Source organism: Monomorium pharaonis, chromosome 5 (genome assembly GCF_013373865.1).
Source record: "Monomorium pharaonis isolate MP-MQ-018 chromosome 5, ASM1337386v2, whole genome shotgun sequence".
Taxonomy (NCBI): domain Eukaryota; kingdom Metazoa; phylum Arthropoda; class Insecta; order Hymenoptera; family Formicidae; genus Monomorium; species Monomorium pharaonis.
In genome coordinates, this window is record NC_050471.1 from 20,350,520 (window position 1) to 20,494,698 (window position 144,179).

The window sequence follows — 144,179 nt, forward strand, 5'->3', positions numbered from 1 at the left end:
GTACTAGTTGTATATATTAAACCTTGCCTTATTATTCACTCAACTAGTCCGCCGCCCGAATCCTGAATCCCGCGGTTATCCGCAGCCAATCAGATTGAAAATTCACGGTTACAATCTAGATATAAAATATTAATACCTTGGCTTACAGCATTTCGTTCAATATCATTTTTTTCAGCTTTTCAGCACAAAGGATAAACTTTAATGCATTACGATATTTATTGACTAACTTTCCTTTTGAGATACCAGCTTTATTTCAGCATTTTTCGAATATCTTTTTCGCAAAGGTGGCATGTAGTAAATTTTTTTACATTCTCTAGGAAATAATTTGATTATTTTTTCAACAATTTTAGCAAAATTTTCAAAAATTAAAAAAAAATCTTCATTTTGGAGTATTCTGTAAAAAAATAAAATTTGACACGATAAATATAATAAATGTAGATTAATAGATTATAATTAAAATATATCTTACTAAATATGAAAAAAACAAATATTTTTTTTATTAAAATAAAAATGTTATAGTAATATTAATAAGAGTATTGTGGGGATACTGGGGTAATGACAAAAGGTGATGGATGGGCAGGAAAAGTGCTCTCGTTAGTTTATAGTAGAAAAATGTAAAAGATGTAAAAAAGTAGGTGAGAGTGAGTGGAGGAGGACAGGGAGGTGGAATAGTTGCTCGGAAATTGGAGGGAAGTGCAGGGTAGATGGTGGAGAGACAGGAGAGGTGTTTGAATATCGGAGCAGGTGACCAGTGGATGAGATAGCGGATTTTGGAGATGGGGACAATGCGCTGGAGCGAACGGATGCGGAAGCTGAGCGGACAAGCGACGTGAGAGATGGAGAGTGGTGCTGAAGGAGGAGAGAGTGTGCAGAGGAGTCGGCAGATGACGTGGCAGGAGGCAAGAAAGGGCATGATGATCGATAATTCGATCCATCGATGTAAGAGGCGAGAGGCCGTAATTGGTGGAGAGAATGATGTATGGAAAAGATTGGTGGAATGGAAAGAAGGAGGTAGGAGATTGGTCGATAGAGATAAGAGGTGGATAGTAAGAGATGTGAACGGTAGCGGGTTTGGAAACGCTTGTGTGGAAACGAGAAAGGAAATACGAAGGATGGAAGAAATAATGAAGCAACTAAGGGAGATAAGAATAGGAGCTGGTGGAAATTTGGAGGAGATGAGAGGTGGAAGGAGAAAGGAGCTGTCAGGAGGAGAGAAGAGGAGTAAGAAAGGCAACAGAAGGGAGATAGAGAGAAAAGAGAGGCAGAAGGTAGAATGGAAGAGAAAGAGAGACAGTGAGCACACCAAGCACAGAAGGGGGCAACAAGGGGGACAAGCGAGGAGCAGAACGGTAAAGACAGGTGACGGAATGACAGAGGACGGCACGGAGGATGGCGAAAGTGGATAATGGTCAGAGGAGGAAAGGGAGATGGCTCTGGATAACGATATGGAAGGAGAGGGGAGTCAGGGAGAGAGCGGGTGGCGGAATGGGATAATAGGTGACGGAAGGACGGAAGCTGGAAGGAAGAAAGGAGAGAGGAGAGCGACAGAAGGAAAAGAAACGAGAGCAAAAGAGAAAGGTGGATTGAGGGAAAAACAAGGAAAGACGATGAAGGAAGTGCACGAAGAACGGAAGGAGAAGGAGAGAGATGGGAGAGAAGGAGAAGAAAAAGAGAGGGGGGAGGATCTGGGAGAGGAGGGAAAAGGCTTTCAAAAGGAATTCGAGAAGGGGAGGGATCGAGAAGGGGAGGGAGAAGTATGTAAGGATCACAAAATGGCCAGGGCGCGTAGGGGGTTATTGAATGGTGTTTCGTGAAATGAGATGTATGGATATAATGTTGAGTCTGCAAACCCTGAGGGGACGCAATAAATAAATACATACAATAAGAGTATTGTAAAATAGGCTATGTAATAAAAGTTAACAAGTTAAATTATGTAACAAGTTAAAATTTTTTTTATTATAAAAATTATGGTTATCTATTACAAGAATTGTTTATGATTATAAAAATTTGTATGAAAATTATAGATGTGTATTTGTGTTATAATTCAATAAAGATGAGAAAAGATACATAAATACATATAACAGATAAGATAATAGATTGCAAAATAAATAATACAATTAAAAAATGTAAAGATAAAATAACATATAAATATACCTTATATTTAAATTCAAAAAGTATGATATTATTATATCGCATAAAATGAATTGACATTGAGATGTAATATTTCCTTCATATTCATTTATCAGCATCAGACAATTACCAAAAGCGGTTTTCGATAATATTTCCTTTAAATTAAATGCTACTGTTTTGATTTCTAGTTTTCTTTCCTGTATAGGCGATTCACACCGTTGTCTATCTATATTTTTGATTATAGGAGTCTCAATTTCAGGATCATCGATAACTTCTTCGATGACAATGGCATCATCAGGTTTTTATGGAAGATTTATTACATCGACAACAATTAAATTATTTCTGTCATTTTCTGTATTGGAACTTGTACAATTTAAGTCGATTGTATCATTACCAATCTGCAGTTAAAATATTAGGAATTACAGTCAGTTTAATTATAAAATATGAAGAAATAAAAAAAAAGTGTAAAGAAACATATGTATTCATGGAAGTGTCTACGAAGTTTTATTCGATTTAGAATGTTAGGAATCAATTGATTGAAATCAGATGAGTTACATTCTGTTTTGTGTTAGCGCAGACGGGTTAGAATCCACACTGCGTTTAATGTTTCACAATGGTTTCTTTATTTTTGTGTTCATGTCAACGCGCACATAAAGTTCACAATGTTTGTGGTTTATAATGTTGTGTACTTACAATATTAAATGGTAACGCTTAAAAGCACGTGTGTCCTAATTCGTTTATTTGTGATTACTCCACACGTGTATATATTTCACGGCAACGTCTCGGGCGCGTATGCCCCGAGCCGATTATCCAGTGACGACGCCTAGGGATCCGTAGATCCTGAGTCACTGTTCACCGTTGACGCCTGAGGTGCGTATACCATGAATCGGTGTTCGGCGATCACGCACGTCGATAACGCCTGGGGGTACGTCTACCCTGAGTCGTTTCAGCACACGAGTTTTGCGAAAACTTTACTTGATCGGTTAATGCGCGAAAACTAGATTCGGCAGCGCTCGAACTTCGAATGCGTGCTTATCCACAGGACGAGGCCCTTTTATTTCCGACAATCCTTATTTTTCCGAAATTTCTATTGGTCGGATCCGGATCGAACAATCCGCCGACCGTGTCGCGACGTATGGTACCGCGCTTCCGGGATTCCGCCAAAGTGAAGCGTCGCGCCGTCAAGACCACGACGCCGACATCAATGCTGCCGCGAGACTTGAATCAATCGTGCCGCCGTGCGACCGAAATCGCCACGGTGTCGGTGACGGCCACCGTAATAATTACCGCGGTTTTTCTCAAAGTATCGGTTTTCTTTGAAGCGATCCGACCGGTTTGCCCGTGTACTGAAGTGCGCGTGAACGTGTTCGCATTTTGTTCTTATGTCTATCGTGCACGATTATGTACGCAAAACATTCATTTAAAAGAATACTTAAATTGTCCATGCTCTTAATACCATTTGCTGCATGAAGAGAGTATAAAATATAAAATATAAGACATTGTCAAATGTAATTACAAATATATATCGGACTTTAATAATTAAAATAAGAAAAAAGCAAGTGATACAAAAATAATGCAATCACTAATGAGTCCATAAATATATAATTATTATATAATTAATATAATTATATATTTTGTGATGTAACAACCGCGGACTGTTGTCCGCCACAAGGGCCTTATCGGCCCTTACGCGTTAACACCACGCGGGTCCTCCCGCTCGGGAGCGGACGCGGAAGCGTGATATGTCATTTTCTGTATGTGTCGTCCCATGTGCTGTCCGTTCACTGATCATTAAGATTTTTGCGAGTGCTACATCACGAGTGTGGCGGGAATTGGTGGCCATGAAGACCTACTTTGTAAATTTTGACGTCTCGTCTCGACGGAAAGACCTTCCCGGAAGTCGCCAAGAAAGAGCTATCAACGAGGAATTTGCAACAACCCTTTTCGAGCGGGGGTCCGCAGGTAATACCGCCCTTATCTTGCCTACAATTTTTATCGCGTGAGAATTCCGATACTGCTGTCAAATCGCGCTTTCAGGATCCAGCGAAGGCGCACAGGGTCGGTGTCCCGACGGAGCGATCCCGCACGAGTTCGGGCAACGATGGCGACAGCTTGCAATCAATTGTACGCCCTCGTCGAGGAGGATATAACATCCCGGTGGCGGAGGATGCGCCCGGCAAGGAGACAGGAAACTGCTCCAGAGGAGAGCGCAAAAATTCCCGTGTATGGGGCCCAAAAATATGGATCATCGCACTTGGATCAGTCAGCAAGTGGCGGCGTGCACGTTACACGTTGCGCGCAAGTCGAATTTAAAAAATCACGGCCAATAAGGGCCCGGCTTATCAGAGACAAGGTGGGGCGTGTAGCCGAGCGGCCGCCGTAGAATCCAGAATCAATCACTCAAGCTGCGGTGTCGTGTACGATCCGAATCCCGAGCAATCCAAGAGTGTAAGAGGACGCAGGAGCCGGAGACATCCCGACCCGGACGAGGCTTATGAGGAGAAAGCTACTCCTTGCCACCTTTTCTCCTCCCAATTTCTCTTTAAGAGGCTACATACACCCAGAGACGTAAAAAATAGGCCTTTTTCTCCATTTTTTTTTTCGAAACGTAATGTGTGTAATTAATCTTAGTTTTCTTTACTTTAAAATACATTTTTAGAACATGTTTCAGAATAAATTTGAACTAAAAATATTCAAAAATGGCGGAGATATTGTCCTCGTCGCAAGACCTTGTTGAAAAAAGGTGCTCCGCGGTGCCAATTGCAGCTCGTACAGGACTTATCTGAAACAGACCAGCCTAGAATTTTTTTAAACAGAATGATATTAGTCTTTATCGTGGCTGATTTTTAAAATACCAATTTTTGCAAAATGGCAGCCGTTTAAAGAAAAAAAGCGATTTTTTAGGATAAAAATCGGTCTTTTTTTAACTTTAAAAAAAGTAAGAGCTCTAAAAAACCCGCCACGATAATAACTGCCTTTTTTGTGTAGATTAAGCCCTCCAAATTTTAAGTAAAACAGTCCAGCCATTTCCAAGATATTTTTGGCATGCGTTTTGAAAACATGGTTTCGAGAAAAACGCGTTTAAAGTTTGACATTCGGTTAAAACGTAGATAATCTTTTTTCAAACTTACATGGAGTCATCCACTCTAGAGCCATACAGTGAACCCTCCCCAGATGTAGCGGCATCAAAGGCTTCGATTCTAACCTGCCGGCGTAATATTTTTGCGTAAGCTACCTGCTGCGAAGGATTAGAAGGCACCCATCGCGCCCCAGCATCGTCAAACGCTCTTGGACCTTTCTCGCTATATCTCCGACAATTTTCAAGGAATCACTTTGAAACTTGCAGGGGATATTCTCAAGACCTTATACTTTACGAATATGCAAAAAACGAAAAATCTATTTTTTCAAAATTTCTGGGGATATGTAGCCCCTTAAGTAATTTGGAATACCCTCATCTTTGATTCTTCCGTACCACCTATTGAAATGCGAGCTTCTAATCCTCTTCCATCTCTCCCTCCTCTGCCTATTCTTCTCTCTCTTTATCATTTTCTCCCCTCTTAACTTCCCCTTTTCTCTCATTCTCTCTACTTCCTCTACTCTCCAGCCTCTTTCCTCATAAAATCTCTGTCTCTTTTCCTCCCAACCTGTCTTTGCTCTATCCTCCCTTGCTCTTTTCTTTATCTCTTTCCAACATCTTCTTGCTAATTCTCCACCTCCTCCCTCTTCTAATTTCTTTTCGTATCCCCAAGCTCTCATCCCTAAACGAGATTGTGAATACATATGATAAAGACCCGGCTAAATAGATATTAAATGAACTAACTTGCGATTATTTTGCTGTCAATGGATTTATACAAAATACAGATGCTGATTTTAAATTGTCGAAACGAGAATGTTTTGCATCAAGCACACTATTTTTCATCGAGTTTATTTCAACCTAAATTATTAAATGGTGAAAAAAGATCCAGAATGTGGCTCATGTACTTTGAAAGTACAAATTGTGTATTTTGTGGACCATGTCGATTATTAAATGTAAATAACTATTTTGCAAAAGAAGGTTTCAACGACTAGAAAAATATGATCAAATCTGTAGAATGTCACGAAAATTCCAGTTTTCATAAATCATCTATATTAACTTTAAAAATAAGAGAAAACAAAATAGGACAAGTTGATAGAATGTTGACAAAGCAATTAGATGAAGAAATATCTTATTGGAGAAAAGTGTTAGAAAGGGTGGTAGCTGTTGTGAAGTCACTTTCTAGCCATGCACTTTCATTGAAAGGTTACGAAGAAAAGTTTGGATCACTCAGGAATAGAAACTTTTTTATGGCACTGGAATTTATCTCACAATTTGACCTTTTCTTGGCCAAACACATTAAAAGATATGGTAAGTGAGCACACTAATTATTTGTCTGCAACGATTTATGAAGAATTAGTTCAGCTAATGGCCAAGAAGACACAAGAGACTATTCTTGCGGAAATTAAAAAAGTGAAATATTATTCTGTAATAGTAGACTCGACCCCCGATATATCACATATTGATCAATTGTTTCATTACAAGATATGGTCAAGAATGTGGTTTACCAATAGAACGTTTTATTACGTTTCTTCCAAATACAGGACACAAATCACAGGAGTTAGCAGAAACCGTCACTAAAACACTTGTTGACTTAGATATTGACATATCTAATTGTAGAGGCCAGTCTTACGATAATTGTTGCTTTCTTCGAGGAATTAATACACACACAGGATGGGCTGCTAAATTACTAACATCTTTATTACGCGTACGATTGTCTTATACAATGTCGAGCGGACGAGCAAGCGCACGATCCACCATGTAATGCACAGGTAAGCGCAGTCGTTCTGCCGATCTCTAAGCGACTACGCCAGTCAAAAGAACAATTTCTAACATCCTCCCACCTTGAGTTGTGAAAGAAACTTATATTGCACAAAACTCGATTTGAGACTTAAAAGAAACAAACTTTTAAATAAACTTTTAAACAAACTCTAGACTTTAAAGGAAAACTAATAAAACAAAAGATTTAAATTAAATCCCGAATCTGTCAGAGGCTTTCACGAGTCTACCATTACGAATATGGAACTATTTCTGTGTTGAAGTGTCTTGCGGGATGACTTCCTTATTTTCCTTCTTGATCTGGTCCGTTTCGTCAGCTAATATCTTCTTCTCGATCTGGCCCGTCTCGTTAGTCAATTTCTCCGAGGTCTCCATTGTTGGTGAAGACGTCTCTAACGGATACAACCGTTGAATCGGTCGTATGAACTCGCCCATGGCAGTCTTAACTTTGAGCACCCGGGTAACTCCATTTTTTCCTGGGAATATCTTAATTACTCGGGTCAATGGCCAGTCCAACCGTTTTAAATTATCTTGGCCCAGTAGGACAATATCGCCTTCTTTAATTGTGATACTACTGCCCTTGATTTTTCGCAGAAAGAGTTATCCCAGATATTCTGAGCAAAAACATTTTTATAAATTGTCCCGTAAACTTTGACGATATCGCATTCGCTCATTCAGATTAACTTCTAGTTTATCCAAGTCCGGTGTCTCGTTCTGAGAAGCTTCTAATAAAAACATCATAGGTTTTAAGGGTGTTAACTGGGTTGGATCCTCGACAAAGTACGTTAGCGGACATGAATTAACAATGGCTTCGCAATCACATAAAATTGTGCTCATCTATTCATAGTATAAACATGCTTTTTTCAGAATCCGCTTGAGTAGATCCTTAACTATTTTAACTAAGCGCTCCCACCATCCTTCCCACCAGACTGCTAAAAGAGGATTGAGGCGCCATTCTATCCGTTGTGCTGAGCTAAATTGTTGAACTTTGTTCCAATCAATTTTGTGGAGTAAATTACGAGCTCCAACAAAATTAGTCCCGTTGTCCGTGTAGATCATCGAAGGTCTTTCTCGCACGATAAATTTGCGTAGGACTTGCAGAAAGGCCTCTGTGGAAAGAGAAGTAGTAAGCTCCAAGTGGATCGTTCTATAAACAGCGCAAGTAAATAGGCAAATCCACGCCTTCTGTGATTTTTTTAAAAACAGAGGGCCCATGTAGTCGATTCCTGTTTCTTGAAAAATTCTAGTATCCTTAACACGTTCAGTCGGCAAGTCACCACTAGTGGCTTCTAATTTCTTGGTATTGTGTCTCTTGCATATTGAACAATGTCTGATAACTGACTGTACCGCTACTCTGCTGGAAATAATCCAGAATGCTTCTCTTAAATTGTTCATTACAATCTAAACTCCTGAATGGCCAAGTTGTTGATGCTTATACTCGATTAACCTCGTGACCAAGGGGTGTTTGCGATTCAATATAATAGGATGTCGAAAATTATATTCATTTTTACGATTGGTAACAGGTGATTTCAGTCGCAGCAATCCATTTTCATATGTGTAGATATCCAAAGTACTCAATCGTGGCTCATCTCTATTACTAAAGGATTCTTGTTGACGTAATCTCAGGACTGTAAGTTCTGCTGCAACAAACTCTTTTAATTCTCCTGATATTTTTTCAGAGCGTGGAGCTCGACAATTAATGGCAAAACGAAGAATCCATGCTATGGTCCGTACTATTTTTAAGTATTTAAACTGTTTTTTCATGTACCAGCCTTCCTTTTTTTCTAAAGGGAGCATCGACATCTCTTTTATCAAAATATTATCTGGAGAGACTGCGTTATGATCTGCTAACTTCTTGATTTTGCTGATGACCTCAACTTCATTGGACGTATACTCAGTTGCAGGCCAATATTCTTTTGATAGTTAGTGCCATGCCGGGCCCTCCCACCATCGTGATTCCATCAATTGTTTAGCTGTACATCCTCGCGAAGGTAGATCAGCCGGATTCATGTTTCCTGGTACATGGCACCATTGATCAGAATCTGATAACCTGCGTATTTCCTTTACTCGATTATAAACGAACGTATTCCAAGGTTTATCTCTGAGGATCTATGCCAAGACAGTAGTGGAATTCATCCAAAAGAAAACTTGTGCTGTATTAAAATTTAAGGCGCTTTTTATCGTGTGCCACAAGCATGCTCAATTGTAGCAGCAAGCAGCTCTAGTCTTGGAATTGTTGTCTGTCCTATTGGGACTACTCTACTCTTGGCCTCGATGAGTTGAACGTAGACGTCTTCAATCTCTTCTGTTTGGGCAAATAAAGTTGTCGCGTATGCATCTTGACTAGCGTTCACAAATATATGGAAAGATAGATTGCTTGTCTCATTGTGTCGAAAAGCCTAGCGTGGGATGTGTATTTTCTCTAACTAGTTGAGATGTTGTTACCACTCGTGGAACGTAATTTACTCCACATCCTCAAGTACTGCAGCATTCCAATTAATCTTGCGTGACCAAAGATTCTGTAATAAAAGTTTCGGTTTTAAAAATACAGGGCACGTAACTCCAATAAGATCAAATACACGTTGAGCTACAGATAATATTGTTCTCTTCGTAATTCGCGAACTCGTATGTGATTTGAGTAAAAACGTGGAAAACCCGAGCGTATCTTCAATCTTGTTCCATTTTAAGCCAAGCAACGAGGTTGGTGTCTCTATATCTTCTTGTCCGGTGTACTCCCAACCTCGCAAATTGAAACTTTGGCCATTATTTGTTTTGCACGTCTATTAAGCTGGAAGAACAACGTCATTAAAAATGAAAACAATAGCATGAGAATTACGTGCTTTTTAGGTGTTTTTCCCGTTTTTCCGGAAATTCTCATCCAACTAATATCACAAAAGGAAGAGCCCTAAAAAAACCAAAAGAGTTCCATAATTAGGTGCTTTTTAAGTGCTTTTGAATGGTCAAGCTCGCGGAGTCGTATCTCTACCCCTTCGCCCAAAAACACCCCTTCAGTGTTGCCAGGTGTGGGAATTTTTCCCCAAATTGGGTATTTCTTAACTTAATGAAGAAATTTTTTTCCAAATTGAGGATTTTATATAAGTGGGAATAAATTGGTGAAAAATTATCGTCCTCTACGAACAGCTAGAGAAAACTGCTAGGTCAAAAACTGCTGAGGACAAAATCATAGATATGTGTCTATAGACAAAATCCTTCATCAGATAGAATACCACTAATAAATAAAAAGCAATAAAAAGTCTGAAAGTGATAGAGTAGCCATCTTCGCGTTCTATTGTTCTCACTTTTATCAATTTCTTTTATAGATTGATGAGTCAATCTAGTCTAGTACATTGTCAATGTTTGTGCCGAATCCGAAGCTTGTCAAAACAATTAATTAAGATAAAAAAACACGATAATAGTATATTTTTTCCCAGTATATATTTTTTGGTAGTGGCTTGTCTCATTAACACCGATATTTTCGCTTGTAATGGTAACATTCAATGTCATGTAAGTTTTCAAATTTTACAATTGCAGAAAGTTTTATCTACGATACTACAGGTTTACATATCTTGATTATAACTCAATCAACAAGTTTATTAAAGGTGTTTTTTATTAGTTACAAGATATAATGTTATAAGAATTAGTTAATGTAAAATAATAATATTAGTTTAATATTGACAACTTCTTTTATAGATAACATTTCATAATGTCAGAATGTCAATCTGATCATGATGGGTATAATACCAAAGAAGAAAAATTACGCACTTTTAAAGCATCACCATCAATTTTGAAAAATAAGAAAAAATTTATTCACATGTACAACAGTAGCTGGGAAACGCACGAAGAATTTAAATTTTGGATTGCCTCAAGTACAAGAAGTAATTTATATTTTTATTGTAAAGTGTGCCATGAAGACTATCTAGATGAAATATCGGCTGTAAAAAAGCATGGTTTATCGAAGAAACATGTTAGTAAATTTAATGCTATTAAAAATACAATATCTATGCCTAATATGTCTTCGATATCTCGAAATATGAATCTTAATAAGGACATCAAGACTGCTGAAATGAAAATAGCAATGTTTATTATTGAACATAATATTTCATTTCAAACAACAGATCATCTAGTCAGCTTAATTAAAGACATATCCAAAGATAGTGAAGTTCCTAAAAACATATCGTGCAATAGAACAAAATGCAATGCAATAATAAGAAATGTTTGGGGCCTTGGAATACTTGAAGATCTTTTTGCTCGTATGAATAATAACAAATTTTCTATTATTGTGGATGAATCTACGAATTGTTCAAATATAAAACATTTAGCTATTGTCGTAAGGATGGTAAATAATTTTATTGTTAGAGATGAGTTTTTATGTTTATTACCAATAAGTAAACCAACAGCTCAAAATTTATATAGTGCTGTCTAATTTTTTTATTGAAAATTCTATTGACTATAAAAAGCAATTAATAGGATTAGGGGCAGATGGAGCCAATGTAATGATGGATGCTAACCATTCATTTCAATCACTACTTAAAAATGATATTCCAAATATATTCATTTTAAAATGTACTTGTCATTCATTGGCTTTATGTGCTTCTTATGCATCTGAAAAGTTACCAACTTATGTAGATGAATTAGTTCGAGACATTTATACTTACGTACAATTTAGTTGAAAAAGACAAAGTACATTTAAAGAATTCCAAAAATTTTTAGAATTAAAACCGCATAAAATATTACAAAAGTTTCGAATTAGATGGTTATCTTTTCATGCATGTATCGTACGTATATTAGAACACTATGAAAGTTTAACTCTTTATTTTCAAGGAGAATATTTAATTGATAAAAAAGCTGATTTAATTTTTATTAAGTTAAAAGATCCTCTTGTAAAATTATATTTACATTTCTTAAATTACGTATTACCTTTTTTAACAAAATTAAAATTGGAATTTCAATCTGAAACATCTAAAATACACACTTTATATTAAAAAATTGCAACAGTTTATAAAACATTGTTAGAAATTATATTGATAGTCAATATTTAAAAAATAATGATTTATCTGTTATCCAATACAAAAATCCTTTATTTTCTTAAAACTAGAAAATATTTATTTTGGTGGAGAATGTATGGCTATATTAGCAAATAATCAAAACATTTCTTCAAATGAAAAAAATAATTTTAAAAATAACTGTTTAAATTTTTACATTGAATGTGCACATCAGATGTATAAACGGTTTTTTTTAAGTCAGATTTTGTTTCACAAATAAAAAATTTAGAATTTATTGATCCAAGAAATATGGATAAAATAGTTACTATAGCACCTATTGCTACACATTTTAAAAGTTTATTTAATTTAAATATTAATGAACTTGATAATGATTGGCATTTGTTAAGAAATGACGAAACTTTATCTAGAGAGGATAATTTTTTGACTTTTTGGGAAAACGTTAATAAAATAGAAAATGGTGATGGTACAAAAACTTTTTCAAATATTTGCACATTTGTATCTATGATTTTGACTCTTCCACATAGTAGTGCAGCAGTGGAATGAATTTTTAGCACTATTAATTTAAATAAAACAAAAGTGAGAAACCGTTTGTCAACAAAGACCCTTTGTGGTATTCTCCATGTAAGAACTATCTTAATTTAAAAAACAAGTCTTGCTTTGATATTAATGTTCCACAAAATATGCTGCAAAAACATAATGATAATATGTATAAAAATGTTGATTCCGAGATAGACAATTAAGTCAATTATGCAAATTTTGTACATTGAATGAATTAAAATTCAATTTACAAAGTAAAGAAAATTGTATTACATGTTAGCGTTCGTTATTGCATTACTTTTCTCTGTATTATGTTACAAAATATTAGTAGCATTTTTTATTTATGACTCGATTTAAGTTATGAAATAAAGTATAAATTGTATAATTAGTTAACAAATTCAAATTATATCTTAAAAAAATATGATAAAACTGAATTAATTTTAAGTTTATGTGTTGAATAAAGCATACCTGTCACGTAAACTTCTATAGCGTAGAACCAGCAGTAGATTGTCAAATAGTCAGCGGCCAATCCAAATAACAAAGAAATTGAACCGCAAAAGCAAGCACCTCTGAAAGCAATTTTATGTATTGTTAATGTTATAAGACATAATTACATAGATTGAAAAGTTATTTTAAAAATAATGTGATTTTAATATGCACATAAAAAATAAAAAAAAATTTTAAAGTTGTGACGTGGCGCGTCTGACGCGCGCGTCACAAGGGCATAAGACCGACCGAGAGGGTCGGTCGGGGGCGACTCCTCGCTGAGCCGAGGGGGATACGGTTGTTATTTTAATTTCTTTTGATTTTTAGCTTCCGCGATACCGTTTTCCGATTGTAGTTGACAATCATTTAAAGTAGAGGCGCCGAGTGTGGGCTCATCTAAAGAGTGTGCCAAGGGTGACGGAGGAGCAGCGTCGTGGGAATTCTGCTGGGGAAAATCGACAGTGGAAGGAGCACCTCTCAAGGAATTTCCCCGCCGAGCCGTGCGTCGGGCCCCGCAGCGCGTTGCCGTCCCTGAGCCAAGGGTACCGACCGCGCCGAATGACAGCACGGAGACACGACGACTCCCGGCAAGGATCACGCCGTGGGCACGCGCCACCGGGCTGCGGACCAGAAGAGCGGCCACAGCCATGTCCACCGCCAGCCACCAAGATCGGATTGGTCGCGGCCTGGCCAGCCGGACCTACCGAAACGGCGGCAAAAGGGATCGCACTTTTGGAGCACGTGTTCATCACGGACATTTCGAGAGATGAAGCAGCGCGGCGCTGGATCGAGGATCACGCGAGTCACGTGGATCCATCTATTGGGAATCGAAGAGCGTCCGCGCCTGCGCGACGGCTCGAGCCGGCCGGCGCGGGACAGGGGCTCCTCACTGTTCGGTCGACGATGCGATAAGGCGTATCAGAGGACCAGTCCCTACTATCGACTTTGGCGGACGAGGATTTGGAGATTTTTGTAAGGCCATCACTCGGCAGCCACGCGGAATTCAGTAAGATTCGGTAAGGCGGTCGATTTTCGTGCGGGACCGGGGGTACCGTTTTGTCGTGTTACCGGTGATCCCGAATCCGATACCGTTTTGCTATTGCTTATTTATTAGTGTAGAGGACTCGAAATACAAAGTAGAGTCTCGTGGCCGCACGAAAGATCGGACCGACCGGCCCGAATATTTAGTTATTAAGTACGTCCCTCTCGGACAAAGCCGGCACCGACAGTCATCTTGTAATTAATAATTGCGTTTTTTATTACCGCGAATACCGATCTCGAGCATATTGTAATTATTGTGATTGACGAGCGGAGAGCCTCGACGGCTTCCCGCCTCGTAGAGAAAAAAATAAAGTTTCCGCATTCTCGTTGTGCCGACTTCCGGCTTCCGTCTTAACCACATCTGTGAATTTATGAAATTTTATTAAGTGAAGTAAGATCCACGATTGTCGTCGACACCGTACTCCTCTATTTTTAACGAAATATATTTTAAATTTGATGTTTAATTGACAATTGAGTACCGATTCTTTTCTACGACCTGCCTCGATCCGAGCTCTCCACGCCCCCTGGACACTAAAAAACCACGCCCCTCTACCCCGTCGAGAAAAGAGCCACTGGCATTAGTAACGCTTCCTATCCGGCTACCGACTTATCGTTAATTGTTGTGCGGCGCGGAAATCCGCGCCTGGCGCCCAGAAAATTAGAGCATTTTGGAGTTACCGTTCAAACAGGCTACCGTTTTCGAAAGTTACCTATTTCGCGAGGAAGCGTTACCAGCGAACTGTTAGAGAAATTATTGTTAATTATTGTTAATTGGGCGTAGCCCCTCGGACCTGGCGGTTCCCGACGGAAAGCTACGTCGCAAAGTATAATAAGAAAAACTATTTAAAATATTATTTGTATTACTGTTTTTCAAAATAAAAACTTTATTTACAAATTATATTATTATATTTACACAACATTAACAATAAACATTAACATTATGCAATAATAGCTCCAATTTTATGTTTTAAATGCTTTTTAATATTTTTCTGTTATTCCTCAAATTGAAAAAAGTGCAATATAAGTTTGTTTTACAGCTAAATCGCTCGCATCGTTTATCTTGCCTCTTTTTCTAACGTTAAAAGAAGAAGATATAAGTTAAACAATAACCATTCAGCAGAAAAAATTGTTCAGTGAGCGTTTAACAACTCTTCAATTGGTTTTATCTTAAGTCTTTTCTTGGATTTAAGTATACTACTTAATTATATTAAAAACTCAGAGCATGTTTTTATTTCAAAGTAATGCGCCAATTAAATTTTTAGTTGGGGATTTTTATACAATGGTTGGTGCCATTTTAGTAAGACAATTGGGGATAAAAATATTTTGTACCTGGCAACACTGCATCCCTTTAACGATACCCGTATCAAGAGAAAAATGCTATAAATGATTGGAATAAAAAATCAATTTATATACAAAAAATAGGTTTTAATTGAGTGCCTTATTAATACCACAAGTGAATTAAATGTTCCACCCCTTAGTCAAAAAATTCACCCCCTACAGTATGTCGCTTTTAATAATAGCTTACAAAATTAATATAATCAAACTGTTTTCACCTGTCAAATATTTATAATTAAAGCCCGGATTTTCCGGCGGCCGATGTATACTTCGTCAACTGTAGCACGTTTCTCACAGCTTTCCCTACTTAGATTTGCTCGAGCCACGATTCTGCGCGTCTACCGAAAGAAGCGAGAAACAAAAACGAGAACATCGATGTTATAATCTCGGTGTAAATCGGGTATAACATAAGCTAAGTATAAACTTGTAACAAAACGCCGTCGCGAACCCTGTCGCGAGCATCGTAGTGAACGCTGCGCGCCGCCGCGAACGTCGTCGTGTACGGCACAGCGTTCCATTTTTATTATCCCTTACAGAAATTCAATACTGACAGTATTAAATTAATTATGTGATTAATTAATTATTTTGAGTATTGAGAAAAGTTGAGAATTAAGTGATAACGCACGACGAATCGCGCGACAAACAATTGCCCGTCCAGACTTGAACAGACACGCTACTAAAATATAAATGACGCGGCAAACATTACTGATATACCAAGTCTGTAAATATGAAACCGGAATTTGCGCATAGATGACGCTAGCTGTCAATGTAGTTACCGTCAAACCACGTCATCGGCGCCATTTTCTTGTTTTGACATATGATAAAGATTTTCAACTCACCACAATACAAGTTTTATAAAACAGCATGGTTTTTAATTGCGTTGAACATGTCGAATTTTGTGCCTGGAAACTATGATTTGCGGACAGCATTGATTTTCTGTTACCATTTGAAGAAAACTGCTGCAGAATCGCATCGAATGCTTGTCGAAGCTTACGGTGAGCCACGCTCTGGGTAAATCACAGTGCTTTGAGTGGTTAAAAAAATTTAAAAGTGGCGATTTTGACGTGAGAAACAAAGAACGTATTCTATCACGTTCGTTTTTTTTATTTTACGTACTGTATCCCCGTAGAAAAAAATTATGCAAAAATTACTGCACAAAAAATTGCATATTTTTGTGCATAAATTTTTTCAGTTTTTACAGATTTTTGTACAAAGTTTTCGCCTTCAGAATTTTTCTGTAGAAAATTTTGCAGAATTTTATGTAATTTTTTCTGAAGGCAAAAAACTTCAAAAAACACTCATAAAATTCTACAAAATATTCTGCAGAAAAATTCTGAAGGCAAAAACTTTGTATAAAAATCTGTAAAAACTACAAAAATTTATGCACAAAAATATGTAATTTGATTCAAGAACACGATAGAATAGAAAATAGTGAGTATCTTGCCTGCGTTTATTTTCTTCCATTTGCTCTTATTGAAAACATGTATTATAAAATCTACGTACCCTATAGATTTTTAACATAATTTCTTCTAAATTAGATATACTTATTAAGAGATTGTCAAATAACTTAATTGTCATTTATTCCAGCTACAAAATGTATATTTTGTATATATATCTATTTAAAGTACGTTTTGTTGGTAAATAAAATATACTTTGTAATTGACGAGTATAATTTTGGACCTTTAAAGTATATAATTGTAAAGCAAACTTTTTTATTTTATTAGAATATTTACGACCTTTCTTTTTACAAAGTGCTTGATTTTTTACAAATGTTGCACATTCTGAAGGTAAAAATTGTTCACAATACTTATACCATTCATCAAATGAGAGTTCGTATGTTTTTTCTCTTTCTTTATAAATTTTAACCTTATATTCTAAATAATGTATTCGATTTTGTAATTTTTTACATTTATCTTGAAGATTTTTTATAATCTTATTACAATGAATCCAGCGAAATGACGTCTGTACTCTTCTTGTACTAAAGGGCATAGCGGAATAAGCAGGTGAAATCTGCCCCCGCACTAATCGAGCTCAAATTGATATCATTAGTTGGCACCCTTGAGATGTAAAACTTCCCCAAATATTAGTTACAAAATTGCATTTTTGGGGGAGTTATGGAGGGGGAAAGAAAAATAAAGAAAGTGGTTTTTTTCGAAAATGGTTGGACCGATTTTAATGAAAAAAATATATGTTGTAAACATGATTTAGACAAGTTTGAGAAAATTTTAAGTAATTTTTGTGGTAAAAAAAAACCCAATAAAAATTTTTTGAATTTTTTATGAATTTTTTGGGGGGTGATAGTTCTGAGATACCACTTTTATATTTTCACAAAAACATCTCTAGATCTTCTTCTTTAACACATTTTTTTTTTAATCAATCGGAGTGGTGGAACATGGTTAAAAATAATAATTTACACCGCGCCGCCGTGTCGCGCCGCGCTGGCTGGGCGACCGGGCCGCGGCGCACGGCGATTGTTGTCATGTTGAACTTACATACTAGTTGCAGTGTTGCAATGTTTAGTTGCCAAGAAAAATTATGATATAATAATATAAAATATAATAACACATAATATTTCCAGGACGTCTGCAATTAGCCTATAAAACTTATTGTTTCGGCAGTTTACCACGAGGAAATCGCCTCTCACATTATCTATCATCGAGGTGCTTTATTAATGTGAGTTTCCTTGCCTCTCACATTATCTATTATCGGGGTGCTTTTTTAAAGTGAGTCCCTTCGCCTCCTACATTATCTATTACCGAGGTCCTTTTTTAAAGTGAGTCCCCTCACCTCTCACATTATCTATTATCGGGGTGCTTTTTTAAAGTGAGTCCTCTTGCCTCTCACATTATCTATCATCGGGGTGCTTTTTTAAAATGAGTCCCCTCGCCTCTCACATTATTTATCATCGGGTGCTTTTTTAATGTGAGTCCCTTTGCCTCTCACATTATCTTTTTGGCGAATGGACTCACATTAAAAAAGCACCTCGATGATAGATAATGTGAGAGGCGAGAAAACGCACATTAAAAAAGCACCCCGATAATAAATAATGTAAGAGGCGAGGGGACTCACTTTAAAAAAGCACGCCGATAATAGATAATGTGAGAGACGAGAAAACTCACATTAAAAAAGCACCCCGATAATAAATAATGTAAGAGACGAGGGGACTCACTTTAAAAAAGCACGCCGATAATAGATAATGTGAGAGGCAAAAGAACTCACATTAAAAAAGCACACCGATGATAAATAATGTAAGAGGCAAGGGGACTCACATTAAAAAAGCACCCCGAATATATGAAATTTAAAAACGTACTGCAATCTCTTCGTGATGAACTTCCGAAACGATAAGTTTTATAGCCTAATTGCAGAGACTGAGTCTCAGATGCGCACAGTAATAAACGGACACAGCAGGCTGAGTGAAACGGACACAGACCAAATGTGCACAGACCAAATGCACACGGACCAGATGCACACGGGCCAAATGCGCACGGACCAAATGCGCACAGTTGCAAACCTATGTGGTGCAGAGAATGCTTTACACACACACACACACACACACACACGCGCGCGCGCGCGCGCACGCACGCGCACACACACACGCACGCACGCGCACATGTGGGGTGCAAGTGGGGGCTTCGCCCTCCTCCCGCACCCACCCCGTCGATAGAGATGCCCGAAAAGTCGCAACCCATGTAATAAGTTTGTAGGTTACTGTGTCCGTTTGGTCTGTGTGCATTTGGTCCGTGCGCATTTGTTCCGTATGCATCTGGTCCGTGCGCATTTGGTCTGTGCGCATTTGTTCTGTGTGCATTTGGTCTGTGTCCGTTTCACTCAGCCTGCTGTGTCCATTTATTACTGTGCGCATCTAGGACGCTCCTATTGCAGACGTCCTGGAAATATTATATGTGTTATTATATTTTATATTATTATATTATAATTTTTCTTGGCAACTAAACATTGCAACACTGCAACTAGTATGTAAGTTCAACATGACAACAATCGCCGTGCGCCGCGGCCCGGTCGCCCAGCCAGCGCGGCGCAGCACGGCGGCGCGGTGTAAATTATTATTTTTAACCATGTTCCACCACTCCGATTGATTTAAAAAAAAAAAATGTGTTAAAGAAGAAGATCTAGAGATGTTTTTGTGAAAATATAAAAGTGGTATCTCAGAACTATCACCCCCCAAAAAATTCATAAAGAATTCAAAAATTTTTTTATCGGGTTTTTTTTTACCACAAAAATTACTTAAAATTTTCTCAAATTTGTCTAAATGATGTTTACAACATATATTTATTTCATTAAAATCGATCCAACCATTTTCGAAAAAAACCACTTTCTTTATTTTTCTTTCCTCCTCCATAACTCCCCCAAAAATGCAATTTTGTAACTAATATTTGTGGATGTTTTACATCTCAAGGGTGCCAACTAATGATATCAATTTAAGCTCGATTAGTGCGGGGGCAGATTTCACCTGCTTATTCCGCTATGCCCTTTATGTATTTAGCAGTTTTGAGGTTAATCTTCTTCCCACAGGCTTCCATCCATTTTATCGCAAATTGAGGTTCTTTGGAAAAAAAAAAATAATTTTTTTTCCTTTGACATTTTCACTACGATTTGTACATTTTTTAACACTGTATGCTACCATTATGTCAGCAGTAAAATAATCACCAATTTGTTTACAAGTACCTCTTATTTTCCAATATAGAAGGTCACCTGTTCTACCAGGACTGCGTTCCAAAACGTTACCCGGTTACTCTCGGATATCATTCTATCCTTGTTGTCCGTTGAAAGTAGAACAAGGATAGAATGATACCCGAGAGTAACCGGGCAACGTTTTGGAACGCAGCCCTGCGCAAAACGAATCGAAATTTGGTCTGCTTGACGAGCACACCTTGTCTCCTTACACCATAGACATAGTAAGTATAGACCGAGCATCCACTGTATAAACGTTTATGCATACGAAAAGAAAGACAAAAAGATATAAGATGTGTTTCTTTCTCTTTTTAATGCTGGAGATATGGGAGAAAGAAACTCATTTTACATATCTTTTGTCTTTCTTTTCGTATGCATCACGCTTATACAATAAATGCTCGGTCTATACTTACTATTCCAGATAGCCAAGCCTGCAGGAGCAGAGCATGCTACCAATTTTTGACGACAGAATGGCAACAAATTTTATACAGAGTCTGTAATATCTAACGATGTTGCCAAACTGCTGTCAGAAATCAAGCAGAGCTTGCTAACATAACCTGACGACAGATTGGCAGAAGAAATCGAACAGTCTGTTCGTTACGTAATCTTAATTACCATTTAAATGCCAATTTAAAACTTGCATTAATATATTTCTTTTTAGAAAAAAACGTTAGAAAAAACGTTGCGGCAGTAGAAATTATTGAAAAATGAAATTATATTGTTGCCTAATACTTTTGGCCAATCCTGATGTATACATACATATATTTCTATAACATATATTAGAGATCGTAAGGAAATAAAATTATTAATATATGATTGTCAATACATTTTTAATAATAAGGATTTAATTGTTCTCTCGCCGATATACATTGTATTGAAAGATTAAGTACTTTATTGTATTGGGCTATCGCGCGATAACGGTAAGTTTAAAATAACAGAAATGATGCTAGGACGGATGAAGGTCGAGGGATTTCGCGCCGAGTGGCAATAACCGACGATTATTTCACGCGCAACCGAAATCACGACGAAGGATGCGAATCAGGTAAGTAAACTTTATATACAGATCTCGGTGGACAGAAAGTGCAGGTAACGAAAGAACACTAGGTTCACAGACTGTAAGGTAAGCAACAAAACTGATATTCTTCTTAAAGAACAAAACTAAGAACAAAACTATATAAGAACAAAAAACTAAACAAAGAACTAAGAACAAAAAATTAAATTGATGAAAAACTCCCGCGAACCGTTTACAACTTTACCAGTTCCCTTTGCGAAGGAGGAGAGTGATCTCGCCGGACGCACTTCAACTTCACTGCCTGTAGCCCGAACCTGAAGCTGGCTACCGGAAGTCTAGCACATCAGCGCCAATCCTCGCTTGCAGCGCTGCGCTGTCTCGAAGCGCACTTTCCACGACATCTGTAGTTTCTTTTACATTTTAACGGTATTTACAATAAATATCTTACAATACATATGTTCTTTTCGAGAACTTCTTTGAACGAAAGCACAAGAATGATTCTCTCAATAAGTATCTAGCCCAATCTAATCCGTAGTTGTCCGTAGTACCGAGCCCAATCTAAACAGAAAAATGAAATAACTTTTAAAAAAGATAGATTGAAAAAAGGGTAATCATTCAGTTTAGTTCCACCTCAAATATCGATATAATTATGCTTATTCGACGCGGTTTTGCTTCAAACAAATCCGGCAGAAAAAAAGCATTGTTGCTAGACAGAGTATGCGCTTGTGGTCAAGAAGCATGAGAATATAAGCGCTGTGCATACTGGTGCATGCTCAAGTCATTACATTTCGTCGGTATCCTAGGTTTCATAACTTGTCAATTCGTCAATTTTAACGATTAATATCTCCGCTTTCCGGAACAGAGCGACGTTTTTTTCTGGCAGATTCGTTCGTTTGAAGCAAAACCGCGTCGAATAAGCATAATTACATCGATATTTGAGGTGGAGTCGCTACATTGAATAATTATCTGACTAATTTATTACTATCCATAAGGTTCCAATGACCGGATATGTTCCTATCATTTCCGGACAGTTATACGAAAATTTGTTATTATTAATAATGTTGAATTTTTTTTCATTATAATATTACAATTTAATTGTAATATTTTTTTATATATGTAAAGAGATTACAATTAAATTTTAATATTATAATAAAAAAAGTATTTGTAAAAAATTAATAAGTATTTGTATAAGTGTCTGGATGTAGGTACATGTCCGATTACTAGATTTACTTTTCTATACGTATATATACGTATTGTTCTTAAAAATGCAAAAGATAATATATACCACTAATGCTTTAATCGTTGGACTCCTCATTTTCATCGTTCTCATTATCATCATCCTCTCTCTCGTTATTCCAAAGATCTCTATGGATCTGTTCTCTTGCAGCTCTTCGCGGACGTGGGCCACGAATTCGGCTTCGATGCCTTTCCTTCGCTGTACGAAGAGCCTCTTTCATACAAGCTTGGAACTGAGCGAGTTGGTTTTTCAAAATATCTATTCCTACATATGGCTTCTGAAAAAGAAATAAAAGAATAGGTTATCAATATAATAATGACGTTATGAAGAACAAGGTATGAATTAAAATTAAAAACATTTTATCATAAATTGCTGTTATAAATCGGGCATTATACAATGGCTGTTTACGCCATTCATCATCCTCGTGTCTCTCCCCACCAAGTAAAAGAAGATGCCAAAGCATCTGTGAAACCTTCTTTGAAACACCGGTTTACAGCTTTCTTCAAATTGAAACCACCAATGTAACTGAAGTATTTCACCTAAACAAAAAAGGACTATTAATGCAGAAAAATGTTATATTATAATTTACAGGATGTTCTATATTCTTCTTTATGCATTGTTTTACAATAACAGATTGTCTGTATTTTTTGTCTCATGTTCAGAAAATCTGTCATTAAAATAATGCGAAGAAAATATTGTATATATTAATTCAAAATGGAGTATAACTACAATGAGTCTGAGGGCGGTATTCACGTTCTTATTTTAAGACCGTCTTAAGCAATGTCTTAAGATGCTAATACGGCTCTGTGATTGGCTGATGGCATCTTAAGACAGTACTTCAAGATGATCTTAAATATAAGATCCTACTATGAATACCAGCCAAAAGATCTAATGCACGATTACGGCTGGTTTGCAATAAACATGTACGACTACCGCAGTAGATTCGCGTACACTTGACCGGAAGCGAACGTTTTTTTAAATAATTGCTATATGTAATCGTTTGTATTTTGTATAAAGAGGTTTGAAGTGCAATTAAAAAGGTTTGTGAGTCATTTGTTTATAATTAATTAATTATTTTTTTACCCGACACTTAGACGGAATATATTAATTGAACAAAATTATTATACGGAATCGTTTCAAGTTTGTACGTAGAGTTATGAAGTTTGATTAAAAAGGTTTGTGAGTGATCCAAACACATTTTATTTAATTCGTGAAAGTTAGTCGAAATTTACTGACAATATGTAACGGCATGAGCATGTGCAGCGGTCACCCTTGCATGCTCCTTAGCTGTAGACGCATGCTCTGTATATAGGTACAAGTATGCAAAAAGTGCGCGAAATTCAAATGTGTATGTAATGAGAATCTCGAGCATCTCGTTTTGCGTGGAAAGTCGCAAACCTAATGGATTGCCCATGTACATTGCAAGCAAAGTAAAGTCCACATAGGTTAACGACTTAGACGGGGTGGGTGCGGGAGGGGCGGCCAAAGGCCCCCCTTGCACCCTCCCGTATGTGTGTGTGTGTGTGTGCGTGCGTGCGTGTGTGGGTGTGTGCATGACAAGCATTCTCTGCACCACATAGGTTTGCAACTTTCCACGCAAAACGAGATGCTCGAAATTCTCATTAAATACATACACATTTGAATTTTGTGCACTTTTTGCATACTTGTACCTATATACAAAGCATGCGTCTACAGCTAAGAAACATGCAAATGTGACCGCTGCGCATGCTCATGCCGTTACATATTGTCGGTAAATTTCGGCTAACTTTCACGAATTAAATAAAATGTATTTGGATCACTCACAAACCTTTTTAATCAAACTTCATATCTTTTCATACAAACTTCAAACGATTCCATATAATAACTTTGTTCAATTAATATATTCCGGCTAAGTGTCGAGTGGAAAAATAATTAATTAATTACAAATAAACGAATGACTCACAAACCTTTTTAATTGCACTTCAAACCTCTTCATACGAAATACAAACGATTACACATAGCAATTATTGAAAAAAACGTTCACTTTCGGTCAAGTGTGTGCGAATCCGCAGAAGCAGATCTCAATTAAAAAAGCGTGGCAATTTAAATATATAAAGGGTCTGTCCACACAAGTGATTGAAGTGAAAAAATGTAAAATAAAAATCAATATATCCAGGGCAGGCTAATTAATACTGTAATAATAATATTCTCTCTTGTATTAAAATATTACATATATATATATATATATATATATATATATAACATTCATATAAAAAATATTGATTTATGGTCATAGTATTCGACTTTGGCACATTAGTTTTACATACAATACGTGAAAAACTTATAAAAAGTAAACTATAAAATGTAAAAAAAATTGAAAACCTTAAACAATAGTTTTGAACATTTGCGTTTTTTTTAATTGAAAATAAGTAAAATGTTTTTTAATTGCCTCTTGTATAACAAATAAACTTTTTTTTATTTTTTTTAGAAAATGTATGTAAGATTTATATTATTTTTTTGGTTCGAAATAATAGTTAAAATGTATTTTAATTATATAATTTTTGAATTGTTAAAAATCTTTAAAATTATTAAAATTTTAAAAGAAAACTATTTTAGTAGCAATTGTTAGCAACAATTATAATTTTATTAGTATAATGTTTTTTCAATGAATAAATGTTAACAGGCACTTAATATTGTTGCGTCGGAACGTCGAAAGACACTCCCGCACTCACACACACACTCGCGTCAAGAAAATCAAAACGTCTATGGAACTCAAAAAGCTTTATTGCAACAGAGAAAGCGCGTGACACGTCCTCCTCGGCAGGAGTCCGACGTTAAACTGTCTACAATATTTGTTTACAAAATATCTCCCGGCAACCAGCCGTTCAATTCAATTATCTTAATAACAAATTCTTCCGGCAACCGGCCGATCGAAAATATCGACTGACTGGCGCTTCAGGGGTGTATCGGGCGACACGCGGCACGCAACAATATAAACTAATAATATAAACTAATAATTGCTACCAAGAAAAAAAGATAAGTGATGTTATAAATATTAATCAATTAATTTATTAATTTAACAATAATAATCGGTTAATTGGCTGTCTCGCTATCTCGTTGTCAAGTGCGTTGTGACTTAAATTGCTTCACTTCGTGTCATTTCCAGCTGTCGAACTATAAATTTTGATAGTTATAATTATCATTCAATTTATTTTTAAAAGGTAAGAAACAAAATTATGGAGCATCGAATAAATGAAAGTTTTATTTTTAATGGCTATTGCTATAAAGTACGACGAATTCATAATGATGTTAAGTGAGTAGTAATCTCTCATTCAATTTTTACTTTTTCTTATTTTATAATTATTATTTACACGATTCAACTACATGTACTTTAAAGAGCTGTTATAATTAAACAGTAATACATTTTTTCTCGTGTAGACTAGGCGTTTATATAAATTGATAAATTATTTATAATATAATAAATATATATTTATAATAAAAAAATTATACATTATTTATAATAAATAATTAATTCAGATGTTAATGACTTAAATAAAAGAAAGATTGTGTTTTTCCCCCAAAAAACTACCCAAATAGCAAAGTGACATCAAATATAGTCTTAAGACGTTTTAATAACATTTGCAACGTCATTAAAACGATATTTGATGTTATCTTACTACTTGGATAGAACGAGCATTATCCTCAATTATTTTTAGAAGTATATTTAAAAATAAATAAAAAGGAGAAAATGCAATGGCATAATAAAAATTGTATGGCATAGCTCAATAGAATAATTGATATTTTTCTATACATTTTCTAAAATGTTTTTAATAATTTTTATAATAATAATTATTTTATAATAATAATTATATTTTATAGTTTACTTTTTTTTACTGTTAAAGCCATAAGCTTATGTTACAAAAATTAATACCTATGCAGAAATTAATACGGTCACCTTAGCCTTTTATAATAGATACTTTTTATTATATCAATATTTTTTGTATACAATATTTTATATGGTATAATATTATATTTTTTATAGATATTTGGTATGCGTCAGAGCAACACACAAAACTAACAGTTGTACAGGAAGTTGCATATTTGCAAATCGACAGTTTATTGAAGGTCATAAGGGACATAATCACACTCTCAATACATCATTAGAAGAAGATGAAACATTCAAAAAAGCTTTGTATAAAGGTGTAACTGCTTCAGGGAAGGCTAATATCAAATCTATGATGATGTTAAATGCACGTAAGAACATTGCATTATTTACTGTACTTACATCTATATCATTATATCATTATATAATAATTGTTCAACGGTTATTATATGTATTTATAAGTATTATTACGGCCGGCAGACTTCACGATTCCTATTTATCCGCCGACCCTTAGAAAAATAAGCAAATAAAAGAAATCTTACTCTGACGGTCATCAAAAACTATAAAATTATTTGGAAATCGCTCTATTGTCACGATCGTGAGATATAGCGACGGATTGGGATCCTATATAAAAGGGGAAACTCATAAACTGAAAAATGCATCTAGTAAACTAAGGCCTCCAAATTTTCTTTCTTGAAGTATTATCAAAGGAAAACCGTCAGATAAAATTTTTCTTAAGGTCTGGGGTAAATGTTGAGTACAGAAGAGAAACAAACATTTTTTGTACTGCAATATTACTACTTCTTCCATGCCAAGACCCCTCCAAATAGTCAGTATAAAGTCCCTTCAAATACTATGTTTACAAATAATTCGGATTCAAAGCCGAAAAAGAAGAAAAGGGGAAAATATCAAAGACTAAACTCGACCGAACAAAGTATCCGGAAATATGAAAAATATTGCTTCGTGCCCAAATAATAACTGAGGCGCGATCCTCTGCAAATAAACGCGTAGGAAATATAAAATTCCCTTTTTTTTCTTTATCCTTAGTTAAGAATTTTTAAGATTTGAACTCCCCTTTCCTACATTCACACCTAAAGTAATTCGGGCGGAGACGAGAAAGGATGAACCAATAGCTGGTCATCCAAATAAAGTAATAATTTCGCTAAGTCCAATAGACGAACTTAGAATTTAGTAGCGTTGGAAGGCTTACCAATCACAGAGCGAAAAATCGCTCGTCCCACTACATCACGATCCTCCCTTTCGAAAATCTGATATAAAAACTGTAATTCGAAAGATCGCAACTTTACTCTTGATCGAGTACGAGTCCGGATAAATTTCGTCGCGAGTTCGCAAGTCAGATCGCGCCATTTGTTTCGGAGTGTCTTATCCTTTCTGCCAAAGTGCCCGAGACTGTCTATTCAGATTCCGATATCAAGTCTCCGATTTTTGAGAATAACATTAATTTGGCGAAGTGACTGTGGTGACTGTTGGTGAAGTGAGCCTCAAGGGTTTAACCAACGCTGAGCCTGACTGTTTCCCAACGCCAAGGCTGATTGTTTCACCCTACCCCGACCCTGACTGTTGGACCCAACGCCGAGCCTAATCACTGGATTTTTTTCTTCTTTCTTTCAAACTCAGACCACCTGACCGAATTACCACAACTTTAAAGAAAACCAACAAGTAGTAAGTCTGAGTAATTTAACCTTTTACTTCGAGTTTCCCATTGTTTTAACCCTAATTATAATTGTAGTGGTTAATCAATCCATCCACAAATTAAACCGGTCGAACGAAAGACGGAATCGTCCGAGAAGGGCCAGGCGGGCACAGCTTTTCTTAGACTTAGACTCACCGCGACTTAACACACATATACACGAACCTCAGGCTCCCGTGAGCGAATCTCAGGTACACGAATCTGAGGCTCCCGTGTGCGAATCTCAGACACACACACACACCTACACGAACCAGTACGCGAATCTTAAATTCCCTCTCCCCCCCCCATGTTTTTCCATCGTACTCCCCGATCAGTTCTCCCGAACCTGAGGACATTCCACCCCCACCTTCTTCTGCACCATCAGTAGGAATAATAGATGAATTAGATCGAGTCTTACCCAGGTCGCGTTATTATCATTATGATAGCACTCAATCGTCACTAATTGAAATTTTAGAACAGTTTCTGATGAAAACAGATCCCCCAACTTCAACATTACCTCAACTTCAACGCGACCTCACAGCTAACCCGAAAGCAATAGATCTGGAAGTATTATTAGATATCCTACCCGCGTTCGCTCCCACAGATTTAATCCTAGTCTTTACCCCCCATTATTACCACCTTTTTGCTGTCCCCACCGACTTTTTTTAGAATTTCTTCCCCCCTTCTACCGTTATTATAAAGAAAATAGCATAACATATCAAATCTAATAATCATGTCCGAATTACATTAGTTCTATCAAATATTTACTGTTACCTTACCTTAAATTATTATCGTATAAACATTCTGACTGCGTAATCTCTAGCGTTTAAAACCCGACCTTCACATTGTACAGACACAGATATTCAGGTGAAATTTTATTATAATATAAAAATAAATATGTACATTGTGCAAGCGCGCACGCGGCGATTCGAATTCAATCGCGCATGCGATCTGATTCGACGGAACGACTCAGCGCTGAGCCCGGAGTGCGTGGATCTCGTGAGCCTGATAATCACGAGCGGGTTAGGCATGTAATGAATTAAGCGATTGATATTTTCACTGAAATTTCACTTTATTTCAGTCACAGCACACAATGACGGGTTTCCGTCGGTTCCGAATGATAGTCTCACTGGATTAAGTCGATCATTCAACCACTTCGCCTTTCAATTAACTAATTCGAGAACAGTTATGATAGTCGCCCGCAGTCACACACCGCGGAATTTTTATCGATTCGATTAAGCGAGAAATGCTTTCGAAAACTTGAGAATACGCGCTTCCGCCTTAACTTGCAGGGCGCGGAGACGGCGATCTGTACACCACAAATATCGTAAGCCGACTGACTATCGCGACGCGGCATCCTGAACGCGAACGGGAGCATCATGCTCCTGCTCGGTCCAGGACACCCGGCGTACACGAGCGTCTCAGGGCGGACTCAGAAGGCGAGACCACGCGGACTCCACGAGCAAACGAGCCGCTTGGATCCTCGCTCGCGCGCGACACCCGAAAACACCGTGATCGGATGTTCCCGCGCGAACATACCGCCCGCCTTGAAAGCGCAGATTTCAATGTAACAATCATAAACGTTAAAGCCCATAAACTAAATAATGAAAGAGAACTGAAGTATAATAACGGGAGGGTGACCGAAGGATGGTCCTCGCTGAACACCCGCGCGAACAGAACAATAACTCCAAGGGGAACGCCCTAAGGCTTTTATAGTTCAAACATTGGAGAGATAAATACAATAAGAACCGAAGCTCAGCCGCTCGTTTAAGTTGGCTGATACGCAACTTAACTAACTTATTTCTATGAATTATAACTATGGATTACAACTATGAGTTATAACTTACATCTATAAAAATACGCGCACCGAAACGCGATACAGAGAGAAATTATTATTCATCGGATGCCTCACCCTCGACAGGCAAAACGCAAAGCTGACCGATCGGACGTCGGAATTCGGACTTCGCGGTTTTCACCGTAACGACACGGGTGAGACCGTCTGATCCGGGATGAAGGCGCGTAATACGCCCAAGATGCCATTTACAGGGAGGCAACAGAGTGTCGCGCAAGAGCACAAGTTGCCCGATTTTCAACGAAGGTCGAGGGCGGCGCCATTTGCCCCGCTGTTGCAATGTGTTCACGTAGTCATGTGCCCACATTTTCCAAAATTGTTCGGCCATATGACGAACGATCTGCCAACGTGATAAGCGATTTTCGTTGAGGTGAAGTATCGATGGTTCCGGGGCGACGGTGAGAGCCGAACCGATCAAAAAATGTCCTGGCGTTAAACAATCATAATCGTCGAAAGCCTCAGACAAGGGAGCGATAGGGCGCGAGTTTAAGCACGCCTCGATGGTGCATAAGAGCGTCGAAAATTCTTCGAACGAGAGGGTATGTTTGTCGATGACGCGACGTAAGTGATGTTTCACGCTACGCACGCCGGCTTCCCACATCCCGCCGAAATGCGGCGCGGATGGCGGAATAAACAGCCACTGAACGTTGTCACACGCGGTTTTATTTAAAAATTGAGGGTCGCGAAGAGCAGAATGATAGGCTTTCTTAAGTTCTTTCTCAGCACCGACAAAGGTCGTCCCGTTATCTGAGTACATGGTGCGCGGAAGACCTCGACGCGAGCAGAATCTCACATACGCATTTAGGAAAGCGGGAGACGAGTAATCGCTAACCAATTCTAAATGGATTGCGCGCGTGGCGAGACAAACGAACAAAGCAATGTAGGCCTTTCGCGATGCAACACCTCGACCGGCGGATGCGCGTACCTAAATCGGCCCGGCGTAATCGACGCCGCATTGCGCAAAACTGCGCGGCGAGGGAGAAACGCGCATAGACGGGAGATCGCCCATGAGTTGCGTGGGCACCGCGGCACGTTCTCGAGCGCAGATCAGGCATCCATGAATCACGGATCTCACGAGGCTTCGCGCGCGAATGATCCAATAATCTTGACGAAGAGTGCTCATAGTGAGCTGCGTTCCACCGTGCAAAACGCGTAGATGCGCTTGCGAGATAATAAGACGCACTAACGGGTGCGAGGAAAGTAATATCGGATGTCGCATGCGAAAGGGAATGGGGGCGAGTCGTAAGCGACCCCCAACACGCATAACGCAGTCCTGATCGAGAAATGGGCGTAGGCCAGCGATAGAACTTTTAGATGCGACGTTTTGATGATTAGTTAGTCTATTGATTTCGTTTGAAAACAATTCCGATTGGATTCGCTTGATCCAAAACGTTTTAGCTAAGCTACATTCGGCGGAGGAGAGGGCACGCCCCAGTAACTTGATAGATTGATTATCGCCTCGACGACGACGACACGCATCGACGAATCTGATAATATATGCAGTAACGCGGATCAAGGTGGGCCACGACGCGTATCGCGAAGAAAGATCCCACGGAGCGCGCGACTGCGAGATATGCGAAACGATAATCTTCGCTTCGACTTGGAAATCGACAGGCTTAGGCAGAGGCTCCTCGGGCCATTCTCCTCTCGCCTTCGCAAGCCAGGATGGCCCTTGCCAAAGAGAATGAGCGAGCAGTTCATCGCCACATAATCCTCGCGACGCACAGTCCGCGGGGTTTTCCAGAGTAGGCACGTGACGCCATTCAGCGTCCGGCAAACCAGACTGAATTTCGTGTACTCGATTAGCAACGAAAACTTTCCATCGAGATGGATGAGAGCGTATCCACGCGAGGACGATAGTCGAATCCGTCCAGCACGTGACGGACACGGGTTCGATGGGGAGCGAGCGTTGAACGAAGTTCGTTAGACGAGTGAGAAGCAGCGCGGCTGATAGCTCAAGGCGAGGAACGGTAAGGGAAGAGATCGGCGCGATTTTTGATTTTCCCGCGAGCAGGGATATTGTAATTTGACCGGTAGCAGATGTGACCTTGAGGTATACCGCGCCAGCGTACGCGAGTGTGGAAGCGTCGGCGAAGTCATGCAATTCCACTTGAGATGTTTCCGCGGTTATTCCGGTCCACCGAGAAAGATGCAGGTTGTTGAGATGCGAAAGCCTTGTGTAGAGCCTGCTCCAATTATGGAAAAGATCATCAGGAATTTGCTCATCCCATCCGATTCGACCGCGCCATAACTGTTGCATGAAAATCTTGCTAGCGACAATAACCGGAGTTACCCATCCTAACGGATCGTATAATTTCGCGACCGTTGAGAGAATGGTGCGCTTGGTTCGAGGGATCAAATCTTCTGTCGAGATTTTGATTTGAAATGCGTCACGCGTCGGATTCCAAGCGATGCCGAGCACCTTTATTTTGTCGTCGATCCCGATGGGTTTGGAATGTGATAAGCCGCGTTCTGACGGATCGATATCCGCTAGTAATTTCGGCGAGTTGCTGGCCCATTTTCGGAGCTCGAATTTTCTTCGACGCAGCAAGGCGACGAGCTGCTCGCGAGATTCCTGCACGGAATCGATATTGTCACCCCCAAATAATACGTCATCTACGTAAGTTTGATGGCGAAGAATCGGCACCGCGCGCGGAAACATATGTCCGTCGTCATCGGTCAAACATTTTATGACGCGGAGAGCGAGAAACGGAGCGCAATTCATTCCATACGTGACCGTAAGCAGTTGATAATCGATGGGGCCCTCGGACGGGTCCCCCTTCCATAAGATTCTTTGATAGTCGAGATCTCGCGGATCTATCAAAATCTGGCGATACATTTTAGTAATATCGGCCGTATATACGAACTTGAAATGACACCACAGAAGCACGATCGCGGGTAGATCTTTTTGTAATTTCGGCCCGGTGAGTAAGTGGTCATTTAATGACGTGCCATTCGACGTCGCGCACGACGCATTGAATACGACGCGTAAGCGAGTCGTGACACTGTCTTTTCGAATAACCGGATGATGCGGAATATATACGCATTGATGATTCGTACGATCAGCTGGTGGCGCCTTTCGCATGTGCTCGAGAATAATATATTCGCGCATAAAGTCATTGTAATCATTGCTTAACGTCGCGTCTGCATTGAGGCGTCGAGATATCGAATTGAAGAGGCGTTCGGCGGTCAATCGCGAGCGCCCGATATTTATTGGAGATCTTTTAAACGGCAAACGGACAATATATCGACCGTCGGGCTGACGCGAATGAGTGTCACAAAAGTGAGTCTCGCATTGCTCATCGAGAGGCGCGAGTTGATGAGGGGGAGGGATTTCCTCCACCTCCCAAAAACGTTGAATCTCTTCGGAGAGCGGCTGAAGATTGGTGCAGTGGAGAACGGTGATATTGGCGGAGGATTGCTCGACCGTCGAAGCGCGCGACGCGCGTGATAAATCGGAGCTCATCGCGACCGGCCCGGAGATAACCCACCCGAATATCGTTTGTTGAGCGATAAGTTGCCCCGCGTTGCCCTTTCGGACGCCCTCTTGAATAACGTCACAATAAATATCTGCACCGATCAAAATGTCAATGGGATCGGAGCTGCTCGGATCAGCGTCCGCCCACGATAAATTAGAAAGATGCGCGAAGTGCGAAGATATTGTTACGCGGCGCGACGCGTAAGCTGTTAACGAATTGAGAATGTACGCGGTGGTACAAAGCGATGGATTGTCTGAGTCTCGCGGCGAGATTATGATTGAAGAAGCGTGGTGTACTTTACCCACGCGAGTACCGCCGACGGCCGAAATTGAGATCGGCATCCGGAGGCGTTTTGCGTATAGAGATTGAGCTAGATGCTCTGATATAAAGGTGGCTTCGGAGCCCTGATCGAGCAGGGCTCGCACCGTCATCGAGCGACCGGAAGGAACCCTCACTGTAACTCATGCGGTCGCCAAAAGAACTTGCGAGTCGCGAGTTGATTGAGCGGAGGCACATAGCGAAACGACCTCGACTTTCGATGTACTAGATTGAGCCGTTGACGTTACCGACGGCGTAGTTATCGCGGAAGGAGTGCTCGCTTCCGAATCAACGTGAAGCATCGAATGATGCTTCTGATTACACGAACGACACGTGTACTTACTTGTACAATCTCGCAAAGTATGCTGGCTACTCATACAATTAAAGCAACGTTTAAAACGTTTAACGATTTCCTGTCGCTGAGTCGGATTTTTTGCGACGAAGTCTGGACATAAATTTAAGTAATGACGCGCTTTGCAAAGCGGACACGCCGACGGAAGAGTCGTGGAAGCCGTCGCGACATTCGCACGCGAGGAATTCGCAGACTTCGGCGCGGGCTTCGGAGATGAAGCGGACGAACACTCCTCAAGCGCACGGATTCGATTAAGTACAAATTTTTTAAGATCTGCGAACGCTGGCGGCGAGTCAACTTGGCTTGTTTGGAGATTCCACGCTTTACGGGTCGCAGGATCTACCTTGTGAATCAAAAGATGAACGAGAAAATCGTTCCACAGATCTTCCGGAGATCTTTCTAATTTTCTTAGCGATGAGATCGCCATGAGTAGTGTTTAAAAGAGAGTTTTGAGCCGGGTACTCCGAGGGGGGAGCGGGTGTGCGGGGGGAACTTTAAGGCGCGGGGTATGACGTCACGCGGGCGGGGGAAGGCGCATGGTGACGAATTCGGTGAAGATGGGGGTGGGGTGGGGAATCCCTTTACGACGTTTAGACACTTATGAGGTGTTATAAACAAGGGTGGCATGCGCTCGTCAGAGGATATCGATAGCGCATAATAATTTAGTGTATTCTTATAGCGTCTCTTTTGTCGGCTTATTCCATATCGCTTTCTCTCGCTCTATCCCTCGCAATACTCGCGTTCATCGCTCTCTCTCTCCCACCCGCGCGTTCTATTCCTCGCGGTCCATTGCGCGCTCCCGCTTGCTCTCGATATTTTTCATTTGGAAAAAGGGTATATGAAATTAAAAAATGGAATATACGTTTACTAAATTTTTTAAGTAAACGTTTCATTTCTCTCGGTCTAGCGCCGGTATTTCGGCTGCTTTTACATAAAAAGATGCCGAACCACAATGCTTGGAAGTTACCGAATGTGTTTAGTGTAAAAAAATGTATGCACCATTGTTATCGTCAGACCTGGCTCGAAACTGTTTCCAGCTGTTACTATTGAAATGATTTTTTGACAACATATCCCAAACTACAATACTTGGAAAGCATCTATGCGCAGAACGTACGCACCATTGTTATTGTTAGACCTGACTTGAAATTGCCATCACATGTTACTACTGGTCTACTTAACAATAATAACTACTGGATCGGCTACGTATCAGGTCAAAGGATTTTTCATTGTTATAAAAAAGGTTTTGCGTTTTTTACGAAAAACTCTACGTTTCCCAGCTCTTGGTCTGTCGATTTTTTCAGTAGCTTGCCAAGATGTTCAGGCTAAACATCTCCTATCCTGCGGAAGGCGTAAGTGCAAGTTTTTTATGTGCGGTAAAGTGAATTTAATAAATATTAAATATTAAATATTTTTATATTTTTTTCCAGTGCATCTATGTGGGTGAAACGCCGGTGCAACGCGTCAATTTAAATAACGAGATGCGTATAGAAATTCCGCATCCAGGTCCTCCAATGGATATTTCTTTAGGGGGATTGACATCGGTGCGCGGGCCTGTAGACCAACAGGTAATTTAATAATAGTGGCTGCTAATTAATAATACTTATAAATACTTCTAATTTTTACAAATTTTTAAAATAATTTATAATTTTTTCTAGCGTGGGATCTGGCCTTGGAATATCCGTATACGCGGATTTCTCAATATTGATGCAATGATCATAAAGCGAGCGGAGCGTAAAGTCAACCGCTACTATAATGACGGCTTGATCGATCGAGCCATTGGCGCGTATGGGACCGCCGATGTTCTCGGTTTAAGGCGGCTCTTCGACATGCCGCCTTTAATCGGCGACGATTATGAAGACTATTGGCCTTAACAAAAAATATTTATATTAAAAACTTATTTTAAAACATGTAAAAAATGTAATAAAAGAAAATATATCTATTTTTTGTAAAAAAATTATTTTTTAAATTAATTTATACCCTTATTTACATTCGTCGTTCCGATCCCTCACATGTTCTCACTCGAACACATCGTTCCTACCCATCGCACGCTCTCACACACACTCATCGTTCCTACCCATCGCACGCTCTCGCTCGCACTCATCGCACACTCTCACTTGCACTCATTTCTCGTATGTTCTCGCTCACACTCATCACATACTACCCACATCGCGTACGTATTCTCGCGCGCTCTCGCTCCTGCTCGTACGCCGCCATCTTTACACGTTCTCACTCTCTCTCAGCGCGTGCGCTCTCGCTTGCATTGTGATATTTCTCTTAAGGAAAAGAGGTATATAAAATAAAGAAAAAATAGATAACATAAGTATTTTATTTTTTAATGTTTGATTTATTCATATAAAGCGGTATAATAATTTTTCTCTTACATACTAAATACTAAAGCCAAAAGCTCACAATCGAGAAGCCGATGTTTATTAAAGACGCTGTTCGCGCGTATCGCGTTAGATACTTGATCGGGGTTCGTTATGGTGGATGCAATATTAGAGAATTGCGTAAACTGCATATCAACATTATCAGTAATTTTAATTAGTCGATCGAACATTAAATCTACACAACCGTCCAAATCGAACATACGACGTACGGTCGACTCGGTCATTATCATGCGTACGTTTTGTGATTCCAAACGTATAAAGTTAACGTCACTGATTATGCAAATTCTGGCTGTTAGCGGTCCAACGGTAATAAAATTGTACAAGTCCTTATAGTCGGTGCGAAGGAGATTCAGAACGTTTTGTCGCTGTTCGTAAAGTCCCTTCCATGTTTCGAGAGACATTATAAGTTCGTTCCCCCGATGATCTCCTATAGCGATTTCCACGTAACTCGGCGGACCAACGTTGATGCCAATCTCGAGATATTTGTACCCCGTATTCGTAAGCGCGTATCGTCTGCTTAGTACGCGAATCGCGCGACGCTCCGACGTACTGTATAAAAAATAATATAATAATAATAAAATATAATAATAAAATATAAAAGTAATAATATAGAAGTTGAAAAATGAAAAGAATTTAAAAAAAATCAAACTTACGCGTCGCATTTCTTCTCGCACGACATAGCATCGTAGTAACGCTTCGTACCACTGCTGCTTTCTTTGGTGGAGAACATTTTGTCCGAGCGGCTGACGCAATACTGATCGTACGAAAAAATAGTTCGACTTATGAGTTACGATAGAGGGGAAATTTCTTCGAGTAGAGGGGGAAGCAACGTTGAATATCTTCCCTTTAGGGAATAATCTCGAACAGGTCGTAACACATTCCGATTCAAACGTTAGAAAACGCTAAAAGAACGTTAAAAATAACGTAAACAGATTCCGACAGGGTTAATAGGGGTAATAAGAGACAGGGGTAATAAGAAAAAACACTATATTTATAAAAAACGCATGTTTATTAATGACAATGCCACCAATTGAATATTTTAAATACATTTTGTAAAGCGCAATTCGTTGAATGCTGTGCACAACATAAAGTATGCGTAACGTCCATCTCGTTTAAAGATCTTATATCTTCATAATGCGCCTCGATATTTTCAACGTATATGTCTTCTTTTGTGTCATCCAGAAGCAAATTCCACAGCCATTCTCGTTTCTCGTGTCCCTTGACGTATACGACGGGCGGTGTTTCGTTCCTAGTCAGCGTCGTTGTAATCAATTTTTTAGCTCTGCTGTATGGAATCGTTCCGCTGTTCCATCGTAATCCGTGATGATGCGTAAGCAACCACGATGCTTGGCGTTTTTGAGTCGATGCCACGGCACGGGATTTCGAAAAATGTAATGCGAGAGAATGTATCCATCTCTGAGAGCAGCAAACTCCTTAAAAATAAACTTTCTTCCAACGATAAAACCTTGCAGGTCCACGAACGTTGGTATAGACATGATGAGCTCTCTATCGATAATCGAGAAGACTGCCCTCAACTTTCGGCGCATCGTAGGTTTATATATAGTCTCATTTCCACCCCCTCTCCTTTAATAATGTAAAGCGAGACAACGTTCTTAGGTGATCTTCCGCACAACATTTGTCAACGGATTGTACTGAACCACGCGATCGTGTATGATGAGGCAGTACGCGGTGGTACTCGCAGGCAAGTTTTCTTTGTATTCAAACTCTAAGCGCACGTCCACGGTTGCGCTCTTGACCGATTCATTTTGTCGAGAACAATCGATAATTACGAATGGACCTTTTTGCCGAAAATTCGCAACAGTTTGATTCGGCTCGAGATAATCGTATCCGTAATAGGTTTTACAGAAACGTACGTATGTGTCGTAGAGAATCGACCATCTGTTTTTATCGAAATCCAAATTCATATCGTACGGATAACATTCCGAGTTTAGATACAGTTTCACGTTTGTCAGTTTACAATGATCGAATCGGCTCGTATCCTCGAGCATAACGTTCTTCCGACCAGCCTGCAGAGCAAAGATGATGTACCGCGGCTTCTCGAGCTGAGTAGCGGTCTTGATGGCCCACGAATGTTTGGTCGTGCGCTGCAGTAGCGGAAACTCGTATAGATCTCACGAACGAAAAGCCATGCTCAGATATCGTCCGCTTTCCAGAGCACGCAGCATCGCCAGTTTATTTATCTCGTTCAGCAGGACGTGTGGCATTCGCCACTGTACTTTGAATAATTCAATTTGCGGCTCCCGCGCCGGATCTCCAACTAGACAATTGTTATCGTTGCGCGCGCGTGTCAAGATCAATTCGTGACGAGCGTTAATCACCACGCGTCTGTAATCTTCACAAAATCCCAGTAGCATGTTGAGCGGTACGCAAAAATTAAAGTATCCGTTCGTAGGATTTCACGGATCCCAGCCAGCGTTACTCGCAATCATAATTCTATCGGATGACATAGTTACATAGTTCTTGAGCGAGCTGGTTATTCCAACGTTCCTGTTACGATCAATCTCTACACCGTCGAGCTCGTATCGAATCTCATCGAACATGAAAGCGATGCAATTATTTCCCAATATCACATCAAATCCCGCAACTGGTTTTTTTATCGTAAGTTTTCCCTCAACGCATAGAAAATTTTGAGATGGCAACGTGTATAAATCTTGCTGTTGTACAGGTATTCTTATCTCGTCGCTGTGTTCGAACGTTGTATTGGCGAACGGATTGTACGTGTGAGTCTCGATCTTGACGATGCGATCGTCAAAGATCGGCTCGTCTTTGACGTTTAAAATGTCTGTCATTGTCGCACCGCGAATCCCAGAGATTTCAAAAATTCAACGTTCGACGCGGTGAGCTTTTTCTTGGAACAACTGGATGATTGAATATTATCGAAAGGTATAGCAGGAATATCAGATAACTGTTGTAACGTTGATGTTTTCGTTGTAAAGATGTTTGTATTTATTTTTCTCGCGCGTTCCGACACGTTTAGTACAAGCATTTCACGTTCACGTTATCGTTGTAGTCGTCGTCGTCGCACGTGCAATCTGACGGTAATTTCTTCTCCTCAAAAATCAAGCAATCGTCCGTTCTGATCGACGACGCGTATCGTTAGATCTGTAACGCTCCGCACGATGATCGGCAGGTAAATGATCTGCGACGGCCTTTCCGAAATCTTATATCCAGGTGGCACGTTCGGCGAAAACTCGTATATCACGTGCATTTTGTCGTTGCTGTACGCGCCCGCGGTCACGTTGCACTCTACGCGGATAATGTTCACGTTCATTATGTTGATCGACACGTCTGACTCGTGCCATTTTCGCAGTTCCAGTATACGCTTCGACGTGAATCCCAGCAGCGAGCCGATGTTGTTGGGTTTACCAAAATTTATTTTGTATGCGCATCTGATCTCACATCTCATCGTATTGTAGTTTGCGCGGATCGTTATCGGGTCTTCATCCCCAGCATTATTGTCTTTAATCGCGATGTCACCGCGCGTAACGTTTGAACGAGCCTCGTCGCGTCGCGGGCGTATTTGTGAAATCTCGCGTTTTAAAATCTCGTTTATGGCATGCAGCTCGTACGATCCCTCGGGAATCGTAATCTCCACGTTGTCTTTACCAAAATAAAATTTATTGTTCGAAGCATTCACATTCGGTATCGTATTATATGTTTCAAAGATCGCTAGACCGAGCTCGTAGTCATCGTCGTTCAACTCTATAGCGGGAGAGTACCTCGCTGTCAGAATGCTGCTCTCACCGCTCAGCGTAAGCGTCAGCGACATGTTTGAACGAATACTGAGTTTAAACAGCGCAACGTCAGTCTTTAAATCGAGTGTAAAAATAGCAGACAAAGTTGTCCGCAGATGCTCTGATCGTAGGTTTGATAGGACGTTTGATTGTATTCTATTTTTGTCACACCGTCTCCGAAATATCGTACGAGTTCTCTAGGTGGTCGAAGATTTCCGAAACTATCAAAATACATCACGTGATTGTCTCTCTTTGCGTACGCTACCCAGTGAGTACCGGGGCCCGCCGCATCGTCCAGGTTTACGATACCACTTTCATTTAGACGCGCGCCGCTTATCGGTAACGCGTTACGCATAAATACTCCTCTGAAATATGGAATACGCATACGAATAGCCAAATGATGTAATTGCACGTTTGTCATCGCACCCACGAATTTTTTTTAACGCCTCTTTGAAGTATTTTTTCTTTTCGCTTTTACGCCTTTTCCGTACTTGTGTGGGGCGAGATACAGTCCTCGCCCGCCTTTGTACGGGGCAAGATACACTCCGCGACCTTCCATTGCGCGATTGTGACGTTGCAGCTCCTCGAGTTGACGTCGCGTGGCTTTGCGGTCGTTTACCGCCTTTGCCACGCCGGCCGCTCCGCCGATCAATGATCCGAGCGCGCCTATATCGGTAGAATCGGTAATGTACCGCCTCGTTTTGCTGCCGGAAGTATACGTTTTTTTTTCTTCGTCGCCGTCTTCTTCTTCTTGCTCTTTACGCCCATACCGATCTTTGTCTTGACTTTCATAGCTGCCCAGACGGCAGCAGCGGCGGCTCTTTCTCCGAGAGCCGAATCTTTCGCGATTACGCGTTTTCGTGCTTTGTTGGCAAGTATTTCGTGCGCTGCGTGTCTATCGGCAAGCTTGTTGCTTCGAGAATACTCAATATCGTGTTCGCGGCACGCCGCGTCCAGCGGATTTATACCTCGATTGCCTCTAGCTAATCACTTTTCCAAGTGCGTTCCTGGTCCGCAAAACTGATAGCCAGGGATGTGTAACTCGAAGGGAAGCGCGTTTATCGCGCGATTCAACAAATGACCGCAGCCGCTTTTTACCGATTTGTTCGTCGCGAAAGCTGACATTCGCTACAATTCTTGATCAACGGTGCGGGGCCGTCGATGTGCGTTTGCTGCCACGGTTGATTGTAATGCTCGTTACAGCGACGATAGCTTCGAACCTCTTGATCAGCTTTTAAATGTTCCGGAAGCTTGTCCCACACGTGTTCGATATAGTTGCCACACTCGCGTAACAGAACGATCTTTGGCACAAACTGTAACTGCTCTGCGCTTAAATCGAGAATATCGGAGGGATGCGATAGTACGAGATACATCTTTGATACTGAGCGATGCATGACTTTGCGCTCGTATAAATAGGCGTTTGATCCCACCCCTTTACCTAATATAAAAAATAATGTTTGTGCAACAACCTGATAAGCTAGTAAAAAAATGTGAGCGTATAAAATATTTTTCAAGCGTTAGCGAAGTGTACGACGAAGACGTGATTTTACGCGTCTCCAAGAGCTATAGTTTTCTGTAGTATGGGAAAAGTGAAGTGGTTTCATTTGTTTGGAAATTCGACGAGAAAAGCGTCGTCCAGATCAGACAGCATCGTTCAGTTCAAAATTTCTTCGAGTAAAGAAGTGGTGAAAATGCATCTCCAAAAATATATTTACAATAAAGATACCATGGCTAATATTGTAAGTACTTTATTTTAATATTAAAAATTTTTATATTATTTATATTCATTTATATTAATTTTATAATAAAAAAATATTGATCTATTTTATATATTTTTTTAAAGTGCCTTTGTTACGGGGAAGCGCGTATTACGCTACCGGATCGCCTACCGGATACGTGAGTATCCGAAGTCGCCAGGCTTCGAGGACGGCGCGACGACATCCAAAGACATTTAAGATCGACCCGGAGGCATACGTCGAACTGTCTGCAATTGTCGTAAGTACTCTTTTTTTCTTTCCCCGAAATATATACCTAGTTTTTTTTTTGCTAATTGATATTTAATTGTAATTTGTATGCTGTTTCAGTGTCTGTGTTTCGGAAATATAATAACGTCTACAATGATTCGCCTTCCGGGATATATGGATATAACGGAACACAAAATGATGGTGCAATCCGATCGCCGAATGGACCGGGCGTACCAAGATTGGTATTGGGGGGAGCGTCTTAACAACAACGACGCCGACGATGACGACTACGACACCGATAGCGACGATGACGACTACGACACCGATAGCGACGATGATATTTTTAATTTAAGATTTTTATTTGGTTTGGAGGAACCAAAAAAAGATATTAAATATATAGAAGAAGACTGGGAGTATGACATTTTTGTAAATACTGTTTTAACTTATATTAATAAAATTTATCATAGAGAATAAAAAATTTATATATTATATATATCTTATATCTCTCTCTCATATATTATATCTTATATCTTATAACTTATATTATATCTTATATCTTATATTTTATCTATGTGTTCTAAATATTTTCAAGTATTTTTTTTAAATAAAATTAATATTGATATATTATGGATCATTTTTTTATCCTGCGTTCTCTTTTCTCCGAACGTCTTTTCCTCCTCTACTAACACGCACGCACACACGCACACACGCACGCAGGCACACACGCAGATACGGACATACAAGCACAGGCAGCAGGTAGGCAGGCACGGGCACACATGTTAAGTACGGACAGCACGCAAGCACGGATGCTTGCACGGATATATACAAACGTACATACATACACACATGCGCACATTTTCCATAGAACGTATGCTGCACTCGTACACATATAAAAAGGGTGTTCGATCATACTTTCTAGCCAGATTAAGAAAACATGAGATTCGTGCAACAGCCGTTGACAATACGCGTTACAAATTACGACGATAAATTGCAACTAATGGGGGACAGCGGGGAGAGATGTAAGCATGGCGCGATGCTTCCGAATACTATACGCGCCATTATTTGCGGTCCGTCGAATTGTGGTAAAACTAACGTTCTCATAAGCCTGTTGGAAAGTCCGCACGGCGTACGTTTCGAGAACGTGTACGTGTATTCGAAATCGTTGCAACAGCCTAAATATCGTTATCTGGAGAATTTGTTGACTTCGATCGATGAGATAGGTTATTTTACATTCTCCAATAACAGTGACGTTATTCCACCGAGCGAAGCGCGTCCAAACTCAATTTTCGTCTTCGATGACGTTGCGTGCGATAAGCAAGATGTCGTGAGAGAATACTTTTCAATGGGCAGACACTCGAACGTCGACTGCTTCTATCTCTGTCAGTCGTACGCGAGAATATCCAAACATCTTATACGCGACAACGCAAACCTGCTGATTCTATTTAAACAGGACGGTACCAACTTGAAACGCGTGTACAACGATCACGTAAATACTGATATGCCGATGTTTTCAGTAAATTATGTAGCGATTGTTGGCAGCGTGATTATGGATTTCTAGTGATAGACAAAGACAGTGCGCTTGCTAACGGACGATACAGAAGAGGATTTAACGAGTTTGCAATACCGCAAAGTAATTAGTTATCATCGATATTTTGTCGGGGGTAAAACGATTGACATGGCTGAGAACAAAGATACGCGTGAGCGCGAAAAGATTGCTAGAGAAATCGAGAAAACGAGCGAATCGATCCGAAAGAAACATCGCGCTTTGAAAACCGGTAAGATCGAGGAGGAGATCGCGACCAAGAGACACTTTGAACCGCTAATCGAACCGCTACAAAAGATTGTAGACAATTCCGGCGTGCGCGAGATAAAGGACGAGCCGCGTGACAATGACGCAAGCGTTGAAACATCGTTCACCCGTAAACGTGAGAAGGAAGAAAAGGAAGAATATGTCAATAAGAGAAAACGGTCGAACGTCTCATTCGATCTCTCCGCAACACCTCAAAGATCTAATCATTTACAAATTTCAAACGATATACCAATGACAACCTCCACACCGCGTCCCACAACCGTACAACCGATAGAATCGCTTGAGAATGTTTTCGAAACGACGGACGACTCGCTCGCAACGATTGTTCGAAATCAGTTACAGACATCGCAAGGACGAAAATCGTTGCAAGCTCAATTGGGCCCGCTTGGTCAAAAATTTGTCGGGGCTGTCCTGAGCGGTAACGGAGAGAGCGATGTAGACAATATATACGGTGTTCGTCTCGAGAAGAATGGAATGATGCTCGGTAATAAACATTTCGATGTGGATAACGAGGATAACATAATTATTGATAATGTGCGTTATGTCGGTACACCCGGTCTTTACGAATTGATCTTCAAGAAAATCCCCGACGATGACATCTACACAGATGATGATATGCAAAAGTACAAAAGCATATTGTTTGCTACAAACGTGCACAGACGCAATTACACCAAGAGCAGTCAATTACGGGGCAACAAGTACAAACACCTGATCGTACCGTTGATGTCGATCGAACCTACACCAAAAAAGAAGAAATCTGGAAAGGGATTACCTCACGCTATAACGTTAAATGATAACGAGATCGATTACGTACACTGGGACGATCCCAACGAGCTGGTAGATCGTTTGCGGTTGCTCGAAGCATCACGTCGAGCCGGTCACAACGCGCATGACAACGAAATGCTGTCAATTATCGAAGAACTTCGCGAGGTGGGTATTATTATAAATTAACTCGCGTATCTGCGAAACGAGTCAGTCGATCGATTGATGTCACTCATATCGTATCAAAATCAGAAACAATGAGTAATAACAAACGGCGAAGAGACGGTTACGAACGTTTAACAAACGACTTCGAGCGGTTCCTAAATCAAGAACGGACGGTTCAGGAACGGTTGTCGGATAGCTATCGAACGGTGCAGGATCGTTATCAAACAACTCGGGAACGATTGTCGGATGGTTATCGAACAGCTGTAAATCAGATCAGGAATAGTTACGAACGATTATCTAATCGATCGGTACCGGAAGACAAAGAACCACTGCTGAAAGACGGTAGAAAGCAGTAATAAACAACAATACAAAAGCGTAACAAACGTGAAAGAACGGCAACGGAACAGAAAAAAAAACAGGAAAAAAACAGGAACGGAACAGGAAATAACGGGTACAGAACGGGTACGAAACGGGAAAGAAGGGGAACGGAATAGGAAATAACGGGTACAGAACGGGTACAGAACGGGCATAAAACGGAAACGGAACGGGAAAAAACAGAAACGGAACAGGAAATAACGGGTACAGAACGGGTAAAGAACGGAAACGGAACGGGAAAAAACGGGTACAGAACGGGTAAAGAACGGCAACGGAACAGGGAAAAAACAGGAAAAAAACAGGAACGGAACAGGAAATAACGGGTACAGAACGGGTACGAAACGGGAAAGAACGGAAACGGAACAGAAAATAACGGGTACAGAACGGGTAAAGAACGGCAACGGAACAGGGAAAAAACAGGAAAAAAACAGGAACGGAACAGGAAATAACGGGTACAGAACGGGTACAAAACGGGAAAGAACGAAAACGGAACAGGAAATAACGGGTACAGAACGGATAAAGAACGGAAACAGAACGGGCAAAAACGGGAACGGAACAGGAAATAACGGGTACAGAACGGAAACGGAACAAAACGTGAACGGAACAGGAAATAACGGGTACAGAACGGATACAGAACGGGAACGGAACGGGTGCGTTATTACTTGATCAATAATAAAGTATAAAACATGAGACCGTCGAAATCAAATATTAGTTCCGAAAGGCAACGACTCGTCGAGGAACTGCATGCTCCAGCGAGAAGAAATTTTCCACGAAGACGCGTCATAGTTCGGGGCTATGACGATCTATGGCAGGCCGATATCGTTGAGATGATTCCATACTCACGTTTTAACAGGGGCTGTCACTACATACTCACCGTCATCGATGTGTTGAGCAAGCACGCGTGGGCCGTTCCGCTCAAGAGCAAGGGTGGAAGCGAGACGGCCGACGCTATCTCTGAAATAATTCAAGAGAGCGGAAGATGTCCGAAAAACTTGCAAACCGATAAAGGAAAGGAATTTTACAACACTAATGTGCAGAAAATACTTAAAAAACACGACATTAATCATTATTCCTTGTACTCGGTAATGAAGGCATCGGTCGTCGAACGGTTTAACCGTACGCTGAAAAACGACATGTGGAAGATGTTTACGCTCAACGGCAATTACAAGTGGATTGACCTGTTACCGGATCTCGTGTCAAATTACAACTCTCGGAAACACCGAACGATCGGTATGCGACCCGTTGACGTAACCCCTGCTGTGGCTGAAAGACTCTTGAATATGGTGTACAGCTCGATAAAGATTGCTGGTCGAGCGAAATTTAAAGTCGGTGACTCTGTACGCGTGAGTAAATTCAAGACGGTCTTTAAAAAGGGTTACACACCGAATTGGACAACTGAGGTGTTTAAAATTATTAAAGTACAACGTACCAATCCCGTAACTTATCTACTCGAGGATTATCGCGGAACATCTATAGTTGGAGCGTTCTACGAGCACGAGTTGCGTCGCGCAACTCACCCTGACGTATTTCTCGTGGAGAAAGTAATGCGCAGGAAGGGAGACAAGGTCTATGTAAAGTGGTTGGGATTCGATGGATCACACAATTCGTGGATACACAAAGACAATGTTATTTAAGCCATATAAAATTGTTTTTTTATTATAATCATATAAAAATACAATGTAATCATATAAAGATAAAATACATTTTTTAAATATATCAATAGCTTCTTTATTATCCCTTTCCAATACATTCTTCTTCTTATTACTAATACACGTTCTTGATATAAAATACATACTATAAGATGTCTATAATGCATAAAATATAATCCATAACGCATTGTTCTTAGTATTAATTCACACATTTTTTTTAAAAGGAAATAATACAAAATGCATATACTACGAAATATAATTTACAAAAGTATAAAAAAATACATAAAATGTAATATATGTGTATAATATAAAATACATGAAGCGCTAAATGTAAAATTATAAAATAAGTGTAAAATGTAAAATACGTAAAAAATGAACTATAAAATATATGAAACGCGAGATGTAATATTAACAAATATATGTAGAATATAAAATACATAATCGCAAAACTATAAAACAAAACTATAAAAAAACACAAAATGAGAAAATATAAAAGTATAATGTTACAAAGGTATTCGATAATGTCCCCACGGTAACGTCTCGACCGAATCAGGTACGAGATATCTCTTGTCGTCGTACAGACTTAGAGCAATTTTTGTTTCGGACACCGTGTATACTTCGTGCAGCTTAGATCTTATACACGACTGGCGACGCGTCATTTCGATCTCTTCGTGGAGACAGCGGGTATAATCATCAAACGTTATGGTTCGCGCTACTACGTTATTCTTGACACCTTTCGCTTTCTTAGTGTCCTTTTTTCCGTCCACTCTCAACGCATACATTTTTGCCCTGAGTCCGACAAACTCGGTCATTATCGCGCCATTGTTCTCATCTTTCATTAGACCCGGCACTTTCTTATTCTCGAGAGGTATACCGTATGCGTTGTCGACCGGATAATCGCTCGTGTCGAATCTATGAATGTCATGCTTCACGTTTTTGTAAATATCCTCGCATTTGACGTGATATATAAGACTGTCGGTATCTGTATACATAACTCTACATTTACTACGATATAGAGGCTGCATATACTCGTGGTGAAATTCGTATAGACATGTTTTAGAAATATCGAGGATACTCATGCCTACGTAAATCGGTTTATATAATTTCACCTCGAGATTACGCAGTTCAACGGCGATTAGATTCTCCGAAAAAATGCTACGGCTGTGAAAATTAGGTTTTGCAATCATTGCCTCAGCGCCGTACCGACCCTCCCATCTTGTTAATAATTTAACGTTAACGTGATTGCGTACGTTTTCCATTGTTTTTCCGAAAACTGCATTGTTCATTAATTTATATAAATTTTTTTCAAAATCGTTTTTAGCGCGCATTCTAAATTGTGTATTTAATTCTATGTAATCGCGAAGCCATGCAGATTGAGCGAATTGTAATATACGATGTATTTTTGTTACACGAAGACCGTGGCGCGTGCACTGCTGCAGATTGCAGTAGTGAATAACATAACGCTTCTTGTCATAGAGTGTTGCTAAAAGTTTATCCTGACGCGTACCGGGTGGTTTGTCACGCGTCGGGCAGAAGGGCAGGTCAGTGTGTGTGTCGTGAAGGTCCTGAGGATACTCGAGATCGACCTCGAGAATGTAACCCGTGGGTGAATCCGGAGCGATTGCGTCCACGTTAAAATTCGAAACGTCTTTGACCCATTGAAATTTGGTATAGGGTAACAGCTGACACATTGCCCAGCCGTACAAATTATTAACGTCAAAGTACATAAGGTACGACGATGGTTTCGACGGGTCGTACGACTGCATGTACTTATTGTTAGCCTGCGCGTATCTGCTGGAACATTGACTTAGACCGCCACGTATACCGCGTTCGATAAACATTACCATGTCAATGTCGGTAAGCAGTTCAAAAGTAACGTTGGTATATTTTAACATCGCATCCCACGTATATCCGGGGAGAGTGTAATAATGCGCGGGATCGAGACCGTAACTTTCGATACATTTATCGCGGAAATTTTCAAAAACGTCGGCTAACAACAATACATCCGTTTTTAAATACAGATCACTGTATTCACCCAGCGTTCGAACTGAGAACCGATGCCATACGTTGACAGCGTGTGCGTAATCGCTCTCGGATACTGTGTTAGAGGTCAGAGAACTGTAAAACGATTCGCGCGGTGGTAAACACGTGTCCTCTAATTTTTCGATGCGGTCAACGTACTCGTACGGAAATACACCCTTTCGAGTCAGTAAATTAAAATCCTCGTCGAATAAGTGTGCAAATTCAGACCAAACAATTTTTAATTTATCGGTGCTAAGATATGATGCTAATTTTTCGAGACTTGTGTTTAAAAATTTGTATGAATCTATGAACCGTAACTTTATGTGATTGTGGGGATCTAATTTATCAGCGGTACTTATAACATGTTTTGTGAAAGAAATATATTTTTCTTTCGTGATTGGAAGCACGTCGATATTTCCTTTAAATAATGTCGCTATTTTCTTAATAATAAAATGTGAGTCGTATCCGGATAAATTATGAAAGACCACCGGTATGTATGATACATTTCGATAAAATAAGTTGCAAGAAGAATGCGCGGGACCGCGGTAACGACCGGTCAGATGACAATGATCGCGCACCCGTTTATCATCCGGCTCAAATGGTTTTTCACAAATATGACAACGCGTTGCGCTACGATACACCTCCCATTGCTCTTTCGTTAAAGTTATCATGGGGACATTGGCGGATAAACGAACCTTAATATTATGCGCTAATTTTTCTAATTGCTTGGCGAACCATGACACGCAATCGGGATCGCGACGAAACTGGTACGCGGATAAGGCGTCGTCGTACGAGCATCGCACGTAATATCCGATACTGATTACCTCGTGATGCTGGTATGTGTACGACGTTTGCTCCGTATCGTGTTGCGTCTTCCGCAGCACACATTCCAAGTCAGCGTAGACGACGAAGGGCACTCGCTCCTTATAGTTTACGCTGCGGAAGTTTAGCCACTTGTCCTTTTCAGAGGGCAATGTGATAGCGCAGTCGTTTATATTCCGACAGTCTACAGCGTGTGATTGCAACCTCTCACATGATTGAAAATAGTGCAAGCACCTGTAATAAAAAATTTTAATTACTTTTTGTAAAAGAACACGAGTGTATTTATTTTTATATAATATACATACCGATCGCAAATGTATACTTTTCCATTGTGTTTGCTCACTTGCGAGCTCACTAGGCGGGACAGATTCCTGATGCATGCAAAGTGACCCACGCTGTCTTCGCGCGAATCTTGCACATACAGAAGATTCGCGTGCTTCTCCCTTTTGTCGTTGGAAAGCCGCAGCGGAAGAATCTTTAGCATCGCCATTTCCTTTCTGATCTTGTAGACATTGACCGACACATCGTTGAGTCTCTCAAATTTCCCAATGTCCTTTAGTGTAACGAAAAACTCGATGTCGTCGAACTTTAAGACCGTCGTATAATGAGGGTACGACGATTCCCGATATGGATGTTCTTTAGCAGGGTGCAGAGCGGCGACCACTGACCACGCGAAGCACGCATTGTCCTTCGAATTAATGTTCACTACAGCTTTTTCCAAATTATTTCTCGCGGTAATGTCACGTAACACCCCGCGTGTAGAGGATTGTACTTGTTCACGTTTATAGTTAAATTTAATATACGCGACAAAGCCCACCCACTATCACGTTCTTGAAACTCCTCGAGCGACGCTAGTGTGGACTCGATGACGCACCGCTCGTACCACTCGTTCAAGTCTGACGTTTGAAATAGTTCACAATTTTTCGTAGTGATACTCTTGTTGGCGTGTTTTTCACCCGTTACGAACTCACCATTAAACGCGGTGTTCACTTTCACACTATCGTGTCTTTCTAGGGCGTCCCGCACATGCTCGAGCACTATACCACCGGCATCTTCGAGAAATTGCCGCGGCTCAATATAGTCTGCGTTAATTATTGCACCGGTCAGAACACGATTCTCGAACGCGGTATCTATTTCTCGCCATACGAGTCTCTTCGCGTTATCACTTGCGTAATTACCGCCGACGTGCACGAAACGTCTCTGCAGTCGCGTCTTTTCACCCTCGAGTCGCGCGATTCTAGCCACCAACGATTGTCTTTGTCCGACGGTGTGCCGAGGACGCTTGATGCGGCTAAGTTCCTCGAGCTGTTGTATACACTCGTCACATCGTTGTAACCACGCGAAACACTCGGCTAAGGTAGCGACTCCGTTTGCTTGCTCCAAGAGCTCACGTTCCTCTTGGTTGAAATTGTTCTCCATTTTTTATAATGTCTTTAGCACTGTTTTAAAACAATACCGTACAATCTTCAACAGGACACTTGCATGTAATTTCGTAGCACCTAATGCAGTATCGATATTTGTTTTGAATGTCAAAGTGCATTAGCTTGCTTTGTCTTTCACACACAATAAAAATACGCACCTCCATCTCTCGTTCAGACAGAACGTATTCGTCATCATCATTGTTTAAAAGATCAGAAAATTCGTGGTAAGTGCGCAACATTTTTTCCACGTTAGGATTTTCATAGCAAGTGTTACTCATTCCTGCTATCACTTCGATATACCTTCCAACACCTGCTGGTATCTCAATGAGATGAAAACAGTTTTCCTGAGTCTTTTGTACGATTTGTTTCGCTATATCGTATTCACTTTCATCGGTGTCAACCCAATTTAGTATTTCTTTATATAATTTTTGCTTTACATGATGAGGCCAGTCATACACAGGTTGATCATACACGTAAACTTCCTGTATTGCGATGCGTTTATGCATTCCGCGTATACCGAGTTCTCGATCACGTAGAAATTGCACTGGTGATATTTGCTGCACATACTTTTGTTTTTCAGAATCATCATTATTCTTAAGAACATAAATGACATCTTCTACATCAAATTCAACTCGTTCGTTAATGATATATTCATAATCCATATTGTATAATTTTATATTGAAAGTCTTTAATGTGTGCAAACTGGACACATATCACATGGAATCAACACAAACATAGGCTGTCTGCAATTTGAACAGTACTTGCCATACCTCCAGCCTACCGAACGCGTCAGTTATATGTTTGCGAAAAGCGTGCATTATGTTAAAATCAGTGTCCGCTATTCGCATTGTACATTCAGCACACGCTGAATAAGTACCACCTGTAGTATAATAAAAATATATAGCACAATGTCTTGTGCGTCCAGTTATCGCATTTACTTCCGCATGCGTCAAATGTTTCTTAATAGTGTCATTAAATTCTTCGCTGCAATCGCTTGTATAATCGCTGTCCTCAGATACAATTTCTTCGTCTTCATCAGCCATCACATTCTCAAAGTTAAAATCATCTATAACGTTCATTATGCCTGCTTCATCCATTTGAAGTAGATCATTCACAAAATGTTCATTGTTTACAAAGTTTTCCGGATCATTCACGTTATCATCACCATTATTATTTTCAATATTATTTACAATGTCTACCACATTATTCACATCGCCCGCGATATCTATAACCATTGCATCGTTCGCGACATCGATTACTTCCACGTTATTCAAATGGTTATCCATTTTTTTTTCGAGTCACGCATTATTCTGATTCTCTCGCGTCGCGGACCTCGCACCAACTGTGGTGTCGTACGCTTCCTAACTAAATTATATTTCGTCTATATCCCTTGTCTCAACCGAAGCATCGGTATTTGTTTATATCTGTGGAGCGTCAACGCGAGCTACGAGCGGCCGAGATATCGGCGCTAGACCGCGAGACGAAAAATGATGTGTTTAAAATCTTAAGAGTCGAGGTATCGGCGCTAAAGACGGTGCTGAGAACTCGTCTATATCCCTTGTCTCAACCGGAGCATCGGTATTTGTTTGCACTTGTGCAGGGACCGCGCGAATCTACGAGCAGCCGAGATACCGGCGCTAGACCAAGAGAAATGAAACGTTTACTTAAAAAATTTAGTAAACGTATATTCCATTTTTTAATTTCATATACCCTTTTTCCAAATGAAAAATATCGAGAGCAAGCGGGAGCGCGCAATGGACCGCGAGGAATAGAACGCGCGGGTGGGAGAGAGAGAGCGATGAACGCGAGTATTGCGAGGGATAGAGCGAGAGAAAGCGATATGGAATAAGCCGACAAAAGAGACGCTATAAGAATACACTAAATTATTATGCGCTATCGATATCCTCTGACGAGCGCATGCCACCCTTGTTTATAACACCTCATAAGTGTCTAAACGTCGTAAAGGGATCCCCCCACCCCACCCCCATCTTCACCGAATTCGTCACCATGCGCCTTCCCCCGCCCGCGTGACGTCATACCCCGCGCCGTAAAGTTCCCCCCGCACACCCGCTCCCCCTCGGAGTACCCGGCTCAGAACTCTCTTTTAAACACTACTGTCGTACGATAATTTTTGTGCGTTATGTCGCGATTGTTGGCACCGTGATTATGGATTCCTAATAATAGACAAAGATTGCTCGATTACTAACAGACAATACAGAAGAGGATTTAACGAGTTTGCGGTGTTGCGAAGTGATTAGTCGTTGTCGGTACCTCGTCGGGAATGAAACGTGAGCGATCGACGCTCTCTGTCAACATGATCGGGAACGATACGCGCGAGCGCGAGAAAATCGCGAAAGAGATTGAGAAAACGAGCGAATCGATTAAGAAACATCGCGCTTTGAAGACCAGTAGAATCAAGGAGAATATCGTGGCGAAGAGATACTTCGAGCCGCTGCAAAAGATCGTTGATAATTCTGATGTCCGCGCGATAAAAGACAAACCGCGTGTCGATGACGTAAGCGTCGAAACGTCGTTCACCCAGAAGGATGCGATACAGAATAAGATACAGAGAAAACGAAAAGACACTCTGGACCGTGCGTTAAATGAATCAAACAAATGGATGCGGTAAACATCACACGACGCAACAATGAATTTACTGTCGCCGTCGGTGCAGCAGACGTCAAACGACGCAATGAATATATCGTTGCCATCGGTGCAACATACGTCTAACGACGTGATAGATCCGTTAGCGATAACGTCCACACCGCATACGGTAGTTGTACAATCAACGATTGGAACTCCAAAACGGTTGAACAAGGCTCTCGAGACCGTTTTTGAATTTGCAGATGATTCGTTCGCGACAACTGTTCGAAATCGATTACAAACGCCGAATGGTCTAAAAACGTTATCCCAGCACTTGAGGTCGTTGAGTCAAAAGTTCATCGGAGATTTCTCAGCGGTCATAGTGAAAAAGAGAATATTATGTATACCGTGTACGGCGTTCGTTTAGACAAGAATAGTATGAGCTGGGTAATAAAACGATGTCAACAGTAGTGATCACGTAATTGTTGGTAATGTAAAATACGTTGGTATTCACGGTCTTTATGAGTTGATCTTTAAGAGATATCCCGATGATTCAGTCTACACGGAAAACGATAAACGAAAGTATAAAGTTATATTGTTAGCTACAAACGCGCATAAACGTAATTACGTTACGCATGGCCGATTATTAGCCAACGTAGGTATATAAGTATAAATATTTAATTGCGCCGTTATTAAGATATGATTTCACGATCGGAAAGAGATCACCTCGCGCTATGACACTAAATGACGCGATCGATTACGCGCACTGGGACGATCCCCACTGGCTGAGATTCGATGAATTGCACAATTCATGGATACACAAAGACAATGTTATTTAATCCGTATAAAAATTATTTTTTATTATAAACTGTAACCGTGCTCGCGAGCAACGGCCAACTTCGCTTCCATCCCTGGTCACGGCCCTGCGCCGCCCGGTTGTCGGGGCGACTGAATTCTCGTATTCTCACTACCAATCGAACTTGAGCGCCAAGTACGTTGAGCGTACTACTCTGTCTATGCCAAACAGCAAATTAACGTTACGCCATTAAAGTCACGGAAAAGACGGAGGCTCGTCAGGCGACCGGGACGTCAGCGGCTCCGATAGCCAGCTACTCAGCCCTAAAAATGGTAGAGGGGGAGATTCGGTGCGGGCGGATGAAATCGGGAAGGCGAGAGAGCCATCAACCACGACAACGTTAGTTAAACAATGAAATTAACGAGTATATTTAATAATGAACGATACAAATTCTTAAGGCTCTGTCGAGCGGCGGCTATCATTCGCGCGCGCTACAAACAGGTGATCACTTTGAATTAAATTCCGCGAACACGGGACAATTATCGGAAGAATTATTTTACGTGCGCGGAAATTCTCCGGCTTGTCTACGCTTTACCATGCGTCGTTAGTGGACGCCGAACTCCCGGTAGAATAACGGTTTTGCCAAGGGCGATCGGGGCGAATGATATATGGAAGCCCGCACAACACGCGACGAATTCATGCTCCTTCGGATGTTACAAGATCCCCCGAACAAAGCGCGCGATAATTATTACTAGCTAGCCGACGAGGCGATAAAAGACAAATACATTTATTTTGACGAGAATGCAATACGTTAAGATTCCCAACATGCCTGCAATAAAAATGCAGTAAATTTTACAAGATTACAAATGCGCGACAATTCACAATACAATTAACGACAATGACTCAGCTGCGGATCGGGATGCACACGCAACGTAATTATACGAGGAGAACAGCACGTAGCGAATTCACGCAGGCGCGATCAAGCGAGGCAATGATGCTCTAATAAATTCGCGAGCTCTTGAATGCTGAAAGGATATCGCAAGATACTCGTAATTTTCTCGCGGCTTGCCTGACCGCAAAATCGGAGGTTTTACAATATATGACGCTCGTCTCACCAAGTCGCCTCTCTCTCGTCAGCCTCGTCTGGGTCGGGATGTCTCCGCCTCCTGCGTCCTCTTACAAAATGTCGCAGCTTGGGATCCGGATCGCACCATACACTACAACTTCCGCAGAGTGATTGATCCTTCTGCGGAGGCCGTTCGGCGACGCGCCCCACCTTGCTTCTGATAAGCCAGGCCCTTATTGGCCGCGATTTTCCAAATTTGACTTGCGCGCAACGCGCGAAATCTGTTGCTGCTACTTGCTGGTTGATCCAAGGCGCGGTGATCGATATCTCGGGGCCCGCGCACGGGAATTTTCGCGCTATCTCCTGGGCGCAGTTTCCTGTCTTTCAGCCGGGCGCTTCCTCCGGAGGCGAAGGATTCGCCCGGCAGAGATACAGGAAACTGCCGCAGAGGAGAGCGCAAAAGTTTCCGTGCACGGGGCTCAAAAGTATCGATCACCGCGCTTGGATCAACCAGCAAGTAGCGGCAACGCATGTCGCGCGTTACACGCAAGTCAAATTTGGAAAATCGCGGCCAATAAGAGCCCGGCTTATCAGAGGCAAGGTAAGGCACGTCGCCGAGCGGTCCCTGCAGGATCCAGGATCAATTATTAGAGCTGCGGAAGTCGTTGCCTGTATGTTCCGAATCCCGAGCAATCAAAGAGTGTAAGAGGACGCAGGAGCCAAAAATCTTTTGACCCGGACGACACTTACGACGAGGAAGCGACTTGGTAAGACGAGCGTCACTGCGATTTTGTAATGCCGCAGATTTTGTGGTTGGGCGAGTCGCGAGAAGATTACGAGTTTATTGCGGTGTCAGTATTCAAGTAGAGTCACAAGCTCGCGAATTTATTAGAGTATCGTTGCCTCGCCTGATCGCGTCCGCCTGCGTGAATTCGCTGCGTGCTGTTCTTTCCGTAAAGTTACGTTGCGTGTGCGTCCCAATCTGCAGCCGAGTCATTGTGTCATTAATCGTATTGTAAATCGTCGCGCATTTGCAAGTGAACGCGCTATTATGAATAATGAGAAAATTATGAATAACTTGCTGTTTTTTCCTACCTTTTTACAATATTTTAGTGACATCCTATGTCGTTAGCGTATGCGGATGACATGGTTTTATTAGCGAAAAATAGAGTAGGTTTAATGGATATGATGGATACGCTTAGGAGATTTCTAAAGGATAAAGGTTTAGAACTTAATATAGATAAAACAAAGGTTATGATATTTAATAGAAATGGGAAGGAAAAGGTTGGTAAATGGTTATGGGAAGGTAGGGAATTAGAAGAGGTTAGTTCTTTTAAATACTTAGGTTTTGTCTTTAATAGAAAGGGGAATTATAGAAACCATAAAAGATTTGAGTATTAAGAGTAGACTGGGTGCGAATAGGGTATGGGGTTTAGGAGAAAAAATTTGTAAAAACGATTTTAGTAGAAGATGGATGTTATTTTGTTACTTGATTAAAAGTGTTATGTCTTACGGGGTAGAAATTTGAGGATGGGAGGAAAAAAAAGAATTAGAAAAGGTAATGTTAGATTATGTTAAATGGATTTATAACTTAGATTTTTGTACGCCAAGGTATATTATGATGTTAGAGTTGGGCTTAGATAAATTAAGAATTAAATGGGGTATAAGGGTTAGAAGGTTTGAGGAAAAAATTAAAGCTATGGAGGATTACAGATGGGTCAAACTATGTTGGAATGAGAAAAGAAAATTTGGATGGAAGGATCTATACGGGAAAGAGAGAGAAAAATATTATAATAGGAATGGATGGAGTTCGCAAGCTTTAGAGAATTTAGAGGGCGATGCAGCTAGGAGATTTGTTAAGGAGTTAGAAGTTAGAGACAAGGATGTACAGGTACAGGAATTGGAAAATAAATTGAGCGGGGCGAGATATAACACGAGGTATTCGGTAATTCTGGATAGGAAAGTGCGGAAACCAAGGTATTTAAGTAAGAAATGCGTAGATAGCGGTAGAAATTGTATAGGAATAAGAGTTTTAGCTAGATTTAGATGCGGCAATATGGAAGAAAACAATAAATATTGGTTAAGCGAAGTAGATAGAGAATGCGTATTCTGTTGCAAAGGTAAAGATAATTTAACTCATTTTGTAGAAGAGTGTGAGATTACGAGGTCGTGGTTCAAAGTTTTAGGTAGAAATAGGAGAGAAAAAATAGAAAAGTTACTTAGTGATGATTTCGATGATGTGAAAAAGGTTTTGTTAAAATTTTGGTATGAAAAGAAAAAAGCGTTTAAAGAAAAGAATAGGTAATGTATTAGGTACTGAATTTGTGTAATATCTAAAAATCGATTGTCAGCAATTTTTAAAGCAGAATTGGCATTCAATTCAGTATTTCTATAGTTCTTTCATTTTCTAATATTTTCATACTTGTAGGACATTTAATTTTAGTTTTCTTCTTAACAATATTAATAATTTTTGTTGTATCTATGTACGAAGTGTGTGGCATATCGCATTTTTCAGCAAAAGCGGCTTCATCACATTCCACATTTTTATTTTCTTCCGAAGTTTCGATCTCTGCTGTACGTAATAAAGCCAGTAATGGTGAAAAGTTTTCTTTGTCTTCTTCATAATTAGCTGATACAGAATGTTTAGACGTCAGATTACAAGTTAATATCGCTTTAAATGACGTGCCAAATAAGTATGGCGTAGGATTTGTATTTTCACGTCCATAATTTGACTAAATAAATTTTCAATGGGATCTTGATTTAAATATTTTAAATTGAGTGTGACAAATCCGCTTGTCTGTAGTATTTGCCGTAAACATTTCACTCTTTGTACAGTTTTTTCTCCAGTTTATCAAACACTTAAGCTTATTTTTTGTTAAAGTTTTGTAACTTGTTTTCTCCACAAATTCCTTTTTTTTTTAACTTCTGTAATGCTTGTATCAAAAATTTTAGATGTCCGCTACTTTTCGTGATAATGCTGCTGAGTCCTTGATCATTACGTCCATTAAAAGAGTCAAACAAATCGTCAAAAAAGAACAAGGCTTCTGCAGTTGCAGCAGCATTTTTTGATAAATGTATAGTTTCATTGCCTGTTTCTATAACATCTAAGAAAAACATAATAGTTTATGGATATTATAGTTTATAACAAAGGTAAGTATAACAATGGTTGGTATAAGTACTGTTTTATATAATTATTTTATTTTCTTTATTTAAAATAAGAATCATGTTAATAAAATCTGCCACACTATGACTAAGAATTTGCGTTGCATATTTGACTTTTATTTTGGGAATTAAGTGCTGAAAAATATGATTATCTGTTAATTTTTTTAATCTTCGCCGATGTCGAAAACACCTTTGATCAATTGCGTATGCTGTCATTATGTCGTCCCAAGTAGCACATTTGCCTTCATGCTCTGAATATTTAACATTGTTATCTAAAAGTAAATTTTTATTTACACACACACACACACACACACACACAAGATTGTTACGCACATTTTTCTGTAAATGTACATAATCATAAAGGCACAATACAGTCCTGTCCTACATGAAATGTATTTTCTATCGGTAGAGTTCCTAAAAAAAGTAATTAGTTTTGTATTATACATAAATTACAATTAATAAATTGTGTGTGTGTGTGTGTATGTGTGTGTGTGTAAATACTCACTATTTATCGTAAATGTTGTGCACGTATTTGTTGAATTAACATATTTATTGCCGCTATATTTGATCCTCCTTGGTCGCATACAGTGGTTATTGGCTTGAAACCACATTTTTGGAGACATTCAACTCATTCCTTTATACATCTGAACAATTGGATAGATGTTATTGTGCTATTGCAGAAACCATACCCAACAGGCGTTTTATGGAGACCAGATGCTAGATACCTGATGTAACAATAGCATGATCTGCAAATCTTCGTGTTCGCCTCGTTCCCTAATCTTCAAATCTAACGATTTTATCAGTTTTAACGCCATATTTAAGAGATGGCTGTATAGTTATTTCATCCCAAGCAAGTCCCACAATATACAAGTCTTTCACATCTAACTCTTTTGCACTTAAAGTCAGATATTTTCGCATAATATTACTACATCCAGTATCAATTAAAATACGATTTATTTGTGTGTTTAAAGGTGTATGAAGGACATAAGAGGTATTTGGATATATAGTTATAGGATGAACGGGATCTACGATATATGCCTAAACAAAATTTATCACACATTTTATCTTCTACTGTGTTCGTTTCGCCTGTGTAGAAAATGCATAAAAAATATAATATATAAAGTATAACAAGCATAATAAGCATAATAAACATAATAAAGAATAAATATATAGTATGTATAAAGCAAAATGTAAAAAATGGAAAATAATGTCAGTATATATACATATATATGAAGTTGACATGTTTTAAAGTTTTTTTCACTCAATTACGCATTTGTCGAGGAAAACTCGCACTCAGGTCGCGGCAGCTGTGCCCACGGAGACAAGCGCCATGGAAGTAATCTTGTTGGAGTTGCAGTAATTGCACGAGGAGCAGAAACGGGAGCGGCAGGAACAACAAACTTTCCGTGTGGAGATCGAGGCCCGTTTCCTGGAGCGAGAGGCGGCTCTGAAGCGCCTGGAAGAACGGATCGACCGCACACAGCTAAGTCGCTCCGATAATATTTCCGCGAATGAGGTTCCGACAGATGTGGCGTGGGCGAATTTTTCGAACGTCTCTATTGACGCAAGCGGAGATCAAGCATCGAACGGTTTGAGAGTTAAACCCGATACATACGACGGAACAGTGTCGCTGCGAGAGTGCCTATCTCAATTTTCGTTCATTTTGCGTGCGAATAGTTGGGATGAGGCCGCTAAAACCATGGCACTGGCGCGTTCAGTTTTAGATGAGTTGAGCGCGGAAGATGGTGAATTAACGTTTTCGGAACATAAATCCGAATTGGAGTTACGTTTCGGTGAGAGTGAATTGGCGCAAAATTTCTATCTGCAATTTACTAATCGTAGACTGCTTCCGGGGGATTACGCCGCGTTGGGCGCAAATTTTGAACGTCTATCCCGAAAAGTTTATCCTGAAGGTACGCAAGAAATGCGCGACAAAGTCGCTTGTGCTCAATTTGTGGCCGCTCTGTTGGACGGCTTCGTGAAGCGGGCTCTTCAAGTAGAAGGAATATCCTCGCTTAGAATAGCAACTGAGCGAGCAAAGACTTTAAAATTTATTAATGAAAGCAATTTTACGCGAAATTTGGAGGAGCATGGGGGCGAGAATGAGGCTTGCCGTTCGGACGTAAAGAAAAATAAAATGGAAAAAGAAGAGCGTAGGGAGGGGGACGGAAAAAAATTAGGAAAGGAAAAGAATGCTGGTCCTGTGGGGAGATAAGACATTTTCGGGATGAATGTCCCAGAAATATTGAAAGTGCTTTTTAATTTTTCTCAGTAGAAAGGAATCTACTTTTTTTAAAAAAAGGGGGGAAATACATTCTTTTTTAGAGTTGCTGTTGTCTGTTTTGTGATATTTTGCAGAATTTGTTGATTAATTTGGAAACGCTCCGGCTAAAAAAAATTGACGCATGAAGCGGAAGTAAAAAAAAACATTTAAAGAAGACTGTCTCGCTCACGGTTTTCGACCGTTTCCTGTGAGTCTATGGGCGAATGTCGAAACGGGGACAGGGGTGCCCTTACAGGGCGTAAGCGGTCCACAGGAAGTTACCTCCCCCTTGCTTGAAGATGAAAAAGAAATGCACAAGATTCGATGCCGAAAGAAAGCTTCGCTGGAAGAGGAGTACACGGGCGGAAGAGGGAACTTGGTGCAGAAAATTCCGCGAGAGAGCCTGACCAGCTCTGTGCGGAGGGAGCAACCCCAAGGAGGGAACAAGCCCAAGGAAACCTCAGGGAATGGTTGTCTTGGTTGGACGTGGCCCGGAAACCTGTTGCAGCAGCTCAGGAATGGTAAGAAATCGTCCTGTAAGCCGAAGAGGCCTTTCAGAAGTTTTACGAAAACCTCTCTGATTGTCGGGACCACAATCTTGAAGAGGGAGGGCAGTGTTACGTGCGTCGCCCGGTATACTCCTCAGCCGCAACTCAGCTGTCCATATTGAACACACAGGATATAAATTTTGGACACGTTACAAATGTGCACCGTTCAGTTGTACACCGCGCATCTCTACACCGCATATCTGTACACAGTGCATCTCTACATCGCGCAATTCTACACCGAGCATCTCTATACCGTTCATAGGATAGCGACTTGGACGGCTGGATGCGGGAGGGAGGCCAAAAGTCTCCCTTGCATCACCCGTGTGTGTGTGTGTGTGTGTGTGTGTGTGTGTGTGTGTGTGCGCGCGCGCGCGCGAAAAGCATTCTCTGCATCACATGGGTTTGCGACTTTCCACGCAAAACGTGATGCTCGTAAAAATACGTATATAGACACGCGGTATAAAAATGCGCGGTGTAGAGATGCATGGTGTAGAAATGCGCGGTGTAGAAATGCACGATGTACAACTGAACAGTGTAGAGGTGCACGGTATAAAAATGCGCGGTGTAGAAATGCACTGTGTACAATTGCACGGTATAGAGATGCCCGGTGTAGAAATGCGCGGTGTAGAAATGCACGGTGTACAACTGAACGGTGTAGAGATACACAGTGTATAATTGAACGGTGTAGAGATGCACGGTGTAAATATGCGCGGTATAGAAATGTACGGTGTACAACTGAACGGTGTAGAGATGCACGATGTAGAGATTCGCCGTGTAGAGATGCGCGGTGTAAAAATGCGCGGTGTAGGACTTGGTTAAGTGGTGTAGATGCGAGCGGTTGTGTGTCGAAGAGCGGATGCGTGTAAGTTAGAATTGTTAAGTTATACCTGTAGTTTAGAATAGTCATTGTGTGGTAGACAGGTAGGAGAGATAGCAGGGAAGTCGAAGTATTGGAGGCAAGGCTATAGATTAAGGTAAAGAAAAAGGAAAACGCGATAAAGAGAAATAGGTTAGAAGGTTATGGCGCTTAGAAAAGAGATGGATAGGCAGAACAAGGATAGAGTGTTAAGAGGAGGTAAGGGATTGTTAGAAAATGGTCAGAGAAAGTTAACGTTAGACAACAGGAAACAAGAAAAGAAGGTTAGTTTCGTGAAGTCTACGGAGAAGTCTATGGATAGCAGGAGGGATTTAGATGAAATTAGAAGCGTGATCAGAAGAGGTTAGGATTATGTTAGAGAAATTCAAGAGGGAAATTAGACTGGAATTTAGTGAAGAAATAAAGATTATTAAAGCAGATTGGGAAAAAAGGGTAGATGAGATTGAAGAGAAATGCAGGGATTTAGATAAAAAGATTGATGGGATAAGAGAAATAGGTTATGGAGAGAGCAAGGAGGAAGGAGCTACGGGAGAAGTAGAGGGTTGTGGTAGTGAGTGAAGCGTGGCTTCAACTAGGAGGGGTACTTCTAGGATAAGCAAATGGATGTTATTTAATTATTTAGTTAAAAGTGTAATGTCATACGGAACAGAAATCTGGGGATGGGAGGAAAGTGAATAAAGTATTATTATTTGTTATTTTTTATGAATGCACGGTGCAGAAATTCACGGTATACAACTGAACGGTAGAGATGCACAGTGTAGAAATGCACGGTGTACAACTGAACGGTGTACATTTTTATCGTGTCCAAAATTTATGCCTGTGTGTCCAAAAGTTACTTTGTCCATAATTTCTGTGTCTAAATAAACCGTGTCCATTTGAATTATACATTATTTTGTATCCATTTGCAATGTGTCCATGTGCACTGTGACCAATTGTACTATGTCCAAATGAAGGCCACTCGCCGTTGGCTCGGATCGTCGACGTGCATCCCGGCGACGATGGGCAAATTCGCGTGGTCACCGTTCGGACCGCAAGACGCTTAAGAGGCCCGTCGTCAAACTCATACACTTGCCCGATGTTGATGCCAAAAGGCTTCCCGACTAAACCGATTTCATTTCCGCGTAAATGTTGTAACAATTGACCGTCACTATAAACCTAACATCCATCAAGTAATAACCATTCTCACAGAAAATTTACACGCGCGCTTGATTTTCTTAGCTATAGCTAACGAGGCAGGCGGCATGTTTAAAACCGCATGAAAACTTCTTATATTCGTCGAGATGTTCGTACGTAGCGAGACGAGAAATTTTAACGAACGTGTCGTGAGCACGCAGAGGATAATCGTTCAACAAATGTCAATAGCAACAAACATTGCTCGTTTGTATGCAAACAGGACATTCGTCGGTTGGTTACCTCCCCAAAATTCCGTTGAGGAAGATCGACCTCGACGGCATAAGAGACGCGCGCTTCAGCGGAGCGTGCTAGTTGCCTCTCGTCCGACTTACGCTAACGTGCCGTATACGATTCGTTGCCTTTTGACTTTCGCGTTGACACTTAGAGATATTCCGCGATCTCTGGGTAATCTCTCATTCTCCGGTCACGAACGGCTACGGCGTAGCCTTCGCGCACTTGCGCACGCGACTAAAGTAATTTGTATATTACTGATTATTAAATAGAATTAGTTTAGTAAATCTACTTCGGAGATAGCTATCTTTTGCAGACATTTTCTTGGCTTCATGAAATAATCGAACATTAATATATAATTCTATTATATATTTATATAGTTGAGTGCGATGATTATCTAATGTACTTTGCGTAAGTACATAATTATCCATCATTTCATTTGACAATGGAATGCCTATTTTACTAAAAAATGTTATTAATTAACAGATGTTTAACATTACTTTTTAAAAATTGATTCGAATGTTGTTTAATTATTTTTTCTGATGTACTACAAATTGAACAGACATCCCTTGACGGTATTACATAAGGCCCTCGATTTTTAATAGCGGACAACAGTGGCATTTAAGTACCTATTAATTGATCTTTACACAGTTTTGCAAATTAACAAATTTATAAAGTTTGTAAGATATGAATCCTGCAATAAATTGAACAAAATTCTGGACATGTGGCTTAAATCCCACGATTTGACATATTTAAGGTTAAAATTAATTATTTCATCCAATCTTTCTGAATCTCCAGCGACATTTCAGATTTTTTAGACGAAATGTAACATACAAAATGTCTACCCCATCAAATAGGCAATTACCAGAATCAAATTCGCGTAGCTTATGACGAATTAACAAACGCTTATAAGCACTTTTAAGTTGTAAAACACTCGGATTATTATTAAATCCCCCACGACTCCTTATAGTACTAAAAAATGTTTTCAAATAGTCTTGAGATAATTTATATGTTAATAAATACGTTAATTGTTAATCCTTTTTTAAATAATGGAAATATATTTCTCAAACAAACAATAAAACCAAGAAAACTTGTTCGGTAATCGGCTCGCATTCACAAGCCTTGGAGTCCTTTCGCGAGGAACATAAGAGTGGACTGTATGAAAAATTACGCATAAAAAAACAAAAGGCACTTTATTGCGTCAATCAAAAGCGCACAAGCAAGAAGCATGCAAGCACACATGCAAGCGCACTAAACAAATAAACTGCCGGAAGACCGTACAATTATTCATAGGAGACACAATTATTCGTAAGAGAATCGACTTCTTCGTAGCAAGCGTGTACGTGAAGAGCAGAGCTTGCTTTTCCTGCCTCTCGTTCTAGCCGAAAATTCGCTCCCCCTCCCCACGGTCCGCAGCCCTAAGTAGTTGTAGAAGGCAACGGAGCTGGAGGAGAAGAGAGCCGAATCACTGACGTAGCGATCGTGGATGTATAAATGCGAACAAAACCCGTTTTACGATTAGTATTTAAAGTAGGTATGCCGTTTTCATTACATAATGAATTAATGTATTTTTCAAACATATTAGCGTGCATTTGTATAATTGAATAATTATCTTCTGTTAAAGGAATATTAAATTCACGTTTGGAAAATTTATTTTTGCAATTTAATATATCGTCTATATTATTAAATTACAAAAGTAGGCTGTCTCATAGCAGTCTTTAAACTTAGCTTTTACATGTTCATCGGGTAACTGCATTAAAAGAAATGATATATAAACACTTGTTACGTCCAGCTTTAGTAGATTTAACTTGATTATTTCGAAGAGACGCGGGTAAGGCAGGGAAGGACGTAACGCAACTTGCACAATTCCCGTAGGAACATATGTAAATAAAAAGGGTAGGTGCTTCGGGTTGAATGCACTTTTTTGTGACGCAGAATATGGGTCAACGTGTCTTTAAGCCCGTTATAATCCGTTTGTTATATAATTTGTTTGTAATAACAAATAATGATCTTAATACTGGCTAATATTATTAGTTATTTAGCGAAATCGGGAGGAGATGAAAGTTTTATAGTAATTCCTTGAGGGTAGCGTTTGAAGGGAGGAATAAGTTATAAAAGAAATCATTAGGGACTATGAAAGGATGATCGTAATAAGGGGTAAAGGCAGGAATAACATCAGTGGGACTAAGAGCAGATACGATAAAGAATAGGACTTCAGGGTCTATAGATTCTGGGACAAGGGCAAAATCTCGATGAAGCAGGATTGCAGGGTCAGTTTTCATCGGGAACTGTTCCAGTAATTCTATTAAAGAGCGTTGAGAACCATTGTAATGATAATAGCGGGGTCGGTGCGGTAGAGGAGGGTAATCGAGTAGGAACTCAATGTCGAGGGGGTGGTACTTCCTCTGGTTCAGGAGAACTAATAGAAGAATAGCGAGTTGAGAGAGGGGAAGGTGAAGAAAGTGCTGATTCTTTATTATTGCAATCCGAAACCGCGAATTGATGCTCGGATTCTTGAACGCTATGGGCAGAATCCGCGCTCCGGAACGGCCGGTCGGACTCTCGAGCGGTAGGATCGGAATCCGCGAACCGGGACGCTCGGCCGGACTCTCGAATACCAGGCTCGAAATCCGCGACTCCCGCCGGAGGTGAAGAGGACGTGATGTGTGTTCGGTCCCAGCGTCCGAATAACCGCGAGCCCGCCTAATCGCCCGTTTCCGTGACCGTTTCAGGTTCGACCGATTACGGTGGAAGAATTTATTTTCCACTATAAATTTAATTTTTATATAACGCAATAAAAAAATAGAAGCCGGTAAGAAATTATGTTTAGGGACTTACTACTTGACGAGTCGGCGAGGTTTGATGAAGAGAAGCCTTCATTTGTGCACAGTACAATTGGACACGTTGCAATTGCCCACCGTGCTATTAGACACGAAACATTGCACACCGTTCAATTGCGTACCGTTCAAGTGCGCACAGTTCGATTGGACACCGTTCGATTGGACACCGCTCGATTGGACACCGTTCGATTGGGCACCGTACGATGGCGCGCCGTTCGATTGCACACCGTTCAGTTACACACCGTTTAGTTGCACACCGTTCAATTGCACACTGTTTAATTGCACACCATTCACTTGCGCACCGTTCAATTGCACACCATTTAAGTCACAAACCTATGTGGTACAGTGAATGCTTTACACACACTCACACACACGGGGGTGCAAGGGGGGCCCTCCTTTTGCACCCACCCCGTCCGAGTCTCTAACCCATGTACACATTGCAAATGCAGCCATAATGTATGAATATTTAATATGCGTTTGATCGAATGGTGTGCAATCGAACGGTGTCCAATTGAACGGTGCGCAATGTTTCGTGTCTAATAGCATGGTGGACAATTGCAACGTGTCCAATTGTACTGTGCGCCACTGAACCTTTGATGAATCTCACAAGACTTCAGAATCGATGGGGGTCGAGTCGTCAGACTCAGAGTTGCAGGTGGAGGATGAATCGTTTGAAACCGGTCGCAGTCTCAGAGGAGTTAAAGTTTCACTAGTCACTTGAGTTCACTTGGTGTCAATTGTGCACTCTCACAAATATCTAACACCCGGACTCGGGGGCCCCGCCACTCGGTCGTCTAGGCTTCCCATTGACAATCCCTCGACAGCTGCTCCGTAATTTACAATTGGTCATTTTGACACACCACTCCACCCGCTCGCTGTTAATATCTAAGCCCTAAATTAAATTTAGCCGGAAAAGAAAAGGTCGCCGCCCCCCTCGAGGTAAGGCGTGGCCCTAAATAACCTTTCTCGGGCGGGCCATTCCCGCCCTTGTGACGGACGAAAAATGTCACGTCACAATATGTTTGTTTGTTAACTTATTTCCTGCTCTTAAATCTTTATCACTTTGAAATTTGTGTAATAGATGAATATGATCCCATTTAATTGTTTTTCCATTTCGGGTTAATATTTTCTTATCTCCTAGTGTATTTCTCATTAATTTTACCATATGACAAATATCTAAAAATACGAAACATTCTTCATTTGTTATTGGATTTGTAAAATACAGTTTAAAATTAAGTCCATACTAAAAAAAAAATTAGCACCTAAACAGGTACACATACCCCCTACAGCATGAAATATTGCTGCAACGTTGCAGAAATATTGCAATAGTGCATAATATAACCAATATTGCAGAAATATTGTAGCAATATTACAAATATAATATTCCCTAGCAAATGTTGCACAATATTGCAGCAATATTACAAATGTAATATTTCTTAGCAGATGTTGTGCAATATTGTAGCAATATTACAAATGTAATATTTCCTAACAGATATTGCACAATATTGTGGCAATATTATATTGCAACCGTGCAAAATTTATTTCCGTATAATCCGTATTTCTTAATCTAGAACTAACAATAAGTAATATTTTACATAGTTTTAAGGGACAAATAAAAAAATAGAGCAGGATATTTTTATTTTAAATTTTTATGTAAGATTAGAGCTAAAAGATACATAGATGTGCAACAAATTCTGTAATCACGACAGCGTTGCGTCCCATACTAGATTGAGTGAAGCAAGTCCAGAAGATGTTCACTCTGACTTATATATATAATACATTAATTAAACATGTGTGAACCATACATGCATGTGTAATTCTAGCATATAAATTGATCAGGATGGGCATTTTCTGGACTTGCTTCATTTTAATGCTTACTTAAATCTAGAATAGAACGATATTCGATATCCGTTGGTGTATGTTAATTTAATTAATTACTTTTTTAATTAATAATTTTTTTAATTATTGTGCCGTAACGGTATGACAATAAATTCATTTTCCGTTTTTCGTATAATACACATCTTACATATTATTTGATTAATTTAACCACCTGCAACATTTCCTTCATATTGCGCATTAACGTTTCAGAAATATTACAGAAATATTACAGAAATATTGCAGCAATATTGCTGAAATATTACAGAAATCTTACGGGGAATATTGCAGAAATATTGCAGACATATTGCACAATATTGTTTTGGAGCGGACATAGGAATATTGCTGCAATATTGCAGCAATATTTTCTGCAATATTCCAATCTTGCAAAATAATATTTCTGCAACGTTGCAGCAATATTTCATGCTGTAGGGGACTTAAATTAGAAAAAGCATCGTCAAAAGTTTCTGAATAAACAACACATTTACTATTATATTGTTACGCGCGCTGCCCTGGTATACTCTCCGGCCGCGAGTCAGCTGTCAAATCGGCGATGTTGATCGGCGGCGGCAGTCAGCTATCTGGAGCCGGGCAACGGAATTGACGGGAATCAACAAACAGTTGTTGAGAGGCATCGAGCCAGTTCGGTCGTTAATTGTAAACGCTTCTAATAAAGTCGTTCGTTTTGAGAGTTAAAAGAGTGTTCCTTCATTTCCGCGAGCGCGCGCGTAACAATATAATTCTTTTAATGCAAGTTTTAATAATATGGCTCGTTCTATCTTATTCAAACTATAAATTAAAAAGTATCCAAAAGGGATTTTCCAACTTTTATTTAAAGATACTGCCATGAACATTAAAGCGTATTTATCTTTAGGAAAGCAGTTATTATTATTTTGAAAATCTTCCAAAGTGCCAAAATCTACACAAATGTTAAATTTTGTCATAGATTATTTCTTCCCTTAGAAACATTTTATCTATTACTAGATTGACAATTGCGGGTTTATGTTCAGAATGCGATGCAATTGCTTCCAAAGCTTCTTTTGTGAAACCAGGTGATCGACAACTCGATATCATTGTCTAATTTTGGAAGGGTTTGAACGAAGATTATCCGATGCTTTTCTTACATACTTATAAGCCTTAAGCAAATAAAAATGTAATGTTAAGGCAAAACTTCGGATTTTTGGGGAATACTGTCTTTTCTTTTTCAACTTTCTACATATTACTTCTTTTTTTTTTAGGCATCACACTGTAAAAGAAAGGAAATATAAGTATATGTTATTATAAGTTAAACTTATTTTGTAAATACTTGTAACCGTGAATTTTCGAATACTATTGGCTACGGATAGCCGCGGGCAATTCAGGGTTCGGACGGCGGGCTGGTTAAGTGAATGACGGAAGCAAGAGATATGAGCTTAACACTATGATTTATTCAATATTCCTATTTAATATGTACAGGGTCCCTACTTTAATATATACAACTTATATCTAAGATCTCGCTATGCGAGGCGCGGGCGATTCGTTGTGGCGACGTGTGTCGCGGTGCGCATGTGCGCATAGAGTTTCGGTGCCGGATTGGCTGCGTACGGCGCGTCGATCGGCGGTAGCGGCCGGTCTTAATGACTACGGCGCTCGTGGCGGTATAATTTCGGTGCTGCGGTGCGAGGCGGCGCTCGTATCGGTCGCGGCGGTAGCCGGATTGGTTGCGGTGTTACGGTCGCGGCTGCGCGGTGCGGTGCGGCGCTTCCATTCGCCGAGTCGGTCGATGCGGCGCTACGATTGGTCGCGGCGGTGCGCGACTGCGCGGTGCGGCGCGGAGCTCGGCTCGGCAGCCACGGCGATCAGCTGTTGTTGTCGGCGAGAATCACCCGCGTGGATGATTCTTCGCGTCGTCGGTTTCCCCTCAATGCGGGGTCCCCGTGTGCGGTCGGGATCGGTAGCTCAGTGCGCCTACCGGGATCCGGATAACGAGCGGGGCGGTGGTCTGCCACTCACTGTGTGGCGCGAGGAAGCGCTCAGTGCGCGCTAGCGAAGGAAACCGGGTGCGAAGTTAAGTCGGCACTCAGTGCGTGCACTAGGAGTCTCAGTTCAGTACGCTGAGATGGATCGGTCAGCTCAGTACGCTAGACCGGGGAGATCTGTTCTCTTATCACCAGCGGAGAGCTTTTATAGCCCCCGTTTGGTGACAAGAGGAGCGGAGATGTGCGGGGAGACGAGATAAGCGGAGGGGACTACACGAGGTAGGAGGGTAACGACCTCGTATCTATATGCCTTAACGGTGGCGGAGGAACGGCTCGTTACACCTCCCCTCGGCAGACTCCGTCTCTATGTACAAAAATATGCTCTCTTTTATTTTCTAATATACCAGGACCCGTCGGGTTGGTGTTTCACCACGATGCGGTGTCCGAGGGCTTGGTGGCGGTAGCGGCGGCCTGGCGGTATTCGCTCCCACGGGATGGTCCGTAAGACGTCGCTGGGGATAGCGGATGACCCGGGGGCAGTGACGGTGACGGCGCGGACGGCGATGATGGTGGCGCTGGCGGAGGCTGGGTGAAGTACCCGGTCGGAGTAGGCGCCGGTGTCGGCGTTGGTTGCGGCCGGGTGAAGTACCCGAGCGATGCAGGTGGCGCAGGGTTCTAAATAATGCATTACTTTTTGTAATGCATTACGGTTTCATTAAAAATATTTTTTTAATAACTAATGCAAAGATCCTTAATTACGCATTACTTTCTTAATAAGTAATGCGATTTTTTTCATTACTCATTACTTTTTTAATAAGTAATGCGATTTTTTTATTACGCATTACTTTTGAAATAATTAATGCGATTTTTTTCATTGCGCATTACTTTTGAAATAAGTAATGCGATTTTTCCTATTACGCATTATTTTTTTAATAATTAATTCGGTATTAAAATATTTTGTAAACATTAACAATAATGCTAATCGTAAAAAACATTTTCGGGTATTTTTCATACATTTATTCAATATGAAATGATGAGCGTGCATCTGACTTAAACCGAATCAAAAATAAAACGTAACATAAAATTCAAATTATGTGGTCACGAATTGATAATATATTCAATATATATTAATTTTATAGATTTCATTTTATTCTAAAAATATATGTTTTTTATTTTTACTTTTATCACACATATTATAAATTAAATTACAAGTTTTGATTATTTAGACTCATATTTCAATTCATATGATTTAAATGTTAGAAATGGCATCGTAAGAGACAAATCACTAATTTAATATTAATTATATTATTCTTTTTTTTTCTTAATTTCACTTATTTGGATTTTGAAAAATAAAAAATATTTTATTTAAATTACGTTTTATCAAACACTATATATTTTAATAATACATAAACAAATTCACATTATACTTTAATTTATATTATATTCTTTTATTATATTACACATAAAAATGTTCTAAATGCAAGAAGAAAAATACCGTTAATATAATTCAACGGTATTTTTTTCCTGCATTTGCTTTTAATAATACTCGTTTCTCAAAATGCTCATCCGTAAGTCGATTGTATTTTGGTAAATTTATCATAGTTGTATAACTGAACATCCTTTCCACAGGAGCAGATGACGGCAATGGTGTATTATACTTTAAAAACGTTTTCCGAATTGATGAATAATTTTCCAACATATCGAGCTGAATTTCTTTACTTTTTAAATAACGCGTTACTTCTGCTGTTAATTCTCCCTGAGATAGAGATGGTTGGAACTCATCGATTGTAAAATTGGTGTGTCCAAATTGAAAATCGTCGTCATAGTTCTGATCAACAGAGCTTTGTACTTTTTGTGACGATTCTCGAGCTACTGCTACAAGAAAGCGTTCATAAATATATTTTTGCACAACTCGTGAATACGGTACTAGCCAACGACCTTTGAATTGAGAATGAGAAATAGCAGCTATGACTGCATCGATATCGGGTTTCGAAAAATCGAAAATTTTCTCAAAACGACGATCAATACTATCAACAATTGTTTCAATCATTGGTTTACAGTCAATAATATCTTCATTAATGGTTAACATATTCATTTGATGCTTTAAAAACACCAATTGCGGAAGAAGAATACCGTAATAGCAGTTATCAGCTTGTAAACGATCGATAGCAGTTGCGAGAGGAGCAGTACATCGCACGTATTCTTCCAAATATTGAAAATCTAAGTCATTCAAGGGTTTCTTGAATTTAATTGAATCGTTATTCAATAGCTTCTCTTTCACAGACAATAACTTTTTGATACAATTGTAACTCGAGTTCCAACGAGTTACGACTGGTCGTTGAAGTACAATGCCAAGGTACGTTTTCAAATTTTCATTAAACTTTGGAGAAGGCAACGAGTTCCATATTGCTGTGCATTTGCGCATAACATTATTATGCTTTGAATTTAATCGTTTACATTTGTTTATAGCTTTCAAAACATCAGTTGTAGCTATAAGGTTTAATGTGTGGCTAGCACATCTGATATGCCGAGGTAATTTTGCGTCACACTCATTGCTAAATTCCTCATCAATTTGAATATTATTTTCATCAAAATCAACATCCTCGTCAAATATGCTAACATCAAAAGCATCATTGTTATTTTCGTACTCTTCTTGAGCATCATCTACAAAAAAAAGACTTGGAATAACTATATTCATCAAGAACTAAGACGTAAAAGCCAATTAGCAAGTTGAAAAAAAAGATATTGACATTTTTCACTTACTATTAGAAAGGTCATTCGGAATTACAATACCGAATTCTTTGAAAGCCTTAATAAAATTAGATCCGTTATCGGTAACGGTCGCTCTTATTGTCTCAGGTGTTAATTTAAATGAAACATGAATTTTTGACAACAGATCTGCAATAGCATCAAAGGAATGCGTTGCGGAGAATCTCTTGCATGCAAGTGCAGCCGACTTTCTTTCCAATGTTTCAGGATGTATCTATACAAGTAAAATAAAATTGTTGTATTGATTCAATATCAATATCACAGGAAATGCGGATTACAAGTATATTTACTAGTATACATGTGACATATAATTTTTTTTTAAAGACACTAATAATTTAAATGAATGATAAAACGTGCTTATAAATTTGAAGAAAATATGTATAAAATGCAAGAAATGCAAGAGATAAATTTCTTTAGTTATGTATTAACGAGTGAGTCCCAGATGCGCACAGTAATAAACGGACACAGCAAGCTAAGTGAAACGGACACAGTAACAAACGGACACAGACCAAACGGACACAGTGCGAAACGGACACAGTAACAAACGGACATAGTGCGAAACGGACACGGACCAAATGCGCACAGAGCGAAACGGACACAGTGCGAAACGGACACAGACCAAATGCGCACAGAGCGAAACGGACACAGAACAAATGCGCACACTGCACATGCGCACGGACCAAATGCATACACGGAAAGTCGCAAACCCATGTGATGCAGTGAATGCTTTGCACGCACACACACACACACACACACACGGAGGGGGGTGCAAGGGGGGCCTTCGCCCCTCTCCCGCACTCACCCCGTCCAAGTCGCTAACCTATGTGGACTTTACTCTGCTTGCAATGTACATGGATTGCATTTGGTCCTTGCACACGTGCAGTGTGCGCATGTGCAGTGTGCGCATTTGGTCCGTGTGCATTTGGTCCGTGCGCATTTGGTCTGTGTCCGTTTCGCACTGTGTCCGTTTCGTTCTGTGCGCATTTGGTCAGTGTCCGTTTGTTACTGTGTCCGTTTCGCTCTGTGCGCATTTGGTCTGTGTCCGTTTGTTACACGCTCCCGTATTAACAGTATATAGAATATCGTGCATAGAAAAATTTAACCATTAAACTGTGTGTGTGTGTGTGTGTGTGTGTGTGTGTGTGTGTGTGTGTGTGTATGTGCGCGCGCGTGCGTGCGTGCGTGTGTGTGTGTGCGCGGCATGGACATTTTTTATAAATGTATTTTTTCGACGTTTTAGAACATTCTAAACACATTGCTAAAAAAAAACTGAAAAAAAAAAATTTTTTTTTTTCACAAAAACAGTTTCTATGAGGAAGCAAAAAAAAGATCAGCCAGTGAAATATTCGAACAAAATGGCATTCTAAGCAGTGTCTGGTAGCGTTTTCTAATTTTGAATGTTTCATAAAATTTTTTCACAGTAATAATAACAGTGAAGATTGGAACAACAATTAAAACTCTTTCAAGTAAATTTTTACAGGCAAATGAAAATTATTAATTGAATTATATTCATTTAAAAAAAAGTATAATGCACAATTTAATGCTAAATCATAAAAAGAAAATTAAGTGTTTGCGAATGTATTTGTAAATGTGTTAAAATAAACAAAAATATTTTTAACTTTTGCACTGAAATAAAACATTTCGGAAGTTTAGCGATTAGTATAATTCAAATTTACTATTTAGCGCCAATGACGGGAATAATACGGCACTGTGTACCGCTGCACCTTCACAGCTCACGATCGTGTGGTTCGAAAGTGGGAAGAACATTGGTAAATAAAAGAGTTAAGGGGATCCGAGAGTGACAGAGTTACTGACATTTTTTGGGGAACTTGGATTTTTGAATTGGAATAACAGAATGCAAAATCCTTTTACAGGATTAAAGTACGCACAAAAATGAAAGGGGCGACGTACGATTTGTTCTGATAAATAAAAACAAATTGTTATTTATTAGTCACTTAACGACAATATTTGTTTTATACATAAAATCTAGAGTTTATATGTATAAAATAATCAAGTCGCCCCCTAGAAAAAACTCTCAGAAATAATATCGTGCAATTAGAAATAAGATTAGAAGCCTAGGAAAAGATTCGCATTTCGCAAATTGGAAAGTAAAAAAACGAAAATTTAGATTATGTACACGTAAAAAGTCGATAAGTAGAGCAATATAAGAAACATTTTTTTCGTTCTCAATATAAAATTTAATTCATAGATTGATATTAATACGTGTATTTTAATTCTGGAAAAGAATTTCTAAATCTATACAAGAAATACATATGAAATCTCATTAATGATGTGCATGAATGACTCTACATTATCGATCTTGATCAAATTTCAAAGGCACTCCAGGATCCCCTTAAGATGAATTTAAATTATATACGATTATTCATAATTCGTCGCAATGTATTTTATGATAAACTGCCAGTTATGTAATTGAAAAAGTAATTTGACAGTGTGTGTCCCAAATTTATCTTTCTATATTTTTATATTTCAAATAAGATTATATTGCATTGTATATATCATATCAAGTGAAATTGTTTACCCAACTAGCTGTGACACCTAGATATCTGCGTGATCTTCCTGTCCATACATCAGCCGTAGTACAAACAAAACCACCACCAATGATCACCGAACGCATTGCGTCACCAATTTCTTGTAACATCTCCTTAAAACTTCCGTCGACTCTTTTTGCTAAAGAGTAACATGTCAAGTGCTTCAACTGAGTATCACCTTTCTTTATTTTAAAATCTATAAAGCAAGTAAGTGATAAATTGGGCTGACAAAATCAGAATTTTGCGGCAGTCTTCAGTTTATTAAAAATATTATAACTGTATAATCATACGTACCATCAAAAATTTTTCTGAAAGACGGATCTTCAACCGCTTTGAATGGTATCATATACTTTAATACAAAATTTGTGATATTTTGCTCAAATTCTTCTTGATTTAAAACACACGACCAGCGTTTTTTACTAATAAGAAAGTATTTTCTACACCATGTCGTTTTCGCTTTGCATATTCCAAATACTCATCATAAATATTTGCATGTTTTCTCTAGAAAAATAAATAAAATATTAAATAAAATTTATAATAAAGAGATAGTAGTACTATGATATCCTTTTTGCTTCCTTATAGGGAAAATTGTTTTGTGAAAAAAAATTTTTTCCAGTTTTCTTTAGTGTGCTTAGAAGTGGCTGTGTGGCAGTGTGTTAAGAATGTTCTAAAACGTCAAAAAAACACATTTATAAAAAATGTCCGCGCGCGCGCGCGCGGATTTAATGTCCGTGGATGCTGTAACTTCCGTAATTTTTTAGATATCGGGATTTTTTTTTTTCGATAGACTTTCACTCAAAAAAGATCCCTGTTGAATTTGCCGATGATCGATTAAGGAAGTCTTTTTTTTTATAAAATTTTGAATTTTCTGAGAAATGTTCGTTGTTGCTCTAACTTTCGCAAATTTTGTGATATCGGGCTGAATTCTTTTTTAAAGATAAAGTATCATTTAATCTAGGTTGGTATTAATTTTGGTACGATTCGTGAAAGGATTTGTAAAAGGCTTCTAGATATCTTTTTATGAATTTTCAAGAAAATGAAAAATCTTTTAAAATAAAAATTGTTTTTTTACAGCAAATTTTTATTATTATTATATATTTTTTTAGCTTACTTCGAGAGCTTTCCAAAACGTAATAAATTTTTTTTAGTACTTTTTAAGTTCTGAGGTGTTTAATATCTATGTACTTTTTTTTGTATTTAATACTTATGTATTTGAAAGTTTTTTAAAATAAAAAAAATTTAGGAGATAATTTAAAAAATTGAGCAGAAATTTGATGATGGAGATGATTTGAAAGAAAATTACTTGGTTCAACAACACATTGCTAACAAATACTAAAGTTCATGAGCAGAATCCCAAAAGAGTGAAGCTACTTTTCATTATTGGTATAAAAACGTCACACGGTCAAAAATCTAGTCGAAAAATATTAATTTGGTTTTTCAAAAATTAACAATTGTTCATCTTCAATTATTTATTTTAAATAATGCATTATAATTAATTTAATTTACCTTTAGATGGGACCAACGCTTACCACAGCTTGTATTCGCAGCCAACACAGCGGTACACGAGAGCACCGAATACACGCCCGCCTGGATGACGTATGGACGAGAGCTAATGCCGCCAGGGATTTTACGGAACCAACACGAGGCAAAGCTAGAAGAAACGAACGAACCGACCGATAGGCCCGCCAACCGACTGCGCCAAATTCAAAAACTGCAGGAAGATTACAAAATTGCCGCTCGGCGCCAAGACGAGGCAACCGCACGCCAGACCCGATACTACGATTTACGAAGACGAGAATGGAAACCCGCGATCGGCAAACACGTCATGCGGCGAGAACACCCTTTATCGAAAGACTCCGAAAACTTCGCGGGAAAACTAGCGCCTCGATACTCCGGCCCGTACACCGTACACAAATACATCTCGCCTGTCATTGTCGAACTCCGCGACCAAAACAATAGGCTCCTCGGTAACATACACGTCAAGGATTTAAAAGAGTGTCCGGATGATGAGCAATAACAAAACCGAGAGTATAAAAAACGCGGCGATACGGACTAGAGGAGAACAGTCAGTAGTCCACGATGGTACGACAACGAAGTACTCTTCGCGAACGCCTCGCTCGCGTAATCGCCGGGCCGCCGAGGATGCCCGTCAGCAGCCGCCCGTTCGAGGCATCCGCACGGCCACCAGGGAAAGACCGTCCCCGCCGTGAGGACCGGACAAGCGTGCCGCAATCTGCCGCAGCCGGGAGAGCCCCATCACCAGCTCCGCCACTGGCGCCCGGATCCCGACGACCGGCAACAATCCGGCAGCGGACGACCAGCTCCTGCCAAGACTGCCTGTACGCACAGGGCACTCCAACGGCCGCCGCCACACGCCGCGAGACCTTGATCCGGACGTTCGAGTCCTCTCTGTCCAACCTGGACGACGACGACGACGAGGACACCATCAGGACAACCGAGGTGACAGCCGTCGAGCCCTCCGCCGCGCCGCCACCACCATCGGTACTGGAACCGTCCGCCTCACTGCCGGACCTGACGCCGCTGCTCGCCGCGCTGCCACTGGCCTCCAACCACGACCACCCGGCCACTCCAGCAACGGCACCGCCGCCACCACCATCGGACCCGTCACGGCCCGTGTCACCACTGCCACCAGCACCGCTGCCGCCACCGCCGCCTCTGCCTCCCGCCTCGGTTCGGCCAACGCCGCCTCCCTCGCCGTGACCGATGCCGCCACAAGAGCCTGCACCCCCACCGCCGTTCGCACCGTCACTGCCGACGCCGCCGCCTACACCACCTACTGCGGGGCCCTCCACGGGATACTACACCCCTTACAGGGAAGCGATGCGGAGTATCCCATGGGATCGCATCAAGCCGGGGCAGCGTTACCGCCACAAAGCCCACGGCCATAAAATTATTGTAAGACGCGCCCGCGACGGTACCTTCAAAATAAAATAGTTTCATGATAGCTCGCGCCGGGATCTGCCGAGGGGGAGGTGTAATGAGCCGTTATCCGCGACCGGGATAGGCCGGTAAAAACATATGAGGCCGTTACCCTCTACCTCGTGTAGGCACCCCGCTCCTTACTTTTCTGCCCCTCTCGTCATCCTGTGGAGGGTATAAAAACCCTCCACCAATCGAGAGAAGGCAGACCTTCCCGATCAGCGGACTGAGCTGATCGTACCTCCGGGTGGATTGAGCCTGGCCTCCTAGAGCACGGATTGAGTGCGAACCTAATCTCGAATTCCCGTCGACATGCAGTGAGTGTCTCCCGAGTCGCGAAGTGGGCGACGACACACCAGCACGTTCCTCGTCCCGGCCACGAGCTGAGTGGTCCCGCACCACCGCTGGGGACCCCGGAGTGAGGGGATAACCGGCATCGCGAACAGCTGATACTGGTAAACAGCTGACTCCGCCGAAGCACGCGCTCCGCCGTCTACCGCACCACGCAGCCGCGCACCGCCGTAACCAATCATGGTGCCGAGACCGATCGGCGCAGCCAATACTAGCGGCGCTCCGTACCACGCCGGCGCAACCGAAGCGAAGGACCAATCCCGGCACCGCCACCGCCGACACAAGCGCCGCCGCACACCGCACAGCAGCAACTGTACTGCCACGAGCGCCGCGATTTCCGAGACCGGCCGCAACCGCCAATCACAACGCCGACTGACTGACACATTAGCCGTGCGCCACCGCGGCCAATCAGAGCGCTGTACGCGCCCGCGCCTCGCGACATTCGCTCCTCGCAATACGGGGCAATATCTGTACATATTAGAGTAGGGCGCTGTATTATAGTAGCGTAGGACATTCACATTAGATGTAATAAACTACATTATTAACCGAACATAACACTCGTCTCTTTACTCATTGAGTCCACCGCCCGGACCCTGAATCCCGCGGCTATCCGCGCTGATAATTTGAAAGCACGATTCACGGTTACATATTTTATTATTATTAATTAATATTAATATTATTTTATATTTTAATATCATTTTTCCCATGTATACAATATATGTACTATATATATGCGTACATACACGTTTCAAATACATGTTCAATGTATCATCACTCTTGAATTAGTCTTTGACCGTCTGCCATTTACATTGAAACTTCGTATTTTGATTCATAATAGTACATATTCATGTCTGTTATGTCTAGCGATGTCTGTGCGAGATTATGAATTGCATATTATGTTCTTCAAAATTAATTGGCATCGTCATCTTCTATCGGGAAGTTACGAACGAAACGCGTGAAAAATCGAGCGCGATAACGGACATAATGCATATATATCGAGGTTCTTAATTTTTTCTGAAAAATGATTTGTCGAAACATAACTTCATCATATACCGTTGAATTCGTAAAAAAATAACCTTTTATTTGGTAATAAAAAAAATTTATTGAGTGGTGGGGGTATTTTGAAAAATTAAAACATCAAAAAAATTTCTTTGTTACTTTTTTATAGTACTTCTAAAGTCCTTTAACTTTTATTTTAACAATTTTTTTCTATCTTGTTTAGTTTCGGAGATATTCGCCCCGAAACAGAAAATCCAATTTTTTTCTAAGAGGTGTTTTATCCTCTAAAAGTGCGTATGGGCACTTTTAAAAAAATACGTATCCCTTATTTTTGTCTAGAAAACAACATATTAAAAGCTCATTAAGATCGGAGGGGGACACTTCCGACTCATTCCTTGTAAGATATTAAAAATCGCTTCCTTATAAACTAAGTCATATACTAAATGCGCGCGCGCGCACTCACGCGCGCACACACACACAAGAAAAAGAAAGAGAGCTGGCAAATTATTCGGTTTAGCGGTGCCAAGTTTTTGTAGTAAAATATTTTTTTGTATTAAAATAGCGTTACGAGCGTCGCCAGGTATACTCCGCGATTGCGACTCAGCTGTCCTGAAGCCGATCGATATATTGATTTTACCGAGAGCGTCGTCAGTTGTCACGCTCTTGGCAACGCTTGTCAACAAGAAGAGTCAAATCTCGGTCTCGAGGCTTGTCGGACACGTTCTGTATTGATCGGAATAAAGCTGTCTGATTTCAAAGTTCTAAGTGTCTCTTTTATTTTCACGGGCCCGCGCGTAACAATATTTATTTCCAATATTTGTACTTTATTTGTATTAAAATACTTATTTACAGCTCAATATTATGTCTTTTATTTCTTGCTAATATGCTTCCTGACAATTTTTTATTTGATCTTGTATTTAAAATTTTCTTAAATTTATATTTAATTGGAATTTAACCATTCAAAGCAAAGTTAAAGAATGTTAGTTTTGTTCCTAATTGATTACATTCCAATTCAATTCCAATATCAATCTCTAGTCTAATACAAGCTTAATGAAAAATCGAACTACGCCAGCCAAAAAATAAACATCTCTTATTATAAATTGGCGCATACTTTTTCATATCATTATTTTTGTACAGAAAAAACTTAATATTCCCTTTTGTAATGTTCTTAATTGGCGCAAAATATTTACATATATTTATTTTTGTAGGGAAATTAATTTGTGTGTGTGAATACAATAATTTTTTATTTAAAATAATGATCACTTTAATAATCGAAGTTATACCATTTCAGGAATGTATATTACTTAGGTTGAATTTAATTAAAAGTTTTATCTTGGATTTGTGATTTTTTTCGTTATAAAAAAATATCACTTATGTTGAATTTATCAAAAGTATTCTTAAATTTTGTAATTCTTTTTGTTAAAGAAAAACCACACACTTGGCGCGTTCTTTTACCTTTTTTAAAAAGGTAATTTGGTTTAAATATCATATATTTTGTAGTATTTACAGATTATACACTTTAGTTAGGTAGAGTATACCACTTAGGTTGAATTTGATATGATCAAAAGTAGGTTAGGTTAGGTTCTTTATTTTGTTTCCCCTCAGGGTTACAATTCTCTTATACAATATCCAAAAACAAAACAAACCTTATGCACTATCTCACTTACTCTAACTTACATCTATTTTACACTTATCTTATGACTAACTTATTCTAGCATCGCCGCCGCATGCCAGTCTCCTATTTATGCGACAACACTTTCCTTACACACACACGCACACACGCACGCACGCACGCACGCACGCACGCACGCACGCACGCACGCACGCACGCACGCACGCACGCACGCACGCACGCACGCACGCACGCACGCACGCACGCACACATACCGCTTTCCCTATCTCGGAGACTTCTGTTTCCTCTTACTTTAAATACATTTTAAAACTTTTACTTTTATTTTCTTATCGCCTATTTCTTTTTATTCAGGTACATCTTTATATCTTCTTTATTATTCATTCACTTTCACTTTCTTCCCCTTTCTTTTCCCTGCTCTTTTCCCCCCTCTCCCACTCAACCATTCTCATCCATCATTCCCCCTCTCCCTTCTCTCCTAACACCCTATTTACTTCCTCTTGCCAAGTCCCTGCTCCCTCTGCCCTCCAATCTCTACATCTTTCCCATACATGCTCCCAACTCTCTATTTCCCCTCCACATAACCTACACATCCTTTCCTCCTCTACCTCCCAATACCTACTCTCCCTTATCTCATTCCCTAGTCTGAATCTTGCTACCCTTTGCCATCTACTTTCCCCCAACCTTTTTTCAAATATCCCGGAATTCCTTCCCTTTTTATTATACTGTACCACCTGTCTGATTATGTGGTATTATCCTTTTTCTTTTTATTTCTTCCTTCAGCCTTTCCGCTAATATTGCTGTGTAAATTTTATATGCCGTTGGCATCAGTGTCACCCCTCTATATTCCCCCACTACCTCTCCGTCTCTCTTCTTCAATATCGGAATCACCAGCCCCTTTTTCCATATTTCCGGCCACCCTTCTCCTTTCCATATTATATTGCAGAATTCTCAAATCCAAACTTTCATTCTTTTCCCACCATATTTTCATGCCTCATTTGCCACTCTATCTACCCCCGCTGCCTTTTTTCCTTTCAATCTCTTTATTACTTTTTTCACTTCTCTTATTTCCTCCTCTTCACCTCCCTCTTTACCCTCTTTCTTTTCTCTTGTTACCCGCCCTTCTACCCCTCCCAGCAAATCCATAAAATTATTTTTCCATTCCCTTCCTTGTATCCCCTCGTCTACCCACTTTCTCTTCCTTCTCTCCCTGTTCACTATTTCCCACACCTGTCCCTCTGTTCTTGCTTTCTACGCTATCCTTACCTATCTATCTGTTTCTTCCCTTTTCTTCCTCCTACACAACTCCTGATACTCTCTTTTCACTCTTTTTCCTTTCAATCTCTTTATTACTTTTTCCACTTCTTCTCTTATTTCCTCCTCTTCACCTCCCTCTTTACCTTCTTTCTTTTCTCTTGTTACCCGCCCTTCTACCCTCCCAGTAAATCCATAAAATTATTTTTCCATTCCCTTCCTTGTATTCCCTCGTCTACCCACTTTCTTTTCCTTCTCTCCCTGTTCACTATTTCCCACACCTGTCCCTCTGTTCTTGCCTTCTACGCTATCCTTACCTATCTATCTGTTTCTTCCCTTTTCTTCCTCCTACACAACTCCTGATACTCTCTTTTCACTCTTTTTCCTTTCAATCTCTTTATTACTTTTTCCACTTCTTCTCTTATTTCCTCCTCTTCACCTCCCTCTTTACCTTCTTTCTTTTCTCTTGTTACCCGCCCTTCTACCCTCCCAGTAAATCCATAAAATTATTTTTCCATTCCCTTCCTTGTATCCCCTCGTCTACCCACTTTCTTTTCCTTCTCTCCCTGTTCACTATTTCCCACACCTGTCCCTCTGTTCTTGCCTTCTACGCTATCCTTACCTATCTATCTGTTTCTTCCCTTTTCTTCCTCCTACACAACTCCTGATACTCTCTTTTCACTCTTTTTCCTTTCAATCTCTTTATTTCTTTTTCCACTTCTTCTCTTATTTCCTCCTTTTCACCTCCCTCTTTACCCTCTTTTTTTTCTCTTGTTACCCGCCCTTCTACCCCTCCCAGCAAATCCATAAAATTATTTTTCCATTCCCTTCCTTGTATCCCCTCGTCTACCCACTTTCTCTTCCTTCTCTCCCTGTTCACTATTTCCCCAACATGTCCCTCTGTTCTTGCCTTCTACGCTATCCTTACCTATCTATCTGTTTCTTCCCTTTTCTTTCTCCTACACAACTCCTGATACTCTCTTTTCACTCTTTTTCCTTTCAATCTCTTTATTACTTCTTTCATCTCTTCTCTTATTTCCTTCTCTTCACCCCCCTTTCTACCCTCTTTCTTCCTTTTATATTTCTGCTCCCTTTTTCTCTCCCTCCTCCATTCCCTCAGCTTCCTTCTTGCTATCCTCTTTCCCTCCCTGCGTTCCTCGTCCCACCACCCCTTCCCTTTTTTTCTCCTCCCCTTACTTCCTCTATTTTTTCTACCGTTCTCTTAATTTTCTTCTCTAGCCTGTCCCATTCCTCCTGAACCCCCTTTTCCCTTAACTTTACTTCCTCCATTTCTCTCCTAAACATCTCCGCCTCTTCCCCATCCCACCATCCTCTTCAATCCCTTCTTTTTTTATTTCTCCTTCTACCCCCCCCTTCCTTTCCTCTATAAGTGTTAATCTCTAACCTTTTTTTTTTAACGAGGTGGGAATGCATTTACGCATACCCTCGCCGCCGATGTCTCACGGGCGAGGGTTATGTGGAACTCACGAGTTTGTGAGCGGGGAGGCTAAGTCCTTCCCGCTCACGTGCAATATCCGTACTACCCACTAAACCCACCTCGGATGGCCTGGTCTGCGTGCTGTGGGGGACCCCTAGGAAATCGCTGTCCAGCATAACTGCCGGAAGGCCCCTCCACGCAGGCGCGTCCATTTTCGCGGGCGACACGCTTTCTTCGGGAGGGCAGGGCGGACATTTGACGACCACTCCGCCCCCCCGATCGGTCCGTTTCGTTGTTAGTGGGACGGACGCGCGCGCAACCATCGGGCTGACGAGGGAGAGAGAGGCAGGCGGCGCCATCTCCCTCGTCGCCACTGCTTCTTCTTCCCCCACAAGACGGTAGGGGGGAGAGAGATGAAAAGGAGGAGGAAGAACAGCTCCCCCGGGGTTCGGACCTTATCATCGGGAGGACCCGGTTGTATTCGGGTCGCCTCGACAGTCTGCTCTGTTTTTCAAAGGGGGGGGGGAGGCACCGGCTTGACGACGCGGGCGATCGATCACCCCGGAGCCGGGCTCCCCAGCGGGCGAACCATACGTCTACGGTCTGGGGGGGGAAAGGGCGGGCCTTGTCTATCGGCCCGCCTCGGGACCACTCTCACTATTCGCGCCGACGTCGCGTTTAACTCGACACCGACGCGCCTACGCTTTTCCCACCATCCGATGGGGGCACCCCCGACCCCTCCCCGATGCGCGCCGCCGGCTCGTACGAGATCGAGGCAGCGGCGGCACGGGGGACATCTCCAACCTAACCTTGCGACCGTCCACCCAGGACGCCCAGCATCCCGGGCCATCCACGTCAGCGGAGGGGCATACCGGAGGCGCAGCCAAGGTGTATACAGCGGCTAAAACCGAGAAGAAAATTATAGAGGGAAGAAGCGTGATCAGCGTCATCCTCGAGCGTGCGCACAACCAAACGAATAAGAAGGGTCAGGAACCGCAGTAAGCCCGACCCGTCTAATGCGCCCAAGCACGCAAAATTTAGTTTTATTATACATGTTTTGTTTTTCACTTGATACAATTTTATTTAAGTTTACGACAATAGCGCGTGCGAATCACATAAAGTGAGCCTGAATGAGTTAGAAAATAGAAGCGCGCGCACACTGTTTTTTATGTTAGTTGTATGTTATTGAAGGTAAATCTGTTCGAGCCAAAAAGTGTATCGAAACATTCGCATGCATTACATTTTTATCAACTCTATATAAAAATGATATACTTACCTTTTATTATTATACTTACCCTAGTGGTTATACTTGTATTAGCCATTATTATTATTATTGTGTGTTTACCTATTTACTCATAACACAGTTTTGTATTAACTTAGTTTTCACGTATAGTCTATGTTTTATACAGTTTACTTTAGAGATTGCGATGTTAGAAGCACAGCTCGTGTGCTACAATTATATGTTAATAAATTTAATTATCTTAAGGCTAAATGCTACATTATATCATACGCTTTTTGTTTTTATTTTACCATTTTATGATTCTGTTAAAAGTTCTAGTAAATAAGATAGTAATATTAGCGGATTGCACTTTAAGTGCAGTCCACTGCGCAATCTGCACTTTTAAGTGCAATCTACAAAAACCGGGAGAAGGCTCTATAGGTGCTCGAATACACTTCGAGGCACTCCCAAGAGACAAAGGGCGTCATTCCATTGGCCATACACAGCGAAGAGGGGATGGCGATACAGCTAGCGTCGCGCAACAGCGCAGAGCGCTGGGATTGGCAGCGTCGGCATGGAGAGGGAAACCGACGCGATCCCAGCAGCGACGTGCGCAAGCAAGATCGTGATTGGCTGAAAACGCGAGAGAAGGGGAAGCCCGTGCGAGCGGGCCGCGTTACGAGCACCCGAGAGCTTTCGCGCGTTTAATGTCTCGAGGCAAACATCCCGGACAAATGATACAAGACAATTTCCGCCGTATGCGAGGAGGCGCGAGTCTTTTGACGAATTCCGCGGATACACAACGAAAAGCAGTCTCCGCGTTATAAATCAAAGCGAACTGGCCGAATGCTAGTAGGCCTTCGCAAAAACCGATTGAATAACAAACCACGTTTACGCAAGTGTGAAAAAACGTCGCGGACGGGATTATGTAATCTGTTTGTAAAAAATTCATGAAAATATACTTACCTGTTTGTTATTTGTTAAACCAAACATTATAAAGTGTTGTGTTTCTCACTTACCTGGATGCAATCCTTTGGTGACTGTTCCTGAGTCCGATGGAATCCGGGTGTCCTGAAAAGAGAGAGTCCGATTAAAAACACGAGACCGCGGGTATACACACCCTTAAATCATACTTCCCTGGCGAGGTTCCCGTGGGACGACGACGGACGATCCTGGAGACGATCCTGCGACGACGGCGGCACCTGAAACAAAAAGAAACATACGATTAGTAACAAAATCGAGTAAAACGTTGAGTGTTGTGTAAATCCGAGTGGAGGTGATCCGAATGGTGGTAGCAGTCCTTCCGACGAATGCAACATCGACGAGCTTCCAGCGTTCCAGAGCAGACGACCCTGGAAAGCAATACCTTGCCTCTTGGAAGGTACAAAGAGGCTGGCGACTGTGTCAACCTGCGAAAAAAGGTTCGTGGGTCATTCTTTGTCAATTCTCGTAAATCGCGTTAATCGGTTCTCCGGTCACAACCTAACCTTGCGACCGCCCACAGGAAGCGAAGCAAGCAACGCAGTACCCACAACCAAGCCGGAGGACCATCCTTTTCCAAGAGGGTACACCGCAATGAACATGGAAAAAAAGAAAATTGACGGAAAGACAGTCCTGAGTGTAAAGCTGCAGAGGACCCCTGACCCACCGGAGAAATAATCGGCGAACTAACAGCACACCCAGGGGAATCCCGCGCTGGCGCGCCCACTTGCAAAAGGCGCGACTTTGCGCTCAATATTAGCGCGGCGCAATATTAATTTTGTTATTTTCGATTATTTCGTTTTGTTTTACCTTACTATATAAAAATATATAGCCACAATCATAACATGTGATACCAGTACATAACAAAGTTTGTTTAAGCGTGTTTTACAATCATTTATTTACGTTTATTATATGTAAGCGTGCAAACATGGTGCGCGTTAGTTGAATTAAGCAAACAGACACCGCTCTTTGTCTATTAGTTACTAGCATTAGTTTTTGTTTTATTATCATTATCATTTGACATAGCCCTTAACTTCACATGCGTTCGAAATATACTATACGACCACATTACTATGTAACACCTTTAAAACCATTAATATATTTTCATTTCATATTAGTATTGCGTATAAAATCCTTTAAGATAGGAAAAATAAGTTCCCATGTTATTTGCATAATTTCATATATTTTAAGTTTTACACCTAAGTGCAAACAACTGCACTTTTAAGTGCAATGCGTTACGAACGTGGAAAACAACGCTAAGTCCAGAGGGGCAACTCCAATGCACCATCTCCACCCAAAAGTACATCTCGGTGATTGGCTGCAGGCACGAGAGTGGGGGAGACTTGCTGGCATCCGCACCACAGCAGCCTCACGCGGCGCCGATTTGTCCGATTCGGAGGAGAGGGGGATAGCGCGTCTGCCGCGCGAAAACCGACGCCACGCGTGATTGGTGAAGCGATGCGAGTGAGGGTAATCCCCGCACTGGTACTTAAGCGAGCAGCGGGAGCTCTTGAGAGCTTTCGCGCGTTAACTCTCTTCGAGGAAAAATCCACGTTACTCGAGATAACCTAAAAATCGACTTCCGAAAGTAAAAGTAGGAAGGGCGTGGTCGCCCGTTACCCATACAGCACAAAAGCTTGCAGCAACATTGCTGCAACGTTGCAACATTGCATATTGCAATGTTTCAGAGATATTGCAAAGACATTATTTTACAATATTACTTCAGCAATGATGCAGCAACATTTTAAAATATTATTAAAATAGTGAAAATAGATAAAATTAATATTCAATACAGTTTGAATAAATTAATATATTACAGTAACTTTTCAAAAATAATGTAAAAGCGATCGTTCTATATTATTAAAAATTTTTCATCTATAGAGATACATGCATTCTGGAGTAGTTTTAATTTGTGTGTAAAACTATTATTATGTAGATTTGTGTATAACAGAGTACAAGGTTATTCAAAATTATTTTAAATAACTGTATTTTTTAATTTAACAAATACAGAGTGATTATAGTGACATTAACTAAACGATCATCCGATTAATTCATTCGGTTTTAAATAACTATATTTTGAATTTAACAACAGAGTGATTACGTCAACTAAAAGATAAATTTTGTAAGTTTTGTCTCTCATCTTATAATGTACTTATATAAGATAAAAGACAAAACTTGCAAAGTTTATCTTTTGGTTGAAGTTTCACTAATCACTCTGTATTTGTTAAATTCAAAATAGTTATTTAAAATCAGATAAATTATTTTGAATAATCTTTTTCTGAATAATATTGCATACATATTTTACTGCAATATTGCTACAATATTACGTAATAATATTTCTAAAAGCGGACATTTTACCATTGCTGCAATCTTGCAGCAACCTTGCAGCAACGTTTCACAACGTTTATGCAATATTGCAATCTTGCGTTGAAATGTTGCCACAATGTTGCTGCAATCTTTCTGTGCTGTATGGGTAGTTCCGTGCCTCGCACGTTAAAATTCTCTTGTCAGCGCGATAATTTAGTGCGCGAGACGAGGAGGCGGCGAAACCTCAAGCAATATAATTACGTGTATTAATTACGTCGTTTACACTTTTGTGAAATAAGCGTCGCGGACGGGTGTGTGTAAGAAAACTCGTGCGTTGTGAAAAAACGCGGAGACACATAAACTCCCGTAAATGTAGCGTGACGCGAAGAGGGAGTGAATCCTGTGTTCAGACATAACCTGAAATAAAACACGTTTATTATTGTTGATACAAACCTTAAAGTGTTTTCACTCACCTTGTTTCTCGTGCGATCCTCTTCCCGACGGCAAATCTTGGGACTGAAATAAAGCATCTCGTAAACCAACGGGACCGCGGGTATACCATAACCTAAAAATCACTTACCCGACGGCGTTCCTGTGCGACGATCCGAATCTTGGCGATGACCTGGAGGAACAGCAGCAGCAGCAGCACCTGAAACAAAAAGAAAAAGAAATTAGTGGGAATAAAATACGCGTAGTAACCCACGCGAGACACAGTGATTACATAACCTATAATGCGCGTGAAGTGTTCTCCGACGGCGGCGTTCCACAGCGTAGCAGCGGGTGTTTCAGAGCAGAAAGGGCATCCGAATCCTAATCCTTGCTTCTTGGAAGGTGAAAGGAGCTGGCGACCGAAGGAAAAAGGGCAAATAAAGGTACGTGGGTCCAAATACAGCATGGTTAGTGGTTTACGCCATTCGAATTTCCGGTCACAACCTAACAATCTTTCCTCTTATTTCTTCATTTCCTATAACGTAATCTATAACCGTATTTCCTCTGCTTCCTGTATACATAAATTCCCCTCATCTCCCTTAATCCCTCCATTAAATATACTCCACCCTTCATCCTCCACAAATTCCACTAATCTCTCCCTCCCTATTTATTTTCTTATCCTTTGATCTCCCTTTTTCCTCCTCTTCTTCCTCCCATTACCCCCTTCCCAACCGACACTCCTTTCTCCCGTTCTCGCGTTAAAGTTGCCTCCTATAAGCGTTACTACCCCCTTTTCTCTTCTACCCATTTTCTTGAGGCTTGTAATACTCTCTCCAAATCTCCATTTACATACACCCCTACTATTCTCAACCTTACCTTTTCTAATTTAACCTTCCCCACAATCATCCCCTCCACTTCCGTCTCTAAATCCGTCCCTTTTTCTACAAGTTCCAACTTTATTTCCATCAAGATCCCTCCCATCGCACTTCCTTTCTTATTCTTCCTTCCTGCAAATCAAACACCTCAATTATAACCTATCAGTAAATTCAATTTTTCAACTTTCTCCATTTTTTTCCTCCGCCCAAGTCTCTAACAACACTATCACATCCCTTTTCTAATCTCTTCCAAAAATCTATGTCTTTGTTTACCAGTCCTGCCACGTTCCAATAACAAATTCTCCATTCTTCTCCCCTCTCCCTTCCACTCTCCTCTCTCTCTCTATCTCCAGACTCTACCTCTTCCCTTTTCCCGCTTCCTAGTTCCTTTCTTGAGATTTCAAATACCTTTTTCCTGTCCCCCGGACACAGCCTACGATTTGTGAAGAGCATATAATAATTTTGAGCGAGCTCGCTCTCTCCGAAACGCTACTCTAACATTGACTTTAACTCCTCGAAAGAAATAGATCCTTCATTCACCGCGCAGGAATCCAAAAGCGAACGCGTTTTTCCTCGCAAACAAGAAGCCAGAGCAACGGCTTTCTCTGCTTCTCCCCAACGGTTCGCGCCGAAAATTAACGAAAATTGCGTAAGGAATTCCCGCGACAGAGCCGAGCCGTCGAAAGTATCCGGCTTCAATTTGAGACCGACAGACGCCCGCGCATCCCCGCACGCATTTACTCCCGAAATGGACAACCACGTTGCGCCACCCGCGTTCTCGGACAAAGAAATATTATCGGGAAGACTTAGCTGCGTGTCACGAAGAAATTAAAGCTGCCGTAGTGTTTCAAGGACGCGCCTGGCCCTCTCGTAACAGCCGCATTTTTTCTAAAAGCGCTTTGAGGATTGTCCCCATCTGCTGCTCCGAGTCCCGCAAGTCCGTCTGGGCATCCTCCTCAGGGGCTGGATCGTGAGAACGGGTCACGACGAGGGAACGGAATAGACATCCTTCCTTTCCTCGCACTTTCACTCCGCGCTCTTTTCACTTGAAACTCGCGCGCGCTTCACAGGATCCGACGAGCGAATCCCGGACGAGCCCCCAAAATGTTACGCGCGCGCTCGCAAAAATGAAGAAACACTCTTTTAACTCTCAAAACGAACGACTTTATTAGAAGCGTTTACAATTCACGACCGAACTGGCTCGATGCTCCTTAATAACTGTTTATTGATTCCCCGTCAATTCCGTTGCTCTGCTCCAGACAGCTGACCGCCGCCACCGATCGACTTCACCGATTTGACAGCTGACTCGCGGCCGGAAAGTATACCGGGCAGCACGCGTAACACTGCCCTCTCTCTTCAAAATTGTCGTCTCGACAATCCGCAAGACAGTTCGACGCGTTCTTCAGAGGCTTCTCAGGGTTCCAGGACGATTTCCTGCTCTCCCCGTGCTGCTGCAACGGGTTACCAAGCCACGTCCACCCTAGCATGCCTCCTTTTCACTGGACCTCCGCGTGCGTCTTTCCCCGTAGAGCTGGCCAGGCTCTTTCGCGGAGACCCTCGCACGTTCCCAGTACTCCGCTGCCCGTGCTCCCTTTCCATCTTGAGCCTTGAGCACTTCTTGCTTTTTTGCGTCGAGTCTTGAGCGCTTCTTTCTTTTTCCTTCGGGATCGGGGGGGGGGGTGACTTCCGTGGACCCTACGCTCACAGAGCTCTCCGTCCCCTGCCTCGGCATTTGCCCTAAGTAACACGGAAAAACCACGGTCAAAAACCGTGGGCGAGGCAGACTTCTGTCCGCAATCATCTCTTCCGCCAAAAGAAGTCAAAACACCCTCTTCTCGCCGTGAAGTTCTTCCCGGTAAAAACGCTGAAACCCAAACACAACAAACAGAACAAGAATAAAGAAACTTAAATTAATCCCCTTTCCGAGCCGGCCCCCAACATCTCAATAAAGCTTAGTTTCCTGATTTTCCCGCCAAACACTCGGCGCTTCCCCCTTCTTCTGTAAAACTGTTCCGATTAATAATTTAAGCATTTTTGCTCGCTCAATCGCCACTCTAAGAGATGTCATCCCCTCCACCTGAAGGAAACGCTTCACAAATCCCTCTGACAACGCAGTGATAAATTGCGATTTTATCGCGTACCTCCTCCGAGCATTCGGGATACGCTTTTCGCGAGAGACGCTCGAGATCCGCGCCCAACGCCGCGTAATCCTCCCCCGGACACTTTTTTTTTAAATCATAGAAATCCTTCTATATACAATGTGACGTAGCTTTCCGCCGGGAACCGCCAGGTCTGAGGGGCTACGCCCAATTAATAATAATTGACAATAGTTATCTAACTGTTCGCGAGTAACGCTTCCCCGCGAGATCGGTAACTCTCGAAAACGGTAGCCTGTGTGAACAGTAACTCCAAAAATACTCTGATTTTCTGGGCGCCAGGCGCGGATTTCCGCGCCGCACAACAATTAACTGTAAATATAACTATAAATCGGTAGCCGGATAGGAAGCGTTACTGATGCCGGTGGCTCTTTTCTCAACGAGGTAGAGGGGCGTGGTTCTTCAGTACTCGAGGGGGTTGGAGAGCTCGGATCGAGGCAGGTCGTAGAAAAAAATCGGTACTCAATGGTTAAAGTAGATATCAAAAATGTTAAATATATTTCGTAAGAGATAACGAGGTACTGTCTACGACAATCGTGGATCTTACTCCACTCAATGCAATTGTTTAAATTCACAGATATGGTTACGGAAGCCGGAAGTCGGCACTAAGAGAATGCGGAAACTTTATTCTTTCTCTACGAGGCGGGAGGCCGTCGGAGCTCTCCGCTCGTCAATCACAATAATTATAATACAGTCTAGATCGGTATTCGCGGTACTAAAGAATGCAATGATTAATTACGCGAGGACTGTTGGTGTCGGCTTTGTCCGAGAGGGACTTATTTAACAACTAAATATTCGGGCCGGTCGGTCCGATCTTCCGTGCGGCCACGAGACTCTACTTCGTACTTCGAGTCCTCTACACTAATAAATAGGCAACAGCAAAACGGTATCGGATTCGGGATTACCGGTAACACGACAAACGGTATCCCTTATCCGGTCCCGCACGAAAGTCGACTGCCTTACCGAATCTTACGGAATTCCGCGTGGCTGCCGAGTGATGGCCTTACAACAATCTCCAGATCCTTGTCCGTCGAAGTCGTTCGTAGGGGCTCGTCCTTCGATACGCCTTATCGCACCGTCAATCGAACAGTGAGGAGCTCCTGTCCCGCGCCGGCCGGCTCGAGCCGTCGCGCAGGCGCGGACGCTCTTCGATTTCCAATAGATGGATCCACGTGACTCTGCGTGATCCTCGATCCAGCGCCGCGCTGCTTCATCGCTCGAAACGTCCGTGATGACCACGTGCTCCAACAGTGCGATCTATTTTTCCGCCGTTTCGGTAGGTCCGGCTGGCCAGGCCGCGACCAATCCGATCAAGGTGGCTGGCGGTTTACTTGGCTGTGGCCGCTCTTCCGGTCCGTAGCCCGGTGACGCGTGCCCACGGCGTGATCCTCGCTGGGAGCCGTCGTGTCTCTCCGCTGTCATTCGGCGCGGTCGGTATTCTTACTCAGGGACGGCAACGCTCGGCGGGGCCCGATGCACGGCTCGGCGGGGAAACTCCTTGAGGGGCGCCTTTCCCACTGTCGAGTGTCCCCAGCAAAGTCCCCACGACGGCTGCTCCTCCGTCGCCCTTGGTACACTCTTCCGATTAGCCCACACTCGGCGCCTCTACTTTAATGATTGTCCACAACAATCTCAAAACGGTATCGCGGAAGCTAAGAAATAAAATAAAATAGAATAACAGCCACATCCCCCTCGGCTCGGCGAGGAGTCGCTCCCGATCGACCCCCTCGGTCGGTCTTATGTCCTTGTGACGCGCGCGCCGGATGCGCCACGTCACAACAATTAATTAGGTTAAGTATTGGTGAATTATATAATGACATCTCTTTTTTAGAATCTCTTCATCTGTTCTTTCTCCTATAGGTTTTCTAATATAGATTTTAGCAAGCCAGGATTGGAGTTGAAGCATCAGAATCCTTGATTTTCTCCAAACCTGGTTTGGTATATTCAAAAATGGCTCTTCCATACTCTTTTAGATCAGAGAATAGTTCGGTTGTCCCTTTAGCCCATTCGATTTGCCAGATACCTGGACCTTGAACTTGTTCAATTATTCCTCCAACGATAACGGCTAATGGTAACATCTCTTTTGGAGAATAATCTCTTAAATAGCCGTCATTAATGATTCGGACCCAGTTCCATCCATACTCCATTCCATCTTTTTTAAGATAACAGTTAAAGAAATTTTTAATTATATGCCAACTATTTTGTGTCACACATTTAGGAAGGAATATCTTCTTAATAAAGTCCATTTTGTTTTAGTAGCCATTTCAACGTGTTCAAGCAATCGCAACATTCCAAGTCCATTTCGCGCAGTGTGTGTGAGCACTGCTGTAGTTAACATTTCTGAGACAGATGTGTCTGGGTAGTCTGTTTGTCTGGATTTTACATATTCAGAAGCCAACGCAATAAACATAGAAGACGTAATTGGAGTCCCTTTTTGTAAAGCTGTAGTTGCAACTTCTATGCATTGTGAGCATGGTGGACTAAATGGCAACTCAGCTCCCCACCCTCCAATTACTGCCAAATTTGACCTGAATTGAGATTTAAAAAATGCATTATTTAGCTGGTCTTTATTTTTGGTTGCTGCTTTCCAAAGCGTCATGGCAAGAAATTCTGTTAACTGTTTGAGATTATCTTCATCTTCAGCGCTTGATCCTGTTACATTTATATTTGAAATAATAGAAGCTACCTTGTCTCTAAATAAATTCATGTCAGATCCAGTGTACACAGTAGCAAGTTGGGCATATTTAGCCCTTGATTCTTCAGTCATTCTTGGTATAAAATAAACAATTTGCGGAACTGTAACTTCCTCTTGTAATCTCTGGAAGAGACTCATCAGTGGAAGAATTTTGCTTATAAAAGCATCTGTCATTATAATCCTGGTCCCTTCAAATTGGACCAATTGATGATCTTGCAAGAGATATCGCCTCTGCTACAACTGCAGGAATGTTATCTCCTTCTCTGATAAATCCATCAAAGTAAAATGTATAAAATATAAATACTTAAAATTTTCTTAAGAAATGATCTATCTTTACATTGAGGAGAAAAATTATTATTTCGTCGAAGGTTGAGGAGCAAGTTATCATTCCATCCTCCTAACCTGGGAGCTGTTGCCTTTAGTATTTCAGAGACGACCTGATTATCTCCTCTCTCCTCATTGGCAAGTATTAGGTGTACAAATAAGTTTGATAAAAGATGGCCCCACCAGAAGGTTATGTTGAAATTGTCAGATGTAAAACGTAATATCCCAAGTTTCGTCATCTGGCAACACCATAACCTTGAAGTAATGATTCCGTATCAGCATCACGTAATTTTTTTCGTGCAAAAATGTCAAGTTTTGTGCCGAATAAGCATCATTTGCGGGAACTTTTGATTTACTTCTTTAATTTGAAAAAATCTACAGCTGAGGCGCATCAATTGCTTCTAGAAGCATATGGTGAAGCTGCTTTAAGTGAGAGAAGTTGTCAGGAGTGGTTTCAAAAATTTAAGAACGGTGAGTTTGACGTGAAGGACAAAGAACGCAGTGGAAGGCCGAAAGTGTACGAAGACATGAAATTGGCAGTATTATTGGAGGAAGATTCGTCCCAAACGCAAAAAGAACTTGCACTTACATTACAAGTGACTCAACAAGCAATTTCACATCGTTTAAAATCGTTGGGAATGATTTAAAAACAAGGAAATTGGGTTCCACATGAACTAAAGCCGAGAGACATTGAACGCCGATTATGCATGAGTGAAATGCTGCTTGCCAGGAATAAAAAAAAAGAGTTTTTTGCATCGTAACTGGTGACGAAAAATGGATTCACTACGATAACCCAAAGAAGAGAAAGTCATGGGTTAAGCCCGAACCATCAACATTGACAGCTAAGCCGAATATTCATGGAAAAAAACTCATGCTGTGTATTTGGTGGGATCAGCTTGGTGTCGTGTATTATGAGTTGCTCAAACTAAGCAAAACCATTACTGGAGCTCTCTACCGAACACAATTAATGAGATTGAGTCGGGCACTCAAGGAAAAACGCGCCCATTACTACTCCAAACACGACAAAATTATTCTCCTACACGATAATGCTCGTCCACATGTTGCGGCGCCAGTAAAAACATACTTGGAAACACTCAACTGGGAAGTTTTACCCCACCCGCCGTATTCACCAGACTTAGCCCCTTTTGATTATCACCTGTTCCGGTCGATGGCACATGGTCTGTCTGAGCAGCGCTTCACATCATATGAAGATATCAAAAATTGGGTAGATTTGTGGATAGCGTCAAATGATGAAGAGTTCTTCCGACGTGGTATCCGAATGCTGCCAGAAAGACGGGGAAAAGTAGTGGCTAGTGATGGAAAATACTTTGAATAAAACGTAACGTACTGTTCCTTCACAATAAATTCCTAATTTTTTATAAAAAACCGCGAAAACTTATTTGTACACCTAATATAAGATTTAAATCTGTTTCAGCCATAACGATTTAGTGCTAGGAATAGAAAGAAAATACTTGAGATTTCAAATATCTTTTTCCTGTCCCCCGGATACAGATGGGGGATCCTGCTACAGATGGGGGATTTCCTGCCTACGATTTGTGAAGAGCATATAATAATTTTGAGCGAGCTCGCTCTCCCCAAAACGCAACTATAACTTTGACTTTAACTCCTCGAAAGAAATAGATCCTTCATTCACCGCGCAAAAATCCAAAAGCGAACGCGTTTTTCCTCGCAAACAAGAAGCCAGAGCAACGACTTTCTTTGCCCCAACGGTTCGCGCCGGCAATTAACGAAAATTGCGTGAGGAATTCCCGCAACGGAGCCGAGCCGTCGAAAGTATCCGGCTTCAATTTGAGACCGACGGACGCCCGCGCATCCCCGCACGCATTCACTCCCGAACCAAACAACCGCGTTGCGTCACCCGCGTTCTCGGACAAAAAAATATTATCGGGACTTAGCTGCGTGTCGCGGGGAAATTGAAGCTGCTGCAGTGTCTCAAGGACGCGCCTGGCCCTCTCGTAACAGCCGCATTTCCTCCAAAAGCGCTTTGAGGATCGTCCCCATCTGCTGCTCCGAGTCCCGCAAGTCCATCTGAGCATCCTCCTCAGGGGCTGGATCGTGAGAACGGGTCACGACGAGGGAACAGGGAATAGACATCCTTCCTTTCCTTGCACTTTCACTCCGCGCTCTTTTCACTTGAAACTCGCGCGCGCTTCACAGGATCCGACGAGCGGATCCCGGACGAGCCCCCAAAATGTTACGCGCGCGCTCGCAGAAATGAAGAAACACTCTTTTAACTCTCAAAACGAACGACTTTATTAGAAGCGTTTACAATTTACGACCGAACTGGCTCGATGCCTCTTAACAACTGTTTATTGATTCCCCGTCAATTCCGTTGCCCGGCTCCTGACAGCTGCCTGCCGCCGCCGACCGACTTCGCCGATTTGACAGCTGACTCGCGGCCGGAGAGTATACCGGGCAGCGCGCGTAACAATATGTTTCTGCCTTCCCCCTCCTATTCTACTCCTCCTCCAATTTTGCTTCTACTCCTATTTCATTTAACAAATTTTCACCGCTTCTTTTTTTTTTCCTTAACCTCTAGCCCCCTAATTATTAAATTCCTCCTACTCTCTTTTCTCTCTCTCATTTCCCATTCTTTTTCTAACCTCCTCATTCTCTCTTTCACCCCTCCCCCACCTTCCCTATTATTGTCTCTCTTCCTTCCTTCCATTTCCCCCATCCTCTTTTCTAATTCCTCAATTCTACGCATTAATTCCTTTCTCTCTTCCTGCCACCTTTTATCTCTTTCCATTTGTTTACTTTTCATCATTTCCATTTTTTCTTGTAACACTTTTAATCCCCCTCTTACCCCCACATTTCCTCTCTTTTGATCCTGCCACATATTTTCCATTATCTTTTTTAAATCCTCTATCCCTTTCGTAGTTCCCTTTCCCTCTCCTATTTTTTCCATTTTTTACTTCCCCCCTCTCACCCCTCTTACCCTTGTCGGCGATCTCGGCGTTTTCTTACGCCTATGAAATGCGTTCCCCCCTCCTCTTTCTTCTCTTTGTCTGGCCCCTCTCTTTTCCTTTTCATATACTTATCTACACTACCCGTGCTCCCTATGCTACTACATCTCTCTCTTTATTTCCTCTCTAGCAAGTTGCCTACTCCCTGCTCGCTCTCCATGCTCGCGCTTTCTACGTTTCCCCGTCCGGCTACACTCATCCTCTCTATCTACTTACTCTCTATGCCTAACTGACACCTACTTTCTTTTTATCTTCCCTCTTGCAACTCTTATGCTATGCTTTACCCGTCACTTACCTCTCGCTACTTACTTTTTATCCTCTCTTTTCTCCCTTTCCCTATCCCTATACCCTTCTTCTCGCTTACTCTTCTCACTCTCCTCTTTCTATCTCACTCACTCTCACCTTGCATTCACTCTTACTTTCGCTCTATGCATCTGATAATGCTCTTACGAGGTAATCGCGTGTTCGCATACGTCGTACGGGAAACGGAAGTCCGATATGATCAAAAGTATTATCTTGTATTTGGTAATTTTTGTCCTTAATCCTAAAGAAAAACCAAACACTTGGCGCGCTTTTTTACCTTTTTTAAAATGGTAATTTTGTTTTTAATTTTACATTAGTGTTAATGATTAAATAGATAAGGTATGATGTATAGAGTTGTGCATTGGTTAAATATTGATAATGTTGTAAGGATAAGGACCATCTTTTCTCACCAAGATACCAGCAATTATATATGTCATTAGTAAACCAAAAAATAAAAATTAGTATTATTAAAAATATTTATTTAAAGTTTTATTCAAGCTAATTAATAGTTAATATTGATTGACAATTACAGCTACATTTAACTGATCATACAACAGCTTATCTATCTCATCGATACCAGTGTAAAATCTGAGTTATGTTACTCTCTGATTAATTAATTTTACATTGGTGTTAATGATTAAATAGGTGAAGTGTGACATAGAGTTGTGCATCTCTTAAATATTGATAACGTTATAAGGATGAAAACCATCTTTTGTCACCAAGGTACTGGCAATTATATAGGTTACTACTAAAATAAACAATAAAAGTTAGTATTATTAAAAACATTTAAAGTTTTATCCCTGATAGCACAAAAAGTTTCAGTTATGTTGCAGAGACGTTTCAATGTTTCAATTGTGTATCATCACATTTGTAATATTTCTGAGACTACCTTTTTTGTAAACATTACATTTGCAAAATTTCTGCAATCATCTTGATTGAAACTTTAAATTTGAAATGTACCTGCAATGTAGTATTTTGTAATATTACAAATACAAAATTTCTGAAACCTTTTATATGATATGTTTGGCGCACATTCTCGGCAACGCGGGTACAGCGCCAAAAAGCATTATGCAAGTTATGTCTCATGTCATGGCATTCTCATGTATATTCATGTGGGTTATAGGTGTGTTTATGGTAAATAAATAAATAATTATATATAATTTATTTAAGGTAAATAAAAAATAAAGATTTGTACAAGTAATATTTTGTAAATATTTATAAATATTTCATAAATATTTTTTTATAATATTTATAAAATATTTATAATGATAAATCTTTATGATCTGTCAAATCTAAGACCACAAAAATATTTATAAAATATTTGGATGAATATTTATAAAAATTCAAATAAATTATAAATCATTATAAATATTTTGTAAATATTTTATAAATATTGTGTGCTGTCTGGGATATAATTTAATTTTATTAAAAGAACAGAACAAAAACATTTTTATAAATTATTCTACATGTTATTTCGCATATGTAAAAATCAGTAAAACTGTATATTTATATATACTATACATATTTATATTTATTTATAAATAATATTTAACTATACGTTTCATGTTTCTGACATCTATTGAACTGATCTATAACAAATACGTATTCATGAGCATCAAGTGTTCATGGATCATCGCAAAGTGCTAGGTTGCTTCGTCAAGCAGTGTCGACGGCGGTTCAGAGTTGGATGGATTACCGTAGAAGTTAGGCAATGCCAGATGTGACAACGATGCTTGTTGAGAAGCAACGTAAATTCATTTTTTTTTACATTATAATTATGTTATTTCAATATTTTCATAATGGAAGTGCTGCATATATAGGACATGTACCAAAAATATTTTCTGAAACATCAAAATAACGGCGACTTTTACTACCTGGGATAGTCATGTTCCCGTTATATTTCAGAAACGTTCTTGCGGACCAAAGCGGACATTTTGACATTGCTGCAACTTTACAGAAACATTGCAGAGACCTAACTGAAAGCTGCCACAACATATTTCCGTAATATTTCAGAAACGTTCTTGCGGATCAAAGCCGACATTTTGACATTGCTGCAACTTTACAGAAACATTGCAGAGATATAACGTAACGTTACTGCAACAGTTTCAACATTTCAGTGTTATGTCTCTGCAACATTGCAAAAACTTTTGTGCGCTATCAGGGATTAAAGCTAATTAATAGGTGTTAATATTGATTGTCAATTACAGCAACATTTAACTGATCCACAATTCTATATCACACATCTTATCTATCTCATCAATACCAATGTAAAATCTGAGCTTGTTACTCAGTGATTAATTAATTTTACATTGTTGTTGATGATTAAATAAAATAAGGTGTAATGTTGAGCTGATGCATCGATTAAATACTAATAATGTTGTAAAGATAAGGACCATCTTTTTTCACCAAGGTACCAACAATTATATACGTTACTAGTAAAGCAAAGAATAAAAATTATTATTATTAGAAACATTTAAAGTTTTATTAAAGCTAATTAATAGTTGTTAATATTGATAGACACTTATAGTAACGTTTAACTGATGCACAATTCTATATCACACAGCGTCTCATGTATCTGTAACCGTAAATCGTAATTTAAATTGTTTAGCGCGGATAGCCGCGGGATTCAGGGTTCGGGTGGTGGACTTAGTGAGTAAGCAGACAAGTGATATATCTGGTTAACAATGCTTTATTATAAAGTAATAAGATTGCCCTATGTTAATATCATAGAGCTTGTATTAATGGAGGGGCCATTGCTATATGCCGGAATCCGCGCGGGGAGAATCGACAGAGACATGAATATATTCTCATATATTCTCTCTCTTTTCGTGTTGGACATCCCCACCACTCCGTTTTCTAGAAGGAAAGAATCGCACATACGACAAGTACGAGCCTACCTACTTGGTGCCTACTTGGGTCTCGGGCTGTTATTTAGTACAAAAAATTTTTACATACGAAAGTAATACTGTGCATTCATTGATTGGCATGCATCTTTTAGATTCTAAATTATGTACCATTTAATGAATACACAGTGTTATTTTTGTAAGCAATTTTTTTTCGTACGAGTTCGAGAATCGGGCCTCAGATTGTATAGTTACGAACCTGTTCCCACATGAAAAAAGACAGAATATATCCACCTCTCTGTCGATTCTTCCCGCGCGCGTCGCGATGCACCAAGGCCCATCCATTAATACAAGCTCTAGGGCTAATATGTACAATTGTCTTACTCTAATATATACAAGCAAAAGCCTCGTAATGCGAGGAGCGAAGGCGAATGGGTGTCGCGGCACGCTTGCGTGCGTGGCGTCTCTACGCTCGGATTGGCCGCGCAGGCGCACGACTTGCGTGTCGGTCGGTCGGCGCTTTGATTAGCGACGGCGGTCGGTCCCGGTATCTGCGGCGCTCGTGACAGTGCAGCTACGGCTGCACGGCGCGAGGCGGCGTTTGTGTTAGTCGCTACGGTATCTGGATTGGTCGCTCGCTACGGTCGCGGCGCGGTGTTCGTATTGGCCGCATTGATCGATCGCAGCGCTTGGATTGACCATGGCGGTGCGCGGCGCTCGCAGCACGGTAAACGGCGGAGCGCCTATCCCGGCGGAGTCAGCTGTTTACGGGCAATCAGCTGTTCGTACGCGGTCGGTGTTCATCCCGCGAGGATGATCTTCGCGGCGCCGGTTATCTTTTCGGTCGGGGGTCCCCAGCGGTGGTACGGGACCACTTACTCCGTGGTCGAGACGAGGAACGTGTCGGTGTGTCGTCGCTTAGTCCGCGACTCTGGAAGATACTCAGTACGTGTCGTATAGGTTATGTCGGTGCTCAGTTCGCACTCTAGGAGGGCAGGCTCAATCCACCCGGAGGTACGATCAGCTCACTCCGCTGATCGGGAAGATCTGCCTTCTCTCGATCGATGGAGGGCTTTTATACTCTCCACTTGGTAGAGAATTAAGGAGCAGGGATCCCACACGAGATAGAGGGTAACGGCGCTATGTGTTTTACCCGGCTTATCCCGGTTGCGGATAACGGCTCGTTACATATCATCGACACCAGTGTACAGTAAAATCAAAGAGTAACGTAGCGCAATTAAATGTTTAATACATCTATAATAAATTTATATATTAAAATTACTTGACAGTTATAGCAACATTTAATTGATACACAATTCTATATCACACAGCATTTCATCTATCTCATCGACACCAGTGTAAAGTTGAATCACAGAGTAACGTAGCTCGTTTAATTATTTAATATTAGGTGTACAAATAATTTTCCGCCGTTTGACAAAAGTTGGCGCCATCAGTAAGTTATGGTTAAAATTGTCAGATGTAAAACGCCATCATCGTAAGGTTAGATATCTGTCAACATAATCTTAAAATATTAGTGAATTTTTATCAGTATAATATATTTTTTTGTGTGCGAAAAATGTCGAGTTTTCAGCCGAGTAAGCGTCATTTGCGGGAACTTTTTTTACTTCTTTAATTTGAAGAAATCTGCAGCTGAGGCGCATCGATTGCTTGTAGAAGCATATGGTGAGGCTGCCTTAAGTGAGAGAAGTTGTCGTGAGTGGTTTCAAAAGTTTAAGAACGGTGAATTTGACATCGAAGACAAAGAACGTAGCGGAAGACCGAAAGTGTACGAAGACGCGGTATCCGTATGCTGCCATAAAGATGGGAAAAAGTAGTGGCAAGCGATGGACAATATTTCGAATAAAACACAAGGTTCCGTTCTTTCACAATAAATGCCCAATTTTTGATAAAAAAACAAGTGGAAACTTATTTGTACACATAATAGATCTCTATATGACAATCTCAGAACAATCAATAAAAAATTTGTATGAATAGTCATAACTTGGCACGAGTCACCATGACTCTTGATCTCATAATTATGGAAGACTTCTTTTTCTTTTCTACATAACTACACTTACAATAATCCGTGTCAGAGCTATCGTACACGTTTTTTACATTACACAAAGCATATAAAATTGTGTAAAAGCTTGAGTACCTCATATATGATTGTCCATTTTCCACTCTTTCCCGTCTCGGCTATTTCTGCTTTTCGCTTTCTTCGTTCTCTCTCTTTCTCTCTTTTTCTCTCCTTTTCCCTCGAGGTTTTACCTGTCGGTTATTGATAATCGACACGATTATCAATAATAATAAAGCACAATTCACAAAACTGTCTCGTAACCTCACGCTATGCGTATCTTACAGCGAATTAATCTCACGCTGCGCGTCACTTACAGCGAAATTTATCACAACTTAGACTTTTTATATAAAAAAATTACATTTAAAATTATTATATGTTGAAAGATATATCAAACAGTGTAATAATGCACTACTTCACGAAACTGTCATTCATAACATAACCTTAACATAACCTCACATTGCACATCACACGCAAACTGACGCGTGGCGTGAGCGAACCACTGCCGTCCAACGTGACTTATAACACAGTACTATAGTGACGATGCAAACGCCACATGGTAATGGTAGCAGATACGCGAGATGGAATTTCGTCCCTCACGCCGGCACCCGTAAAGATACCTACAATGTTGACGATGACGACGACGTATCTTAAATGAAATTTTGGCTTTTCGGATTTTGCGTCGCGATATCTCCACTCATATTGCATGTAGAGGAAAACATGTAGAGGAATGTAGAGGAAAAAATAAAAACAGTTTTCTAATATAAATCGACCCCAAGCTTTCGATTCAGCCTAGTTAGAACTCGCTCGATTTAGTCGTTTTTGAGCTCCAATAATCTCGAGTGCTCGTAAGTCGCGTACTCGCGTAAAGAGCACGGTCGGGCTTGCGCTGTGCGTTTACTTGGCGCGAGCCACTACCGTGTCTCTTAATGCCACACCATCTATTCTCTGTTCCTTTAAAAACCAATTCTTTTGGGATGTTGTAAAAAGTGCAGTAACATCTAATGAAATGAGAAGTTGATCATCACTAATTGTCTCTTTTCTTATGGCCCTTACGAAGGACCAACTATCTTTAGTATAAGCATTAGGTCTACGTACCGATCGTGTAAGATATTGTATAAAAAACAAGCTATGTTATAAAGGAGGCTGCCTAAAGTGAAGACAACGATACGTAACGGGAAACCTGATTTATGGACTTTTGGCAGACCATCGCGGTAAATTTCCGTTGGTGCATCTTAAATGATTATAAAGTTGGTTATCGACGATGTCATTGACAAACCAATATTTAACCAATTGGTTACTTTTTGATATTAATTGTTTGATTGGATCCTTTTTTAGTTTTTTATAAGTAGTCGTCAAGGAGTCGAATCATTTTATTGTTGTAGTCATCTTTATCAATGATGACTGTTATCTGACCCTTGTCCGCCATGGTGATAAGGACATCATCATTATCTTGTAAAAATTGTTTGCATTTTTTGAATTCTGTTAGTATGTATTTATCAACGTAATTAATATGTTTGTTTTTCGTAAGGAACGTCTGTAAAGAATCCGCTATTAAACCTTTTAATTTGCTAACGACATTCTGTGGAATTTTGTAACTGTTTGCTTCAATACTTTTTATAGTGTCAAGTGTGGTACGCAAACGATCTATTTTATTAAAATTTGTGACCGGTAAACTGAACCTATCTCCAAGGCTTAGAAAATTCTTAATATGATCCGCGGAATTATTTTTTTACTGTGATGTTAATCTACTATTTAGATCTGTCTATTTTAAAAAACGGATTATAAGCGTTATGTTTTTGTACAATATCATTAAATTTACTAATTGATTTAGCTTTTATGGATTATTTATATACGTTCATTTTATTTTTCAATTTGAAAAAGTTAAGAAGAAGATCCTCAGGTAAACAAGAAAAAAGATTTTTTCCTCAATATAAACAATTTCGGATCGCAAAAACTTCAAATGATTGTTGATGTCTAATTTCTAAATTTAATATTGTTTTTTATACCGTCTTTTACAACTATTAAACTTATTGTTAGCGCTTCTGCTGTTGAAAAAAATGTTGACTCGCATGTACTGGATATGTAATGGTAATATATCATGTCTTCTGCACCGTAGTAAAAAAATAAGTTATTTTGATTCTATAGATTCTATAGATTCTGGTCATATTGTTCATCCAAGATTTTAGTAACGATGTTGCTTCGTTTCCAAATTGAGTAATGTTGTGGAAAAATTCCTCATTATCAGAATATACTATTTTCTAGGTCAATGGTGTTTAATAATACGAAATAAATATGTGAATCCGCCAGTGATGAATAATAAGAATGTATATTTATTCGTCGACAGCAACAGCATCGTTCTTTTACTTGCTTATTTATCGTGCATATTCAAAATATACCAATCTGAATTCAATCTTATAGTTTTATTTCTTTTATTGACTACACTTGTTCTAACAATTTCATATTTCGATGATGCCCTTGGAGCTAAATGATAAACTTCTTTTTTCCAATTATTCAGATATTGTTTCTTTGATAATTTAAACCGTCTTCGTTTCAAAATTGTATTTCTGATTGTAACCGTATTCACTGTAGCTTTAACTTGAAAAGGGCCCAAACCACAAGGCCGAAACGTCGTGACATGTTTATATTTTCAGTTGCTGTCGACGAATAAATATACATTTTTATAAAATTTTACTTTTATCATATCTTGAATTCCACAAAAGAAATTTTACCTTTATCAACACCCTATTAATGGATATCTGATAGATTTGTTTTTTATTATTATCGCAAAAAGGTTAAATATAAGATGTTATAAAGATAATGAAAAGTATTCTAATCTAGCCATTAAATTGAAGGATTATTTACTGTCCCCTAAATCTTCCACGTAGCGGGGAAATTTATTCAATATTTTAAATAATTCCTAAACTTAAATTAGCCTTTAATAAATACAAATTAAATAAACTTATTAAAGTACATAAGGATGTTTAATCCATTCTTTTTCGTTCAAATGTTGTTCATAAAATTAATTGTGTGAATTGTAAGATTTTCGTATGTCGGACAAATTCGCAGATTTGAAAAAAAGAACAGAATTGATAAACATCGAAATCACCTAAGAAGAAACATGGCACAATCTTTTGTCATCACGGAATACCGCTTAAAATATTTACATGAGTTTGATTGCGATAACATCAAAATATTGAGAAAGACTGTGACGTAACGCGTCCGGTCGCGTTCGTCACAAGGGCGTAAGCTCGACCGAGGGGGTCGATTTGGGGCTCCTCCTCGCTGAGACGAGGGGGGGACGTGACTTTGTTTTACGTTTATTTCTTTCTTTTCTAGTTTCCGCGTTACCGTATCAGATTAATTAGGGTATTTAGGACTAAGGCGCCGAGTGAAGGCTTAATCTTATTGTACCACGAACGGAGGAGGAGCAGCCATCGGGGGAAAAAGTAGCGCGAGCAGTCGACAGTAGGAGAGGTGCCCCGCGCAGAGTTTCCCCGCCGAGCCGTGCACCGAGCCCGGCTGATTATTACCGCCCTGAGCCGCCTGGATACCGCCGCCCTGAGGATACCGTGGCAAAAACGATACCGCATAGCAGCCGGAAGGATTCATGAGAGGAATCACGCCGAGGGCACGCCACCGGGCTGCAAACCGGGGGAGCGACCGTCAAGCTGTCATCCGCCGCCACGTAGATCGGTTTGGTCACGGCATGGCCAGCCGGGCCGACCGAAAATGGCAGAGCGTTAACACTCGCCTCGGCGGAAGTCGTCACGCGCGGACCACGAGGCAGTTCGAGAGGCGAAGCGGCGCCGCATGAGATCGAGGCGTGCGGATCGACCGAAAATCGAAGCACGCGCATGCGCGGCGGCTCGAGCCGGCCGGCGCGGGACCGGGGCTCCTCACTGTTCGGCAAGCCGTGACTGTGCGTACTTGGCAAAGGACGAGCCTCAGATACCGAAATCGCTACCGAAGACTTCAGAGACCAGGACTCCGTTCATTATTGTAAGGCCAGCACTCGGCAGCCATCGATTAAGTAAGATTCGGAAAAGGCGGTCAACCCTCGTGCGGGACCGGATACCGGATACCGTTTCCGCTGGTGATTGCGGCGATCCGAATCCGATATAGTTAGTGATATTTGTTGTGTAACGTAACTCGAAGTAAAGAGTAGAGTTTTGTGGCCGCACGAGGGCTCGGACCGACCGGCCCCGAAGAATTGATACCGCGAGTACGTCCCTCTCGGACTACGCCGGAGCCGACAGTCATAGGATTAGAATCATTGTTACCGCGACTTGTTTCCGCCATTATTGATTTTGTCTTTGTGCGAGCGGAGAGCCTCGCCGGCCTCCTGCCGCGTATTATCAATTTTGTCTTCTCCACCTTGTGGTGTCTCTAATGAGTTTTTGTCTCTATCACAGTAAAATTCGTGCATTTATTGTATACAGACGCATTGAGTAAGCTCCTTGCAGCCTTGTTACCGTTTTCAGTAGAGAAATATAAAATATTCTTTTGTTGTTTAATCAGTGAGTACCGAATCTTTATACGACCTGCCTCGATCCGACATCTCCACGCCTTCCGTCTCAAAAAGAACCACGCCACTCTATCGTCTCGCGAGAAAGAGCTACCGGCACTTGTAACGCTTTCCAGTTGGTTACCGTATTATAGCTGATTATTGTGTGGCGCGAGAAGTCGCGCCTGGCGCCCAACAATTTAGCGTATTGGGAAGTTACCGTTCTTGCAAGCTACCGCTATCGTATCAAGGGCAACCTCGATCGATATTGGGGGATACCGTATACAAGATACCGCTATCGTGTCGAGAGCCATCTCGCCCGATATTTGGGGGATACCGTCTATGAGTTACCGTTCTCGCTTCGAGCGTAAGCCTCGAGCGAGTGGGGGATACCGTATGCAAGCTGCTGATACCGTATCGAGAGCATTCTCGAGAAATATTGAGACTACCGTTCTAATAACTATCGCATCTAACTGGAAGAGCGTTACTCGTTACCGCATATATAGAAATTCCCGTTTAATTGAGCGTAGCCCCCTCGGACCTGGCGTTCCCGAGGGAAAGCGACGTTGCAAATTTTGGCGCCCAACGTGGGGCCCACGCCGCGTTACCGTAAAATTAATTAAATGGAGAATCGGAGAACAGGCAGTCGTAGATGAAATATTATATTATCGAAAATTTCGTATTGCTATCTCCTTGTGTGTAACCTTCCTTCCTTTGACTTTCGTGCTGTCTATTGTTTTGATTCCGACGGACGACTCTGAGTTACCGCGACCTTGGAATTCCGGTGCCTACAGCACGCACGCTTGATGTGTGCGCCTGACTATAGCCTGCGTAATATTCACTTACGGTTCACAAGGATTTTTGTGTACTGCCTGTGGGAAATTTGTTACCGCGTACGTATAAATTACGTTGAGTTTCCGATAGATTAGGATACCGTAAACCACTGTATGTTACGAGTGGAAAAGAATCACGACACGGTGAATTATTGCGCGTGGAATATTAAAAATTTTTTTTAGGATATTACTTTGAAAATATCCTAACGAATAATTGAGTATCAACGTTACTATTGGTCGTTGATCGGGAAAGAGTTTTCTCGCCTGTGGGGAGCGTTCGCATTTGTTTGGTGAATACGATTTTAGAAAAGATTTTCGTTGGTGATTCGGCTTCGATTTTTTTTTTTTTTTCGCGACCTTCGCTGTTTTCGTTCGTGCGGTCTCGATACCTTCCGTCAGCCCGTGTCTGCGTGCTCGTATTTACGTTTCGGGTGACTCGAGATTCCGTTCCCTTTGTGTCTCGACTGCGATTATCGAATCGTACCTTGTGGCAAGTTGAGACTTTATAAGTTACCGAACTTTAAGCTTTATTTTTTTTTTCTTTTCGCGCGTTTGGGGTTACCGCTATTCGATCGATACCGCTTTAGTGAGTGAGTTACCGATTTTTCTTAATTTAGGATACCGTTTGAGGGGGGAAGAGAAATGGCGAATAAAGATCCGCATCACTGGATCCAGAAATTGACGGAGGAGCAGGCGCGACAGCATTTAGAGGAGCGAGGGCTCGACGTCCGCGGAATACTACCGGTCCTCCGAGCGCGATTGACGCGATATGAGGAGGCGATCCTCAGGGGGACAACCCCCTCCGGGACCCCCGACCCCGTGGAGGCCGTTAGCGATCCATTCGAGGATCTAGGAGCCGTGGGACCGGGGCCTAGCGTTCCGTTATTCACCATTAGCGATTTTGGTACCGGAAACCGCGTAGTGCGATCCCCGCCACAGGAGCAGGGTACCGCAAAAGGGGAACCCGGAGAGACGGGGACGAGGAAGCGAGAATACGATTATACGCTTCCCCCGCGTGCAGATCCCGGTCCGCCGTATACCGGCCGACGCACTCCGCGCAACTCGGCCGCAGACGCCTATCACTTAATGAGGAAGTGGAATCTCCACTTCTCGGGAAAGCGGAATAGCGACGCGGAAGCTTTTTTAACACGCATCAAGGAGGCTCGCTCCATTCTGCCGGTTACCGATGCCGATCTCTTTAAGTGCTTACCGTCATTTATGACAGATTACGCCTTGTATTGGGTTCGTTTAGAGAGCGAGAATTGGCGAGATTGGCAGGATTTCGAGGACGCTTGGCGCGCACGCTTTGGTGATCCGGACTATCACTACGCTCTTCGGGAGGAAATATTGCGGCGAACGCAGGGCGAACATGAAACTGCCGCGGATTATTTAACTAGCTTACGAACGTTACTTGCGAAAGTAAGTCCTCCTTGGCCGTTACCAGAGCAGTTAAACTTTGCTTACCGTAACATGTTACCGCGCTTACAGATAGCGATCTCGCGACGCGACTTTACGTGTTTCCGCTCCCTAGAGCTACAGGCGACGCGAATCGAACGTAATTTCGCCGCGGAAAAGAATTACCGACCCCCCCTCCTACCGGAACAGTCGCTCTTTCCGGACTTAGCATACCATCCACCAAAGGGCAAAGCACGAACCCAGGGGACCGTCGCCGCGGTAAACGTGGCCCATGCGGGCGGCCATAAGGGAAAGAAGCGAGTCAGCAATACGCCCACGGTCGCCGCCGCGAGTCCTACAACGGTTAACCCCCCTGCTACCGAAAATGATACCGCATCGGCCGCCAATATAAAATGTTGGAATTGTGAGAAGGTGGGCCATCGCGCGCGAGGATGCGCGGAACCGCGAAGAACCCACTGTTACCGCTGCGGTAAACAAGGATTTACCGTAAAGACCTGCCCATCATGCTCGGGAAACGCGAGCGGGAGTCAGTAGGGCGGGTACCTGCGACTCCAAGCCAGGAAAACGAGACCCAAACTACGAATAAAGATACCGAAGCGTTAGGCTGCTCGTACGGCACATTCGAAAACGCACCGTTACCGCCTCTCCGTTATTTTAATATTAAAATACGTGGTCACACTCTTGCGGCGCTAGTCGATTCCGGATCAAATAGGACCCTCCTCGGTCGTGAGGGAATACAAATCGTAAGGGCTTTAGGTCTCTCCACGGAACCGGAGAGGAGCGTACAGATACGTACAGCCAATGGACAGATAGCTACGATCCGCGAAAGAGTTAAGTTACCGATAAAACTGGAGGGAAAAGATACCGTGATTACCGCCGGATTGTTACCGGATTTGGCAGTGCCGTGTATTCTCGGGTTAGATTTTCTGTCGAAAGTTAGGGTGGGATTGGATTTTGCCAAGGACGAGTGGTATTTTTCTGAAATACCGAACATACGTTACCGCTTTGATACCGAAGAGGCTTATCGCGCGTGTTCCGGATTAGCGGAATTGACGGGGGACCAGCAGGAACGGCTAGATTTTTTTTTACAAACGTTACCGGAGCCGTCGGAGAACCCGGGAGTTACCGAATTAATAGAGCATAAAATAGATGTAGGGAACACGTCGCCGATTAAACAACGATGTTACCTTGTCTCGCCGAAAGTTCAGGAAGCCATTCGGGCCGAAGTAGATAAAATGCTTAATGCAGGAATAATAGAACCATCGTACAGCGAGTGGTCAAGCCCAATAGTAATGGTGAAGAAACCGAACGGGAAATATCGATTCTGCCTAGACTTTAGGAAAGTAAATAGCGTATCGAAAAAAGACGCGTATCCGTTACCGAATATGACCGGCATCCTCGATAAATTACGATCGGCGCGATATATATCAACCATTGACTTAAGTCAGGCATACTTTCAGATACCGCTAGCAAAAGAGAGTCGTGAAGTTACCGCCTTTAGTGTTCCCGGAAAGGGATTGTACCATTTTACCCGCATGCCGTACGGACTTACGGGGGCCCCGGCAACCTTCCAAAGGTTACTCGACCGCCTGATCGGCCCGGAGATGGAACCGTTTGCGTTCGCATATTTAGACGACATAGTAATAGTCACCCCGACATTCGACGAGCACGTAGCGTGGCTGCGGCGGGTATTAGAGAAAATCAAGTCCGCAGGGTTAACGGTCAATCCCGATAAATGCGAATTTTGCAGATCGCAAGTGAGATACCTCGGATTTATTGTACAGCAGGAAGGGCTAACTGTGGATCCCGAAAAGACACGCCCTATCCTAGAGTATCCGGAACCGCGTAACATAAAACAATTGCGACGATTTTTGGGCATGTCCTCTTGGTACCGTAAATTTATTCCGCAGTTCGCGACACTCAGTCAGCCCCTAACTAGCCTTTTGAAAAAAGGCAGGCGCTGGGAGTGGGGGGAAGTTGAGGATCGCGCGTTCGAACACATTCGCGAACATCTAGTAAGGGCCCCGACACTCGCCTGTCCGAATTTTGAGTTACCGTTTATGCTGCAAACAGACGCAAGTTCGGTTGGCTTAGGAGCCGTATTGACACAGAATATCGAGGGTACCGAGCGAGTTATCGCGTTTGCTAGTCGCGTATTATCCGATCCCGAAAAGAAATACACAGTTACCGAACAAGAATGTTTAGCCGTGGTATGGGCAATACAGAAATTTAGACCTTACTTAGAGGGATACAAATTTACCGTTGTTACCGATCATAGTAGTTTGCGATGGTTACATAACCTTAAGAACCCGACCGGCAGATTAGCGAGATGGGCTCTCGAATTATTGGAATATGATTACGTGGTAGAACACCGAAAGGGTGCACTTCATCACGTGCCGGACGCGTTGTCGCGCATGTTCGAGGGCGAGAACGAAATCGTTGTAAACGCGGTGATGGACATAGTAGAGTGCGAGGACACGCGTGACGAGTGGTACCGAAAAAGATTCAAAGAAGTTGTTACCGACCCCAAGCGATACGGGCATTGGAAGGTTGTGGATAAACAATTATATTTTCTGAGGGCACGACCAGTGATTTCCGATATAGTAGAAGATCTTGATAGGTGGAAGTTAGTGTTGCCGCACGAATCCCGCATCGAGGCATTGCGGGAGTCGCACGATGCCCCACAGGCAGGACACTTAGGAGTCGAGAAGACTTATCAACGTCTTGCTGTATCTTATTTTTGGCCTAACATGTTTCGCGACGTCACCAAATATATTCGGGCGTGTGACATATGCCAGCGCACTAAAGTCGAGCAGGCTAGTCCCGCCGGATTAATGGGACGTAGAATAGTGGAAGGACCGTGGGTAGTGGTAGCAGCGGATATCGTGGGACCGTTACCGCGGAGTAAGGCTGGTTTCCAGTATCTGCTGGTTATTCAGGATCTATTTACCAAATGGGTGGAATGTAAAGCGTTGAGAGCGGCTACCGGCCCGAAAATAAGGGAAGCTCTCGAAGAGCTCGTAATATCGCGATGGGGAACTCCGAAAGTCTTGCTAACGGACAACGGTACCGAATTCGTAAACCGAATTATAAGAGAATTTGCGGAGGAAAATCGAATCACGCACACGACGGTACCGCCATACCACCCACAAGCGAATCCGGTGGAACGAGTAAATCGCATTTTAAAGACGATGATAATTGCGTATATCGAAAAGGACCATCGGGAGTGGGATATGCATTTAGCCGACCTTCGTTTTGCGTACAATACCGCCTTCCACTCGTCCTTGGGGACATCCCCAGCGTTTCTGAATCTGGGACGCGAACTGTTACCGAAGGAATTATGGCGCGATCGAGATAAAGATGTTACCGAAGTCGTTCCGACTGATACCGCTAATTGGTCGCAAAGAATGAAAAAGTTGCAGACAGTTAGGCAATGGGTTACCGATAATTTGGATCAGGCAAATCAGAGACAGGCACAGAGATATAATTTACGTAGACGATCTCGCGTGTTCAAGGTTGGCGATTTGGTTCTGAAGCGACAACATGTATTGTCTTCGGCCGCGCAAAATATCGCGGCGAAGCTGGCACCGAAATTCCAGGGACCTTTACGAATACGACGAGTGATCTCTCCGTTGGTTTACGAGTTGGAGAACTTGGAGGGATCGGCCGTCGGAAAAATCCATATCCAAGACCTTAAGGCTTACGTTATCCCGATTTCCGATTAAATTAGGTTACCGAATTAAGTTACCGCCGGCATGATAAACGCCGATACAAGGCGCCTATGGCGCCAATTCTACGCCCGCCACCTGCCAGTGTGGCAATTCGTCCGCCAGAACGACGAAGGGTTCTGGACGGACCTGGAGGACACGGCGCGGCTAGTACGGGACGCGCAGTGGACCGACAAGGGGGCGGTGGTAAGGGGTTTCCCCGAGATGAGGGACCAGACCATCGAGGTTCGTCCCGAAACCGTCCACCGAGAGGTCCAGGTACCGGTTACCGAGCGGCGTTCTGTGGGGACTCAAACCCCCAATATACCGCGACGATACCGCCCGATTCAGGAAGAGGCCAGCCCACCACCCCCAGAAGCGAAGCGGGGCAAACCAGCCTCGGGATGCTGGAATTGTGGCTCGGGGGGCCACCGCTATACGGAGTGCCGCCTCGCCCGAAAGCGGGAGTTCTGCTTCGGCTGCGGGGAGCAGGAGGTCACGGTGAGGACGTGCCCAAGGTGCAGCGCCGTCTATAAGGGCACCCGCCCTTACACCGGACCTCGAGGACCACGGGACCGAAACTGAGGGAGGATCGGGCCGCCCGCGAGTTTTTTTTGTTTTCCTTTTTTTTTTCTTTCTTTCTTCCCATTTCTCTTTTGTTCCTTTTCTTTTAGTTAGAACATCTGTGTTTTCCTTTTTTTTTTGTTTTGGGTCGTGCATCGGGCTGCGACCGTTATAAAAATATGTATTTTTTTGTGTTGCCGCTCCTGTTACCGTACTCCGTTAAGGTGTAACCGTTACCGTTTTTGTTTTTGGTCTATGGTTGTATTGGTGCGGATATTAAACGCTTTATAGTTTGCACATGAATGGGGGCAACCCCGGTTTTGTCTTTCACTATTTTTCCTCTCCCTCGTCTTCCCTGAACGATTAACGACACATTAGCGAAAATTTAAGGGTGATACTGTCGGATCTGGGGAGGAATCTGAGTGGTTTGACTAATAGTGAGAATTTTTTTTGTGTTGTTGTTTCGAATATAGCGCTGTCTGACAAGATGCGGTTTTTGTGTCGGAAGGCACAGGGGCTGCCAGAGTGGTGGCCAGCCCTGGTCGCTGGAGTTCAAGACCTCTTCGGTCCTCCCCAGGGAAGGGGGAGTTGTGACGTAACGCGTCCGGTCGCGTTCGTCACAAGGGCGTAAGCTCGACCGAGGGGGTCGATTTGGGGCTCCTCCTCGCTGAGACGAGGGGGGGACGTGACTTTGTTTTACGTTTATTTCTTTCTTTTCTAGTTTCCGCGTTACCGTATCAGATTAATTAGGGTATTTAGGACTAAGGCGCCGAGTGAAGGCTTAATCTTATTGTACCACGAACGGAGGAGGAGCAGCCATCGGGGGAAAAAGTAGCGCGAGCAGTCGACAGTAGGAGAGGTGCCCCGCGCAGAGTTTCCCCGCCGAGCCGTGCACCGAGCCCGGCTGATTATTACCGCCCTGAGCCGCCTGGATACCGCCGCCCTGAGGATACCGTGGCAAAAACGATACCGCATAGCAGCCGGAAGGATTCATGAGAGGAATCACGCCGAGGGCACGCCACCGGGCTGCAAACCGGGGGAGCGACCGTCAAGCTGTCATCCGCCGCCACGTAGATCGGTTTGGTCACGGCATGGCCAGCCGGGCCGACCGAAAATGGCAGAGCGTTAACACTCGCCTCGGCGGAAGTCGTCACGCGCGGACCACGAGGCAGTTCGAGAGGCGAAGCGGCGCCGCATGAGATCGAGGCGTGCGGATCGACCGAAAATCGAAGCACGCGCATGCGCGGCGGCTCGAGCCGGCCGGCGCGGGACCGGGGCTCCTCACTGTTCGGCAAGCCGTGACTGTGCGTACTTGGCAAAGGACGAGCCTCAGATACCGAAATCGCTACCGAAGACTTCAGAGACCAGGACTCCGTTCATTATTGTAAGGCCAGCACTCGGCAGCCATCGATTAAGTAAGATTCGGAAAAGGCGGTCAACCCTCGTGCGGGACCGGATACCGGATACCGTTTCCGCTGGTGATTGCGGCGATCCGAATCCGATATAGTTAGTGATATTTGTTGTGTAACGTAACTCGAAGTAAAGAGTAGAGTTTTGTGGCCGCACGAGGGCTCGGACCGACCGGCCCCGAAGAATTGATACCGCGAGTACGTCCCTCTCGGACTACGCCGGAGCCGACAGTCATAGGATTAGAATCATTGTTACCGCGACTTGTTTCCGCCATTATTGATTTTGTCTTTGTGCGAGCGGAGAGCCTCGCCGGCCTCCTGCCGCGTATTATCAATTTTGTCTTCTCCACCTTGTGGTGTCTCTAATGAGTTTTTGTCTCTATCACAGTAAAATTCGTGCATTTATTGTATACAGACGCATTGAGTAAGCTCCTTGCAGCCTTGTTACCGTTTTCAGTAGAGAAATATAAAATATTCTTTTGTTGTTTAATCAGTGAGTACCGAATCTTTATACGACCTGCCTCGATCCGACATCTCCACGCCTTCCGTCTCAAAAAGAACCACGCCACTCTATCGTCTCGCGAGAAAGAGCTACCGGCACTTGTAACGCTTTCCAGTTGGTTACCGTATTATAGCTGATTATTGTGTGGCGCGAGAAGTCGCGCCTGGCGCCCAACAATTTAGCGTATTGGGAAGTTACCGTTCTTGCAAGCTACCGCTATCGTATCAAGGGCAACCTCGATCGATATTGGGGGATACCGTATACAAGATACCGCTATCGTGTCGAGAGCCATCTCGCCCGATATTTGGGGGATACCGTCTATGAGTTACCGTTCTCGCTTCGAGCGTAAGCCTCGAGCGAGTGGGGGATACCGTATGCAAGCTGCTGATACCGTATCGAGAGCATTCTCGAGAAATATTGAGACTACCGTTCTAATAACTATCGCATCTAACTGGAAGAGCGTTACTCGTTACCGCATATATAGAAATTCCCGTTTAATTGAGCGTAGCCCCCTCGGACCTGGCGTTCCCGAGGGAAAGCGACGTTGCAAGACCAGTCTAAAAAATGATTGATATCTAAGATGATTTACATGGGATTTTGACTTAATCAAGTCACCTATTACGCTACGACAACGGCGAAGGCTCGTATGACATTTCATTCATTCACGGTTGATTTATTGAAGGAGTTATATTATTGTTTATTAATTATATATAAACTTTTGTTTTAATAAAAAAAAACGAATTATTCCACTTAAAAGTACTTATTATTTATATCTTATTAATCTTATTCTTTACATAAAATTATAACTTTAAAAATATTTTATAAATGTTTAACAATACACGTATAAACTGTACAAATGTAAACAAAATTTATTTGAATTATCTTATTCACTTAATTTTTGAGATAGTCATACTCAAGATAGATGGATTTAATAAATGTATCCTTAAAGACTTTAATATAAATAAATACAGGTATAATAAATTATACATAATTTTAGGCAATTTCTTTGACATTCATGGTAGCCATTTCTTGATCTGCTGTAGTTTTATTTCTTTCGTTGGGTATTACAATTCCATCCTCACAGATCTAAAAAAAAAACGACATTTAGTAGAATATTATTAAAATTCTTAAATTTCAATGAAAAAAATATACATTATGTAAATATTCTCAAGTTTGAAACGATTTATAAATAATACGTAAAATAAACGTAACATGTATTTTATTTATAATTCTAATGAAAATTTTTCTCATAATATCTTGTAACACTTAAGTAGATCATTTACGTTTTGAACCTTAAAAAAAATTGTTAGATATATTTTTATGTACAAAAACATATATATTTATTAAATCTGAAAAATCTCGGGGAGGTAAAAAAGAGGGTGAGTTTCCTATCCCGTGTGACATGGCAAGAGGAGTGGGTCAGCGAGAAGGAGCCCTTTGGAGTGGTTAAACGCCTTAGGGATACGGGTATCAAAGCACCGCGCACTGACGGCATCCTGGGCAAGGCCTTAGCAATGACCGCGCCGATCGTTGGCCCTCAGCTGGGGTAATTATATGAGGAGTGCCTTAAAGAGAGCAAATTTCCCCGGGCTTGGAAGGAGGCCAAATTAGTCCACCTTCCAAAGAAGGGAGAGCCCGCTGAGGAACCGTCTTTCTATAGGCCAATCTGTTTGCTGGGCGAAGTCGGCAATAGCCCGGGAGATAACGATATTTAAAAAAAATGATTTGCTTAGTCTTGGAATAAAGTGTTTTCTCTTATTTAAGTAGTACTGTTGACGAAATGCAGAGTCTCGCTGCGGCGTCTCGCTGGAATAGACGTCGCAACACCTTTGATCTTGTCATAAAAACACTTACTTTGAAATAATTTGCTTAGTACTAAACTTTTAGGTATTTATTGTTTTTTGTATAAAAAAATGTTTTAGTAGAGTCTGGCATGCAATTAGCAGTGGAAAACGAGTCTGGCGTCTTCCCAAAGTTGTTGCAAAAACTCGATGTGTAGAATTATTTGCTTAGAGTTGTAACTTTTCAAGATAATTGTTAAAATATTTAAAAATATAAAAAAATGAGTCTGGCTACTAGTAGTGGCTTGAAAATCGGTCTGGCAGCCTTTTTAATGTCGTCCACCCGAGCACGCCAGCATGCCGGCAACTCGTTGCCCAACGGCAGCTCGTTGCCCCCGAATATTATTTAACACTTTACACATTACAAATGACTTTATTAAAAGTAAAATTTATTGAAGTAACAATTTTAATATATAAAATTGTAAAAAAAATGTGGCTGCTGATATTGATCAAAAAATCTGTCTGGCAACATCTTTAACGTTTTAATTAATATCATTTTTACTTTAAATTTATATTTTTTCTCATTGTTATTAATTTTATTGATGTTTGAGATATCGCGAATCATTTCTTTATAACAAAGGAACACCACATAGTTTCGAGAATTTTCCTGAGCTAGCTAATCTAGCTAGGCACTCTGTTTTTCACATATTGCGTGTCTGAAATAAAATTAAACAAAGTACTTTAAAAGTTCAAAATTTCATGAACAGAATTAATCAAAATATCAATCCTTTTCAAACAGATTTAAAAAATAATTTATTATATAACATTTTAAACGGGCAGGCTGCAACCAATAATATAGCAGATTTTCTATTAAATGTCGAAATAAACGGACAAGATTACGTGAAAAATTTATTGAAGAATGTGCATTGGATGAAAAACGATTTATGAAAACAATTAAACAAAATAAAATAATGACATTTACAGATACAGTAAAAAAAAGAAAGTTACAATAGCAAGAAAAGTACAAGAAATACGAATGCAAAGAGACTTGTTTGGCCATCTTTTAGGTATTGCACTTGAAAACAAAATAGATCTTGAGAAAATTTTGTCGTATCCATTGACACCAATACCTTTTTCTCTGTATCACATCGACGGAACTATGTATTTATCTCATACGAGGATGCATTTTTCAGTGCAAACCTATGCAAACATTTTCAATTTGCAAATTTCGTCACTATGCAGGCAATATGCTGACATTGTCTGTCTGGGATTTCATTAACGTGTTTATTAATTTTTAGTTACAGATCTCTTACATTTTATTAATGCATAAATTAATTCTTATAATACGTTTATTAAAGGTAAGAAATACTCAGAGGAAAGTCGTCTATTTTTATTAGATATCGCAATTCCTAAAACTGATACAGCCCAATAAACTTTTTCTACGTGGTAAAATCAAATATCAAAATTCCCTAATGGGGAAGCTTCGTTCGCATAACTACTCAGATTTGCTTGTGTTAATGTGAGTCTGGAGTAGTAAAATTTCGTGGGAAGTCAGCTATGCAACACACATGCACATGTACGTCGAACGCTCACAATCCGAGGACGGTTTCGAATTTTAAAATAAAGACTAACCATAGTTGTTAGCGAAACCCGGAATTTTTATTCTTGCAATAGTTAAAATTGGGCATTGTTAAAAATTCAAAATTGAATATCTCAGCACCTAATAGAGCTAGCAATGTTTTCCAAGAAGCATTTTCAAGATTCGGATTGCCACTTAAAAAAATTTTATATTACAGTTATGTGTGATACGTTTTTCCAAAATGGCGTATGACAAAGCAAAAACACGCGAAATTGAAAAATATTGGTCCGATTTTGCGATGATCCATGGCATGAGGCAAGTATCACAACTTAATGGGATAAAAAGCATGCGATAGTACAGAGTTTTCCCTTCAAAATGCTTTTTTACTCATCTCGATGCGATGATTTTTCGCTGAGATATGCGCATTTGAATAAAAAGGCAGTTTTTTACTTTAAATGCCTATATCTCAGCGAAAAATCATCGTATCGAGACGAGTAAAAAAGCATTTTGAAGGGAAAACTCAGTATCATCGCATGCTTTTTATTCCATTAAGTTGCGATACTTGCCTCACGCCATGGATCGTCGCAAACTCGGACCAATATTTTTCAATTTCGCATGCTCTCGCTTTGTCATACGCCATTTTGAAAAAAATTATTACGCAAAATTTTACTAAATCAATTCTTAAAGTAGACATTTCAAGCTTTAAATTCTTTTTTTAGAAACCTTTCTATCTTTATTACTCGCGTAGTTATCGTCATTGGAAGTTTAGTGATTTTTTGACAAATTTTAGGTGTACCGCTTTTTTTTCGAGTGAGTGTATATATATATGTTGATTTATGTTTATATGTGTAGTACCCTTCCGATTATTTTGAAACTTAAATACGTCATACTAGGGAAGTCATAAATATTTTCTACAAAAAATAGTGATAGTACTCTATCTGGATTCTATAGAAAAAAAATTTTAAAAGGTTTTGACAATTTTTTTGACCCGTATTTTTTGAAAAAAAAAAAAAAAATTCCATAATTTTTTTATAGCATTGTAGGATTGAAATCCATAACATTTTTTTTTTATCAAAATCGGTTTAGCCGTTTTCAAAAAAAATTTTATTTTCGATTTTTCTTCTTTTCCTCATAACTCTCATAAAAATTATATTTTAGATATAATACTTGGAGAAATTTAATCTCACATCAATGTTAACTTTTTGTAAAAATGTTAATCAAATTAAGGGGAGGAGGGCAGCACACATGCTTGTCCTGCTACGCCCATTATGCATTTGAAAATAATTTAATGTAGCGATGTCACCTTCAAAATCAATGTTGACAGGATTATGACCCCGAGTAACCTTCACGAGAATATTTTATGAAATTAGCCGTTGTGTATTGTTTGTTAAAAAATTATTAAAGAAAAATATTTTATACACACACACACACACACACATATATATATATGTATATATATATATATATATATATATATATATATATATAAATGTTTAACACACATGCATATAAGAAACAAAACTTTTTTTATTAAAAAATTATAGATCTCTATTGTTTTATTAATCAAACTGTTCTACTACCTTCTTTTAGCGCCTTTATTTTGTACATATTATTTTAGTTGATTATTTTACGTTTAAATATTCTTACGATGTAGCCTTCTGTTTATAACAATTTATATTTATTTATTATTCTCTTTGTACATATACAATAATAGCAATTTTATCAACATGTTACAGTTATTTTATACTTACGATCGAGGATGACTTAACTATTGTAAGTCACTCAGTAATGTGAGTTTTATACTCAAATAGTGACGTCATTACTTACAAGGGAACGGACAGAACTGTCCCTCACCGATTTTAATGAGCTTTGGATATGTTGTAGAACATAAAAAAATATTACACCCATATTTTTTTTTATCTGCGTATCTCGACGTTTAGGGGTTGAAACCACCTCTCGAAAATGACGCATTTTTTCGTTTTTTGCGAATATCTTTGAAAATACAAGGTTTATGAAAAAATGTTCTATACGAAAGTTTTATGGCATTTTATATTCTTTACAATAGTATATTTATATTTTTTAAAATTTTAAAATTTTTTAATTTATTCCACCCCCACCCCTTTTTTCAACATTAAAAAAATTTTGTAAGGACAAAAATTAAAGAGCATTAAAAGCTGAATCCACCCATATATAATAACATATGGGTTCCATCATTCTCAATTATTAGCAAAACGAGATAGTAATCTCGCGCTATAGATGCCGCGCTAGAAGTAGTGTTGCGTTATTTCTTTAGTCGCGTCACACTCAATAACTGCCTCTTCTGCGTATATTTTTATATTAAAACATAAAAATGGATTAATCTTAATTATATAATACGCAACGTATTACACGATATAAAGCATAAGTGCATATATATAACAAAAGTAGCATATATACGTATGTGCCTACGTACATTTTCATTGTTACAAATGCGAATATAAATTAATATGAAGCAAAATATTTTTTAACATTTAAAACTGCAAATACAATATAATGAAATATATAATATCAAGAGAAAAATATAAAACATAAACTGCAATAACTATTTGCATAATTATATTATTTACACTATATGCACGTAGCACGCTCTAATAATAAAGATAATATAAGTATATAAGTATATAATTTAATTTAATTTGAAGTTTGAAAATACATTTATACGGATGTATATATACATTTTGCATACGACACGGACAAATAACTTTAATATCAGTGTTGATAAAGGCACCGGTTGTTTTCGCGCAAGCGCATCACGTGAGGCTTCAGTAAAATATCCATTAGTAATAGGAAGGAGATATTAAATTAAGATATATAATTAAGATTAATCCATTTTTATGTTTTAATATAAAAATATACGCAGAAGAGGCAGTTATTGAGTGTGACGCGACTAAAGAAATAACGCAACACTACTTCTAGCGCGGCATCTATAGCGCGAGATTACTATCTCGTTTTGCTAATAATTGAGAATGATGGAACCCATATGTTATTATATATGGGTAGATTCAGCTTTTAATGCTCTTTAATTTTTGTCCTTACAAAATTTTTTAAATGTTGAAAAAAAAGGGGTGGGGGTGGAATAAATTAAAAAATTTTAAAATTTAAAAAAATATAAATATACTATTGTAAAGAATATAAAATGCCATAAAACTTTCGTATAGAACATTTTTTCATAAACCTTGTATTTTCAAAGATATTCGCAAAAAACGAAAAAATGCGTCATTTTCGAGGGGTGGTTTCAACCCCTAAACGTCGAGATACGCAGATAAAAAAAAATATGGGTCGAATATTTTTTTATGTTCTACAACATATCCAAAGCTCATTAAAATCGGTGAGGGACAGTTCTGTCCGTTCCCTTGTTAGTGGTTTATAGAAACGCGCAAGTAATCACATTTTTAAATGACGAAGTTATCGCAATTATAACCTTACTTTTAATGTGAGTATGCGAGACTCAGTAAAGCATACAATTTTGAAATTGTAGGTAAAAACTCACTTTAGTTGAATCTCATTTGAATATGCATTCAATTGAGTTATGATGCCACAAGTGAAAATTATCTAAGTTTTGATGTACCAGGTATGTAAATATGAAACCGGAAATTTTGTAAAGAAAATACACGTTTATTGTATGAAAATGATAAAAAATATTTTATTTGAAGTATTGCCCATCGCTAGTTATACATTTTTCCCATCTCTCTGACAATTTGTGGATGCCACGCCAAAAAAAACTGTTCCTCTTTTGAGGCAAACCAGTCATCGAGCCATTTTCGTACTTTCGTAAGATGTGAAGCGCTGTTCAGCAAGTGCGTGTCCCATCGATGCAAATAAGTAATAATCGGATGAAGCCAAGTCTGCTGAGTAAGCCGCATGCGAAAGTATTTCCCAGCCAAACGCCTCAATCGTTTCCTTGACCGGTTTTGCTGTGTGTGATGGTGCATTATCATTAAGCAAAATCACTTTGTGTTGCCTTTCTTGATATTCTGGTCGTTTTTCATATATAGCTTGATTCAAATCGATCATTTATTGTTGGTAGCGTTCAGTATTAACGGTTTCGCCAGGTTTTAGCAGCTCATAATAAATCACACCCCTCTGATCCCACCAAATACAAAACATTGTCTTCCGTCCATAGCGATTTGGCCTTGCAGTCGATGTCGATGGTTTGCCTAGAGTTACCTATGATCTTTTACGCTTAGGATTCTCAAAATATATCCACTTCTGATCGCCAGTCACAATTCGATGGAGAAATGACTTTCTTTTGTATCTGGCGCGCAGCATTTCGCAAGTGGTTTTTTGGTTTTCCTGCTGTCTTTAATTCAGTTCATGTGGAACCCATCCCATTATTCCATCTTCTGGATCTTTCCCATGGCTTTCAAACTATGAAGACAGCTTCTCGTATCACATTTAATTGATCCGTGAGTTGTTGTTGCGTTTGAGCGTCATCCTCATCCAACAATGCTTGCAATTTGCCGTCTTCAAAATTTTTCGGTGGTCTTCCACGTTCTTCGTTTCTCACGTCAAAATTGTCACTTTTGATTTTTTTAAAACACTCAAAACACTGTGATTTACCAAGTGCATGCTCACCGTAAGCTTCGACAAGCATTCGATGCGATTCTGCAGCAGTTTTCTTCAAATGGTAACAGAAAATCAATGCTGTCTACAAATCGTAGTTTCCAGGCACAAAATTCAATATGTTTAACGCTATTAAAAACTATGCTGCTGTATAAAACTTGTATTGTTGTGAGTTGAAAATCTTTATCAGATGTCAAAGCAAGAAAATGGCGCCAATGACGCGGTTTGACGGTAACTTTGACGGTAACGTTGACAGCTAGCGCCATTTATGTGCAAATTCCGGTTTCATATTTACAGACCTAGTAAATGGAAAGATATATTAGAGTGTCATGACTATAGATTAATAGACAAATAGTCAGTGACCCGGGTTAAGGCAAGACCAGGATTTCCATACTTTTGTTAACACAAATTTTGCCTTTAAGTTCGAATCCAAGGTATTTGACCACAAAACGAATTCCACAACTTACAATTAGTTTAACTAGAATTAAACTAATCATATCCAATAGATTGTTGTAAGTGAGATACACACACTGAAAATATCGCGAGCGATGAAGGTATCAGATGACACCTTGCGTGTGTGATACCGTCCAGCCTTTACGGCAAAAGTCGCACCGGTTGACGCACTGTTACTACCCGAAATCTATCGACTTTGTGGTGGATTCTACTTAGACTTGCTATCTAGCAAAAGTGTTCTTCACTTGGATACAGTACAATTGGACACATTGCAGATGGACACGTTGCAAATGAGTGGATATAATTTGCCCACGTTCGAAATGGCCACGCGTAAATTTGACCACGTTCGAAATGGCCATGTTTGGAATGATTTTTTTCTTGTTTACGTGGGGAGTTGCAAACCCATGTGGTGCAGAGAATGCTTTGCGCGCACACACACACACATGCACACACACGGGGATGCAAGGGGGCCATCGGCTCTCCTCCCGCATCCACCCCATCTAAGTCGCTAACCCATGTGCATTGTACTGGAAATTTTGTAAAACATACGTGGCCATTTCGAACGTGGCCGTTTCGAACGTGGCCATTCCGAACGTGGCTATTTCAAACGTGGTCAAATTCACGCGTGGCCATTTCGAACGTGGCCATTTTGGACGCTCCCGGTGCAAATAGACACAAAATAATGTACACTGTATATTTCTACACCGCAAAATTGTACACCGTACATTTCTAAACCGTAACTATGGGAACACACGCACACACACGCGCGCGCGCGTACAATGTACAACTTTGCGGTGTACACAATTTTTGTGTCGAAATAAACTGTGTTCATTTGAATCGTGCACATTACTTTATGTCCATTTGCAACGTGTCCATCTGCACTGTGTCCAATTGTACTTTGTCCTAGTGAGCCATTCCCATCTAGTGACAATAACGTTTTAATGGTCTATTATCAACTTTATCATCTATTATAATGGGTTTATTATTGTTTGTTACCTTAATACTTCTTATTATAACGCAAGTCAAAGTACCAATGTGTAAAGTGTATAAGAGTTTAAAATAAATACATATACCTTGTAACAATGCAACTTTCTCCCTGAGAATGTTACTCCGACAACCATCCGTGACGGTGTTCGACCGGTTCGTCGAACGAAGGCACATAGCGCCTCATAAATCATACCACACGCGAAATACGGCATCGTTGCAAAGAGTCCTGTCACGACGCACCGTACTGAATCCGTGCACCCGCTAAAATGGTGCGCACGCGTCGTACGATTTTGAACGTGGAGAGACCATTGACGAGACTTTCCGATGAGCTCCGAGACGCTCCAAAATTTACAAAAAAACAGTATAAAAATTCGAATCTTATCAGGTAACGACATTTCACTCAGAGCCACGATCGGCACCAGATCTCCTGGTCTACGAGAAACTGTCTTGAAACAAAGTGAAGTGTCTTCGCCTCCGCTGAGAGTTCCCGACAGCCGACATCTCGTAGCCCGTGTAGTCCGCTCCTGCAATCGGCACAACAGGGTCGAGCGTCTCGGCTCCCGCCAAGCGTTCTTGGCAAGTCGAGCCCCTTCATCTGTGATTCTATACAGTGGCAGAGCGACATAGAACCGGGGTTAAGCGTCTTGGCCTCCATTGAGCATTCTTCGCCATCGCACCATCGGCCTCAGCCTTCCTATAAAATATATTTTTCTACCGCCGTAATTAGGACTTCGTCTTCGCACTCCACGAATCTCGCGTTGCGAACACGTTCGCACCGGCACACTTCTATGCACCACTCTCACCGACTCGTCCGGGAACTGGTGCCACCCCACGAATTACCACGAAGCTTTGCGCCCAGGACACGCACAAGTTAGAGAAGAAATTCTCCGCGCCCTTGTTTATTTTATACTAGTGTACATATTATAATCACAACGTTTGTTATCTCGATGTAATTGTCCGTACGTAATGTAACAAACCGCAGTTCGTATAATCGTTTTAAAACTTATGTAATATTTTCATAATAGCTCTAATATAGTGTTTAATTCTCGTTATTTTTCCTCTCTCATTCGAATCACTTCCGATCCTGAATCACCGACAAGCTTATCCAAATCGCTCGGAAGATAGGTTGTTTCAATCTTTTTTAAACTCGGTGTTATCACTGAGCAACTTGATCTCGAGGAGACTTTGGCAGCGATCCTGAATTGTGTCCCGTAATCAGGGGACAATAAAATAAATTTGTTTTATATGTAACTCTTATATCAAGTTGTGGAACTGAGCCTTACTCGTTTTGTGGTCAATCCACACCAAAATTTATTATTATCTTATTTGGCCTGATTTGTCTTTTTTTTCACAGGTGATACCGATGTTTTCGAACATTCGGCAATATTCCATGTCTGTGCCATCGTAAAACTTTGTAAAGAAAGCAGAAATAAGCACTTGTAACTCAAAACCGAGCTATTTCACGGGTATTTTAATAACGATGGTCTGATTACTTCGCGTTATCTGTCGCGAGCATTGTCGAACAGCACAAACAACAAGGAGTGGTTGGGGTTACTGCGCAAATCGGACAAAAACTCATCCGTTTATGCTCTCTTGCCGTACAGAGTATAGCTTATAGGGGCCTTTCGAAACTACACTCATATTTTATTCCGTTTATAAAACATTTTTGTTAATAATTTTTTAATGACTAATAAGCGGTTGGTACTTCTTGGAGGTTACTCAGGATCATGACTTTGATAACATGTCAAAGTCAATCTTATCGAAGGTGGCTCTTTTATAATAAATAATTTATTATTATTACAAATTATAATTACTTATTTACTTTACATTATAAATATATTAATAGTAATAACAAAGAATTACCCATAGTTTCTTGTTGTAATTCTACCTTGTAGGAAGGATTGTCGTATGCTGACGTCGTTTTACGAGGTGATATGTCAGCTTTACTACTTGTTCGTCTTTTCATCAGCATCATTAAAAGAATCAAGGTTGACAGTATTGCTAAGGAGGCCACAATGGCCACTATCACCAGCGGACCATAGTAATCTCCTTCATGAAGAGGAAGTGATGCAAATTTTCCGGCTGAAAGAATTAAAAAAAATTCTACAGTTAATTTTACACTCTTAAAAGGAAAAGTTTTATTGAATGAAATTTATTGTTGCCACTTTTTTGTAATGCTGGTACCTCGCTTGGCTTATTTCATGCTGCGAGAGCATTTATCAGCGCGATTGAATTTTGATACCTGTTAAATATTATAATTTATGAGAAAAGAGATACAGTCCTGTGAGAGTGTAAAGAATAGTCAAAAGTAAAAAGGAGAAATCGATTGATTCAGCGTTTATTGGTGTTCTAAGGCAAATCCTTTAAGAACATTTTTAGGAAAGATACATAAGTATCTTTTCTAGAAATGTATAGAGTATAAGAAGTATAGAGTATAAGAAATAAGATAAAAATAAAAACATAAAAATATAAGAAAGACAAAATAGTGTCACAGCAAAGTAAATCAAAATAATAGAAAATTAAGGGAATGCTAAAGTATCCGTCAAACTTGACCGGGGTCGATAATGTGGAGTTTTTCGTGTCTATCATTAACGAGATTTCGTATTTATTTCTTCTATAGATTTGGAAATTCTTTTACAAAATTAAAGTAGACGTATTAATACCAGCTTATTATAAATTAAATTTTACATCGAAAATTAAAAAAATTTTTTTAGACTGCACTTTTTATTAACCTGTATCTGGATTTGCAATTACAAAAAGTTTATAAAGTTAATCTTCTTTGCTAGACTTTTAATCTTTGTTCGAATTGCACGATATTATTCGTATATATAATCTCTAGAGGAATATGTTTTACTACTGTGATCAAAATATAAGGTGAATTTTTCATTTAAACTTCGCGGGTACTATAAAATCATGAAATTATTTTTTTGTGGGTTGGTAGTACTGCGTTTGACATCTATGCAGAGTTTTATGTCAATATATTCAATTGCTGCACGTGTTTCTGTAAACATACAAAAATGAGTTTTTCGATTTTTACTATGTCTGATTTTACTATGTACTGATTTTGTTGAACAAAGAATTTGCATGAAATTTTATTTGCGAAATGAATATTCTGCCGCGAAAACGTTGAGGATGTTGCAGAAGGCCTTTGGTGATAAGGCTATGTCGCAAAAAAATATTTACAAGTGATACAAAGACTTGAAAGAAGACCGAGAACGAGGTCAAAACGAAGCGCCCCGGACGACCATCGACATTTACCGATGAAAGCCACATCAAGGAAATCAAAGATTTGGTGCTCGAAAATCGTCGATTGACAATTAGAGACTTTGCTGATGCTGCGGGCATTTCATTTGGATCAACCCAAACCATTTTAACCCTCGGAGAACACACCTATTTTTTCGATCACGAAGAATACTGTGGATCAATCTGACCCTACACACACTTTGATCGTCTACTATTTTAAATTGACGAGTGCGATCAACTTGAAAAAATTTCCAGATGTACTTGGAACATTGTTAAATCAATTGATATGAATAAAAAGTGCTGTTGAAATTATTTACATATTTTAAAAAATTCACAAAGAAATTTTTTTTTAAAAACATAATTTACGAAAAAATTGTATTTTTTTATTTTTTTAATATTTTTGGCTAAAAATTTACGTGTGTATTCTTGAAATGTAGTAGAATCAAGAAAAAAAATTGTACTTTAGTGTACCTTTAAAAAAAGGTATTTATTTTGTTAGGTAATGAAAGAGGTTTTTAAGGTAAAAAAAATCAAACATATTTGTAAAAAAATTTTAGAAAAATTTATTTCTTATTACATATATGTGAATACTTTATTATTTAAATGACTTGTGGTAAAAGTTAACTTATTTATTGTTGGCGATGGCTTCACTGTAATCTGAATACAACGTGTTAGTGTTGGACTGTACTGACACATTATTCACCTCAGAAGAACTGTTGTCATCGAAATATTCTTGCACGTACTAAGGCATTCTGAATACGTGGCCGCAAACTATATGCCATCGTGCTCATTATTGAAAAACCGACGCTTAGTACACAACAGGGTCAGAATGACCCTGTACCAACTTCGAATAATGCCCAACACCTATTAGGTGTTGCGCTGTACAAAAGGAGCATCTTAACATATAGTTAGTACCCCAAACTACAGGTAGAAGGCCTCAGGCCCGCCAATTTTCAACATGCTTTCAAGATATTTACAATCAAATTCGAGGTAAGGGTCAAATTGACCCTATGTGTTCTCCGAGGGTTAAAAGATGTTTTGTGGCTCAAACGCGTCAAATCTCGATTGGTTCCAAAAACACTCAATTTTTTGGAAAAAAGCGTCGCGTTGACATCTGTGAAATAATGATTTCTGATTGCCAAGACTTCATGAAACGCATCATTACGGAAGATTAGACTTGGATCTATGCATACGACCCAAAAACTGATCAATCGAGCAAATATCATGCAAAAGGTGAACTAAGACCGGAAAAACCGCGCCAAAGTTGCTCAAAAATCAAGATCATGTTGACAGTTTTCTTCGATTATCGCGGTGTTGTGCATTATAAATTTCTTCCGCCAGGCCAAACTGTTAACAAGGAATATTATTTGAGTGTTATGCGTCGTTTGCGTGAAACTATTCGCCTCAAGAGGCCAGAATTATGGGCAAACAGTTCTTTTTGCACTACGATAATGCACCGTCTCACACTGCATTAGTTCATTTCGCCAAAAACTCGACCCATATCGTTCTACAACCACCGTATTCGCCTGATTTAGCACCGTGCGACTTCTGGCTGTTCAACAAACTCAAAAGACCACCTTGACGGGGACATCGTTTCGACTTGATTGAGGAGATAAAAGCCGAATCGAAGAAAGTATTGAAGGCCATCCCGGAAAGACTTTTCTGACTGTTTCGAGGATTGGAAGAAACGTTGGCATAAGTGCATTGTGTCGGACGGGGAGTACTTTGAAGGCGATGAAATTAATTTGGAAGAATAAATAAAGATTTTCCATTTTATAAACAAACTCACCTTATTTTTTGATCACAGTAGTATTTTGTACATATACGTCGTAAATGTTATATATTAAGCAAATTTTTTAGTAAGAATACTAGGCCGGTTCTAATTCGGGAGCTCCGAAGGGTGCAGGTGTGCGAGGGAACTTGTAAGCGCGGAGGGAGGGTGTCACGGCGGGAGGGATGACGTCACACGGGGTTCCCGGGAAGAATCCCTTATCAGAAGTAAACTGATATCTCGCTTATCAGACGTAAACTATTTCGGGGACGCCTTTGAAAACCCGAAATGTTTATTAGCCATAACAGTAAATATACTATGTCGGTTTTAAACGCGAAGTGGCGCGCGTGTCGCTGCTTTTTTGTAGAGATTTCGAAAAACAAAATTTTCAAAAAATTTTGATTGCGCAGTTTTAAAGTACATTAGAAACCATAAAAATTTTGTTTGAAATTTTTTTTATATCTTCTACTGTTTCGACGATATTTACTTAGAAAGATAAAAACCGATTTTTCTTCAAGAGGGTTTTCACCACTTCAACGGCCGTATGGGCATGTATAAAAAAATGTGTCTCTTATTTTGATCTAGACTACAACATATTCTAAGCATATTAAAATCAGTGAATGGCACTTGGGTTGTGTTACTTGTGAGCAAGGTAAACTTAAATTTTCTTTGAATGACGTTTGATATGTAAGCTATCCGGTGTCTCTCGGCACGAGTCGCATGGGCTCGTCGCCGTTAAGCCACATTGTAATCATCGACCTCGTGGGTTTTATAAACTCGGTAGTGAAGGTTGGGATCGTGCACGGGGACTTCATGTGGAGGGTCCGAGGCCGTTCAGACTAAAGAGACGCCGGTGACGCAGTACGAAAATCGTAGAAAGTTGAGAATGTTGACCGAGCGTCTTCCTCCACGCTTACACATCGTTTGGCTTGTGCGTGTGTGGGTCAAAGAGAGGGGAGAACAATGTAGGCAAATCGGACGTGTCTTTGGGACATGAGACGTTATTGTTTTTCCGGGCAGAAACTTTGGGACCGTCGTGAGTAAAGGATGCGTATAGTTCTCAAGTACCATTGTGTTATATTCAGTCGCACATTGCATTATACCGCGTAGTAAAAGTCTTATTGGTAATCAAACTCATCTTTGAAATCACTTCTCCTAGCCCATCACATATTGTGTGTGTGTGTGTGTGTGTGTGCGTGCGTGCGTGCGTGCGTGCGTGCGTGCGTGCGTGCGTGCGTGCGTGCGTGCGTGCGTGCGTGCGTGCGTGCGTGCGTGCGTGCGTGCGTGCGTGCGTGCGTGCGTGCGTGCGTGCGTGCGTGCGTGCGTGCGTGCGTGCGTGCGTGCGTGCGTGCGTGCGTGCGTGCGTGCGTGCGTGCGTGCGTGCGTGCGTGCGTGCGTGCGTGCGTGCGTGCGTGCGTGCGTGCGTGCGTGCGTGCGTGCGTGCGTGCGTGCGTGCGTGCGTGCGTGCTGCGTGCGTGCGTGAGTGCGTGCGTGCGTGCGTGCGTGCGTGCGTGCGTGCGTGCGTGCGTGCGTGCGTGCGTGCGTGCGTGCGTGCGTGCGTGGTGCGTGAGTGAGTAGTGCGTGCGTGCGTGCGTGCGTGCGTGCGTGCGTGAGTGCGTGCGTGCGTGAGTGCGTGCGTGCGTGCGTGCGTGCGTGCGTGCGTGCGTGCGTGCGTGCGTGCGTGCGTGCGTGCGTGCGTGCGTGTGTGTGTTGTACTTCGTTAAACGCAATATTTACCGTTTTTTGTTGTTTTCCTGACGATATCTTAAAAAATACAAATGACCCTCTAATTCTAACAGTTTTGGATTCAGAGATCAAAAATACATAAGATCTACTACCTTTCAATTGATTTCTTATTTAAGCCCCTATTATACAGTTTTACCAATTGTTTTACCAAAGTGTTATAAGATAAATAATTTTCTTATTTTAATAGTTAATGTTGCGCATTTAAGAATGAAATTAAGAATGAAATTTGATTATCAAGAATAAGTTGATTGCGTTGTTTTTTAACAAAAAAGTCTTTTTCTTTAAAATTTAAATGTAAAATTGATAAATTTTTTATATAATAAAAAATATAAAATATAAAATATCCTAAAAATTTTTGTTTTCAGTTTTATTGTCCTAAAGATGCTAAAAGAGGATATTGAAACAGGATGCTAAAAGAGGATATGAAAAAGGAATTAGGAAAAGAGATGAGGAAAATAAGGGAGCAAGAAAGGAGAATGAAGGAGGAGATTGAAGAAATTAGGAGCAATTTTAGGCGGAGAAAGGAGGAGTGGGAAAGGAAAAAAACGGAGAGAGATGGTATAGAAAATGAAAGGTAAGGTAGAAAAAATGGTGAGAAAAATAGAGTTAAGGGGACAGGAAAAAGAGGGGGTGCAAGGAGTCAGAGGAGAAGAATGGGGAGAAAAGTTAAGAGGGATAGAATAGAGGCTAGAGAGGAGGATGAAAAAGAGAAAGGAAGGATTTAGTGATTAGGGGTTTGGAGATTAAAAAAGGGAAGAGGGAGGTGGCGGTAAAAGACCTATTAAAGGAAATAGGAGTGGAGGCGGAGATCGAGGAGATTAGAAGAATGAGGGATGAGAGGAAGGGTGGAAGAGAAGCAGTAATAGTGAGAATTAGCAGAGAAGAGCAAAGGAAAGAAATTCTAAAGAAAAATGCAAAATTGAGAGGGAACAAGGAGAGAATAGGGAATGACTGGGCCTAGAAAGAGAGAAAAATGAGATGGAAGATGAAGGAAATTGCGACGGAGAATGAGAGTAAAAGAAACAAAGCGTGGATAGGTTGAGGAAGTATCAGAATTAATGATGCTTAGTGGATGGAGATGGTCGAATAGAGAGAAGTATTGAAAAGTGAGAGGGATAGGGAAAGTAAGCGTGAGAAGAAAAAAAATGGAGAGAGGAAAAGATGCGGAGAAGGAGAGGTAGAAAGGAGGGGGAGTGGCTCATTTGGATACAGTACAATTGGACACAATGCAGATGGATACGTTGCAAATGGATACAAAATAACGTATACGGTTTAAATGGACACGATTCATTTGGACACAGAAATTTTGGACACAGTAACTTTGGACACACAAGATATAAATTTTGGACACGTTAAAAATGTACAGTTTAGACCGTAAAGTTGTACACCGTACATTTCTACACTATAAAGTTGTACACCGCAAAGTCGTACACCCTACATTTTTACCCCGTTCAGTTGTACATTGTGAATTTCTACACCATGCATTTCTACACAGATTTAATATTTGCTGCTTTAATAAATAAAACAGAGAATATATTATCGCGGAAAATATGTCATCATATCTGTGATACAATCAAACAAACAGGGTAAATCTTTTACGCATTTAAATAAACAACTTTGCTATGTATGATTTTACGTGTTTAAATAAACCATGTCCATTTGAACCGTGTGTCTAAAAGTTACTGTGTCCCAAATTTCTGTGTCCAAATAAACTGTGTACATTATTTTGTGTTTATTTGCAACGTGTCTAATTGTACTGGGTCTAAGTAAAGGCCACTCGAATGTAGGAAAGGTAGAGGAGAGATAAAAGAAAGAGACAAGGATAAAATGTGAAAAGTGGTGTTTTAGGACGTAACAGAAATAAAAAATAAAGATAGAAAATTTTGGGAAGAGTTAAGGGAGTGTACTCTATTTGGCGGAAACATTGGAGGAGAAGGACTGGAGTAGATGGAAGGGAAAGTTTCCGAAGGGATACCAGATGGGCGTCAAAAAGAAACAGGAAAGAAAAGGCGATGGGAGATATGTTGATAAGAAAAGATGGGGATAAGAAAAGATTTGGCAGACAGAGAGGAGATAGTGATGAGAGGGGAAAAAATGCTTGTAGAAGGAGTGAAGGTAGGAGGGGACGTATGGAGGGTAGGTAGGTAGGGGTGTATGTGGGAGGAGAAAAAATTAAGGAAATGCTTGAAAAATTAGAAGAGTGGGTAGGGAGCAGCATGGAAGAGATTGGAAGATGATTGTGGGGGGGGGGGATTGTAATGTAAAAAGGGGAAAGGAAATAGGGTAATTCAAGGAGTTGAAGCTGTTAGAGAATTTGAGGGAGGAAGAGGCAGGAGCTCGAAGGATACCAAAATTAATAAAAAGGGTAGATTATTGGTAGACTTCATAGAAAAGAAAGGTTGAATAATATTCAATAGAAATACCAACGGAGAGATGAGGTGAGAGAATTAACATGCACAGGAGAAAAAGAGAGTAAGGTAATAGACTATGTAAATAAATATTAAAAAGGTAAAAGTTGAGGTAGTAGAAATGGTAGTGGGAGACTCGAATCAATCGATAGAGGTTAAATTATAGAGCAGCCAGGAAAGAGGACGATGGGAAAAGAAAAAATAGGGTATGGAGGTGGGTATGGGACGAAGAAGGTTGCACAAGTTTTAGAAACAAAATAGAGAAGATAAGAGAGAAGGAAAGAAAAGAGCTAGAGGAGGAAAAGAAGGAAAAGAGGAAAAGATAAAAACCGCGTTAAAAGTGGTAGAAAAAAAAGAGAGCGGAGAGGGATAAAATAAGGGATTGGTGGGATAATGCAGGGAGAAGAAAAGAGAGATGAGAGATAGTTTGAGGAGATAGAAAAAAGAGGCAATAAAGAGAGGAATTTAGAAAAAAGAGAATGGAATATAAAAACATGTGCAAGGAAAAGAAGAGGAAAGAAAACGAAAAATGGAAAAAGCAGGTAATGGAAGTCAGAAGGAAAGAGGATGTGTGGCAGTTAGTTAATAGAGAGAGGAGAAGGAGAAAAAAACAAATGAAAAGTTAAAGAAAGAAGAGTGGAAAATGCATTTTATGAAATTATTAGGGGTAGAAGGAAGGGTTATGGTAGGAAGGAGAAACAGAAGATCGGATACGGAGAAAAAAGTGAGTAGAGAGGAACTCAGGGAGATATTAAAAAAGTTGAAGGAAGCAACTGAGATGGATGAGTGGGAATTTTGCAACACCGTATAGAGGGGGAAGTTTAGCCGGATGGCTGAAGGAAAAGCATCATAGTACCAATAGTAAAAAAAGGAGAGGGAAAGGCAATAGGAGATTACAGGAGAGCTTTCTTGATGCCCATTTTCTATAAATTGTATGCAGCAGTTCTAGCAGAGAGACTGAGGGAACAAATGGAGGAAGATGCCGAATGGGATGCCGAGGGATGGTGCCGAAAAACCAAACAAGTTTTAGAAATGGGAAGAGAAAAATCGACAATATTTACACGTTAAACTGTTTAGTAAATTGACAGTTAAAAAAGAAAGGGAGTAAATTGGTGGCGGTACTTGTAAATCTGAAAGCGACATTCGACTCGGTAAACAGGAGTAGTACAAATAGAATAGACGTGGCCGTTTGCCCACGTCAATATTAGTCACATAAATACTGTCCATGTCAATATTGGCCGCGAACTCAATTGACCACAAGATGGACTGGCCACGTTAATAGTGCCCACGTCAATAATGGCTACGCGTCAATAATGACCACGTTAATATTGGCCACGCGTCATTATTGGCCACGTCACCATTGGCCACAAGTTAATATTGCCCACGTCAATATTAATAAATTTTTTTTTGTTTAGGGTGAAAAGTCGCAAACTCACGAGGTGCATAAAATGTTTCGCGCGCGCGCGCGCATGCATACACACACGGGGGGTGGTGGTGCAAGGGAGGCCAAAAGCCCCCCTCCCCTACTCACCCCGTTCAAGTTTCTTATCCCACTAATCCATGAACATTGTATTATAAATCTGCAAACACATGCGAACTTTACTTTGTTTGCAATGTACATGGGTTTGATTATTAATTTATTAATATTGACGTAGGCAATATTGACGCGTGGCCAATATTAACGTGGGCAATATTGACGCGTGGTCAAAAACGACGTGGCGAATAATGACGCGGGGTCAATAATGACATATGGCCAATAATGACGTGGCTAATACTGACGTGTGGCCAATATTGACGTGACCAATCGGGACCGTGGCCAATATTGAGTTCTCACGAAAATTTTAATCCCTCAAACACTCGATTTTATTGCGTCAATTTTTAGACAGGTGGAGTGTCCAGTTAACATGGATCGTCCCATATTTGTATATATACAAAGTGAAATCGGAATACTATTCATTCATTCATGGAAAGATATAACAGATTGAGATCAAGGTAAAAATCCACCATGGTTTTGGTATATCTGCAATAATAGCCGAGATGATATTAATTTTATAAATTATACAAATAATAGTGCGCCGAAGAAAGTGCTTGAGCCGCTCGAGCTACAGCACGAGTTGTATCAGGCATTGGCTGCCGGTGGCAAGGGAAGGAGAAAAAGCGCCGCCATTGCCCGTGCTTTGCCATTCCCACGTTTCGCAGCACCGCGTCAATGCTTGATACAGTGGGCTGTACTATAGCTTGAGCGGCTCGAGTGCTTCCCTCGACGCGCTCTCATTCGTATAATTTAAATAATTAGTATTTTGGTTATTATTGCGGATATCCCAAAACTATGGTAAACTTTTACATTTACCTCAATCCGTTCTATCGTTCTATGTGTTTGTGTGTGTGTAAAGCACTGCACCACATGGGTTTGCGACTTGAATGGTGTGCAATTGAACGGTGCGCAATTGAACGGCATGCAACTGAACGGTACGCAATTGAACGGTGTCCAATCGAACGGTGTCCAATCGAACGGTGTCCAATCGAACGGTGTCCAATCGAACTGTATTCAATCGAACGGTATCCAATTGAACGGTGCGCAATTGAACAGTGCGCAATGTTTCATGTCTAATAGCTCGGTGGGCAATTGCAACGTATTCATTGTACTGTGCGCCATTGAACCTCTCCCCCGAAATTCTGCTTAGACAGTAAGCGCTCTCTAAGGAGCATTGCACTATTTTGGGCGGAGTGCGCGGTACCTCGTGCAATGTGCTCGATGCTGATTGATGCAGCTGACCGACATACATCACCACGAAGTGTGTTACTGACACCTATTTATTTTTCCGGTGTGAGTGTTTCACTCACAACAATCTATTGAACAGCGAAAGACAAATGGTGACTCGGTTGGCAGTAGCGTTCTCGGAATCTTTATATAAATACAATTTAATTAAAAACAGTTATGTCAAGAAATATGACTTATGATGCATCAGTTTATATGTGGGTTAACCAATACAAACCCTAACAAACGTGTGTTGCAACTTTCATATAAATAAATCACAATGCCGTCTATGTGAACGATGGAAACTTTTGTATATTCCTAATATGTATCACATTCTGTCTCATCATATAGATATCGTGATATTTCTTGATATCTGTTTCTCAAAAGGGATTATTGTATGAGTCGTTACCTTGTTGAGATACAATAGCCGGCAAGAGAACGCCTGGTTTAGTGACGAAATCCTGCACGTTGCTCTTCTTTATTCTGCCATTTGTTAAATATATTTCAAGCCATAATCGGTACCTAGTGCCAGGTTTCAAATCATTAATTACGGTTTTAGCATAAGTGTCTCGTTTGGCAATTTTAAAAGTGCTAGTGTCCTCTTTGCCAGTGTCACTCTGGTAAATTGCACGATAAATGTTTACGTATTTGTCTTCTGGATAAGGAACACCACTCCAGGATACTTCTACGTCCGTTGATTTAATAGCTTTAATTTCGACTTTTACATTGAAAGAGTAGGGATCTGGCTCCATAAACGTAGTTACCTGAATCTATAATAATGTAACAATAGTATATTTTTTTTTTATTAAGCTGTTTTATTACTCTACATATAAAAGCTATAATTATTAATCATTTATTTTTACATTATTTACCTATGACTACTATAAATAATAATAAAAACATATCCTTTTTAAGCATCAAAAAAGGTTCAAAAATTAAAAAGGTGTAAAAAGTAAAAGTAGAATATTTATATATGTGAGGGCAAATATGTAAAGAATGTTAGTGACCAAAAACAACTTTTCGAGAAAAAACGCTTTTAAAGTTTTTGAAGCAAATGTCGAAAGTTCAATTTACATAACATATCTAAGGTTGTTGTATAAAGTTAGTATAATACCCTGCCGTCTCATATGCTATATAATAATATATAATAATTTAAATATATTTTTTTTAATAGTCAACTTAAAAATAGTATTTATAATTTATTTTTGATAATTATTCAGTTTAGAGGTGGCAGCTCCGATGACCTTGACCTTGACATATGTTATCAAGGTCACCCTCCTGAGTGACCTTCAAAAAATTTTAGCTGTCGCTCGTGATTCGTTAAAAAGTTATTAACAAAAAAAGTTTCATAAATACGACACATAATTATTCAGTACAGGAGTACATCACATAGTTTTGCGACTTTCCACGCGTAGCGAGATCCATCCCCCCCTGCTCACAAAGCGAAACGACATCCACGCCTGTATTTTACCACAAGGGTTTGCGACTTTAAATTTAAAATTGTGGCCAAATAGCGAATTAAAAATGTTTGGGTTAGGTTAGGAAAAAATACGGGGAGGAGTAGGGGTGCAGAGGTAGAGGCGAAGCTCTTCCCCCGCCCACACGTTCGCTGCACCATACTTTGCATATGGATTAGCAAACATGAAAATCACGCATTTCATATATTATTAAATGATATAATATAAAATATGTATGTTTTGGAAATTAAGTACAGGAATACACACTCAAAATATTGAACATCTGTGGATATTCGAGCTGGAATACACCCGAAAAGAACACTATATGTATTATATAGCTGAATTTATTTTTAAATGCAAATATAATTATTCCAAACGAATTGATAAATTCTTTAAAATTATGACTTCAATGTATCCTATTGAAAAATATCACGAATAAATAAAATTATTATTGTATATAAATATTTTATACTCTCCTATACTTCAAACTCCGCCCTTCCCGCAGTACCCCTCCCCGTATTTTTTCCTAACCTAACCTTGCGACCGACGCAAACGTCGTTTGCAGGGTCGACGCGACCGCTTCGTCGACGAATGGAGTGTAAGAGACACGCGCAAACCACGGAATATGGAAAAATACGGCAGACAAACGTGAGAGCGGCGTAATACGGGACAAACGGTGAAATACCGTAGTTACCGAGGTTTCCCCATGCCCGAGAGAGAGGCGTGTCCGACGTGCGCAGAAGCAACGGTGGGGGACAACGCACACGTAGAGAGGGAAGTCGAGCCGGGTAACTCGGGCGAGAGTTCGAGAGAGTCGTTTCCGGGGGTCCGAACTGCGCGGATGTGTTAAAAGGCGGCCTCCGAACGTGTTACGACGCGAGCGTTCTAGAAGACGCCAGATAACCGTCACGCTTCCGAGATCGGGCGTAGCGACAACGGGCGTCGAGTAACGAACCGCGCGTTAACAGTTTCGACGCAACGAGCGATAGATACGCGAAAGTCGCAATTTCGTTTACGATTCGTGCGAGACACGAGACGCGGACGTGAGAACGCGAACGCAACGGCCTTCGGGGCGAGCGACGCCCAGGCCCTGTATCGAAACGCAGTACGTCAAAGCGGCAAGACGCAAATCTGCGATTCGCATGCCGAGCGGAAATCGAGTCGCGCGAGCGACCGAGCCAAGCGTGTGTGTGTCTGTGGAGTGAGGCCTGATTGCGCCCGATAAGCGATTGGACACAGTAGTATTTCCCGATTGGACACAGACCTGATTGGACTCGGACCCGTTTGGACACGAATCCGATTGGACACGGACTCAATTGGACATAGACCCGATTGGACACGGACCCGATTGCACACGGACCCGATTGCACACCGACCTGATTGCGCATCGACCCGTTTGCACACGGAAGCGATTGCGCACCGACCCGTTTGCACACGGACTTGATTGCACACGAACCCGATTGCACATCGACCCGTTTGCACACGTACCCGATTGGACACAGACCTGATTGGACACGGACTCGATTGGACACAGTCTCAATTGCACACCGTCCCGATCGAACACAGTCCCGATTGGACACGGACTCAATTGGACACAGACCCGATTGGACACGGACTCGATTGGACACGGATCCGATTGCACACCATTTTCTGTGCTATCTATAGGTTGTTTTTGCATTATTCTGCGATGCGGAATCGTATTGTGTGCAAACGGGTCGGTGCGCCATTGGGTCGGTGTGCAATCGGGTCCGTGTGCAATCGGGTCCGTGTGCAATCGGGACCGTGTGCAAACAGGTCGGTGCACAATCGGGTCCGTGTGCAATTGGGTCCGTGTGCAAACGGGTCGTGTGCAATCGGGTCGGTGTGCAATCGGGTCCGTGTCCAATCGGGTCCGTGTCTAATCGGGTTTGTATCCAATCGAGTCCGTATCCAGTCGGGACTGTGTCCGATCGGGACGATATGCAATCGAGACTGTGTCCAATCGAGTCCGTGTCCAATCGGGTCTGTGTCCAATCGAGTCCATGTCCAATCGATTCCGTGTGCAATCGGGTCGGTGCGCAATTGGGTCCATGTGTAATCAGGTCGGTGTGCAATTGGATCCGTTTCCAAAAGGGTCTGTGTCCAATCGGGAAATACTACTGTGTCCAATCGGGAAATACTACTGTGTCCAATCCCTTATGTGCGCAATCGGGACAGTCCCGTGTCTGTGTGATAGTGCGCGAGAGTGTGTGTATGTGCGACGGAAAACCAAGAAAACGGGTGTATCGACGAGAAATAAATAAAAGGTCATTGTACAACACGAGTGTCTTGTGCTTGTGATCTTTCTTCGTGGCATCCACCATATCCCACATACCCAGCGCATCCCATCGGCATCACCCGACGGCACGCGAAAGGCGAACCGCACGCCGTGAATAGGAAGACGAGCGATCCTTTCGGCTTGATTCTGACAACCTTGGCGATTACTGAGGTAAAACCGGCCTGGCAACCATGTAGGACGAGGCAACGTGCGAGGTAGGACGAGAACCAGGACCAGAGGGACGGCCGTCCAGACTTTGCCGGTAAGTGCCGTAAAGTACGGCTGACATAGCATATTATCCTGGATTTCGCGACCGAAGACTACGATTTCTGAAGATTCGCGGATCCATAACGCCCGTCCGGCTACAACCTAGCCTAACCTTGCGACCAACCGTTGCACGGCCGCTCGGTGACACGACCGACCCGACGTCGTCGTGAAATGAATCTTGACCGTAGAACCATCGGCGAAAAGCGAGTCGCGAGCTAGACTCGACGGCGCGGTAAAACAACCTAAGGACGGCGGGAAAACCGAAGCCTCCGCATCCAAACCGCGAGACTCGGCGGGCCGACGGGCCAAAGACACGGGTAACGAACCGTAAATACGGCGAGTTAGTAAATGTGGCGGTCACGCCACTCCTGCAGCGCGCCTGAGCTAATGCGCTCACGGCGTACACCGATGCGTCAACCGACGCGCGCTCACCGCCCACGCCGCGAGTCGCCAGCGGAGCAGTATGCGGCGCAGCCGATAGAGCGGCCGCGGCACTCCGGAGTAAGATGCAGCAGCCCGGCTATATAAAGACCACCCGCAGCGCTGAAGAATAATCTAAAATTAAGATTCTCAGAGAGAATAGCTTGAGACAAGATATTCTCTGTACTCTCTTTTGTTTGTGACGGGCCTCCACTTCGGAGTGTGCTCGTCCGAGACGACCTCGGGCCTCCTTATCGGAGTGCGCTCGCACCAGGGCCTCCTTATTGGAGTGCGCTCGCACCAGAGCCTCCTTCTTGGAGTGCGCTCGCACCAGGGCCTCCTTCTAGGAGTGTGCTCGACAGCAGCATCCTGCCGCGTAGAAGGAAGACCAACCGGCCGGCTCGGCCAGCAGAGCGGCCATCATCCTGGACTAAGGACATCAGGACACCAAGGCTCGACCCAGGGGAAACCAGGCTACCATGGAAGCTAATCACCTGGGATCTTCCGCCGATTCCACGGACTAACAGGACTCCACGATTCCTGCAGAATATCATAGGGACACAGATTACGCCGACCCGACCGAAGGTCGACGCCAGCGTTCAGGCCAAGTCTCCCGGTGGTTCCGACGACTCCTGGCCCAGCACACCATCCGGGAAACCATTGACTCCACGAGCTCCACAGAAGAAGTCTCGCAGCAACCACACTAGGGTCCGGGTGAAGCTACAGGACCTTTACAAGGAATTCGTGGCCTCGTTGTAAACTCCACTCAGCCAGCGTGGGACAACCGTCTTTATAAGGGCGTCTGACAAACCGCCCTTTTCAGGGCGACCATAGAACTCCACATCTCAAGTGGGGAGTAACACACACGCACACGTGATACCAAATACTCCACAGTAAAAATTACGGCAAAGTAACTGTATCTACGGTAGGTCGACCGTGGATACCGTGTGCCACGGTACGTAACCCCCTCCAGGGTTACCGAGGCATGGCGACGCGTGCGCGGGACGACTTGCCGAGAAGTGGGAACGGTTACGGAGGACCGAGAGCGACGCGACCGGGAAAAGAGAGCTTCTCGGGCGATCGTAGCGAGAGGATCTAAAGCCACAACGCGTAATAAAACCGAGACCTCGACATCGACGGGCGTAATTCGAATCATCGGCGAGTACGCGAGTGCCCCAGGCGGACGGCCAACGCGGAAGTGACCGGCGGACGACGTTGCTCGTTACGAGATTCGTATTCCGCGATAACGGAGACGACGCGACGCGGACGCGAGTGCTCGAGGTCACGCAACCGTGACCTCGTGTTGTAACGAAACGCAGCAAACCGACCACGCGACGCGACACGATTAGTTGTACGCGAGTAACAATCGCGGCGGGCGAAGTTAGCGTTCGCGCGTTAACGCGTGGTAGTGTGTGAATCCGTGGGAGTGTGTGTGAGTGCGACGCGAACGCGCCACAGAGCGCGCACAAGGGCGCTGAGGGCCCGGTGTAAATAAAAGTATTCGTTGAATAAATATTGTGTTGTGCCAAAGCAATTGGATTACTTTCACACCCCGCACCCCACGCAACGTTTAGAAGCGGCGTTCCAGACGACCCGACCGTGGCGAACCGTAGACGACCCGGCGGGCGGACGCTTGACCAAACCTTGGCGATTGGAGACGGTGAAACCGACCTGGCGACCGTGGGGGACCGCGGACTGTTTCGACGCGGGACTTCCGGTTACGTTACGACGTAACGGTAAGCGAGAAAGCTTGAATAAGCGATTAGACGGTAGATTACCGGATCACGCGACATCTCGGTTGCCTCGTCCGGCTACAACCTAATTCAAACGTTTTTAATTCGCTATTTAGCCACAATTTTAAATCTAAAGTCGCAAACCCTTATAGTAAAGTACAGGCGTGGACGTCGTTTCGCTCTGTAAGCAGGAGGGGATAGAACTTCCCTCTCGCTACGTGTGGAAAGTCGCAAAACC

General features: G+C 41.1%; 6 protein-coding genes and 1 long non-coding RNA gene across 8 annotated transcripts in view; all 7 read right to left on the reverse strand.

The window, feature by feature from the left end:
* Positions 1-3,790: 3,790 nt before the first annotated feature.
* On the reverse strand, positions 3,791-23,295 carry LOC118645704. 2 transcript variants are annotated; one of them, XR_004963385.1, is made up of 4 exons: positions 22,679-23,295; positions 22,371-22,599; positions 21,330-21,643; positions 3,791-13,091 (listed from the first exon to the last, which is right to left on the reverse strand). It is a non-coding gene; the product is annotated as an uncharacterized LOC118645704 (long non-coding RNA). The 2 variants fall into 2 exon arrangements; XR_004963386.1 differs by having other exon boundaries at positions 21,330-21,664.
* A 6,471-nt stretch (positions 23,296-29,766) lies between these two features.
* Positions 29,767-30,483, reverse strand: LOC118645796. Its single transcript, XM_036287505.1, has one exon. It carries the CDS (start codon positions 30,481-30,483, stop codon positions 29,767-29,769), a length of 717 nt encoding a protein of 238 aa, XP_036143398.1.
* Positions 30,484-30,651: 168 nt separating this feature from the next.
* On the reverse strand, positions 30,652-33,636 carry LOC118645797. Its single transcript, XM_036287506.1, has one exon. It carries the CDS (start codon positions 33,634-33,636, stop codon positions 30,652-30,654), a length of 2,985 nt encoding a protein of 994 aa, XP_036143399.1.
* A 30-nt stretch (positions 33,637-33,666) lies between these two features.
* LOC105834542 lies at positions 33,667-34,302 on the reverse strand. Its single transcript, XM_012677105.2, has one exon. The coding sequence runs from the start codon at positions 34,300-34,302 to the stop codon at positions 33,667-33,669; it is 636 nt and encodes a 211-aa protein (XP_012532559.2).
* Positions 34,303-47,245: 12,943 nt separating this feature from the next.
* On the reverse strand, positions 47,246-51,005 carry LOC118645798. The gene is made up of 3 exons (XM_036287507.1): positions 50,408-51,005; positions 49,892-50,357; positions 47,246-49,820 (listed from the first exon to the last, which is right to left on the reverse strand). The coding sequence occupies exons 1-3, from the start codon at positions 51,003-51,005 to the stop codon at positions 47,246-47,248; spliced, it is 3,639 nt and encodes a 1,212-aa protein (XP_036143400.1).
* Positions 51,006-77,763: 26,758 nt separating this feature from the next.
* LOC118645799 (uncharacterized PE-PGRS family protein PE_PGRS54-like) lies at positions 77,764-90,427 on the reverse strand. Its single transcript, XM_036287508.1, has 7 exons — positions 90,394-90,427; positions 90,122-90,252; positions 89,397-89,465; positions 86,777-86,937; positions 86,662-86,730; positions 86,548-86,599; positions 77,764-78,516 (listed from the first exon to the last, which is right to left on the reverse strand). Exons 1-7 carry the CDS (start codon positions 90,425-90,427, stop codon positions 77,764-77,766), a joined length of 1,269 nt encoding a protein of 422 aa, XP_036143401.1.
* Positions 90,428-115,247: 24,820 nt separating this feature from the next.
* LOC105834699 (putative epidermal cell surface receptor) overlaps positions 115,248-144,179 on the reverse strand; it is a 215,931-nt gene continuing 186,999 nt past the window's right edge. Inside the window, exons 11-13 of the mRNA XM_036286688.1 lie at positions 138,178-138,538; positions 127,731-127,924; positions 115,248-117,526 (exon numbers count right to left, since the gene is read on the reverse strand). Coding sequence (XP_036142581.1) covers positions 117,434-117,526; positions 127,731-127,924; positions 138,178-138,538 — 648 coding nt within the window. The 3' untranslated portion in view covers positions 115,248-117,433. The remainder of the gene's footprint in view (positions 117,527-127,730; positions 127,925-138,177; positions 138,539-144,179) is intronic.

Excerpts from the sequence above, each read along its gene's own strand:
- LOC118645799 (XM_036287508.1), bottom strand. The coding sequence starts at position 90,427 with ATGGAGAATTTGTTATTGGAACGTGGCAGGACTG. Across the intron at positions 86,938-89,396 it reads TCGCACAGGAACGCCGTCGG|GTTGACACAGTCGCCAGCCT; the intron begins GTAAGTGATTTT and ends CTTTTTTCGCAG. Across the intron at positions 86,600-86,661 it reads ACGGGAACCTCGCCAGGGAA|GACACCCGGATTCCATCGGA; the intron begins GTATGATTTAAG and ends CTCTCTTTTCAG.
- LOC118645797 (XM_036287506.1), bottom strand. The coding sequence starts at position 33,636 with ATGACGGTGCGAGCCCTGCTCGATCAGGGCTCCGAAGCCACCTTTATA.
- LOC118645796 (XM_036287505.1), bottom strand. The coding sequence starts at position 30,483 with ATGTACTCAGATAACGGGACGACCTTTGTCGGTGCTGAGAAAGAACTT.
- LOC118645798 (XM_036287507.1), bottom strand. The coding sequence starts at position 51,005 with ATGGAGAACAATTTCAACCAAGAGGAACGTGAGCTCTTGGAGCAAGCA. Across the intron at positions 50,358-50,407 it reads GGAGTTTCAAGAACGTGATA|TACAATCCTCTACACGCGGG; the intron begins GTGGGTGGGCTT and ends AACGTGAACAAG. Across the intron at positions 49,821-49,891 it reads AAAGTATACATTTGCGATCG|GTGCTTGCACTATTTTCAAT; the intron begins GTATGTATATTA and ends TTTTTATTACAG.
- LOC105834542 (XM_012677105.2), bottom strand. The coding sequence starts at position 34,302 with ATGGCGATCTCATCGCTAAGAAAATTAGAAAGATCTCCGGAAGATCTG.